Here is a 142,149-nt window from a genome sequence, read left to right as displayed (position 1 = left end):
TGGTTGCCAGAAATATCTAACTAACTAACTCAGAGGACAAGAAAATGAAGGAATAACAGGCTCAGAGGTTTGCCAAAATGCATTTTTAGGGGACGACATCATATCAGCTCATGGTAGTGAATGGCTAGATTATTTTGTTCACTCAGGACGGCAGCAGAACATGCACAAAAATGTAATGTACTTGGGCCAAATCAGCGAAAACCGGGTATCAAAGTAGAGTACAAGAAAATAGTTGTCAAAAATCTTTTTTTCATAGTGCTTGTACTATATGTTGAAGATGTCATGACTTTCATGGTGAGATTTTGAGTAAGATACTAAAACAAATTGTTCTGTTGTTGTCTGTCTTTTCAAAAATAGCAGACGGGATAGGGGAAGCAATAATGTGGGTCTTTTGAAAATACAAGCAATTGAGGTTAGTAGTATTGTCCTAATAGAAATGGTAGTTGATGAAAATATAGTCTTTGTTTATTAGCTGAAAGAGGACCATACAGTGGTCACTTTGCTTTATAAAGTAGAAAAGGGAAGTGACTGGAGATGATAAAAAAGAGACAGAGATCTTGTACAGCGCAATTTCCTGATTCTTGAGAATGTCTAAAAAGTATACAGTTTTTGTGGAAAGATGTGTCAGAACATGCGGGAAGATATGACAATAAATGAGACATAGAGAGATGACGACTGGTTTTTAGATTGTCTCTAATTGACTTTAGAGAAGGAAGGTTAAGAGAGATTCCTGTCATTTTGGAAACGTCTACTACTACTGAGAGAAAAGTTTTGAAGGTAAGAAAATAGTGTAGTACTGAATATCTAGAGAAGTGGTGAAGAAAACAGCTGTCTAGGAAGCTAAGGACAAGAGATTTAGAAATCCTCTCCTGAGTACCTATTCAGAGAGGCTTTCTAGCTCTCCAGCATGCCTTTCCTTGATCAAATTACTTCTGCCATGCTCAACACTAATTTAGTCTGTATCTCAGGCATCACAGTGATAAATATTTCAATCCATTGTCCTGCATATAGACCATATAACTGAGGAACACTTACCTACTCATGTTTCCCCTTAGATACTTAATTCTGTTTAAAAAATAAAAAAGCTTAAAGCAATTAAGGTAACACAAGGTTCAACGAGGATAGAAGTATTATTAATAAAATTACTTTTTAAAAGTTACTAGATAAGGGAATTTGGGGTTAATCCCATTCCTGAAAATCAAGAACACATTTTAAAAAAATATAGTCTACTGGAAGAATGAGAACACGAGCATGAGGCCTTGCTAGGAGGGCAGTTCTGCAAGATGTTAAAACTTCTTAAGGCTCGAGACAGGCTCTAAATGGATAAGGAAAGATTCAGTGTTAAAGCATGCCCTGCCCTTTCTCTATCTGATATAATTATAGGAGAACCTTTAAAACCCTCTATTTGGCACTGTCTTTAAACACTACAGCAGTACGGCAGCTGGCAGCAAAACCAAAAGAAAAATATGTGAACCCCTCCCATGCCTCTTGCAAATTTGGCAACACACTATAAGCAGGACTGACTGTCTTCCCTTTTAATTTGATTATCAATCCATCAAGCACTGCAAATATCTATATGTTTGCAAAGAAAATGTTGTAGGCCTACTATCAAATTGTAAAGGGCTTCCTCAAAAGCTAGGGTGAGCAATTAAAATTGCACTAGCTACCCAGTACAGCAACTTGAGTTTCTTATAACTGTGTTATCTAGTGCAAGTGACTTGTTGTCTATTTCTTTAAATTATTATAAACACAGAGTTTTATGGATTTTGAGATTTGTTGAAATCCTGGAGTCTTATTAATTATCTTATTTGATAGCTACTACTAATGTTCTTTCTTTGAATACTATCCAGTTGAGAAGAAATATTATTTTGATTATGTTTTAACCTTTAAAAGTAAGAAACCCCCCCCCCCCCAAAAAAAAAAAAAACAACAAAAACAACAACAACAACAAAAAAACCCAAAAACACTTCATTCCAAATCTGAAAAATAAGGAAATAACAGGGGACTATGAAAAGAATCAATCCTCTTATTCTACTCTCCAGTTTTATGTATGGTCTGATGGTGAAAGATGGTCTGATTATCTTTCATGCTAGTGTTTTGGCTCCTTCCATTTTTCTATACATATAGTCACTGTGTAGGTGCATCATTTTGTGGATGTCCTGTTTTAAGAAAAAGCTATCATATACAGATTTTTTTGGGGCAGATATTTTTGTGCTGCAGAGTGATTGTGAGATGTATGTGGTAGGGAACATTAACTACAACTGAAAGAAAAGATTTGGAGAAAAGAAAATAATGTGCAAAAACTTGGAAGTGCTATGTAAAACTTGTAATATGCTATAGATTAACAACTGGTCAGAATAATGAGGTAATCACATCCAGAAATAACAAGAAAAAGGGAACCAAAAGTCAAAGAAAAGGTATGAAAAAGAAAGTAAATACTGATGAGTGATGCAGTTTCTAGAAATTTTCACATTAAACAAAATTAAGAAATGAGTCAAAAACCTCAAATGTCAGCGCCATGACACTTTTTCTTATAGGAAGTTTATTCTTTTAAATTAAAGAATGCCATATGAAAAGGGAAATTGTTATTGGATTAATTCCATCCTGAGGTAAACCAGGCAGAAGCTGGCAGCAAAGACAGTTTAACCTTATTTCATTTTATATATGCACATAGAAAAATTGTTTGAAAAGATTGTCCCATATATCTTTGAACTGGAGAAGATAAAAAATATTTACAATAAGTATTTCAATTTTCTCACACACATATCTAGCTATCACACATTATCTATCTATCTATCTATCATCTATCTCTCATGTATTAATCTACAGTTAATGACCACTGTTCAGTCATCTCCAATATGCAAAGCAATGCCAAACTATGAGGCACTTGTTCCCAGCTGGTTGACTCGGATAACTCAACTGAGGCCTTCTATACATAAGTTTTTTGTACAGTTCATTGAGACAATGAGGTATGTGATCTAAATGGGAAACTTTTCTGCTGAGCTGCTTAGAGCTTGTGAGTACAAATGTTAAACGTCGCATATGGTTTATGAATAAGCCTTGTACTTTGGGTATCTGTACATTTGGCTTCTCAACATCAGTGTATAACTAAAAAGTAATAATTGACTAATTAAAAGATATACTAGTGATGTCAGAATCTCTACAGCATGCACAATGTGGTTAGACTGTGAAAATCATTCCCTTAGGGTGTCATATAATTTTAAACAAGTTCAAAAAATTATCAGTGAAATTTGCAGAATCACATAATAAGCTGAGTTGGTAGGAACCCACAAGGATCATCAAATCTAACTCACAGCCTTGCACAGCACTATTTCCAAGAGTCACACCGTGTGCCCAAGAATATTGTCCAAACACTCCTTGAACTCTGTCAGGCTTGGTGCTCTGTCCACTTCCCTGAGGAGCCTGTTCCAGTGTCCAATCACCCTCTGGGTGAAGAATCTTTTTTCTAATATCCAACTCAACCCTCCCCCGGCCCAGCTTCAGGCCATTCTCTTGGGTCCAGTTGCTGGTCACCAAAAGGAGAGATCAGTGCCTGCCCCTCTTCTGCCCCTCACGAGGAAGTGTGAGGGCAAGTGAGACTCTCCCCAAGTCTTTTTTTCTCAGGCTGAAGCAACGACTGCATTGTCTTTCAGGTGTTTTTCCTTACTTCCCAGAATAATCCTCTCCATAACTTTACCAGGCACTGAAGTGAGACTGACAGGCCTGTTGTTTCTCAGGTCTTCCTTCTAGACCTTAAAAACTGTGACAATGGTCACTAGCTTCCACTCACCTGGGACCTCTCTGGATTCCCAAGAATGCTCAAAATCATCAAGATAGGTTTTGCAATGACATCAGCCAGCTCTTTGAATATTCTTGGCTGAATCCCATCAGACCCAATAGATTTGTGGGGATCCAGCTGGAGCAGTAGATCCCACACAATTTCAGGGTTGACTGGGAGTTGATCATCCTTGCAGTCATGGTCCTCCAGCTCAGGGCACTGAGATCCCCTTGTTCCATCATTCATGCTGAAGGTAGAGGCAAAGAATATATTAAACACCTGTGCCTTGATTGTGTCTGGGTTTGTGAGGTGACCATCCTCCCTCTGTAACGGGCTGATGTTATTTCTACACTGCCTATTGCCTTTAATAGATTTGAAAGAACTCTTTTTATTGTCCCCCATATTTCTGGCCAGCTTCAACTATGCTTGATCTTTGGCCACATGAATTTTCTCCCTGCAGTGGCAAGCAGCACCTCTCTATTCTTCCTGTGTCCTCTGACCTTGCTTCCACTGTGCATATGCCTTCCTTATTTGCCTTACTTCCAAAGAAGATTCCTGTTCAGCTAATTGGTTTTTCTGCCTTGACTTCCAGCATTTGGGAATGGCATGCTCCTGTGCCCTTAGACATAAAAATTACCATCACTGAAGGTGAGATAGAAAAATGTGGAAGATTACTACATATATCTATATGTACATATATGTTGTCATATGTTCTGGCAACTGTCAAATACAGGATTTTAGAATATATGGATCTATGTTCAGAATGAGTAGCATCCTGATTTTGGTATTGTGACAGTACTATAATGTTTATAAAGTTAACTAAATCATTCTACACATTTTTTTCAGAACACTTTTTACAGATAGAACATTATTTTTGAAGAAACTTTGATTTTTTTAATACCTGATTTAGGTATATTTAATTCTGTCCTCGCTATATCAATATGCACTCAATAATCAATGTATATTTGTGTATGTTTATACAAATACTCATAGCTCGCATATCTATCTATATCTAGGAAATAGGCTGGTTCTCCATTTCATTTATTTCTATTTGAAAGATAAATTAGCCTATTATGAAATATCCAAACTGGTACAATCAGAAGAGCAACAGTATTTATAGAGTGAGTTTATGTTTTCTTTTCTGGCTTAGGTGACATTATGTGGCACTGGCAGAGATCAGTGCTAAGAAAAGCATATGTATGCTCATCTCAAAGAGCATTTTGATGAACTAATCTGATTCCATACCTTTAAAAATTGTGCTTCTTTAAATGAGAAAAAAGAAATTTCAATGTGTGATATTTTTACACATATACAGTAAGAGTTTTTGATTTTTCTTCTCCTGGATTTCATGAGATTAAGGCCAAGCCCATAAGACCAGTTTCTGTGTGATTCAAAATAAGTTTCAGGCAAGCTGCAGGTATTTAGTGGCTCTTATGAGAACCTGGTATGATCAGATTCCACAACCTAAGGACAATTTAACCATAGAGTTTATCATATGGCTTTAGACAACAGAAACCCAGTATTTTATAGGGAGTGAAGAGAAAGAATGGCATTGGTTTTAACAGATTTTCATATATGTGTTATTTTCACTAATTATAGAGGTACAAGACATTAAAAATACACTTGAAAATATTCTGTGCCTCGTAAAGCCAATTACCTTACTCAGATTCTGTAAAAAAATGAGTATTCTTCATAAAGAAGAATAATAATAGTACCATAACTCTTATTATCATCCCTGTTATCATCAATAGATTCCTAAAGATATTTATTTATTTTATGTTCGAATTTTTGCTTTTACAAGTAAATATGGTAATTTATTTAATTCATGCATATCTTCTGTAATGTAGAAATATGTTATCTTCAAGTCAGTTACATAGGGGCTTCTCAGGAATAAGACACAAGTAAACTCTATATATGTTGAATCACAGGGATCTAGTAAGTACAAAGCCTACTGCTAGGCTGAAGTCTTCTGGTTTCCTTTATGCAATTTTGCTAAGGTCATGTTTTCACAACGTTAAGCATGTAGAGCATTTGTTTACCAAAGTTTTCAGTGTACCTTCTGTGCATGAAAAGTGAGGGTGGATCTTGGCACCACTGTAGGGTTTTTTTTCCATATCTGTTTTGGCCTTTTTTTTTTTTTTTGTTTCTGGGCTGTAGCTCAAAGTTGCTAACCACATCTGGCATCTGGAGCAGATAAAGTTCAAGGCAGGATGTCTCAACAAGCAAAGATGTCCAAAAATTTAGAGAGTAACTATGTGCAAATTCAAAATCATACACTAGGAATCTAGGAATCAAGACTAATCAAATATTGCGTGACTAAATGTAATTCAACGAAGCTAAGAAACACATGAATTATTTTATGCTGATTCACTTAGGTCTATGACTAATCAGGTAGAATTGACACAGGTTAATTAACACAGTAGCAAACTCAAAAGAGAATGACAGCTGAAGAAATCAGCAAACTGCAAAAATATCAGTAACTGTGAAAACACTTTGCTTAACGCTTAATTTATTGCACAAATTCATTGCATAGTTTCCTTCTATTGCTCTGAGAACAAATAATCAGCCTAAACAATCAGAGATGTGTCTATACTAGCCTTTTGCCCTACATCTCTCAACCATTAGCATTAGCGAGGAGTCAGTCCTCATGGCAGCTGGTAGAGCACTACTGGCACCAATAGCTCCTGGCATGCAGATAGCTTGGGAGTCAAAGGCAGAGTCAAAGCTTTCCCATAGCAGATCGCTACAGTTTTTCATAGTACTCTTCTAGTTCAAGTCAAGACTCAGAGGGTTTCAGGCCAAGATCCACAAAACTATTATGGTGCCAAAAGTGGATCTGTAGATAGTTAGGGCTTCTAAATCCAAGACCGTGATTCTCAAATGTCCTGCTAAGCCATGTAAGGGACTGTATTTTTTGGTTGCAAAACTCCTCTAATACAAAAGATTCCATTATTTTCAGTGACTGCCATCTTGCTAGGATTAAGAGTGGTAGCTGTTTGAAACTGAAATGCAATTATTAGTCTGAAAAAAATGGGGTTTTCCTGCCCATGTATTTACCTGTGCAGCTTCATATTAACTTCAATCAAAATATGGATGTTTTGACCACTTTTTAAAACTTAAAATAAGAGGTGGTAAAGGTGATCTGTCTTCTGTTTTGTGGAATATCTGAGCAATTAAAGCATTAATATTCATAGAATATGGGGCCAAGGGGTTCAAGACTTTCCACAAAATGAATGAACTGAAATCCTTATCTCCCCAGAAAGTGTTTTAACCATAGGGCAGTGAGGCTGTACAGTGAAACTGGGTTTGGTGTGAGAGAATGCCCTTCTTTTGAAACTAGGGCACTTTAAGTAGTCCTTCAGTAGTTCCTGAAGTATGCCTATGTATTTTAAACTAAGTGATCATTATATGTAGCTGCAGAAACATCCAGGCTTATGTGAGATATTTATGTTATTTGTTTATATGAATTCCAAAGTGATTAATTAAAATTCTAGACAATGTAATTTCTTGCAAAGAATCCTGTCTCACCCCGTGGGCTTAAAAAAATCCTGCAATTATTAACTCCAAATAGAAATGGAAAATTCCAACAGAAAAGTAATTTTATCATAATTGTGGATTAATTTTTGCATCTAGATACTGCAAAATTAATCTCCAAGAAAAAAAAAAAAAAGAAATAATAGAGAAGTAAAGCAGAAAGATCTCTGAATCTGTTGAATTCTTACATGGGATAGTTTCTGGTCAGTTAACCTAGAAGTTGTTTCAGCAGGAGATGTCATTTATCTTGATATTAACAAGTTGTGACTAGTATTTAAAAAGGAATATGTTTGCAAAAAATGAGGTAAATAAATACAGCTGAGTAACAACCTACTTTGAGACAGCTGTTCTCTTTGTTTTTCTGGCATCAGGCAGTATTTTTTGGTCACAGAATCTAAATGAATTTTCAATACTGTGATTATGAAAGGCATATGTAGTCAGAAATAAAGTAAAATAAAAACAGAACTAAAGAGAGAGAGACTGAAAATGAGAAAAGTACATAAAGGCACAGTATGTGGTAACTATAATTTAGTATACCATAAATATGAAATACAGATGGAGTATCCTGTGACAGGGAAGTTGCAACTAAACATCTGTTTCTTCCAAATTTTTCCAAAGAAAAAAAGATTCACAAATTAAGTCAAAATGTTTAAGAAACTAGACTACACAAACATGTCAGAAAATGTCAAATTCATATTCAAATTTTAGCAACTTAGTTTTTATGTTTATAAACTGTCTTTAGTACAGTCACTGTCAAATAAACAATAGTAAATAAAAATGCAGATTTACACCACATGATTTTTTTCCTTTAGATCCATCCCAAGAGAAGGTATGTCACAGACTGTCTACATGTACTAATAAAGAAAGCAAATATTCCAACTTCTGAGCAGTGGCTATTATGGCCATCTTCTGTTCCCTAAGAATTATTCACAGAAAGCCTCAAAATAGTTATGGCTCAAAGCTGAAGTTCTGACCTAAATCTTTGAGGTGCACTGTATTCTGTGAGACATCTTTTACCTCAGTTTAGTGACAATAGTGGCAAGGATTCTGTTGCTTAAACATTGGCATCCACATAATTTTATAATCTTTAAGGAGTACTGACAGGTAAATTTGACATAGAGCTTTCAAGAAAACCGGATTTTCTGGACCAACTGTGAAAACGTAACCATGCACATAAGTCTGCCCTATGCAACATGTGGAGATTTCCTATAAGTAAATTAGTCTCTCTGAGACATTAAAACTGTCATGTTGTCTTGATAGTCTTTACAATCCTGAGATCCAAGAATTATGCTGAGGTGACAGAGCATATAGGTGCATTTGTATGGGTGTCATGCATATACATAGGTGGAGACAATGAGTTAATGAGTTCATGGTAGCATGAAATGTTTGACACCACATAAATGACTAGTTCTTAATCCATTGTGAAATAATTTTAGATTAAGCCTGGTGCTCTCTCACCTCAGAGCCACTCATTCTAAAGGCATGCTAGCCATGGAACAATATAAGGTAATAAATAAAAAAGAATTTAAATATTTTTGTGTCATACCAGGATGTTTACAGCCAAAGAGTATGAAATGAATTATTGTTTCAGGATGACTCCAGGAATATGGTATAATTGTATTTTGAAGATGGAAGATTTAAAAAAAAAAAATTTGCCTCTGGCACATGAAAGTCTGTTTTTCATTTTGGTTTACTTAATGAATTTATTACTAGTGTGTAATTTAGCTGTAGTGACTATATGCTAATAGCTGCTATACAGATTCTTTGCAGCACAAGTGCATTCATGTGACTATTCATTTACAAGTCTTTAGCAGGATTTTAGCTCCTCAGTTTGTTCCTAAATGTTAACACCTTTGTATCACCACTGAATAAAGAATAGATATTGCAATCAGTGAAAGAATACTTTGAACATCAGATCTCTGAGGTTTTATGAATCTATTCTGCACTTTGCAAGTAGTTTTCACTAAAGCTGGTCCAAATTTTTCATGAGTAGCATTTTTTCCACAGTAAATACTGGTAAACCAAAGCCACATAATTTGTATTGGCTTCAGAAAAATTTCCAGTAGCATACTCAAGCTAATTGAAAAATATGTTGCCTATCTGGTATCATGGTGGTTTTACTGTTTCATTCTGATTTGACTTTGGGAAGTTCTACTTCTCTTGCATGTTATTGCATGTGTCTGTTGACTCTGTGAGCACATACTGAAGATACATGTGCCTCAGCCTGGAGAGGGGGAGACTGAGAGGAGATCTATCAATGTATATAAGTGTCTGAATGGACGGTGTCAAGAACCAGTCCCTTCTCGGTGGTGCCAGGCAATAGGACAGGAGGCCACAGGCAGACACTGGAATGCAGCTTTTCACATGAACATGAGGAAGAACTTCTTTGCTGTTTGGATTACTCAGCACTGGAACAAATTGCCCAGTGAGGTTGGAGTCTTCCTGGAGATATTCAAAATCTGTTTGGACGCAATACTGAGTTACATGCTCTAGAGGATCCTGCCTGAGCAGGGAGGCTCCTGGAGGACCTCCAGTGGTCCCTTACCTATTCTGTAATTCTATGAATCTGCAATAACAATTGAAGTCTGCCCCTTGTTTTAGTTGTAAGATTTTTCCAATTGAAACTATGTCAATTTTCAGTGGTAAATGGAAGGGATTGCACAGAGGAGCAGAAGGAGCAGTCTGTAAATGATTCTTTAGAAAAACAGATTGATAGTATACATAAGTATACTGTTAGAATGCTGAAAAGAAGGATGGGAACTTACTAATTTCCCTAGTCCCAAGAAAGAAAGGGAACTACCTCTGATAATGCAATATTTTTACTTGATCTGGCAATTTCACAATTCCCAAAGCCACAAACTGTGTTTACGGTTCTAGGAACAGCAGTACAGGCTGTTCACAGCATTCCTCTGACCTTTATTTCAGGAGAAACAGAAAGAAATCCTCTACTTCTGGAACATTGCTAAGTGGAACAGTTAATCTGCAACATGAATCCCAAGAATCAGTGATTGTGAATTATCTAAGCCAAACTCTGACGTAGAGGTACAGCCCTTCACTTTGAGAATATTAATGGTGTGGAAGAAGGCCATCTGTAATCAGCCTAGGATCACCTGAGAAATCTTCTTCAAAGTCTCAAAAGTTGCTAGCCTTTTCTCAGAGATTGTCAAATAAATCTGTAATTGTGATCAACTTTCAATTACAGAAAGAATATTGTTGCGTTTTTAACAGCACCAGGTTAGTTGCACTCCTGACCAGGAGATGAGGTGACATATTACTTGATAGAGATCATCACCACTTGCAATTTTTTTAACTCAAAAACATTGAGTGGCCTTTTGATGGCCATGCAGATGTTTTGACTGTGATCTGAAAAGGCTGGGGATATTAGGCATGACAAAACAAATTAAAAACTATCACAGAAAAAAGCATACCACAGAAGGTTACTTCAGGTGAAAAGGAGTCAAGCACTGTGTCTGCTAGCAATCTCAATATAACACTTTACTGTTGCTTCTCATGATTTCATCAGTTCATTCCAGCAGCATGGCTCAACACACTTTAGCAAGTCTTTTCAGAGGCAGCAAAAATATCATTGCAAACACCCTGGGGCCACGAACTTCACCAGGTAATGTGTGTGGATGCTGACCACAGTTATGTTTTCCTCTAGGGAGTAGCAGAGGCATTACATACTTTATTGCGGCTCCTGTCTTCACTGAGAGGGTCCCAGTAGTTCTAAAAATGGCATGCGCCACGCTCTGTAGTGCCATGAGAAGAGCATTTCTGTACAGAGGTGAGGCTGGCAGAGTACAACTCATTGTCTACCTTGACCACAAGTGTCTGTAGGATGGCACTGATTCATGCATCACACAAATAAAAACAGATGATAAAGGAGGACATGTCCAAAAAAGAGCAGTTTACCAGGTGGTGCGTTTTCTTGCAAGTGAAGGATAAAATGCTCCCAATGGTGTCCATGGAAAAGCACAGCATGGTGAGCAAGCAATCCTAGAAGCTTCTGCTGAGTTTTTGGAACATGACAATAAAACTTCCAGGCAGCAAAAATGATAACTTTTAGCATGAAAAATTAGAAGTTCTTAAAATGCATGTAGACCTATTTTCCGGGTGGATGATGTTGTTTTAAATCCTGAAATATTATTTGCTCTTCCAGCAAACTGGTATTTCTGTGCATTCAGGAGTCAGAACACTGATGCATCAGTTGTAACTTCCTTTCTTTCATCGGGAAGCAGCAATGCAAGGGAAAAAGAAGTCCAGAAAGACCTGACAGACATCACTGAAATCTGTCTGTGTTCAAGATAATGTCCTCATCAGACTGAATTGGCCTTTAAATTTGTCCTCAAAACCCTTATTGAACTTTTTTGGTTGTATCTTGAGTAGCATATCCTTCTTCTTAATCCTGAGGATGGATACATTGAAATGGCCTAAATAGATGTGTTCCTCTAAATCTTTTAACCTAATAGCTCTTCTTCTGACTTTGATAAAATCACATACACTACTGTACGCACTGCAGCATATAATTGTGGGCTGTCAAGTCAAAGTATATTCATGCAGAACCCCTTAACTGTGAAAAAGAAAATAACAGCCATAATTATAAAAAATGTTTCAAAGATACTGAATAAATCAACTTATAATTGAAAATCAATTACAAATTCACTTCTGAATGGTGTAATTAAAAGCAATTCTTCATGCTTACACTATCCGTATACAAATCATATGAATGCTATGGTCTCAGAAGATTAGTCTTGTGAAACATTCTTTCCAGAAATTAGACTTTCTTTTAATGCAAATTTAGTAACTATGTTGACAGGATAGCATTAATCTGTTGAGGATTCAGACCTAATATAAAATTTATTCAAATAAAAAAAAATAAATACCCCATGTTCATAAAACAGGCTGAACTGACTTCAGCTTTAGGTATCTAACTAAATCTACTTACTAAAGCATATTCTCTCAGCTAGAACAAAAGACAGATAACCTTCAAGACCTTGCAGAACTTTACAGAAAATAACAGGAACTAAGCTGTCTAAAACTGAAAAGAAAAGGTCCTGCTGCTTGAGTAAATGTTCAAAAAAAAACATTTTAAAAAAGAAAGTAGTGACCCTCTTTGAGGAAGTTAGGAGTGTATTTCTTTGGGGGATATCTGGAACCAGAAGCTATCTTTTGGTTTGAAGGCATCCCAGAACACAAGCAAATGGACTGAAAGGTTGCATTTTAAGGAAGTCAGACGCATTGATGTGGCGGTTCTGAACAAAATGGCCATTTTGCACAAAAATCCACACTGAATACAGAAGGTGTGGTATGTAAATGCAGATTGTTTCTTCAGCAATGTGAAGAAAATTAAGCAAAGGTCTAGGATTTTATCTGTGATACTAAAGTGTAAACTTCTAATATACACTGTCAAAAGCACTCATACTTATGTGGTGTATCTTTTGCCCTTAAATTTGCTTGAATGCACAAGCAAACACAGTCTTGTTTTGAAATCAGTGTTGTTGCGCAAATTCCAGCTGATTGTCTGCAGTTTTAGAAAGAGCTGAAGTCAGTGCCTGAGGCACAGCTCCATAATAAGTAATAGCATAATAACAAAATTCCATAAAGAATCAGATCAAACGGCCAATATTCCCCAGTGGTAGCAATGAGCATTTTGGTGTAAGAAACAAGGCAGAGCAGAATGGTTCTTTCCCTTTTATACACATAATGATCTGAAAAGTAAAGGAAAGCTTAGTTCAGTTCCCCTTTAAAAAGCATTATGTGTTCCCATGCCTCAGATAGTGCTTCCAAGTAAAAGACTCATTTCTCAGCCATTGAGCAGATCTGGAAGCATCTGTCAAAGTGTCAAATATGCAGCTGCAGGACATTGCAATGACTAAGATATGGAAAAGGGAGCAAAAAAAATTCTCTGTTTTGGCTGCTTAACCAGTCAATTAAAAGAAAAACATATTTTCTGTTAAATGTACATGTTTTGCTGTTTGCTGTACTGAAATAAGCTTGATCCTTAATTTCAATCCCTACTTCTTAGCAAAACCTTTTGTTCAAAAGGAATGCTTTCCAGGTTTTGTCAGAAAAGCAAAAAGAGGGAGTGTATTCACAAATCCAGTGAGAGGTCACCTTTTCTTTTGCCAGGAGGTTGGGATAATCAGACATTGAATATAGAGTCTGGCATTTTCTATGAGGAATTTTTGAGATTTGAAATAATGTCCATTACCTCCTGAAAGAGCATTCTAACTTCCTGGGTGTGGAATGACTCTCAACTATTCCTTTTACAGTCCATCTTATGGAAACTGCAGAAAGAAAAGAGTGAGACATTAAAAACTGGAAGAAGAAGAGTAACTCTGTTTAGTCATATAGAAATAGGCACCTAGATTCCCATTTCACTGAAATACTATTGCTTGCAAGGGTAGGTAGAGAAAACCTTCCACTACTAAAGAAAGTTCATTTAAGAGGCAGGAGATACAAATAGTCAGCAGGTTTTGAAAATATTTTTTACAACTTTAATCTCAAACAGGCTTTTCTGCAGAAGCTGGTGCTTGCTATGTATATTTTCAAATTTTGGGAAGTAAAAATTGTCTTTATTTTTGCTCTTTCCTTTTTTCTGAGGAATAAAAGCATGTAGAATTTTTTGTAAGTTCATTGCATTCAGTACTTTGTTGTTAAACCAAAACCTTACCAAACTTAAAAAAAATTTACCAGAAAAAAAGAATCTAACCACTGTGTATTGATTTCCAATATTTGTTTATATTTCTCTGTACTTGGATGCTGCCAAGTTTGGCTTTTCTCTCCCTCTAAAAGCTTATTATTGTATGTGGAAGCATTAAGCTTAATCCTATTGTGGTTAAATGAGAAGGTTTAGCAATTTCATTCCATGCCTTCAACTGTTCTAAGCCATGCGTGCATCTCTTGCTACTGTTTGATCTGCTCAGCAGAGGTTTGGTTCAGAACGTCATCTATATGGAGATTCAGCATAGTTATGAACACACGATTTGAGGGTTGATAAAAAAGATATTTGCTGTAAGATTATATCTTCTTAGTTGGAAGTAGTTAAGGAAGAGAACAATAAAGCATTTTTGACAGTTATGACATGAGCATAAATTGCTCAAGGGGTGGAGCCATGAAAAAAGGCAAATGAGACTGAAATATTCACCTCCAGAAGAATTCCAGGGGAACTGGTGAGCAGGACAATGGTGCTGTGGTCATCAAGAATAGTTAAAATTCCAGTCACACATATGCAAAAGATTAAACTGAAACTAGTTCATTTGCAGAGAAGACTACAAGGGTGACAACAGGAAAGGAGAACCTAAGTAAAGAAAGATAGTGGAAGGGTGTGATTTATTTAACTTTGCAAAAGGAAGACTGAGAGGGGCTAAGATTGCTCTCCTCAAGGATAAACACCATGAGGGAACAGATCTGTTTAAGTTAAAGAACAATGCTGGCACAAGAACAAATACATATAGACTGACCCTGAAAAAAATCTTGGATTGGATGTTAGAAGTATATCACTAAGTATTTATAAAATGGTCTTCAGCAGTCACAGCCATCCTGCAGGATGACTAGTGTACACCTGCAGGTGAAGCTAAGAGATTTACATCTCTGAGTGAGAATGCATAGTCCAGAGGCTGAAAGCATGGTGTATTTCTCTAGAAGCACCAGTGTTTTTCTCTTTCCATTTGGTTTGCCAAATGACTCTGAAGGTTTTATTAACATGGACTCAGGTGTAAAGGCTCTCTTCCAAGCCCTCTTTCCTCCACATATTCCCAGATCATGCTCCAATTAATTTTTTAAAAATGTATCTGATAGAAGTTAAATTCTTCTGCACTGTAATGTAATTCAATTCAAGAGAAAGTTACTGACTTAATGCAGCATTTACTTGCTGATCTGCTCTGCCGTGTTTATCTGGTCATAACAAATGATCATAATAGTTCCTTCTAGGCTTAAAGCCCATTAATCTGTGGATGACCTGACCATGGGTTCACTGGAAACCAGGGTTTCATTGTTTTTTCTTGATAACAAACACGTTTTTTTTTAAACGGCAAAATATTTTTGCCAGCAGGGATTTTGAGGTGTCAGCTGTAAAAGCTGCCCTAAGCTTTGTTCCGACATTGTAAAGAGAAAGTAAAGGGGCTTTGAAAATTACATCATTTACAATAGATTATTTACTTTTGGTTGTCAGTAATGAAAGATTTAGAGTCTAGCCAAGTTTTATTGCAGAACAACATTAGGGATTATGAACTTAAAGGCACCTGTTTTTTTATGTATTAGACTGAAATGACATTTTCTGTCATAGGCTGTAATATTTTCCTTGCAGGTAAAGCCTCTGTTCCATTTTCAGCATTTTACTGAGGAAAAATGTATCCAGCTATTGAAGACTTTATCTAAAATATCTACACTGTCATAGGGAACATAGGTTTGGGAGCAAACACCTGGCATAAAAACCAGTACAATAAGTTCTGTTGAGAGGAGTATAGTTAGATAAGAGAGAATAAAATTATTTTCTAGAAGAAATTAAAAGTCTTTTAGTTACCAGCTTTTTTAGATTAGCATATCACTAAAGGTCTTAGTATTTTTTTTTTTTAAACTGAGAGTTGAGTAGCACTTTAATGATGAAATGAGAACTCCTAAAATGGGACAAGAAAGGATATTTGGGTTAAGAAGGAACTCCAATGGAACTTGAGGTAAACAGTCTTAAGAAGATGGATCAACTTGTCCAGACTAATTCCTGTTCCTTTCATTGAACAGTAGGTGAAATACCTAGCACATTTTTTGGTGCTTGCTATGTGCTATTGAAGTAGTGTGTGAACTGGGTTCCTGAAAATCAATTTTCAATCTCCAGAAGAAAATTTTCAGCGTATGTAGATTGACTCATAGATAATTTGTCTGTCTTTTGTCTGTCTGTGTGTGTACATCCTTAAAAAGACTTAGCAGCAATAAGGAAGAGTAAGAAGAGTATTGAATATTTGCAGTTCTGTTGCAATATGTGGCCAGTCTTCAGGGAAGAACTCTGAGGGATTGCATGTGACCTGGCAGCGTTTTGTGGAAACAAAAGCTTAAAGAAAATAAAAGAGACTCGAAGTCATATTAGCCTGAGCTTCCCTCGCATGTGTCATTAACGCTTCCTCACGTGTTAAGTGCGAATCTTCATGGGAGAGCTAAATGTTAGAATTTCAGCTGAAAAGCATCAGGGCTGAATTCTTGCATGCAGATATTTCTCTGGGACATGTTCATTATAGGTTGAAAATTATCTTTGGTTAACTTGCTAGAAAGAAGGCTTCCACTTTAAAGTCCATCCCAAGTATCCTGATTCATAAGATAATTTATTGCTAGAGGTCATGCTGAAAGGTGTTTACTGGCAGAAGTGAATACAAAACAAATATAGAACAAGTGTGCTAATAAGGGAAATGTTAGAGACAAACTTTTAGGAGCTTCCTGTTCTCCCCTGAGATCTGGAAGAACAAGCTGTACCTCCAGCACCTGCCCTATGCTCTGTGTATCATCTCAGCAAACATGCCATCTGCTAAGCCCTGGCGCAGAGAAAAAAGGCTTCTTCAGGCCTGCGACAACATTTAAAGGGTTGCTTAGTAGCTGCCTATTTCAAGTAAACATTTAAAAGGTAGATTGATGCATAATGTGCTGTCAGATTAGTGCACAAGATATCTCAAACACTTTTTGGTTTCTCAGTAATCTTAATATCAGTAATTTTTCAGTTTAGAGTAGGTTAGACAGATCAGCGGTGATATTTAGACAAAAAAAAAAAAAAAAAACCCAGAAGCCTAAGAGGTCAACATCAGGTGGATTACCTGTTGCTAGAACTTCTCTGAGACTGTGTGAAATGCCTCCCACATCGCCAGCCCGACCACTGGAGGTTACGAGAAGAATAAGCAATGGGACTAACATTAACAAGAAAAAAAAAAAAGGAATTACATTTAAGGTAGGAGACACTTTTTGTAGCTTACTTGTTGCTTCCATATGCTTTTGGAGAGTATCCATCCCTGTCTGATGCTGCTTTCCTGGTGAAGGGCTGTGTTTGTATATTATCTGACCAGGGGCCTTCATCCCCATCTTCTCAGCCCCTCTGACACTGGGGCTAAATATGAGGAAGGTTCTTCAGCTCCCCATGACTCCCCTCTTTCAGAGCGTCTCGCCCCTGCCTGTGTGTCCAGAATGTTTCAACATCTGTGGGTCCCACAGGCCACTGCACACAGCCCTGTCCCACCAGGTGACATGGGGAGAGGTGGATTCAAGTGGCCCACGGCAGGGCCCCGGGAGCCACTTTGGGCTGGTGCATGTCACAGGTCCAGCCTGAGCCATTGTCGCAGCACTGTGAACATCTGTGGGTCTTGGATTTGGGCTCCCTCCCTTCCATTGGGAAGCTGGGCCCTTCCCAATGCCCAGCTGACAGTCCCAGTTCTGATGGATGCTGCGGGAGATCCTGAGGCTCTCCCCTGGGATGCAGAAATCTGAAGGAGTCTGAAGGAAGAAAGGATATCTGATCCTCATGTGCACAAGCAGAGAGCGTTATTTTCCTGAGTAAATATTTGCAATTTTTAAAGTTCTGATCTCTGAAAGGAAGTGCTCAGATGACCCACACATTCAGGTAACTTCTGCATGGTGAAAGGAGGGGTAGGTGCTGACAGCAGTGTGTCTGTGGTCACAGGGAGCACGAGCTCTGGAAATCAGGGAGGAAGGAGTTTGAAGTGAAAGGGGAAGACTAGATGAAAACATGGGTGAGTGGATTCCAGGAAGGAAAAGCAGCAGGCTATTGCAGACCAGAGGCAATAGGAAAAATGCTCTGCTCTAATATTTTACATATGATATTAAGACTTATGTTTAATCTGCATAACTGCTGAACTGCACTGGATTTTAGAGGGTAATCTGGAAGTTATAGATGGACAAATCTGGTAACAGTGTGCGATCTACTTGTACTTGCACCCAATAGCAAGAACCTAGAAAAACTTTTGTTGTTGTGACAAATGTGTCACTCCCTCAGATGCTTTAGGCATTTTCAAACTTAGTGTAAGGATTTTCCTATAACTTCAATATTTCCTGTGATCCCTTAGTAGACTGTTTGTTGTCTTTGCTACTGTGTTCTGGTATCAAAAGTTTGTAGAGAACCCTACTCAGCTGGCATACCCAGCTAATACCCGTACTAATTTGCTGGAACACACCCATTCACTGATAAAATCACCCATATTTGCCCCATTCTCACCTCCCCACCAAAAAACAAATATTGTCAAGGTAAGGAATATTTCTTTCTTTTGTAGCCACACCCAGCATACTGTAACCATGACTCAGTCTTGTGTTCATCCTATGTGGCAAAGCTATCGGCCTCATCTTGCAAGGGTTGGAATAAATAGCAATATTTTTCCAGCTGAAATCTTAACAACTACAAATATTTCTTTCTAGAGGAAAACTATGCAAAAATAATTTGCCGAATATCCTACTCTTAAAATTTTCTGATTGCGACTAAAATGTGAAGCCAAACTCTACCCTTACTTGCAGCCATTGAAATCTGGAACATATCCCTTAACTTCAATAAAAAGATTCCAGATTTTTGTTTCTTTAGGCAGAACTTGGCTTGAGTCCTTTTGGATGAAAATTTTTAACAGGATTACAACTTTTAAAATTCATGTGGTATCATAAATCCTGAAGCAAAACTTTTGCTTTTATTTTAAACTTTTCTAAAACAACTATTACATATACCAAAAGTGCTATGAGGCTATCAGAGGGATATAGGGCTTCACTGCTTATTTTATCTCCAAATCTGAAATAACTTTGAAATAATTCTCATTTATAAACTAGAAAACTATGACAGGTCACAGCTTTTTTGCCTCAGGGACAAAACCAAGGGATCTTCTTAATATACAGTTAGCATACAAACTATTCCTCTTCTAAAGAAATCTTCTAAATATCAGATAATGTAAATATTTAGACATGTGCTTAAACATGTAGGTAAGCAGCTTCAGTTCAATGGAACCTAGTCATATGATGTTTACTTGCTAATTGAAGTGCTTTGAGAATATATATATATATATATAAATATATATATATATATATATATATATATATATATATATATATATACAAAGCATTATTTTCATTCATTTTATCTGAACACCCCTGTCATAAGGGTATGCTGATATGCACCTAATTTAGCCTTATGCATAATAGTGATGATAATTAAGAAAATACAGGAGCATGACCTAAACATCTACAGAATACTCAATGAGGCATAAACTAGCATGAATTTAAAGCATGGAGATAAACTTGCAGGGAAATGTTTTGGTATACGATATGAGGACAGAAAAGATGTCAGAAAGAGACAAAAAAGCTATGAATGGTAATAAAATTGCCTAGGTTAATTAATATAAGTAGCTTTTCTTGAAATTTGCAGTTATTCCTTGTTAGACAAGATTGAATTTCCTGTACTCTTGATACATCAGAAGTAATTTACTAGATGTTGGAATGGTCATGATCCTTCCAAGAAAGGTGACACAAGCACCATTGAAGAAGACATCTGTTGATCCCTGTTTATAATTCCTTGTTAATAGAGGTTATAGAATTATGCTAAATTCAAACCAAATCAACACGCTTCACTACTTTTCCTGAATATATTTTCGAAACCTCAGTATAGCCAATGTGTTGTTTGAGAGTTTTATTTCAAAGTATAGATCTTCAGTTCACTTCAGTGGTTAAAAATATATTTATGTTTCTTGTTGTGATTTATTAAATTTGTGTCACTGAAGGAGAACTTGAGATGTACAAATAGTATGCCCTTATTCCTTATGAATAATATGTGGAAATGGAATGGAACTAAAACAACATGTAGGACAAAAAAATAATGGGAATATTTATTATGTTAAATAGTTAACCTCAGATATGTATACATGTTTAAATAAATATATAGCCAAACTATTCTTCTAACTTGTTTTTTATTTAGATAGTGTGTATATTTGTCTTTCAGTATGTTTATTTAATGTTGGTATCTCCCATTTGTCTCTTAAAAGCAAATATTCTAGAAGCTCTGTTAATTCCTTAAAGTAATTGTACAGTCTCTTGCTTTAAAATAAAACTGTTTTGTTTAGTCTAAGACAGCTGTGACAGCATGAAAAAATGAAAACACAGTATAAATATTAGCATTCCACTTTGTCTCTTAGCTTACTGACAGAAAATCTTATGAATTTTTATGTTAGGAAGACTATCACATCTCATTTAAGATCCATATTATTTCTGTATAGAATATATTTTAATGAAAATCCTAGCTAGGGTTACAATTTTATTTGAGATGGAAAAAATAAACCTATTTCAGATGGGTGGACTCATGTAAAATATACTACTCATTAAGCACACAAATCACAAATTTTCTTCCAATGTTAGATAAAAAGTTGTTCTCTTAGTATGCAAAATTTCCAGATCTCAATAAGACCAAAGAAGCAGATTGTTTCCTGAAATGGGAAACAGTGCTTATACCTCTTCTCTTCCATTTTCTTAAAAAAAAAATTAAAGAAATAAAGTACAGCTATCTTCTTTCTTCTTATTATGAGATCAATTATAAAGCATCTATGTGAAATTTGTGTTTCCACAAAATAAACCCCAAATCATTGCAAACTAGAACACACAACAAAGAGATCATATGCTTATCATATTTACAGCACTATTCTTTCACTGCCAGCACTAATTGTGGAGGGAGGGCACAACAAATTTATCACTTTTCTGATCCTAAGTGGCAGTCATGCATAGGAACAGATCTTCGTTGTAATGTCACTTTAGCCTTAGATGAATATTACTGTGGTTTGCTTTTGATTTGCACCTTCTGCCATTCCAGCTGTCATGACTTCCTCCTCAGTCTGTCCTCTGTATTTTGTAATTCATCTTCATGGGATTCATCATCACATTAGAATGTGATCCATTGGTTTCTACGCTTTCTGATTTCTCTTCCTAACTGCTGCACCACCAGACATGCAGTTAGACCAAGAACATAGCATTTCAGACTCTGTGACCTAATGAGATTTTGGCTGACAATGGCTTATGTTGATATATCAGTCTCACAGATTTGGAGCCTCACATAAGAGACCTCTTGCTAATATAAGTTTGCTGATAATTGTGACTAATTTGAAAAGATAGTATCACAATACACTCCCTCTGCTATTTCCCATTAAAAATGCCTCAGACAAATAATGTCCTCACATTAGGCCTGAGGCATACTTGTGATAATCTGCTGGTAATACCAGTGTAGGTCAGAGATTGCTAACACTTAACTCATCTGAGCTCAGTCTTTATCACCAGCTCAGTCTGGTTGTGAATACCTGCCTTAGACTGTCATGCAGGCATTTGTATTTTGTGGTCTAAACCATTTGACTGCTTCATTTGTCATTGTACCTTCTTTGTACCTTTGAATATTCTACTGCAAATTTACTGAGACCTTGTGGATCACAGCAATGTATGTTACATAGAAAAAGTCATTCTTCATGTCCTACTTGTGAACAGATTTTCAGAAAAACAATAAATACTTTCCAGTTATGCAGTCCTCTCCAGAAACATCAGTATTGCGTATCCATCTCAAGAAGCATTGAATTTTCTCATCTGACCAGTTTTTCTGGAATTATTATTATGATTTTAACATCCTGTACAGTACTCCATTAGATGTGACTCATGGTAATGTAACAACAAAACACTGCTGTGTCTCATCTGTTCAATTTTCTGCTGTTGAAGCTTTCTCTGTGTGCTGTAGTTCCTACTGGCAAATATGGCAGCCAGGTTTCCCTTCTCAGTTTCTATAAAATTTCATTCTGCTTCAATCAGAATTCACTTGTACTGTAGAAATTTCCAAGCTATCTTTGCATGCTGAAATGAAGTTTGGTTTAGAGAGATTAGTCTAGAAAGGTATAGAGTGCCTGAAAAGCAAAGTGATGTTTGAAAAGTCAAACAATAGGAGAGTTAAAGCTATGAATTTATATCCATTATTTGGACAGCAAGGACTCACATAATAGAACACTCTATCTAGTTGCTCCAGAGCTTCATCACATTTCTCCAGCCACTGCCAAATTATCCTGTTGTCTCAGCAAACAGACTTCCCTTGGGGACCCTCTGTGGTTACTCTAATTATCTGCAGAATCTTTTGTACAGCTTCCTGTACTATAAAATTTTCGTTTTTGCTTCTGCTGAAGTCTTCATCTTTGCTGTCATCTGTCTAAATTCCTTTTGTATTTACCATCTTTTAGTCTTAACTTGAATTAAATTAATATTTTCTACTTGGATCTTTGCCTTCCCTTTCATCTGTTTCTGATCATGTTCCACCTTGATTGACATTGTAATTATCACGTCCCAGTCATTACGTGGATGTCTGTAATAACTCCATATGTTTCACTGTTGCTTTGTTGAAACAATTTCCTCATTGCCATTGTTCCAAAAGTTAGATGTTATCTATCTTGTAACTGCCTTAGGAGTTCCATAGTCTAGAGGATTCCTCCTTTAAACACACTTGCCAATATTGATTCTTTTTGTGTGTCAAGTAGAGTAAATATGTTTTCACCAAGTAGTCTATGCTGACCATCTGTTCATTAACAAATGGAATAATGCTTAAGAAAGATCTGTTAAACTGTCTGGGATTAAGATAAATAATAACATTTTTAGCTGTGACAAAATCATAAACCTTTTTTATTATGATCATTTTGGCCTTGACTGTGGTTTATGAGATACTTGGGTATAATTTTGAATCTGTCTCATGCAAAGAGTGATGATAGTGACTGACTGATATATGATAGTGGTAATAGCGACCGACTGATATATGTGCTCTGCTGGCATATTTGCACAACTATAAGGGCTTGAAAAGTACAATCTGGGTTTATTTGTGCATGTGTGTGTGTGTGTGTGTGTGTGCTGGATGCCTTGAAATTCAACACTTGTTTTAAGATAATATGGTTTCTCTGTCATAAGAGACAAAGAGCTGAAGACTTGACCTTAAATGGTGTTCGAGTGACTCAGTTTGGAACTGCCATGTCTTACAGGTGTAACACCAAAATAGGTGGTATTTATTACCACCAGGTAACTAACTCAAAAGTTGAACTGAGGAAAACTTAACTTCAGGCCAAGTATCATTCTTGATTATCAAAATGTGGAAAACACATCTGCTGCACACGCTCAACTACTTTTCCTGCTCAGCATTAATTTGTTTTGGGTTTAAGCAGAGTAAATTCCATGTGTACATTTTAAGTATTGCCATAAGCTTAAACTCAATTCTAGTCTGCACATGGAATCATAACAATTCAATTTTATAAATTTTGCAGCGTGTGAAGGCTGAAGCAAAACTGTCCTTGGGTGCTGTAGCACACGTACATTGTTCCACTGTGAGTGCTATTGATGTCCCTTTTATTCTGGCTATATCTGCCTTAGCTGGTAGCAAGCTGTTGAGGACATCCACGCAACACATTTGCAGTAGGAGTGATTACTTCAGGTTAGCTCTCGGCTTGCGTGAAGTGAATGTCTGTTATCAGCTGAAGTGTTATGTGGAAGTGAAGTCCTGCACTGTAAAACAGTCTCACCCAAAAGTGTATCAATTCATGCACTCTGATTCTGCCCTGCAATGCAAACCAGTATGCAGTGATTGGAGGCAAGCTAGGGACTTCCTTCATGAGGCCACTTTTGGTCTGAAATAAAAAGTTACTTTAGAGGGAACTGCTGACTCTAAAATCTTGTGAAATTCTCTAGGATCCTTTGAAATGACAGAATTGTGCAGATAGGATAAGATTTCTATTTCTGTGCCTATGTCTTGGAAGATACTGTCTTTTCTAAAGTCTCCTATTCCTTTATCCTGCTCCACCTTGACTACATATCTTCTGGTATTTCCAAATACATAATTTCTGGCCTCTCACCTTAGCTATATTCCAAAATTCTTTGCACTTTTTTTTTTTTTTGCATGTAAAAATTGATAGTCTGTAAGTACTTTGAAGACTTTATCAGAATCAAAGCATATTCATAACCATTACACACAATGAAAAGCTATTACGAGCTTTGAGAATCCTTGCCTCTATGAATATTAAAGCACAGCTTTTAAATCACTTAGTGCTATATTGTTTCCTGGGGCCTTGAGCTGTATGAGGAGCGGTCCAAACATCACTACTTTGAAAAATTGCCAAGAAGTTAGACTGGGAATCACCAAAAGTTGTCTAGTGTGTTTCATTAATATTGCTTTTAAGTTTGTTCATGTTTTGTTTTTTCTTGTTTCTTTATTTTGTCATCTATCTATCTATCTATCTATCTATCAATCAATCTATCTATCTATCTATCTATTTAGTTTACGATAAAATAACCTCTTATTTCTTTAACCCAAATGTCTCTTGCCAAGCACCCTACTTTAGTTCTCCAAAGTATCTGTTTGTATGACAGCTGCTTCCAGCTTCTAACAGAAGTTTAGCTATTAGGAATGAGTCATTGTAATTCATCAGCATTACAGTATAACATTCTGCGATAGCTTAGGAGTTGGAGGGTGCACTTATACCCCTATATTTTGTGTAGTTGTAAAAGAATCAGATAGCCCGTCCCTACTAGAGCACAGGACATTCTTGAAAAAGATGTAGCACTTCATCCATTTGGATGGCTTCATGCTCTTTAAAAGGTGACTCAAGTAAGCAAAATACTTAAACATTTAATTATCTAAGGGATCACAATCTTAATGTTGATTAAATTAATTGAGGGTAACTGTAATCCTTTGGGAAGATTCAGTATAGCTTTACTAAAGGGAAGTACTGCATTGTAAACCTCTTGAAGATTTTCAAAGGTCTGAACAGACATGTGACTGAAGGTAATCTGACTGCTAGTTTACCTCTCCAAAGACTTTTAAGGGGACTAAGTTATCAAGGAATTAGAGAGAAGGTCCCATTGATAAAACTCTGGTTAACAAATATAACCAAAATAGAATTTATATGTTTTCATTACAAGAGAGAGAGAGGTAACCACTGTAGTTCCACTGCATTCCACAGCATCTTGGATAAGAATCGTGGCTTATCAACATATTTCTAAATTATTAGAAAATTATATTCTCAGTGTGTGAAACAGTTTTCAGATAAAATAATTTATTAGACCATTTGAAGACAGCTAAATGACCTCAGAAATTGATGTGACTATGTAATGAAGAGGCAGCTAACATTAATTTTAGATGTATACAACAAGATGCATGTGAGGAAAGAAAATCCTAGCTTTACATGAGACCTGGCGATCTGCAACTTTGCTCCTTATAAGTGAACCAGTGCTATGATAAATAGCTCTGTCAAAACACTGACTTAACATTCAGCAGTGGACAAAAAGGAATGTTAAGAATTATTACAAAAGGAAGCAAGAGCAAATGCCAAATAAATGTTTATGCCACTTTGTAAATATACACTTCATGTTCTCCTAGAATTCTGTGATTTTTTCCTTATCTCACTTCAGCAGAATATAAGCCTACAGCAGAAATCAAAAAATTCAAGGAACAACAGAGATGATCAAAGACATAAAACAGCTTCAGAATGAATAATGATTAAACTGAATTATGTTCAAGTGAGAGATTACTGGATAGGTGTATGGTAAAGCTCTTCTGAATCATAACTTCTGGAGGTAGTTGTGTAGAAGCTAGAGAAACCTCTTCACTGTCTTTTACAGGACAGAAACTGGGAGATAATGAATCAAGCTGTAGTTTAAAACAGAAAGAGGTGGTTGATCATACAGTGGTATTTTATATATTTTAAACTTTTTGATAAATAATATTTTATGTTAAAAAAATAAACACATGCTCAAGCAAACAGCTGGAAAAATACTTAGAAATGTGATGCAAGTACTTGGGAGGGGTTATTAAATAGATTATCTACATGAGGTTGAAGAAATTTGATAAACTGAAAACAACTGAGGCCAGGAAAGTATTAGAGAAAATATAATCTGTGCTTGCCCTGCAGTAACTTTTTCCTAGTTACTTCATTTGTCTTTTAGAATCAGGTTACTGGGATACTAATTTTACTCGGAGCCCATAGTCTCATAGTTTTCTGTACTTCAGTTCTGGTTCATTATTAATTTACATTTTCTATTTACTACTTTTTTATATTTATTCTTGTCTATTAAATCAGTCTCTGCATTAGTGAATTTCAGTAATCATTTAATTGAAACAGATTCATTTACACTGGTATTGTTAACAAATTTGTCCAAATTTGGTTCTCTGTTAAATAAAAGCAGGCTGCCAGCCTCTGCAATAAACACATTCAAAGAATAAACCTGTCAAAGAAAGATATTCTTGTGATTAATGAGAAGGATGAATAAGAACATGTAGATATTTACTGGAAATTACTGGATAAGCTTTTCCATTTAACTAAGTTAATTACATTTGTATTAACTCAATTTAATAATTATTGTATATGAATTTTTATGTGTAGTTGTTTCTTCTAGGTTTATACTGACTTTGCTTGCTCTGTTCAGGAGCCATGGTACAGGAAAAAATTCTGAGTTGCTTTAAACTTTTACTCAGAATATACCTAGAGACATTATTTCAGAAAAATTTTATCTGAAAGCGAGACAGGAATAAGCTTGGTTCCATGTGGATTCTCTTGGAAGGGAAAAGTGAACTTACTAATATTTAATAAACAGTAATAATTTCAGAGTACTACCAAGGAGCCATCAGGCTTCACACTCTTACCAACTGCATGCAACCAGCCTTCCAAACCCCACAATTATAAAAACCTCACTCTATCTTTGATTATTAAGTAAGCCTTTACCTCAGGGTAATTACTACAAGCAAAATGCATGCAGTGGCAAGGAACCTCAGCTTTTCTACCAGGTAAATAAATATGAAAGAAAAAGAGACACCCGAAGGCATACTGCTAACCCAATCTATTTTACCTAGAAACAAAACTGAAGAATCTTGCCTCTACTAAGCTTTTAATTTAGCATAGGTCTGCAACTGGATGTAAAAATGAAGGAAGCAAAACAATAATAAAAAACAACTCCTCTCAAATTACCATTTTCTAAAGCAATAAAGTAGGTAATTATCTCTGCTAAAAAACCCCAAAGCATAACAAACAGGATTCTAGGAACATTACATGTGTATGTTTCATTTGGAAAATCAGGCAAATCACCAGAACCCTGGCTTGGATTTTTAAAAGCATGCTAACCTTATGATTGCTTGCCAAGAAAAAAATTATTTTGCTTAAAACCTTCTACATGATTCAGTATAATTAGCAAATTTTGCCAAGAAGGTCCTTAACAAGGGGCCAATATCTGTCCCAACACATAGTCAACTCCCCTCCTCCCTGTGGTCCTTATGAGTTATTTGCATCCTAACAGTTCAAGAAACTTCCTTCTTTTGTAACACCAAGACGATAAAGATCACCAGACTATTCTCAGTGTATTCATTAGACTTTGTTTTCAGATGAGTAGTAATTTAGATCTCAAGTAAACAGATGAATTCTCACACATCTTGTTTTCTCTGAAAAAATCATTACTCAGTTTAGCTAGCACATGATAAATAAGGTTACTAGTATGAGGTAAAGTTCTTATGAAGATAAATCTGTTCAGAATTTCAACATGAATTTAGAGACCAAGCTGGACCTTTGCTGCAGCACAATCTGCTATGGTGAGTTGCTAATATATGAAAGCCACAAATTGACTGTCTTCATAAGGAATTTATTACTTGTTACCTTAGGTGACAACACACCTGGTTTCCTACTGAATACACATCTCCATGAGAATGGCTTCCATGACTGGAAAAGATTTTGCTTGCTGCAGGCAGGTAAATAAGTAAACAGGCAGACACAGACACACAGAGCTTACAGTCATTTGGACTACTTGTCTGCTTCAAATTAAGCAGCAGTTAAATGTTTTGTGGCTCATAGCCTAAATCTTGGAATTTGAGGCCCTTCCCATTTCCCCTTAGGTTTGAGAGAGCCTGCTGTCAAGATCTTAGAAGACAGTCTTATACAGACTTTTAAAGTTTTTGCTTAGAGAACTCTTTAGAGTAGGGTTTTGTTAAATGTTTTTCTTTTAAGCAAGAAGTTCCTTATTTTTGTTTGTTTCCGTGTTTTCTTACCTTTTTCTGTGTGTGTTTGTTTGCTTGAGAATGCATTCATGTTGTGGTAGGAAGGCTGTGGATCCTGAAGAACAAATACGGATGATGCTATATGGATAAATAACAGCTAAGATTGATAAGAAAACTGATAGTAACAAGTATCTAAATAAAACCAATGGACTTTTACTTGTTTTCAAGAAAGGTAATGGAAAATAAATTTAGCAAATGGTAAGATTCCAAATGCTGTAGCTGGAGCATGCCATAATTAATTTCATATTTTTTTCTGGTGAATGTCAGATAATGATTCATTTTGCAATAACTGTTTAATACAATGCATGACTTCTCTCTCTTTGTTTTTGTTATGGAAGACTGAAAAGAAAACAACGTAGAGAAACATTGTCTCTCTATGCCAGTTATGGTTACAAGAAGGCAGGGGACACAGGAATGGACTGATAATGTAGAAAGGTTCTTTTGCAATTAGGGCAGAAAGTCTTACAGAAATTCTTCTTTCAAGTCAACCTTTTCTATGTCAGTCATGTAGTGGTAATTTGCCCATAGCTCCACATATGTTTCCAGTCTCCTAATAATACAAAGTAAAATTTTTGACTTCTTGCTAAATAATTGCTGTCTTCTACAGGCTTGTAGGAGTATCAAATATTTCAAGTAGCTAATATACAAGGTACTGTTTACATACATTATATAAGTACACATATATAAACATACATTTACATAGATGTATGTAAACAATAAAATTCCAAATAATCAGGTTATATTCATCCATAACACATACTCCTACCTATTTTCACCTAAGTGATCTACCTACTGGACCCAGTGGAAAACAAATGACACACTTGTGAGTGAAAGCTCTAACAGTAACTGTCAGAGACAGAGTTTTGCTCTGATAACTGTACACCTGGTGACACTGGACTTTTGCAGGAAAGTGATGAGTACATTCAAGATCAGAGCTCTGTAAATTGATCTGATACTCTGTCTTGCTCAAAGATTTTATTGTCCTACATACCCCTCTTTGAGCAAGACATGGTTAGTTATGCATATCAGCAATTCATCAACTTCATGTTTGTTTTAACAAGAACACACAAGAATGTGAATTGAAACACATGGTCACTATCATTATGTGACTGTTCAGGGAAGGCTTTTCTCCACAATTTTTTTTCCAGGGGAAACAAAATTATCAACAAGCATTTTAATATCCTCTTTTCCAAGGCAATAGCTTGACATTTTTGTAAGTCAACTAGAAACACTCTTGGCAGGTTTACTGAGTATAAATTTAACATGTAACAGTGAACTTCTTGTTTTCATAATGACCGCAAGAATATGTACACAATCGAGAGTTCTAAATTTAGGAGATCGCTTTAGGCTTAAAAGATGTTTATTTCAACTGAGCAGAAGACCACAAGGAACAGGTCTATTTTGTAGAATAGATTGTACAACATTTTCCTCCTCCATCACCTCATCAGGTGAATTTTCAGGGGGAAAGAATTTTCCATCCTCTTTTTCTAGACTGCAAAATGAGCTATTCATGACAGATACATGAGTGACAGGTGCCTTCAGTGGCACCAAAACCTGTCTTTTATGTATATTTGAGTTAACAGGACCAAGTGAGAGATGGTAGTATATCAACATTCTCATAACAAGCTGACATTCAAATAAGTGAACGAAACTGGTGAGATTAGGAAACCATTCAGGATAAGTGATCTCACTCTGGTTTGTATTTTATTATTCCTGAACACACCACAACCATCCCCCACACTCCTCTGAAGATATAAAGTCAAATTATTCTACACTGGCTTCCTGAACTATATATTGCCTTAAAAAATGCTCTTCAAGGCAACTCATTTTTCAGAGAAAAATGAGAAGCAAACAAAACAAAAAAAGGAAATAAAGAATAAATGAAATCTTTCTCCATTTTCAAGGAAAAATTCTGAATTACATAACAAGAATAGCTTATTTGAGGTTTCAAAAACCTCCACATTGAGACGGCATTCAGCCATAAGTTGGGTGACCAATTTTTCTCACCTTTCACAGTAGCCCCCCTTCCAATACTATTTTTTCTGAAGAGCAATTGCTGTGATTGTGTGAAAGCAAGGTTTAAAGTTCTGTGTCATACAGAAATATGGCTTTCTAAAACTGTGCAGGTACTTTCATTCAGCCCTTTTTTGTAAAGTGAATCTCATCATTCTCTTTATGTCATAAAACACTCCAAAACATCGCCTATCACACAGATATGAAAAGGGATGTTATTCCTGGGACAAATTCACATTTGAGTGTTGCAGTTTGAGGAAGCTGCATCAAGTGAAGGGTGAAGCTAAAGATACCAGAACAGAAAGAAGAGCACATGTCAGTGGCTTTAATTACAGTGACAGAGAAGCTCGTGTCTATAACTTGATTTTTGAACTTTGCATAGTGTGAGATAAAGCTTTCAGAAGTTGCATGAAGACATGAAACTTACCACAGACACTGTGAAAGAGGAACCAAAAGAAAGTATTCTGACTAGGCATCATAATTTCTACACAGAAATTAGTTTCCAGATTTTCTATAAAGTCTCTAAGGATTAAAAAAATCATATATTTGTAGTTTAGAGTAGATCCAACAAAGAAAAGAAAAGAGAATATTTATCAATTTCAATTGTATGATGGAAGAATTTCAGTCCAGGTGTTATATACTCTATAAAAGCAGATGTATATCTGTTATTTTGATTATTTTTCAGCCAGTGTTTCTTAAGACCCAGTAATATGTTTTGACTCCATCCAGTCTGACTCATAACAAAGCACAACAATATTTCCTCAGTACAACTGCAGCACTTGTGCTTTTCATGCAATTCCCTTCACAATAGGGAACCTTTCAACAAAAATAACTAAGGAATTGAAAGAGAGTTTAAGGGAAATGGAAAGGTATGATACTCATAAAAAATTGATTGCAATCTCTTTTCTGCTGAGGCAAAACCTATAGCTTAATCTGTAATCCGTGGGTCTGATGATAACTAGTTATTTTACCATTTCAGAAAATGAAAGCATTTCTTTCTTTGACAAAGTACTCTTACAAATGCAAGAAACACAAAGGTACTTGAAAGGAAAACAGAAGAAAGAAGCCATTGGAATTGCTTTTGCATAAAGTCATTCAGAGCTATATATGCATAGTATGCTGTAAGATTTGTTCTATCAGTTAGATAGAAAAGAAATGCAAATAAATCAGCACAACCTTACCATGTTTTATTGAAAAACAATGTTATTCAAATGCACAGTAAGTGGATGCTGATTCTTTAGGAAGAGAAAGAAAGGTTGTCCCAGCGTCTAGGTTGCTCCTGGGTTTTTCTGTCGAGAGTGGCTGAGAGCATGCTGCACTGCTTCTGCTAATACCACTGAGCATAAAAAAGATGGATGAAGGCAGTAAAATAAAAACATTAATTGTATCCCATATTTCTTTTGTTAACGTTACATCACTAAACAACTTAAGGATGGGATGTAATTCTGCTATTGGCTTAATATTAAGTAATTTGGTGAATTGTTTTTTTTTTCAATTTAAACTTTAAAAATAATTTCTGATGGTACTTATCCATAATTTCTGTATTCATATATAGAACAAAATCCTTTTTTTCCACCCAAAGAGGTAGTGTAAATATACAAATGGGGCTGTTAGATAATGTGGTGATCAGTATTGTAGAAAAGACACTGTATCTGTAAAAAAGAAAAGATACAATTAAAAATTGTGGAATTTAGTGCAGCAAAACTTCAGCTTTTTCAGTGATGATTTCCAGATTCTGCCTTGCAGTAGTAGTGATTGAGCAGCTCAGGTTTAACTAGCTGGGTGTGCTGGAGATAGCAGGCCATGGGTCTTTTTTCCTGTGTCTCATGAGGGACTCAAGGCATAGCTCCACATCACAAAAGTAAGCTGGGTGGAATTGTTTAAACCTGGAAGCGTATTATGAATTTTTGCCAGAGACCACAGTTCCATCAGCTCTGTTAGCTGAACTACTCATGTTTTTGTTCCTGTAATCATTTCAGTCACAGTGGACCAGTCAATGTTCAGTTGTTCAAACTAATCCAGCTCAATTTGAGGACTGCCTAGGACTTCAGTAACTGAGCCTAATTGATCGCTAGCCTGAGAAGGGGCTCAGGTAGGGCCTTTGTCAGCTCTTTCAAGAAACACTACAATTCCTTTGGCTCCTTTAGAAATATCCAAGAAAGCCTTCAGTTCTATGGAGCAAATAATGTTGCTTCTTTAGATAGTTAGTTTGGGTTGCTATACTGGATAATATCCCAATCACCAATGCCACAGGTATTTTTGGCTATAAATGTTAATAATGTGTTTTGAAACATGAAATGGGTAACTGGGTTATTCTTTATTTATATACATACACTCACAGATACATGCAAATTTTACCCATCCAGAAGTAATTTAGAGCTAAAGATTAATACTAAATATAAATGAGCATAGTTTTTGGTATAATCCTTGAAAAATTAGGTCTCCTTCCTGTTCCTCAATGTTTTGGTAGAATGATTGCCTAAAAGACATTTGTGAAAATGGTATTATGACTCTTGAGAAATTGTTTTTTTTTCATCCCTTTTGTGAATGCAATTTCACATGACTCAATCAATTAAACAATATTTTATACTAAAAAGCATAGCCTTGTCTCCCATCGTCCTGACTTAGAGCACCTAGAATTGACTCTTCCTTCCCTGTTTTTATTGATAAAACAAAAACAGTGAACTTAGTGACCTGAATTAAATTTCTGAAGGGCAGCCACAGAGCTGATATGAGGGAGAGGGCAGGGCTGTGAATCTGGGTATCAGGGAGGAGGCTGGAAGGAATGATATCACCTCTTTCACTGTCAGTGGGTTGCTGGACTGCCTTAATTTTTATCACATCTTCTTGAAGGCTGTGCTGCACTCAATATAGTGAGTGAGTTAGTACCAGTTTCAGTAATTCCATCAACACTGTGGTTGAACTAACAATTATAAAAATAGGCCCCACTTGGCTTTCTTCTGACTAATTGTAAGTCCATGATAAAGCAGGAATTGAACAATCCTCCAAAGCTGGTGCCCAAATGAGTCACTCTTAAATTATACACTGTTTTTTAGGGTATACTAAGGTACACTTGATCCTAAATAGTTCCTGGAAAAATATGTTTGTTCTTGCTTTGTCGTCGTGTTTATCTAAAATAAAAATATTGTATAACAATTTAATGTCAATAAAAACACTGACTCAGGGCTATACACCCAAAGTACAGAGTTTGCTTTTCAGTGGCAAAAGGTTATGACATTTAATTCCTAGCCAACATTTCACGTATCTCTATTTACTCTTCACATGGATACAATCAGATCACATACTGCCACGGATAAAAACACACTGCCATGGGTAAAAGGCATCATATAATAATAACATGCAGTTTTTACACAATGCAAATTTTATATGCATACCCATGTATGTGTGTGTATGTGCACAAGTACATATTCACACAGCAATGGAAACAATGATCTAGAAGGAAATAAGTCACTGAGAGAAATCCCATTCTGTTGTAGGAAAGCACATTATGTTCCTTCAAAGTTTTCTATTTGAAGGCTTTTACTTCTACTGATTTCGCTAGAAGTGTATTCAAAATACTGAAAACTCTACAGGTTAGGACTCTTTCTTCTATAAGAAGAAAGTCTAAAATACAAATGACCTCTTTTTTTTTCCCTGACATCCTTTTTTAGATTAAAAGAGTTCTTTTTTTTTTTTTTTTTGTTCTTGGTGTTTGTTTCTCATCAGGATTAGAAGGATAAGTTCACTTTCTGCAAATCAGTCATATATGCTTGCTGCTTCTATTATCAGGTTAAAAAAAATTAAGCTCATGTGAAAGACAAATTTAATAATTTTTTTGTAATCTAAGTAGTCCTCCTCCAGGTGTACCTTAGGTGCTTGAATACATCATTCAGAACAGTTCAAGGACTGTTGAAAGGGAGGTTTTCCTGATAAAAGTGTATCTGATTATGCTTCCTATGATTCCTATTGCCTTTTTCTCTCCTGCAATGCATGACAGTTTGGTGCTATTTTGTAGTCCTCTCTAAATCCTTTTTTTTTGGGCATTTCAAGCAGACCAGATTCTTGTTTACTGAATAATTTGAAAATCTTCTCTTTTATAGTATTGAATGAAAGCTGGCTCCTGCTTTCTTCTCTAGCACACAAGGTCATCAAGAAGTTTATGGAAACTGTTTTACACATTTCCAAACAGCTGTGTTTGGAAGTTGTGAAACTGAATTTTAAGTCACACGTCGTGGGAGAGTTGCAGAAGTTACGGTGATGGATCATGTGCGCTGCTAATGTTGATCTGGCATTGTACCATGTGCTTCTAAACAGTCAAAGGACTGACCAAGCAGCGGCTATTCAATGGAACTTAATCAACTGCATCTACTTCTTGGAAGGAGTTTTTGCGACCAGGAATATATATGCCTATGATTTTATAATGTCCCTGGTGTGACAGGAGTCCAGAACCACCCAGGGAATTTCCATATTTAATAAAATGTGTTTATTGAAGCTTCATACTTATGTGAATATTTTATTCAATTATCCTGTTGTGTCTTTTAATTGTTTCCTTTTATTTGTGACTTAAAAAAAAAAAAAAAAAAGAAAAAAAAAAAAAGAAAAGGCAATCACTGTAAAGTTACAATTAGTTTTCAGATAGTTATTTTGTTTCTTTAACTAACTGCGGTCACAACCAGCCCTTCTTCTCTATTACCTTGTACTTTTGTAGTAATTTACCCTGTTGCAAGTGTGGAAAAGAGCAAAGTCAAGGTTATAGAACCCCTTGGATGAGCTATCTGTAAAACCAGCAATGCCAGGAAACCATGCTAGCGAAAACAAACAAACAAATAAAAAAGCCAAGCAGAAAAATGGGATGGTAATTCTTCCCACCATGCTACATAGTGAATTCTAACTTCATTCCTGTTTCAACAGGACCCATTTCTCTGCATCACAGATATAGCACCACTGAAATAGCATTCTGTCACTTATTTTAATATATTTAGTAAACCATGACAGCCATTAAGTATGAACCACAAGATAAGAACCTTATTAGAAAAATAAATCAAGGTGAAGGAAAAAAAAGGCTCTTTTTGAAATAACGAAATTCTCAGTGTCTTATTCCTCCTTGCTACTTACTCTGCTTCCCAGGGGGCACAAAACCTCATGTTGCCTTTCTCACAAAGAAACCAGATATGCAACTGATATGGAAGAGGGAAGCAAAAGGACAGTTCGCCATCACCAATTAATGCTTCATGCCTTTTCTTTGGAAAGTGCTTAAGAGGACAAATATTCCACAGTGGATCTGAGACACCTGATATAAAATCAGCTACCAGCTTACATCAAAGAGCTTACTTTTGATAGAGGGAACACTTCACTGCCTTCTGTCTCAATTTTAAAATTCGTGTCTTCTTCTGTACATGTTTTGCACAGATAATAACTATATGAGACAAAATGTACTAAGAATTAGGTCTCTTTTCTTGTTTCTTTAATAGTTTAAGACAAATCCTTAGCATTGGGTTACTAATGTTTTTTCAGATGTTTGAAATTACATCAAGAGAAGCATTTGGATTTGCTGACATTTCTGGTTTTTGGAAGGGTATCTAGGTCTTTTTTCCCCCATGTACTCTCTGAAGTAACTGGCAGTCCCATTTAATAATTCTTGACATGCAGAACAGTTTGGCAGGTTCAGAGAAAAATTAAAAATAAGTATTGATTCTGAACACATTGTCCTTAGCAACAGGAAAGAGGGAATGGAACTGTGGGTGTATTCTTGGAAATACTGGAAACCCAAATGTAAGAATATTAAATTGTTTTGCTGATTTGATTGCAATTTAGATCATTGTAATTATATAAAAACTCAAAAAATTTAATTACATGCTCCAAGTGGGAAAGACAACTTCAAAAACAGTTTTCCATACAGGTGGTACTACAGATTTCTGAATCCACTTTCTTCAAAGGCTTTTCTTCTCACTACATCCAGATGTCTTTCTGCAAATGGCACTGTGACGACCTAAATGTGTCAGTGCTTTAATCAGCAATTTCAGATTTTTCTTTACTCTCTTTAAAAAAGTATTATCATGCAACCAAAACACCTTAAGGAATTACACCTAAGATGTTCTTCTAATATTTATCACAAAAAAATTTCCATTCAATAACAGAAACTCCCCCTCTTTAGGTGCCAGCTGTATGCTGAGAACATTCTAATAGCTCTCTGACACTGACAGAATCCTCCATAAGAAATTGGTTTGTGCCTGTGAGCATATATGTATGAAAAGGGAAAGATGGAAAATCTGCTTTTTATTTTCTGAAAGCCAGAAATTGCATGAGATGAATATTTGCTCAAAATTTCACGCTTTCTTCCTTAAAAGCACTCTTATTATAACATATGAATAATATGTATTTTGGCTATGACAGAGAAACTTTGTTATTATTGAGTGATGGGGACAGCTCTACCGACACAGTCTTAAAGCCTTTGAAGAGTTTTGAAGCATGGGAAGGAATTTTAAAAGGAAGGTTCACAAGAAGTAAGAAAAATATTTTGCTCAAATAAGTGAAACAGGAGGCTTACTAATATTTGTGCACATAAGAAAATCTATGGATTAGTATAGCTCAGCATGAATCAGTAGAGGCATGCAGCTGTGAAAAGGAAAATGTAAAAACAGAACTCTGTGACCAAAACATGCAAAGTAATCCCTCTTCTCTGCTCTTTACTTGCAAGGCTTTCATTAGAATAATTTGTTCAGTTCTGTTTTTTCCTCTCCAAAACAGGAGGAGGTTTGGCTGAAATGAACGTAGAAGAGAGAAGCAACAGTGATTTCAATTCTGGAAACCATGATCTATGAGGGAAAAATAAGTGATTTTGATTCTTTTTTTCTTGAAAAACAGAAGAGAAGAATAAAGGACTATGGTGTGGAGAAGGAATGTAATAAATAAGCCATTAGCAAAGAGGAAGTAACACTTTCCCCGTTTGTTGTAGATAAAATGAGAAATAATCTAAATTGCAAAAAAGAAGGAATTATATAAGATATTTAGAAAAAAGCAACTTCTAAGAGTAAGAATAATGAGCTGCTGAGAAGCTGGGAAGTTCTTCTAAAACAGGTTTAACAAGTGTCTGTCCACACATATGGATCTGATTCTACGGAAATTCAGAAATCTCTTTTACTTCTCTGATTTTAGGCTCACTCACAATGCACATTTTAGGTACATTGAACATATAAACTTCATCACATAACTAGTACTAGACCTTTTTTCCTTAACCACAACATTTTGTTATGGAATATTTCAAGTACAGCCCTCAGCCTGTGGGATGGATTCATGTTGGAAAGGTTGATGGGAAACTGTCTCCCATGGGAGGGACCTCACATGGGAGAAGGTCAAGAGTTTGAGGAGTCTTCCTCCTGAGGAGGAAGGAGTGGCAGAGACAATGTATGATGAACCGGTTGCAACCCCCATTCCCCATCCTCCTGTTCCACTGATGGGGAGGAGGTAGAGAAAATCAGAGTAAAGTTGAGCTTGGGAAGAAGGGAGGAGTAGTGGGAAGGTGTTTTCAAGATTTGGGTTTGTTTCTCACTATCCTACTTTGGTTTGATTGGTAATAAGTTCAGTTTATTTCTACAAGTTAACTCTGAGATTCCTGTTACAGTAATAGTTGAGTGATCTCTCTGTCCTTATATTGAACCATGAACCTTTCCTTATATTTTCTCTCCCCAGTCCAGCTGAGGAGAAGAGTGCCAGATTGACATTGTTGGGCATCTAGAATTCAGACTGGGTCAGCCCACAACAAAATATCTGAAAATAATAATGTTATAATTTTGATTTTTGCTCAGTGTATTTTATTTATCACCTACTTATGTTTCCGATAAAATTGTTGATTTCACATAAAGATGAATTTTACTTTGATTAAAAATAAAAAATCATTGGGCTGATTTTTGTTTCAAACTTTTATTTGCATAATTATAGGAAAGGCAATTATTTAGACAGATCTATTTCATAAATAATTTTTATTCTCTAAAATATCCAAGTATGCTTGCTCTGCGGGTAAAATATGGGTAAAATCTGTTTCATCACCTGTGCAAATGTGTTTCATCACCTGTGCATTATCCTGTTTCTGATGACCAAAGCAAAGTTCTTATGAGCACAGAAACCCCAAGGAGGCAGTTTATATGTTTGGACTTTGAGCAGTGTCAAAAATATCTCTGTTCAGTTGTATATATGTTTGAAGGGTGCATGCAGAATCTGAAGTCCACTTCCTTCCACAAAGGATTTGCTCTGTTTTAATAAGATTACTGTCTGGGGAGACACAAGGGTTGTTATCATTTAATGGATTTAAAATATTGATATAGAAAATTTCAATTTGGGTTTTCAAGTGGGAAAGGAACAATGACCAATTTGGGATAGTTATGAATATTCTCTAAAACTTGAAATAAAAAGAAAAAAGTGATCTTTTTCTAAATCTGAACTCAAATATGTTGTTTAGAGCTAGGTGATTTAAGTTTTCTTTCCTTGTTCTGACCTCTGCTGACTGTTTACTGTCTAAACACCACAAACAAAAATATTTCATTTGTTTCCATATGTTTTTGTTCCTAGAATTAAAAACAAACAAACAAACAAAACAAAGAACAAAAAATAGATTGGAGGAATAAAGAAGTGTCAAAAAGTTTTATGATGAAAAGATTTTTTTTGGTAGTGTTTCTGGATGTTGCATGATTATTATGATACCATCTCTGAAAATCTTTTCCATGTTTATTTTACTAGTTAAAATATTATAGCGTAATTGAAACCAGCCACTCTTGAGGACTGTAGAAATATTTTCGCTTAAGGCAGAGCTAGATTTGATGGCAGTAGAATTAAGAGAGGCATGATGGCAAGCATATTTTACAGATGTTTGAGTTTGGTTCAGATGCTCAAGTTCAATTAGATTCTGCTGTGCTTTATTTTTATGAAGAGACTAAATAGCTCATTAACTTGCAGGCACACAACAATTAAGCACTGGAAAGGACTCACAGTTTGCCTAACTCCCTGAGTTCGGAACATCTGGTTAGGGTCTAAAGTAAACTGAAGTTTCTCAGAAAGATTATGTCAAAGATGATGATTTAATTTCCTTTGAAAAAACAATAATTAAAATTCCAGCTACAATGAGATATATAGCCACTGCCTTTTGTAAGCAGGTAGACAATCCTGATCCAAATTCTCAGACATTTTTCCATTTACTTCAGACCCATAAAACAGAGCTATTGGTAACTTCCCAAACAGGCTTGACAGCAAATTCTAGTTCAAAATAGATTAACAGAAACTCCAGCCACTAAAATTTTGTCAAGGATATTAAGCTCAGAAAATTGCAACCACAGAATTAACTCAGTCACCCACTGATTTAAACTATTGACTATGCAATTTGAATGACCTTTTCAATGGAGACTTGTATCAGGTAACATGGATAGGCATGCATAATTTGTAACATTCCCACAGAGGTGATATTACAAGGTTTTTTTTTTTTTTTTCCCCAGGTAGACAGGTCAGATAGCCTGGTTAGATACTGTGTAAAAAATTTGTTTGGGGTGGTTTTGCACATGCCCCAAGAGGCATGCAGGTTATGTTGCTCTGGTGGTTACAAGTAAAATATTCTGCTTTATTTTAAAAAAGATTAAGTAACTTCACAAAATTCACAGATCAGCTAATGCTGGATGTACTCTGAAATTACCCTGTAGACATCTCATTAGAGAGTGGGATATGGTTGGATGAGAGCTAGTACAGGCTCAGGAGAGATTGTGAGGTAGACAGGAAAAGAGAGTGTATAGGATTTTCTGTGTGTTTACAGTAATGATCCTGCAGTCCCTTTGGACATCCCAAAAGAACTGCGTCCCCCAGGTGAAAACAAGGAAGGAATTAAAAAAAATATATAAATTGTGATACAATTTAGACATAGGTTTGATACTTTGAAAATGTGTAGTGAAAAAGATACTTTTGGAAGGCTTAAGACAACTTGGACTTGCTAATACTGAAAAACTTTTCCAGGATTAGGTAGTAAATGAAAAAAAAGAGGTGAAGAAGGGATCAAAGTACCTTAATTTTCTAGTAACACTTATGCCAAGACAGTGCTTGGGGTTTTCATGTTAATCTGTGTCCACACTTTCCCTTTCAGGGGATGCCAGAGTAGGAACACAAGCATGAGTACGATAAGTAAGAACAAAGCATTACAGGTTTAATAATCTGAAAGACATGGTAACTGTTCTATAAGTGGAGCAACTGTGTGAAATGTTGATGGCAGTCACAGGACAGAAATAATTAGAAGGTAAGCAGGGATAACAAAGCAGTTTGATACACTTGCCCTTTGTCACAGGGTGGTGTCGGAATGTACTGCCTTTCAAATGAAAGCAGTGTTTTGGAGGAGTCATTAAGAAATAAAGGAATTAACTCAGGGGTGAAATCAGTATGCAAGGACCTCTCAGAAGGGGGCTTTCGTATATCAAGACTTTGCCTAAACACAGAACTACTGGCACAACCAACAGCAATTTCTCCCTGTTCCTTCACCTTGCAGCTGCTTTGATACTGCTTCAGAACTCTTCAGAAATTTACTTGGTCTCATATATTTGCAATGACAAAATTCTAGGAGTTTTTTTGTACTATAAACCTTAATTACATCTGAGGCTACTGGAAAAGGGACAGAATATTTTTGAAAGTGCTTTTAAATTTATTTTCTCAAAACTGTGTGTCATATAAAATTGTTTATATTTCCTGTCTTACCACAGTTGTATGTAATTCAAAATTTCCTATTGAAGTAAGATATGCCCTTCTTGACTTATTTTAACTGACCTTCTTTTATTGTCAATGAAGTTAAATACAAAGTGTAAAGTATTTCAGTTGAATGATCATTGAGGAGAGCCTGCAAAGCCTATGGGGAAAAGAACAACCTCAGTACTCATTGATTTTAAGTTGTAAATATTTCTGTGAACCTTAAACATACAATTCATTCATTTTGGAGAGATATTTTATTGACTAGTACTAAATTCAAAATTAGTAATGTTCATAGTAGTCCTATTTAATTAGCATCTAAATCATGAAAGAAACCGTATGTTGTACTCCCTTGAGAAATGAAGAACAAACAATAAAAGGATGCTAGTGGTAGAGTGTAGTATCTATTCTAGTCTGAAACTATTCTGTAGTATCTGTCTATAATAATATTCTCAGTATCATTCCAGGTCAATGTCCAGGGTGTTCTTACTGCTCTTTCCATATTTGTTCAGTGAATGTGTGAAGGAGTGAAGTCTGCTAGGAAAGCAAGAGGGTGGTGACATCCACCCTCAGAGTTAAAAGACAAACTGAGTTACAGATTTACTTTGTTAATGTTGCTGAAGTGTATGGGCTTACATCATCTTAGATATGAGATAATATGAAGGTATCTACTCCTCAATGAAACATATATATAATAAAATCATAGAATAGTTTAGGTTGGGACTTTAAACATGATCCCATTCCAACTCCTCTGCCATGGGCGGGGACAATTTCCACTAGACCAGATTGCCCAGAACTCCATCCAACCTGCTCTTGAGCACTTCTGTGGGTGGGGCATCCACAGTTTCTTTGTAAAACCTGTTCCAACGCCTCACCACCCTCACAGGAAAAAATTTCTTCCTAATATCTCATCTAGACCAACTGTCTTTTAGTTTCTAGTTTCTATCCACTCCCCCTTGATCGATGTAAAAATTATCACACCCTTGCAAAAAGTCTCTATCTTTCTGGAAGGTTCCCTTCAGCTACTGGAAAGCCTCAATGAAGTCACCCTAAAATTTTCTTACACTTACTTCTTTGTGTTTATGACAGCGTGACAACACACATGTTGTTATTAAGTGGAATCGCTTTTTTTCATATCTAATAAGTGATGCATTTGTACTTGTAGCTACACCTGTACTCTGAAGGCATCCTTACTATAAGGAATCTACTCCTAAGACCTTCAATGTTTGTTTCTAAGACAGCATTACCTCAAAATGTTTCCATCACTTTGAAAATGAATTATGATTTTTAGCATGAATAGTGATTACATGTTATAAATTTCTTTCTTAGGAATGACTGCCAGGGGATGGAATGCATCCAGGAAGAATGCATTTCGCTACGCAGCCATCCTTGGGCCCACGGCGCGTTCCCCAGACGTGCCACAGTCCCTATGGGGGCCACCCCCTTTTGGTGCCGTTTATTCTGTCCCGAGAAGCCGCGGTGCCGCGGCCACAGTTGGGCGAGAAATGGGTGGGGAGGGACACCTGGCTCCTGTGTGTCATGAAGTGTAGTTGAGGTTGGTAAAAACGTCCAATAACCTCCTACTTTAAATATGTTAAGTCTAACTCGAGTAACTTGTGGATTTATTCTGATCCCTACATGAGGTTTACTCTTCATACAGAATCATAGAACGGGTCAGGTTGGAAGGGACTACAGTGGCTCATCTGGTCTAATCCCTCTGCTTAAACAGGGTCATCCTAAAGCACGTATCAGGATTGTGTCCAGACAGTTTTTGAATATCTCTGTGAGGGAGATTCCAAAACCTCTCTAGAAAATCTGTTACTATGCACACTCACCCGCACAGATATTCCTCCTCGTATTCAGGTGGAAAACCAGCACTATCATGTACTTTTAAAAACAACTGTTTAATGTCTCCTGTAGCTACTGAACATGCCTAATGAGAATAACCAAACACATCTAAAGTAACACTGAGAAGTTTTCAAGGCAGGTCAGTGTGTTATTTGGCTTGTTAAGGGAGGAAAAAAAAAACATAAGTGGGTTTGAGGCTGAACTCAATACCTCAGTAGAGGTTTTAAATGCAGATTACTTAAATGGGGACTAATATTACAAGAAAACTATTTCCAGCCTTGTGAGGGAAAGCCCTGCCCCTGGGGAGTAGTAACCCCCAGGCACCAGTGTGTGCTGGGGGATGAGCAGCTGGACAGCGGGAGTTCGAAACGTGCCCTTGTGACAAGGAGCCCTAACGCCAGGCTTGGCTGCCCTAAGAGTGCTGTCAGCAGCTCGAGGGAAGTGATTGCTCCCCTCTGCTCAGCACTGGTAGAGTCACACCCGCACTACAGCGTCCAGTTTTGGGGATTTCATCAAGACGTGTAAAAATTTGTGTGCAGTATTGTAAAGGTGATGGAGTCAGGCTCTTTTAAACAGCACTTGGTGGCAAGATTGAAGGCAATGGCCACAAACCAAAACACAGGATGTTCCCTTTGAATATCAGAAAACACTTTTTACTCTGAGGGGGTCTGAGCACTGGCACAGGTTGCCCACAGAGGCTGTGGACTCGTCATCCTTGGAGATATTCAAAAGCTATCTGAACATGGCCCTGGGCAGCTGGCTGTAAGTGGCCCTTCTTGAGCAGGGGTTTGCACAAGAAGACTTCCAGAGGCCCCTTAAAATCTCAGCCAATCTGTGACTCAGTAACTCTGTGAAATAAATGTTTAAATATTTCATTTTTGTTAATGAGAAAATATTATATATAGAATATATAATTGTTTACTACATTTTTCTGAAATATTAATAATTTTTGAGAAAGTATGATTAATTTCCAAAAGGGAAATTGCTCTGTAGTTCTAGGTCTGTGACTTTTGAGGATTGTTGTCCTGGGTTTTAAATTCAAAAGCTTGTGTCTTATTCAGAAAAAAAAAAAGTATGTACTCAGATCCTGATAATGTATAGATAATACAAAATAAAATTCACTGTACAGAATATGTGAAATTAAATATTTTAAAAATAATTTCCAATAGCTAGGCATTTCTAAAATTAATTGGTCACTATATATGCAATCATGGAAAAGGATATTTGATATGTTTTTCCAGAACATTATGTTGAAAGGTCCACGTAGTTTATGCCATAAGTCACATATTGATCTCTTTAAGATCTGTTACTTCTTTTTCCTATGATTCTCAGGACACATAACCTGACTGTTACTTTCTTTTTCAATTGCTTGTTGCACACCTGGTATGGTGCATTTGCAGTTTTCATGCTCTGGGAACTGCGTACCTCATCATGAAAATATTTGCTACTGCAGTAGTTTCATGACATTGTTGCTTATGAATGTATCTGAACAAGGGCAGAGGTACCAGTTTGTGGTATTCATATATCCTCTGAACAGGGAGAGACTTAGCTTTCTTAGGATTTTTCCTGAGAGAAGCTGTGAGAGAAGCAGAGAAAAGAATGATCAAAACAATTCTTATCTCACTGCTGCTCATTGTTGTGCACATATGGAAAGTGTTATGGAGATTGTTTACCCAAGGCGATTGCTTGATTGGATTCTGGTGATGGTGTTTTGGATTGATTGACCAGTTAGGTCACAGCTGTGTCAGGACTCAGCAGAGAATCACAGGTTTTTCTTAGTAGTGCCATAGTTCTTACTAGTGTAATATAGTTTTAGTATAATATAGAATAATAAAGTAATTAATAAGCCTTCTGATATCATGGAGTTCTGTGGATCATTCTTCCTGCCAGTCGGGCATCGTAGCACCAACACCAGCTGTGCTTTGCTTTAGGGAAGAGAAGATGGTATAGATCTGCTGGAGCAACAGCTGTCACAAATAGCAAAGATCTGAGAGTTCTGCAGGCTCTGTGAAGGCTCACTCAAGATTTCTGCTAAGGTTTCTCTGGTGTTGTTTCTTTCGACTGTTCCTTTGAGAAATTTCCATTTTATAAAGCTCCAAGCTACAGGTTTGCTGAACTGAATTGCATTTGTGAGTTATGTCAAAGTTGCTGTTTTGTGTCCCATCGACCTGCTAAGCAAATTGAGAGGTGTGAACTGATGTTGCCTTTTGTCATATGTGGGCAGGGAGTGACAGCTCTGTTTTCTCCTAAAGTCACGGCTGTTACTTTATACAGTAAAGTATAAAGTAACAGTATTTTTTATAAGAGCATTAACACTGCTGCAATCAGATTAGAAGAACTCAGACTGTTCTCAAATGACTTCTTATCTGCTAACTTCAAGTTTCTATCAAGGAGTACATAGGAGGTGCTCAGAGACCTATAAAATTTTCATACGACTATTTAGCTGCAAGTGAAACTCTGCCTTTTTGATAATAAGTTCAGCAGGACTATTTTGGAGTGGCTGTACTTATTTGAATAGGCATTTATCAAGATAACTTTCCCTGAGTTTTCAGAACAAGGATTTTCTAGAGCCCATATAACAATCAAAGGCACTCTACTCCTCCTCTCTCTTGCTTTCACTCCTGAAATACTTAATGCTAGTGCACGGTAACGACTGCTGTGGGTTTTTTTTTTTTCAATGGTGTTGTCTGTTCCTCTTTTGACTTTAAATTCATTTAAATTCAAAAATATCATAAAATTACTTCACAGTTTCTGAAAAAAAATAAGTTTATTTTGTTTTTTGAACAAAATATCTACAAAGACATGGGTGACACCATAAATTTCACATTTTTAACACTTCTGACTGCAGAGAATGTCAGTTTAAGCGCAATATGATACTGTAATACAATAAAAAGGAATCTAATAAAATCCATGCACAACACGTTTATAGATTTTTACCAAAAAAGGAAGTACTTAGAGATGAAATTGCTGTCAGAGAGAGCTCACAGTAGAATATTTTAAAATCTCACAGACAAGTTATTAATACACTATCATATAAATTTTTATTTTTTTCTTGCTGTAGCCTTTAAAAAGCCAGGATCACTAGCACACAAAATAACATATATTATGTTAAACCTTTATGTCAAAAGCTTATGGCACAATTTCTTTTTATACAGCTCACAATTCCACATTCATGGAACATCAGTAGCTACTTGAGTCCATTTCATCTGTTAATATCACTCTGACGTACATTAAAATACAAACATAAGAAATGTTTCTTGCATATTTCACAAAGATGAAAGTGAAGAAGTGCAGTAATATTCGAGAATGTCAAGAAAACAGGATGAGCCAACACTTTTTCTGGCATTAATCTACTGCTTCTAGCAATCTTAACCTGCTTCCACAAGCCTTCCAAACTGATAGTACTTCAGTATTTATTGTAGGTTACTGTTGCCTGAAGACACCTTTTCTGTAACCACTCCAAAACAGAACACCCATTTTATTACTAGCAAGTAGTCTGGTTTCAGATTTATATTTTTCTTCTTAGTTGTCTCAAAAAGGAAAAAAAGCTGTGAAATCTGATATTGCACTCATCTAAATAACCACATGATTGTGCAGTAAGGTGTGGATAAAGTTATTTTACTACCTCACAGGGGTACTGTATGTATTACTAGTTCATTCAGCAGTTTCACATTTTAAGGCCAAATTCTATTCTGTTGGATTAGATTATTTTCTATGATAGCTCAAATGAGAGCAGAAGCTGTACAAAAAGTGTATCTTTTGCAATCAATCATGTCAGCTTGGGCTGGGAATGGTATAAGTAAATTAATATCCTTCTACTATAAAATTATTGCTGAAAATAATAATTTTTATTTTTCTAAGATTAAGGAAGACTTTTTATCTTTCCCTACTGTTAAAAAATATAAGGTTTTGTACAGTTTATTATATTCTATCTTTATCTACATTATCAGTCTACAGTTCTATAAGGGATTATACACAAAGTGAAAGCAATATCACACTCCTTAAATGTAAAGTGCACATTTAATCACCTAAATATTTCTGTCTAGTGAGTAAACAGAATAATCTCTCACACATCACAAATTATTCTTTGTAAAGTAGATTTTGGAATGAATGTAAGAAAAGGAATCCAAAGAAACCTAGTGTATGATTGAGCTGAAAAAATAATTAAATCTTAAGTAAATGCTCTATTCCTCCTGAATTATACTAACCTCTTTAAATAATACTGCTTGCTGTCAAAAGTCCTTGAAAGTAAAATGTACTTTATTGTGGTGTTAAAATAGCTGAGTTCTAAGTAGTACAATATTAGAATTCCTTATTCCCTTACATCTTCACATAGTTTATCAGCATTATAGAGAAAGAAGCCATCCCTCTAACCATGCAAGCCTATTGTGTTGATATTTGATACTAGTTTTAAAAATAAAATGCATTTTGCTGTTTGGAATTTAAGTAGGAGTTTGGCACAGTGATAGTTGAATATTTCTACTGCACCTCTAAGGGGCTTTTCTTCTCCTCTCTCAAGGTACTGAAGTTTTTTGCCTTATGACGGGGTGACACGGATTTGGCCACACCTCTCTTTAGTGCAGAATGAAAAGACAGTCATGTAAGAGGTTCCAGGATCTGCTTTGGGTTTTCCCTCTCCCTGTGGCCCCTGTTCTGCTGTGCACAGCCCAGACTTTTCATCCTGTACCCTCCTGTTTTGCTTCTCTGTCTATCAAGAAAGAGGATGGTGTGGAAGTCAATCTGCACAGGTAGAAACTACTGTCACAAAAAAATATAAACTTTGCAGCAGATGATATAAATTGTTTCCCACTGTTTTTGCTGCTTCCACTTGAGCAAGTGTACCTATGGAGACATGGCAGGATTGGGAAAAATACTAAGGGTGCTTGATCTTTTTTTCCCTTCATGGTGACTGTGTCAGCTCCTCAGTAGCTCTGTTACTGGGGTATTCCTCCAGATCCCAGAGTCTCTGCTCTCATTGTGTTACAATGTCCTTCTAGTGCCTGTGTTTAATTTTTGAAGCATAGGGCTGGTCCACAAAAACATGACCTGAGAAGTACAGGGTCTGCACCTATGTTGAACGATGACTTGGGACAAAGCTGCATTATCTTGTCACACAGGGATTGTGCTTATGAGAAGCTTTGCCAAGGACTTGTCCTCTGCAAAGCCCAGGTCCAGTAATAGTGAAGTGAGGTAGCTATTACTTCTGCCTAATGAATGGGGTCTTTTTTATATGTAGGAAGAAGTCTGCTAGGTATCATTTGCCTCAAGCATTATCTCTTTAATGAGTATTTTTCTGCATTTCCACTGCCTCTTTGATGGGAGTGCAATATAAATACTGCAGTCTGGTAAACACTGCAGAGTACCTTTCAATTCTTGCATCTGAACATCATTTCCTGCTGCTTCATTAAACAGTTGCAAAAATATCATCTCTTACAGTAATCTTAGCTGATGTCAGTAGCTGTTGATTCCAGCTTTGCACAGAGGGCTAGCATGCCTGCTGGCAGGTTTGGACTATTCCCGTTGCCAGTGGTGAATAGCAGGCATCTGTGCCTTGAAGTTTCTTATAATCTTAAATAACATTTCCCTCTTTCTCTTTCTGACTTCATGCTACATAATTTAGGAATAATCTAAATGAAGCTTATATTTAAAGTTATTATTTCTTTTGAAAAACACATTATTAGTGGACTACAGAAGCTTATGTTACCTTGGTAAATGTTATGGTTCCATTAAAAAAGTCCACAAAACCATCAGCTCCAGAGAGATCTTTGTTCCATTGTATCAAAATAGAATCACATGCCAAATGTTATGTGCATTTGAAAACAGCCCTTAAACAAAATAAATTGATTTTGCTGATAACAGAAACATGTTAACAAACTTTCCATACAATGCAACTAACCCTAACTTTGAGAGAGGTGAATATCATAAACTTGTCATAAGCTTGTGATACCCCCTCACACTTTCATAAGTGAATTAGATTTTTTGGAACATGCACATAAAGAAATCAATAAAAAAAAAACAGATACAATATCAGAAAAAAAAAAAAAAAACAAACAGAAAGTGAATTGAAATAATTTTAGATTATAAATGAAGCAAAATATAAAAGCATTATAGTTTTAAAATGAAGGTGGATTTTATATATATATATATGTTCTTTCTTTCTTTCTGATACAATTTAACAAAATGTGAGAGCTACTATTATAGAATCTCTCTAACTAATCCTGGGAGGAAAACAATAAACCAAACCAAACCTAAGGTTGCTATGTTACAATCCCCAGCACAGACTTACATTACTTCTGTTACTTCATATGCACCATGCCTTTGGCAGTGCACCAGATGTTTGCCTCCAGCCAATTCTGCTTTTGTATACACATTCTGATCATCAACAAAGCACAGATTTTAAACATGTTCAAAATAAAAATGTTTTGCAATGAGAATCAGCCTCACTGACTGGACTTAGAGTATCTAATAATTAAATGCTATATTTCCACATCATAGCATGGTTTTGTTTTGCCAAAAGTAAATACTCTTGCCTGGACACTGTGCCATAAATGTGTTCTATGGTGTTCAAAGAAGCAACTAATATGGCTTATTTAAACCTAAACAGGGAAGATCTTTCTAAGAGTTTTAAGTTGTTCTCCTATTTATTAATGTGAAATCCAGTAAAGTAAAAGACCATCTAGGTCTTTTTTTATGTTTTAGAAGAGCTGCATGCTTTCCAAAGTTGTGAAGCACTTATTAACCAGTATATAAATCATATTAACAAACTTCAAAGAATGAGTCAGAAAACTTGACATATTCATAAATTAAACTTCCTGTGATTATGCAATATATAGGAGATGAATGTGCATAAACATAACTGTATTCACCCTCCAAATGCTTTGGTGAAGCAGTTGACTCTTTGCTTTTACTTTTGGTCCAAGATCTCTTTGCATTCAATCAAAATGAATAATTGCAAAATTTTGATGTAACTTGTCTATTTCACAAGCTGTCTGGATTTTATGAATTGAGAAAAAAAACCCTTAAAAATATAGAAAAGATTAAAGAATATGCTTCAATTTTTAAAGCGTAGGTAATTAAAAGAAAAAAAATCCTTTGCAGGAATCAATACTTACAAATTTTAGTATATTTCTCATATGAAATGTAGACTGTTAGGCTGTATACCTTGCGGTGTCTGAGATTATTTTAACATACACCTTCCAGGGGAACAGTCATATGAAGTATATTGAATAAATTAAATGACTTAAAAATGTTAAATATGTTCATTGTAAAACTACCAGTACTGTCCTTTAGACTAGATTAAGTCCTTTAAACTGTTTTCTGCAATCATCAGTTATATTGTAAAATTAAAATAAAACTTACAAACACTAATCTATTCTGTAATACTGTGGGATTCACCTAGGATATTCTGGAAACAGTTTTAAAATTAAAAATACACAAGAATTAAAAAAAATTAAGGACCATCAAAGAGTACTGTACAATTATACCACTATGTAACAGTATAAATATTTGGCAGAAAAGTTTCAGTCGAGAGTGATTTTTAATGCAAAATTGTTAACATTTAGTTTGACAAGGAAAGTTTGCAATAGCAGATGTATCTTCTCTGGGCACCATTCTTCCATCCCACTGTAGCTGGTCACTGCAGGCCATGCAGGATCCTTTTTCTCCACCTCATTGTTTTTAACTCTTCCAATCACTCCTCTGATGTGCATTTCTAACAAAAAGCCTCCTGCTGAGTGTGACAGCCAGATCTTTATGTACTGCAAGCCTCAATCTTGTTACTGGTGAATATCCTCATGCCTGATGATTTTGTAGATAACCCAATAAAAAATGTTGAAAATCAGAAAGGCTAATGGGAAACAAGCTCTGGATATTGTGTCTATCTTCTTGGCCCGGTCAATGAATACCTTTCTCATCTCATCAGGGCTTTTTGGTACAGGTTGAACAGGATTATTTGGCCCCTTTTGTGTTATTCCGTCTTTTGCTTGCACACATGGCCCCACTCCATATGCTGTAATGCTAAACTGACTATCACGTGTATCATCATCCTGTTGGAAAAAAAAGAGGAAAAGAAAGAAAAACAGCAAGAAGTTTTTTTTTTTTTAATTATTATTTACAGAAATCTTACCTGCTGCTAAATAGCAGTTGCACCATTACTTCATTGACTTCTTGAATCCACACCTTATCTTAACTTGTTGAAATTTCATCCCTATCAGTCTGCCAAAAATATTGCTGGATTGTTAATAAGCACAGAATTTTTCTGTTTGTTTATAGGTTCTGTAAACTATTTAGAGAAATGACAAAGCCTAGTAAACTAGTGGTAATTGGGCACACAGCTTCTGATTTGGTTTAAGTTTCCCCATTTACAGTAAATATGTGCAGTCTTCAAATGGACAAATTTCACACTGGTCTTTTAGAAAACAGCTATTAAGTCTGTCCATTGCCTTACAACCCAGGATCCTGGCCTCTGCAAATAATCATCATAAAACCACTAATGATATACACATTCATTATATTAGTCAGAATTCTGCTCATTTGGCCACATATATTTAATTAATCTTATCTGTATGCCTAATTTCTGCTGTTCCCTGTGAATGCATCGGATAAAGAGAATAGTGTGCAGCATCTTAGTTTAAAGTAAAGGAAATGGAAGCTAAAGGCCAGATTTTTCTTCTGACTCCTTTTGTCAATTCAGGGGAAAACTGGCAAAGACATTCAGGATTAGGGAACTATAAAAGAAAGTGATTCTGAATCACATGGCACAGAAACGGTAGATGTTTTGAAGATACACATATTTTTATAGCATACAATATAAAAATGTAGCTTGTGTCTTTTTTACTTCTCTTTTCCTAGGTATCCTCAAGTAATAAAAAAGGCACATATGCAGACAAATAAATGGTACATAATCTGTGAAGTCTGGGCTAGATTTGATTCTGAAATATATTCCAGTGTACTCCTTTATGTAGACTACTCAAGAACAATTATATGATTTTGATGACATTCATCATTTTTTCAATACTAATTTAAAAATCAGGAATGTCAATTTTACATGTCTAATTTAGCCTAGTTGCTTTAGGATTTTACATTTTTATGCAATACAGAAATTATTACATTAATTCTTAAATAAGTATTTTGAAAAATGATTTTTACAAGTATTATAAAAACAGTTGGACAGCTGTCAATTTTTCTTTTGTAGGAGAATTTTTGATAACTTAAAGCTCTTCCTATCTGAAATTAAAATAAGTTTAAAAATATTTATTTACCAAAACAAGTCAAATAATTACTATTTCAATTCAATAGAAGCATTTTTTGTTTTACTTTAACCTCTTACTCCATAAAAATGCAATTTCTCAATGAGCACAAATTAAATCTAAAGTTGCAATTTTTCAGATTTTGAAAATGTCTGACATTTTGAAAATCTGAAAACACTTTTCAATGAAGAATTAATTAAAAAAATTAAAACATTATTCAAATAATTGCTAATTACTTTGTTTAAATAGAAATCTGAGTTTTATTATCAATATTAATTGAATGTGTTAGCTACAAAAGAATGCAGATAAATTACTAAGTTTGAAGTGAACTATTTGGCCATCAGCATGATCATCCAGCAGAGATGTAGATATCAACCTACTGAAATACTTCTTCATACATGTAAATTGAAAAAATAGCGAGACTGACAAAGTTCACTGAAACTACTATATCCAAAATCTGTATTAGAATTTGCCTTTAAAAAATAAAAATAAAGAAAAATTAACATGAAAGAAAAGGAGGAAAAATCACTGACTGACTTTACTATGGAAATGAAAAACAGAAATACAAAATGATAGGATCATTATTTGATGACGTGATAAAACAGAGATTTAATTACTGCAATAGTGTTCCTCTCCTGTCAGATAAGAATGGGAAATATCATCTTTAATGTAGTATTATTCTAGAACAGTTGTAGTGTTTTGTTCCAGTTCTTTTGTTAAGAGAAATATTAAGTTAGAAATGCATGTACTGTGAGAATTTACTATAAACTTGCCATTTAAACACCTGCATATGTACACTTCAGGATTTTGTCTTTTTATGCTTCTCCAGAAAATAATGGTTATGACTGCACAGGATGAGAAAGATAATAAAATTATTCTTTTGAGTAGTAGATTTCAGCTGTGCGTGTTTTCAGGATCAGGCACTATATACTAAGACTTTACTGTCTTTGTTTCAGGTTTACCTGAATGGAATGATCCCCTAGAATGTTTTAAAGGACAGGTGTCTCCTTATTTTAGTGCTTGCAGACCTCCTGTATTTCATCTGTATGACCCAGCTGAGAGCCTTTACAGTGAATCTTCCTGAAAAAGTCCTGCATAATGGCTGAACTAATAGAATTATTTGTTTTAATTCATAAGGAAGCTTTTGTTTCTTTTGTGTCCTTTTGAGTATATTATCACTAAAGAAAACTATTTATTATCGATTATTGTTAAAACTTTAAAAATCTTATTATTAATGAACTTTAGTAAGAGTTTGATTTGAATGAATTTTTCACCCATTCAGCTTTAGAATTAACAACCTGAAAGTTGTTCTGCATGCAGTTACATTTAAATATTTTATAATTTCTATTAAAACTAATGTAATTAAGGAGTGAAATAAGAAGTTTTATTTGGAAAGTTGGAATTCTTTAGTGGTCTGAAGGAAATAATTTCAATTCATTTACTTCTGTATCAGTATTGTTCTACAAAATACTTAGCTATAAATGAATAGAATACTGTGAGTTTTGTGGTCTTGTGACTATGGTGTTTTCAGTTAGTGTGCTTAGTAATACATTTATCTTGAGAAAAAACACATATATAAGGGCTGAAAGTAACTCCATAGCCATTTGATTGTAAGGTGTTGCAACAACTCAAAAACTTATTTGAGGCCTTGACTTTGGTAATTTGAACACTCTCTTTTTTATTGCTCAGTTTCGAGAAGGAACGTGGTATTGAGTGGTTTTGCACTACAAACAGTGCAGAATTTTAGTACTGTGTTTTAATCCAGATTTAAACAGATTAAAATGGATTATGAAATTAACAAGACAGTACCTTTACTAACATTTCACGTCATCACATACAGGTAGCAATGAAGGTACATGAAGTTCACATGGGAAGACGTTATTGTAGACAAAAGGACAGGGCCTCTGTCAATGGTTGGATAGCACATTATGACAAATGGGACATCTTCTCAATAGTTTACCCTTAAATTTGTACTGTAGATTTGAGGCAAAGTCCCGTCTATACGTCCTGCACTTCTCAAGCCATTGCTATGCTGTAATGATTCACTGATTTCATTTCCATCAAGAACTCCCTCAAAATACTTTCATCAAAATGGATGGTTGACCAAAAAGAAAACAAAAGAAAAAAGGCGTGATTACCATTAAAGACAATCTAGTTTGCATGTCTATTTTCCTCTCTAAAGATATGGTGATCTTTAGATTTTGAAAATAGAACTGACAGACTGAATATTCCCAAAACCTAAATATATTAACAGCTAACCTAAAATCAAATTGTTATTATTCAGTATATGTACACAGTTAATATTTTTCCCATAGAATGTAAATGCAACTAAGAAAAAAACAATGAACATAGGTGTGTTTCAGCATCCCTGTATGACTTTTTCTGCCTTTTTTTTTCATTTTGTCTTTTAGGAAGGAAATGAATAATTAACTTTCATTCTGAAGGAACGGTAACACAGTATTTCTGAATAGTTCTTTTCACTGGCCAGGTTTTTGGGTTTTTTTTGTTTTTTTTTTTTTTGTTTTTTTTTTTTCCCTCAAATTGGGAACCAAAATTCCCCTGTTCTCAGGATTCGTTATGCTATTTGTGCAATCATAAAGACATTAGACCCTTTGAAAAAAAATCTCCTATACCTACCATGATGCTTATTGGAAAAAAACATTGAGTAGGTTGTACATTATGTTGCAACAACAGCTTTCATTTATAAATGAATTTATAACACAATCCCAGACACTACAAAATTTTTTCTAATTCTGACCAAACTGGGTTGAGCCTCTGAAAAGAGATTTGCCTGTAAGTAATTTGGAATCACTGAGTGAAATCCATACTTACAATCATAAAAATGGTGGCCAGAGGGTGCAATTGTACCTAAGAATTGCCTTTGATGCTGCTGTTATTGTTGTCTGGGAAGGGAGGCTGCAAATGAACCAGATGGTGTGTAAAAAAAGCAGTGGCTATAAGTGGAAAAAGCATAAGGAAAATGGGAAGGATAGATGAACTCTGGATGCCAAAATGTCTTGTTGAAGTTCTGTACAGAACTGGAATTTCTATAACAATAGAATTTACTGCAGGGGTCTTATCCAGGTTCAAACATATGCTTCTTAATAGAGAGATTCCAGTTCCTCTGTATTTTCAGAAGGACATAACCCACAGTTTCAATTAATTTAAAAAATATTCCAGACGATGAAAACCTGAAAATTTATTTGAGGATATGTTTAGAAATAAAATTGAATTCATTGATTCAAACAAAGCATCTGAAAAATACAGGAGAATCAGTAAATATGACATTTAGCCAGAAATAATCAGCTTTGCATTAGATGGAAAGCCAGTGTTCCAATGTTTCTCTGGAAAAAGACCCAGAAGATATGGGAGATCACAATCATGATATGGGTCAATAACATGATGTTGTTTAAAAGGCAAATGGAAAACCGGTTCGGATAAACAACCCTGTTACTTGTATCTCGTGATCCTTTGGCTGCTTTCAGCTGTTACTGTATAGGTTTCATGTTGTTCATATTGCAAACATAGTTTTGAGGAATTATATGGACTATTAGGAGAATTTCCAGGGAAGGTGAACGAGAAAAAAACAAAACCAAAACCCGACAACCCAAAGCAAACCAAACCCAAAAATTATACCCACTGGGAATATTTATAAAAAAGACTGAATGGAAATGTGCAAATGGTGACATGAAGGAATGAAGAAATCTGGTTTCTGTGTCCTTTCTAGTCAAGATATGACAAGCTAAAAAACACAATATCAAAAAAAAAAAAAACTTTTTAAAGAATTGGAATAGATTTCAGGGGACCTTGTGGAATTTTTTTGGCAGGGATGAATTAGGTATGAATGATCTTTACTTAAGTCAGGAAAATGGATCCACTTACCTCCCAAAGACACTAAAATTCAATCATAGGACTATTTCTTTGGTAAACTGCTAAAAGTAAATATTTCTTGCAACAAGCATATCTTTCTAATTACAAAGAAAATAGACTTTGGAAATTCTTCATCTGCCCTACACATACCTGAAAATGAAACATTTCCAGACTGATGTATTTTTTGCACTTTTGCAACATATCAAATGACTGGAAGTTTTGCTGTACCCTTGTAGATAAAATGCCAGTAGCAAAAAAAATCTGTATTCAACACTTAGAATACACCTAGTAAAAAAACCTGATCTTCGTAAAATGTTCCAAGAGGGTAAGCATACAGAAAGAAAAAGTCTAATAAGTAATCTTATCTGCTTTATTTCTCTAATAGTTTTGAATGTAAATACTGAATAGAATGTTGGTTTTCTCTTTGCCAAGGATGAAGACTTAATGTTCAAGGAAGCCCCTAAAGTTTATTTTAAATGCAGCTTTTTTACATAACATCTTTTCACCTCTTGACTTTACGGTCAAATGAACATTTCTTAACACATGGCAGATTTCAAAGTCAATACAATCTAATCCCTGAGAGCCAGTGGCTGTTTGACCTAGTCCAAAGGAATAACAAACATAAAAATCTGTATAAGCATAAACTACAGTAATTTGACTTTGAAAAAGACAAAAGAAGAAGGAAAACAAAGTTACTTTGAGTAATAATCCTAAGTCCTGCATTTCATGTTATAAATTGTGGTGAATAAATAATAACATTTGTGGTAAGGAAGGCAAGTTATTAACTGCAGTTTTTAATCTGTAAGACTCATTTATTTATTATTTGTATAACAGAGGGTTTAAGATGTGATCCAAATTTCTTTTTAAGAGATAAAATCTCCATGCTGTAATGTTTCAAGTCCTGTGTTCTTGTTGGGCAAGACAAGGTTTCATAAAACATTGAGAAACAGAGAAGCAATTAGCTGAGCTGTCTCTAGAGTTTGAGAAGGTGCATTCTCAGTGATTAACTCTGTCCAGGAGCTCTAACTCTACATGGAATTAGAATGAGTCAAAAATCATCTAATGAAATTAATATTTTCAGAAAAGTTACTATTTTCCTAAAATCATAACCTTACACAGGAACAAAGAATTTTGTGGTAAATTTAGACTGAGAAGCTTGTCTCATGATGAAACATATAGGTACAGGGAGAAGGGAAAGCCCTACACCCCTGAGTATATTTAATACCCTCACCTGAGGTACATTATGAAGAAAAACATTGAAATGCACATCTCCATCCTTCAGAATCAAAGCAAAGTACTTGGTACTTTATTGTACACTCTAAAGTCTCTAATTCTGACCCTGTCATTTTATGAGAATTTAACAGGCAATCTACCTGAAACTAAATTCTGTCTAATGAAGTGTAAAATTAGAATAAGGACTTTTAAGTGTGAATTCAAAAATACCATGAAAAACACTTAAGCCAATGCGGTTATTCATGCACAAACCATTTTTCTTTAAAAGTCCTTTTATTCTTAAAAGTCCTTTTAATATTGTGGTTCCTCTCTCACATACCTCTGGGCTGAAATGTAATTGACTGTGATTCCTGAACGAGTGTCTTTGGTGAACTGGAAGTCTTGCTAAGAAGGAGCTGAAAAGAAATTTGGTTTGATTCTGAGGAAGATACTTCCTGCCATTTCCTAATCCTGTGGTCATAATAATTGACCTTCATTTAAGAGAGATATCACTTAAGTTGAAACTGGTAAATTTGCTTGAGATCCAGAAGAAACATTAATAGATGCTGAGAAAGATGAATGAACTAAAAGTATAGTGACATAATATATCACTTACCACAGCTGTTTGATACACAATTCACTTGTTGTGACTTACCTACCCCCTGTCCAGTAATTTCTGTCTGCTCCCCCCCCAGCCATTCTTCCCATTCCAAAACTTAGGACAGCTTTCAGAGAGCTGCCATATTCCAAGAACAAACACCTTGTTACAAAACTGCTGTTTTTTCTGCTACTGTCAGCAGGAAGAAAGAAGCACATTTTTCACAGGGTCAAATGTTGAACACGGGTACTTGCAGTCTGAATCATCCTCTAGTCTACAGTACATGAGTTTGTGCAGCTGAAGAGTCTGGGACTCACCACACAGGGACAGGCAAATATAAGAAAATGTCATTTTCACCTGACTGTCTGGTGTGCCTTTTAACACTGAGTCTTACTAACAGAGACTGCTTAGGTAGGCTTTACAGCAGTACAGATCTTCTAAGTAAGAGGGAAACTTGTAAAATATCTTCTCCTGCTGATGTAAGCAGTAGACTAAGTCTTCAGGAATGAAGATGATTGAACTGAATCATGTTGCTATGGCCAGACTTTCAACCACCTGTAATATTCTAGATAGTGACTGATAATGACAGGCTCTGCATTACTTGGTGTGGGGGGGTACTCATTTAATAAGTAGACTGGAGAGCTAGTTACACTTTGTAAAATCCAAAGTAGGAGTTACTCATTGTAAGAAATGTTCCTTATTGCTTGGTTTAACTACAGATTTCAGAATTCAAACTTGTAACCTTAGCTGTTTGGCTTTGCACACTGGTAGCGAGTTATTTTACTGGTAGTCTGTATAGCTCCAGCTCTAATATAAATACTAATAACCATTATTATAATTAAATTTCTTACCAATAATATTAACAACTAAAACAAAATTACCAGACAGAAGAAAAAAACCCCAAACTTACCAGCCTTTTAAAGTAAAATATACCAATAATATTATTTGAATAAGTACTTTGTGTTTTAAAGAATACTTGCATGAAACACAGCTGTTGAGGCTTTCAATTGAGTATTAGAATGAAATTGGGAAACAACATCCGTTGAATCTCAGAGTAGTAAAAACCGCTGCAAACACCAGTAACATTCATTCACTGAAGTGTAATCTAACTCTTCCAAGAGTGAAATTCATGCTTGTGCAGATGGCTCCCACATGGCCCATGCATCATTTAAATCCCTCTTAATCCCTCTTTTGAGAATTCAAGTTGGATTTATGCAATTCACAGTCCTTGTAGTGACCCTCTGCCTATAGTGAATTTTATGCTGTGTTGCCATTTTATTTCTATTGCCACTTCAAGCTGCAGTGTGTTGACCAAATTAGCCCTGTATCCTGGCACAATTCAGTCAGGCCCTTTAAAAGCTGAGAACACCGTCACTTTTACCTTGCTCTTCTTCCTCTTGCGTCGGAATCGCAGAAGCTCTTTATGCTGCCTCGACACAAAGTTTACAGCTGCATACTCCAGAAGTGCAGAAAACACAAAGAGCAGACACACCGCCATCCAGATGTCAATCGCTTTGACGTATGACACCTATGAGAGGAGGCAGGAGAAGCCTGAGTGTGTTAAAATGTTCCACAGATGTGAAGTTTAGTACTTCATGGCAGGAGGAAGTGCATTAATATCTCCATATCCCAACAATACTTTTCTTGAAAAAACCTTGCGTGAAAGACAATAATAAGAAGAACAATTCAATCTATAAACGTAGAGTTTTTGTAAAAAAAATGTATTCTTTTACAAAATATGTTCAAATCATTAACAGTTCCTTATAGTGTATTACATCACAAATGAAATAATCTTCAAAAAACACATGCTTTTCCTTCATTTGTTCCACTGAGATACGTGAATGACATCAAGGAAGCAAAAAATAGCTTGTAGTGGGACTAGCTGGAATTCCTGTATTAAAATGGATGTGGCTGAAAGTTCCTGGAATAAAAATTAGGTAGAAGAAAGGAGATAGGTAAAGGATATAGGTCAGATGGGTTCATTCTTTGCTAATATAGGCACAGGAAATCAAATGTATAGTTTGAAATTAGTCCTGTAGTTTTGTCACAGTGAAAGTACTAAAAATCAGATGCAGGTCAGAGCTCATTGCAATCCTGTATTGCCAAGACCAGATGCAGGACATGATCTGAGCCTACTCCGTCTTTGCAGCGTTACAAGAGCTTTTTTATATAAGCAAACATAACTAACTTCAGGCCTGAAAATGTGACAAAATAACCTGCAGCTCTCTGTTAGCCTCTTACACTGTTATTTTTTTGAGGTTTTAGAGCATTCCATTTTAGCTGTTGATGCTAACTTTGGATGCATTCAGCTTCATATATCTGGGACACAAAGCATGCTCAAATCTGTTTTACTTAAAAAAAAGTTAATTAGACAAAAACATCATGTTAAAACTTATATAGAATTGAACTTTGTTTATTTTTGTTGTTTATTTTATTGTTTATTTTCATTTAAATTTTATTTCTATTAGCTGCAATGGTACATGTAGATGGTAAAGGAATAAGCCCTAAAATGAAACAGAAAATATTTAAAGCAATTACAATTCAGAAAACGGAAATAGTTAATCATAGAAATAAACTTTAAGTGATTTTCATTGTGTTGAGAATAATTTTGTGCAATTGTTTGGAGCTGTTAAGGTTCACATTTTTCTACATCTTAATGTAAATATGTTTGTAACTGGTGATCTAATTCATAATTTAGGCAGTTTTGAGAAAGGAATATAATTGAGAATCTATGGTAAGAATCTATGGCCTTTAGAATTTCAGTCATATCTGCTAGCATGTCACCAGATAACTGGGATGTGAAAAAGGATGAGCCTGTCAGTTGTTAAGCAGGGTTTATATAAAATTGAATAACATTGTTTTCACTACTTGTTAAGGTTTATGGAATTAACTAGATATGTAGCTGGCTATATAGTAGAGACAGGGGAGAAATAGAATATATTTGATTGGAGAATCAAAAAAATCCCTAAATATTTCAAAATTATTTTGCTGGTTTAGGAAATGATTGGATGCTAATAATTACAACACATAAGGTTGACTGGAAGTGTTTGTCACATAACATTATGATTAATACAGTACAAACAAAAGACATTTAGCCTACCTTTGGAAGAGATGCTCGTGAGCCTGAGCTTTGTGTTGTCATGGTCAGTACAGTTGTTATGCCTAAAGCCACTCTGGCTGGAGCTGCATCCATATTGATCCAAAATGACACCCAGGAGAGAATCACGATCAAGAGGCTTGGTATGTACATCTGGATGAGATAGTAACCCATCTGCCTCTCCAGGTGGAATCGGACTTCAATACACGTAAACTTTCCTTTTTACAACAAAGAAGAAATATTCAAGAGAAATAGAATGCTTTTACTGTCAGCATCTAGTGCACACTCCTAAAGAATGTATGCTATGTCAAATATATTTGTTCACTAGAAAAAGATTTATGTTTTGAATTCTCTACAGTGACTTGTAATACAGACAGTCCCCATTATAACAGGAGTGTCTACTGGAAAGAAAAGGGGCAGAATATCTGAAAAATTAAGCACTTGATAAGTCTGAAAATCTTATTTTCTTATACAAAACCCCCATGATTAATTATAACAATAGGGAATTTCCTCTGTGTGATCACACTTTTATTTGTGACTTATGATTTGGAAATCATAATGATAATGATTTTGAGCACAAGAAAAATGCTTGCTTCCCCATTGTATAATATCTCCTTTATATTTGATTCAACTTTAAACTTAATTTTATTTTTATTAAAAATTGGGAAAATATAGTGATATCAGTATGGGCATCAGGTTATCAATAGGAGAATCTGCTAAATCTCTCCCTGTGTCCCCATTCAAATGGTTTCAGCTCATAAGAGAAATTATCAAGTTTCAAACACTGACTGAAGACTAGAAAGACCAGAGATTAGGAAACTTTAAGAAGGCTATTGAATGACCTAGTTTTATTCAGGTGCTAAACATTAAGGAACTTCTACTGACTTATTCAAACCGGAAAAAAAATCTATTGGTAGCTCATAAAAATTTCATAAACCCATATTTTTAGATTAGCCACATTGTTGTGGGGTTGGGTTTTTTTTCCCCAACCTGCAAGCTGTATATTATTTCACAGATCTTGACCCAGTCTCATTAGATTTTCTAATTCTGCCCAATGGCCATATCAGTCACAACAAGGATGGTGCTGAAGGCAATGCTGTTACTGCAAGTGGTGTATACATAAAACAGTTTCTCACAGCAACAAATACACATAACTCAGTTTTCTTCCTTATTTTGAGTGAAAATGTTCCCTAATTCTAAATTTAACAAGGAAGGCTATATCGTTATATATTTCTTAAGTGGTATGAAGCTCGTTGGTTGTGTTTTCCACTTATCTTTGATAGATATTCTCCTAATCAATTTCTAGTTACCAAAATGACATTTTATACAAAATTTTTCCCCATCAATAGAGATTTGATACTTATAAGATTAAAAAAAAATATGTAATGGATTTATAAGCTTATCCTCTACTAATATATTGTGTTTTATGATGTGACAATAGTGTTAGGCATACAGAAATTAACTTAAGATAAAGTCAAACAAATATTTTTATTCTAGGGATATGAAGTGCTTCTGAACTTCATTATTTTCATAACAGTTCTTTTAACAGGCCACTAGATTTTCTACAATGCCATAATGAATGTAATTTTATGACAATTTTATTCTGCTGAGGCACTAAAAAAATTTAGAAAGACATTAATTATGATGTTTAATTTTAAGGTTACATTCTGTATTTCAGGAGTTTTATATCTGCAAGCTCAACTATTAGTTCCATTCCTAATTGCTGACATTTTCTGAATCCTATCTACACTCCCAAAATCTGTGTCCTAGATCCTGGCTCAACCATCTGTTACCACAGCTTCAAGACTGATTCCTGCCTCAGTCATGGGATGAAATCCTGGCTTAAAAATGTGAATGGGAATTTCGGTGTTTGCTTCAGGAAAGGCCAGGATATTCCCCCATGTTTCTCTTCCATGGTCTTCAAAAGGATACCAGTGCAATTTAGTCTTTCACTTAGCAGTTCAGTACACCCCACATAGCCAGAAGTTCTGCACTGACTGGCCTTTGTTGAAATCATATTCTTACTTCAAACTGGTTCTTACCCTGAAGATTTCTTTTTTTTGTGAAATTCTTTCTGTTAATTCAGCAGGCTTGGACAGCAGCAGTCTCTGTCTCATACATCACAGTAAATCGTGGTGGTAAGGAGTGACAGAAATGCATCAGCCCAATCTAGGTCTAAGCAAAGCCATTTTATTTGGCAGCATATCAGCAAGAATTGTTCAGCATGCAACATTTTCTTCTTATAGGGTTCTATATTCTCCTTTCAAAACAAATTAGGAAGGAAAACTAAGGAGCATCAGACTGCATAATGTATGCATGTGCATATATGAAGTGTCAATAAACATTAGCTACTGTTTTTATGTTTTTTTTTTCCCATCCAGAGAAATGTGGGATAAGAGAGATGAGTTTCTTTCCTGAGGACTCCAGTGGACTTGAACTATTGCAGACCACTCAGCACAAAAATTCTGTGGTCCTAAAGAGTTAACAGTAAATAATATAGTAGCTCTGATAATGGATTATTTTATTTGGTTGCAAATTTGACACATCCAATTGAACTAAGGAGAAGAGAAGAATAGTTGCAAGCAACAGAATCCTAAAAAATTCAAAAAGATTTTTAATGAAAGAAGTGCAAATAGAATAAATTGTAGCCACAGGGAAGGAGAGAAAAAAGCAGGGATAATGAAGACGCCAGAGCTAGGACTGAATGATGTGTCAGAGGAATTATACAAAAAAACCCCTCAAAACCTATAAAATCAAGACCGAACAAAAAATTGAAAAAGAAAAAAAAAGAAAGTGGAATCTGTCTCAAAGTAGAAAAATACCTTTGCTTAGCTCCACAACAGGTGTGACCTAGAGTCCTGCCTTTGTCTTAGTCCCAGAGAGTTTATGGACTTGCCAGGCATACTTCCAGTGCTTTCTACTAATGTGTTCCTCTCTTCCAGTACAGCCCTGAAAAATTAATATCTAGCAGCTCCTCGGGAAGACTTGTGGCTAGCCAGCCACCCTTCTCTGTTGCTCCACTATTGAGTGTTGGAGAAGGGCTGCAGATGGCACTCAGTCTCAGCACTGCAGTTGCAGCAGTTGGTGGTCTAAGTGTGAAAGAGTTGATGTTAGCTTTTGCCTTTCCTGACTGAAATCAGAACCACCTGCATAAACTTGGCTAATGAAGCTGAATGGAAAAGGAAAACACTTGCACTAGCAGATGTGAGCTCCAGCCAGCAGAGGCTGTGCTTTTTTTTTCCCACCTGAGGCAGCATCCAGCTGTGGGCCTCCTTTCTCGTCCTGTATTCCATTTCAAATTCAAAGGCAGGTTAGCTGTGGTTTAATCTATTTGACTGGATATTTGAATGGATCAGAAGAGACATACCCACAAAGAGACATACCCATAAAGTTATCTCAGCTGGGGAATGAGAGAGACAAGCAATGAAGAGCTTTGCTCTAATAATTCATTTGCAGGACGTGAAAGGTAAGATGCAGTTCATTTTGATATGCACTGTGAATGTCCCAGAGAGTGCCTAGCAGGAGGACAGGAATCCCTTCTGGTATTGTGGCTTTGCTGAGGCTGAGCAACAAATTAAGACCCAGTGTTAGTTTCAGACTAAAGCTAAATATAAGTGTGCACACAATCCATAAAATGGATTTTTTGTGAAGCAAAAGAAAGAAAAACTATGCAGGACTTCCCAAAAGAAATATTTTTTCTTGAATTGAGGTTACATTTTTGTGTTTGTAAGTGTAGTCTAACCAGGGTTTTAAGTGCATGAAAGGCCCCTAAAGTGCTGACTTGATCAACGTTAATCAACGTTGTGCGTGTGAAGTGAATGTACTGGTGATGGTGCATTTTTATCTCATACCCATATTCTTCGGTAGCAATGTTAGAGCTGCTGAACTGGCACGATTTCCACTCAATGTCCATACTGAAACCATTTGTGTAGTGAAAAAATAAAATTGTAGTCAGTCTATATGATATTTCTTTTGCCCAGAAAGCATAAATTGCTTTTCTTTGGAGTCAGTGTCTAGATTATACTATTTTTGTTGTTTCTTCCGTGGCCAACACAAGAAGAGCAATTTTCTACTTCAGGTCATCACACAACACAGCCTCCTCTGACTGTGGCATGTGCTGTTTAAAAAATGGGCTATGCAGGCAGCAGTATGCTTGTGTCATTAAAAGGTACTGTCAGTAGTGTGGGATGTGCAAGAAAAATCAAACATAAGTCATAAATCCAAGCCATAAATAGTCCTCTTTTATAGTTTCATCTGTCTAAAACTGTCCCAGAGGTGAGAGCTGGTAGGAGTTAAAAGCATTTGTGTCCTTTTAGCAGCCCTTAGGGTGTCTTTTGGGGAAAGCTTTTCTTGCTGTACCCCTACAATGTCCATAAACATGCTACGATTCCCAGGAAGCCTGAGTAGCTGTTTCTGAAGCTGTACAGAAAGTTTTAATAGGGGAGAATTACTTCAGGATTCTGAGTCAAGGAAATAGTGTGCCTGAGAAATAATTAAGGAAGGAGTAACAATTATTAAACTACTATAAAATAAACAATTAATAACATAATAAAATATGAAATGAATAAGTATAAACAAATGAGAAAAGAACTAAACATGCAGAGTTCAACTGTTAATCCATGCAGAATGGAAAGCTATCTGCTGAAGATTCTTGATACTACTTTAGATAGTAGTAAATGGTAATCTGACCTTTTAAGTCATCAATAGTGCTAATAAATTATTTACTGTGAACTATCTTATGGATATAGAGAGGACTGGCTGAAAGACTATTCAGCTTAATGAAATTACATGAATCTAATTACTTAAAATAAGAAACATATGCTTGGTGAATAGAGTTGATTTAAAGCTTAGCAAAATTGAACAGTTAGGCAAATTTGAAAAAATCTTTATGGTGCTCTGCAGAATAAGTCTTGGATCTGGGAAGCAAATATTTCATATTCTGATTCCAACACATCTGTCAGTATGGATGTAGACTAAAAAATTCTAATTTTACCAGTGACTTATAGCCAATAAGCAGTCAGTCTAGCAACCAAAATATTGCTAGCTATGAAGATTTACTAACAGAGTCCTGGGGCAATTGAACTGTGATGATGTTCTGTCCTGGTTCTGTTCCTTTGCAACACTTCATTTTTCCTCTTGAAAAAACAGCTAGAGACTAAGGCTTAGCATGAAATTAGAGAAAAAAACCTGAGAGACAGCAGGAAAGGAGAAAGGGAGAGTGAGATTGCTTAAGTGGCTAGGATATACTCAACCTAAATGGCTGACTTTTTTTTTTTTTTTTTAGATTTAATACAATAGAGAGCTTCTTCCACTTGTATGTCTTCTGGAAAGCCATTTCTTAAGCACCTCAATTCCTCTACTCCCTATATCCTGACAGAGATCCTAAATTCAAAATGAGCTTTAACATTGTATTAGACAGAGGATTTCCCTCTCAGTGTTATTCTAAACCTCTGCTGTGTTTAACATTTTTAGACATGTAAAAACCAGATTTTGTTATCTTATGTGGAAAAAATAACACATTGCAAAAGCCAGCTGACACTCTTTTCTCTATAGAGATAAAAGTAATGATAGTTCTTTCTTCTCAAGACAAAAGTTAAAGACTCTTCCTCCAAAATGAAACAATAGGTGGACTCAAGAAATGGATTTTGTATAGATTGCTGTAATATGGCTACTGTATCTCATGCCTGTGACTGCTTTCTAAAGTTTAATGCCTTGGATTCACAGGTTCTTACTAAATGGTTGTCACTGCTGTGCTTTCAGTATTCCTACCTACTCTCTGTACAAGGACAAATATTTACTCAAAACAAATATCTGTTGCAGGACAACCCACAATGAGGGTAGTTCATGACATATAATATATATTGCAAATATGATCTTACTGCAGGCCATCACAGACCTTCCCTTTGCTGTATTTCTCCAGCCCTTCCTTAATGCTGGTTCTGGCATTTGTCTCCTCCTGAGCTGGGAGGAGTGTGCTAGGTAGTGGAAAGCTAGTCCTTTAAAGACCTCTGTGTTAAAGGCCCAGACAGATGAAGCTTGATCAGTATTGTCCTGAGACAAAATCATTCATCATATAATTAATCAATGCTTTTATTAAAGGCCCTGCATATATAAATCCTAATGTTTTATCTAGTACAGAGGATGGAATCACCCTTGCAAAGGTCATTGCCTTTAGTGAAAGTGTGGCTATTGGCTCCAACTGTCTTCAGACAAAATGGATTGGTGAAAAAAAAATTGTTTGAAGTTATCAGTGTTGAAATTCTGAGGACAACTTTTTCTTCTAACTGAAAAAACATCTTAGCTGAAAAGACAGTCTCAGGAGGAAAAAACTGTATTGCCATAAGAGGGACCACATAGACCACCAGCACTTTCCTTTTGCCTTTTGTTGAGTGCTTTATTTTTTCTCTGCATCTGCTAAAATTAAGATTGCAATTAACATCTCTTGGCAACAGCATGTTATGTATAACACTGAATAGCAGATGATTTTCATAGAGAGGATGAAGGAGAATGAAATATATGAAATGACTTTTCCATGAGGCAATACTGTCCCTTTTACTTTCTCTCCTGTTTGAATCATTATCAGGATCACCACAAGAAAAGCAGTCCACTTGATCTTACCTTGCTCAGTAAAGACAAGGTTTCCTTTTTATTCTTCTAAGAATGCGACACTTTTGTTTGAGAGCAACTCTGCTTTACTTATTACTGAAATACAGCTAAATGCTTTCTGTTCCTCTGCCTTCCAGGGATAAAATTTTTTAAACAAACAAACAAACAAATTCATAAATTATGTGTATGCAAAGTTTGTTATTTCAAGATATTTTACCTATAAAACTGATTGCATATTAGTAAACTTAGCTGAAATAATTTTCATACCTTTCTAAGAAGAAGTCAGGATAATTAAAAAGCACTTGTTAAGTGCCGTCTCTAGAAACCTTCCAATTTGCACTTTAATATAAATTGCAATTTGAGTGTATTTTGCTGATAAAAGCTGCTTATAAAGGTACTCGTGTTTTCCTCATCATAGAATAGATAAAACACCGTATCTATCTTCATACAGCTTAAAAGAAATTATGATTTTCCAGTGTCTAACACATAGAACTAGACAAAATTTCATTTACATGGCACTTGTCTATGTATCTAAAGCCAAGATTCACTAAACAACTCTAGGAATGTACTACCATTCAGTTTTTCTTTCAAGTCATAGTCGGCAGATATCAGCAGTATATTGGGGGAAATCAGTGCTGAGGCTGTCACCTGTCTTTGACTACATAAATTCCTGGACAGGAAGGAAGTGTCTTTACATAGCTTTTTTTTGGAAAAAAATACTGAGGCAAGTGGTAAACTTGACATTGGTGTAAGACTGATAATGACTGCATTAAAAGACAGTTGAAAATAAATGTGGAAAAGAAAAACCATTTCTTTTTCATCTTGATAAATTTGCATTTGTGGTTCTCATGTCCCTCAGAAAGGAGAACTGAGCTACACTGAGCAGGACCTTTGTAGGCTGGAGAAGCCAGCACAACGTCATGGAAAAGACAAATGCATAGATGGGTGATGAGGGCAACCCCCTTCCCTGATACAGGCTGGAGGTGGACTGGGTAGGCAGCAGGTCTTCCAGGCTTGGGAGCCTGAGAGATGTCAAGCTGAACAGAAGCCTTGTGAGGTGAAAGACTTGCCATGCACAGCATTAGCCGGGACAGAGAGAGGAGAAGTGTAAACTAAGGAGACATCTAGATGTAATGTTCCCACTTCAGTACAGATGATGAATTTTTATTCAATGTATCTTTAAAGTAGAATGCTCAAATTTTGATCAGTGCAGAGTTGACAATTGTGGTCTCTTTGCCCTTGAGAAAAATGTCTTGTTGGAGTCAGACAGTGCCATTTTGTGCATCTAGGGAAGGTCACATTCTCAGCCTGCCACAGGCTCTGTTTTAGAATGTGTTTATAATTTCTGCTTTTTCAGTGAAGGAATGAGCAGCTTCAGAGATTTCATACCCATAGACTATGTCCTGCATAAAAAGTATAAACCTTCTTTTTGGAGAAATGGTCTATGAAAAAAAACCTGAGGGAGTTAAAAAGTCATGTCTTTAAAAGCACTCCTATAGTCTCAGAAAGAGTGGTTTAGGTGTTTGTCAACACAAGCAAGGGTTTGAGTTGTTGTCAGAGTAAGACACTGAAGTTCAGTCTCCTTTAATCACTATCATCAAGCGGGCAGGAAAATGGCTGAATATAAGGCACTAGGTTGGTTGAAGGTGAGACTTAGAAGGGCCACAATCTACAGGTTTTAAGAACCGTTTTTGATGATGGGGGAACAAATGGGGTAATGAGAAAGAATTGTGTTTGGGATGTGCATATTAGGAAGTCAGATGGGAAGTGTGGAGCTAAGGAAGTATGCTGCTTATCAAGACCGCAGTTATCAGAAATGGTTACACACGGAATCTATCAGTTCTGAAGCAATCATAGCTCTGCTGTTTCCAGGATCACTACATCCAATTCTTTTATCCAAAAGGCATTATTAGACCTAAGACAGTTCTGAGCAGCATCATTCAAGTGTGGGTGTAAAGCATTATCCGTGATGCAGGAGTAAAGCCAAGACTCATTTGTGCCTGTTAGCCAATGCCATTATGTATCAATTCATGCTACTGTATATTGGGCTTCTTGCAGCTGTGTTTGAAATAAAATTTAGATGTTGCATAACAGCCCAGGGAAGCAATTAATGTCACATAGGAATGTGGCAAAGCAAAACCATCCTTGTAATGTAAATGGTTCATGGATGGTTTTTCTGGTTGCTATGATTCAACTTCACTTTCCAAACTGGTCGCTGTGGATATGCCTGTAGATGCAAAACATGAAAATTATCAGAAATGTTGCTGTGTCACTTCAGAACACAAGATTTGATGAGCCATTTTGCTGTACTGTTGCTGAAACTGTCTCTATATTTAGACACAGTTAAGTTTTTGAACTCTGGTTACAGTGAACCATTTTCAACTGGGCATGAAACACTGAGACATGCACTGATGAGTTTCCACATACTGTCCTGAAGCTTCGTGTTAATTTGCTTCACAGGGAGAATTTTGGGATTTTTTACTGTTTTACAGGATGTCTCAGAGGAGCTTTCCATCCTATGTTGTAACTGAATTAAAATTGAAAACTATTCTCTGGTCACTTACTGCATACCAGCTGCAGTTGCTTAGCATTATTTTAACAATTTATTTTATCTAATCTGTCATAGGCCAGAGAAACAGACTCCACATCATATTAGAATTGCTTTTTGTAAATTTTGGTTCTTGTGGAGTATCCTAAAGGCATATCTGCCTGCAGTATCTCATTGCAGAAGCCTTAAGAAAGCACAATACTGGTCACGTATCCAAGTGACACAGTGAAAATAGTTGTTGTTTTATTTTAATATAAGGTTTATGGGGTTTTAGCCTACAAATGGTAGTTAATAATATTGGTTGTAACACAGAAATAAAAGGAATTCTTACTCTCCTAGAAACCAAACCCTTCTAACTTGCTTTATACTGAAGATTTGAAATAAAAAAAATAATACTTTGGACAAAATACTGTTATCTCAAAGAGGAGACTCTCACAATAAATGCAGTCCTTCTTGGCTAAAATCACCTTTTCTTTCTGATTTGCCCTAACAAAGTTCTGTACCTGTAATTTTGGTGCTGTAACTCAGAGCAGCCCACTCAGCTGGTGAGGACATACCTTTCCACCTGCTGCTCAGCATCAGCATCATATTTTTTCCCCTTCCCATCACAGGCAGGTCCCACAGCTGTGCAATTGCTTTATCGTTTGCTGACATAACAATTTGCTTTTAACATTCCCATCCTCCAACTGCATCCAGGCTTCCCAGGTTTCTGTGTTATCAAACGCCTTGCTTTTTTTGTGGATAATTTAAATGGTCCAGTTACTTTTTCAGTACAGGCATGAGCTTCATCTTTCCAGGGCTGTGGGTCGCACTCACATCTTAGAGCACGTTTTTCACAGAAATGCAGTTTGGCCAAAGCAATACAGAATACAACGGGCTGCTGATTGGCCACACGGTCCTCTAGACTTATTGCAGTAAACCCCTCCCCTCACCTAAATGTGACAGAATTGCAGACACAAGCACACTTGTAGCCACATCTTCAGAACCATGAGGCCTCACATGCAGTTGATAACATCTGTGGCTCCTGCTTCTGCACTCAGCTTCGGGCCACAGTGAAAAAACAGTACATATGAGCTGACCCCATGTAACCTAGTACAGTGTGCCTGGGCATGGCATATTTTCCTATTTTTCCTTAGATAAAAATTGATACTAAGTTAAATAGGCTTGAAACAGGTTGTGAAGAAAAATGTAGTGCCTTCAAAATATTGAAAAAATGAAGTTTTAGTCAAAATCACAAGGTTTAAACTCAGACAATTATAATGTAATTTCTCAGACAAATGAGTAAGAGTACAACTCAGCTTTGGATGGAGAGTTTGGAAATCACTGGAAATTCTGAAATTTCAAACCAGGTTTCCGTTCAGTATGATGTTAAGCATCACAGTAATATCTTAATTTCTCAGTGATTTTTGATGCATCATGTTATGCAAATGAACTTTAGGAAAAGAGAAGAATACTCTATACCATTATTTCTCATTAGTTAATATCATATACAGGCTATAGAATACAATTACAAATACTCATTAAAATAGCACAAAAGCAGGAGACTCCTAAAAAGAAAGGCTAAGTTGCTTATATATCTCAAAGGAGACTAGAAAATAATGAAAATAAATTTTTCTTATTTGTCATAAGGATTGTGGTAGAAAGGAAAAGAGGAAATAATAGGAATTTCTATCTAATCATTAACAAAGAACTGTCTGAATGAAAAAAATACTCTGCTATAGGTTATGTATCACAAATTTTAGAAGGTTTTCAAGGATTATCCAGATATTAGTATTTGTATAATAAAAGTGCATGGTAAGTATTTCCAATTTATTTTAGAGAACACTTCAAAATATCTCTATCAGTATCTTCCTCCTCTAAATGGAAATTGAGAGAACCTTCCTTTCTCTTAGGGCAGCCCTGCAGTTGTGATAAAACTCAGTGCTGGAAAGCACTCCTCCTTAATTTTGATCATAGCGGGACATTCCTTATGAACACCATTTATTCAATTTTCTCTCCCTGGCATTTCAGCAGAATCCAAATGAATCATTCTGATCTTAAATTTTAAGACATGTTTAATCATACCGGAGAGCAAAAATTAAAAGATATATGGATTAGAATGGAAGAGTTTTAGCTTCTTTTTTCCTCAAGACAATATATAAACTGTGCATTCTTAGGCTTTGCTTTGCAGGATTATTGTGCTTGTGATTGTTCAGTTATTGAAATAGTTTTTCACAATTAAAAATAAAAACATAATAACAATATTATTTATGTTAATCCCCTCCTTTATCAAATAATCCCAGAGATGACCTAAATATCTCAGTTCAACAAACCTTCAATTCAGTATCATACAATCATAGAGAATTATAGAATGGCTCGAGTTGAGAGACCCTAAAGACCACCTAGCTCAAACCCCCCTGCCATGGGCAGGGACACCTTTCACTAGATGAGGTTGCTCAGAGCCCCATCCAACCTGGCCTTGAACACTTTCAGGGATGGTGGAGCCACAACTTCTCTGGGCACGCTGTTCCAGTGCCCCACCACCCTCACAATGAAGGATTTCTTCCTGATATCAACACCTACTCTTTTTCAGTTTGAATCCATTCACCCTTGTCCTGTCACTGCATGCTCATGTTTGGTTTGTACACCTGGCCGTTGTAAATGTGGTCATGGCACCTACTGAACAAGTAAAACCCCTGATTGAACAGTTTCTGAATTATTTCAACTCCATATTTTCTTAAGGTACCTAAAATTAAAGTTTGTTCAGTCTTCAGGTAGTTTTGGTTTGTTTGCCAGTTATTAAAACTGCATTATCTTGCACAAAGCACCTGTATGTTTTAACCCTCTTCTGAATTCAGTGAGAACATTTAAAATATACCCCAACTGTGACATTTATTATAACAATAAATGTTAAATGTATTTTCAGTTGTAATCACTTTCCTACCTGTATTGTAATGCTTGGTGCAGTAACATAAATCCTTTTCTTCTTTCAGCAGAAACTGTGGCAGGGTGAGACCTTCTGCTACTTGAACCGCTCCCTTTTCTTGCCACTCAAAAATGAGATCATTCATTGTGTATCCAACTAAAACAAAGAAGAAACCCAAATAAACTCTAAGTCTGCTGCAAACTTTGAAAAGCAGTAACATATCAAATTAAAATATTTTAATTAAAAGTTATAAAAAGGAGGTAATACAGAGGGTCTGCTTGTACCCCTTAATCACAATTTTTTATCTGCCTTTCTATACCACACTGAATTGGAAGAGACAAAACAGCTGTCTTATGAAACTCTTAAATCCTTATAATTAGATGGTCTATTAATGGATTCAATAAAAGCATTTAAATTAGCTAAACATCCAAATCTCTTCGGTGCTTGCGAACAACGTTTTCTCTTCAATCCATGAAGGATAAATAGGCCCTTTACATTCAGATCTCTTCCTCCTTTTACCTGAGGTGAAATGCGGATTATCAAATTTATGCTTACGGATTTATGTCAATTTGAATGGTTAAGTGCAAATTGTTCAAACACAACAATGAATTCAAAATTCTGCAGTAGTATTAGTTGAATTGAAAAACTGCTTTTCTCTCAGACTGGAGCAAGACATGGGACAGCAATGGATTATAATCTTCTCATATTAACTGACCGTGACATATAATGATATTAATAAGCACTCAGCTTTAATATTCAGACTCTTGCACTTATCCATATCTCATGCATGTGTATAAGATTACCTATAACAGCAAAAGACATACTAATCAAGGCCCAGACTTTGCAACAGACAAGTACTTTTTCTTCTATTTTCCTCTCTCAGATAAATATTTGCAAGGTTTATCATAGGGAAAATACCCCTAGTTCTTCTGAATGTGTGATCTGTTCACTTTCCCAGGCATTTCATTCTAATTTTCTTTCTAAATAAATTTTCTCTGGTTATTACAACTGAAAAAAAAAAAGGCTTCATATTTTTATTCAAGTTTAAGCCACATATACTAGAAGGAGCCAGAAGGTAAAAGGAGAATTTTTTCATCTGATTTCTTTAGCTTTCAGCTTCACTGCAATATTTCCTTTCTGCTTTAGTCCAATACTAATAAGCTGTTGAAAATAACCTGTTGAGAACCAGAAATTCTTTTAACCTTTCAGTAACAATTTACTGTTTAAAGAATATTTTTCAGAACCTTCTAAGAGTAACTGCGCAAAATTACTGATATTTTGAGTTTGAGCAAAAAATGAACCTCTTTGCTGTGTGGGCATAAATCATACCCCATTATATTCAGTGACTTTGTTACTCTTTTAATACACTTATAAATGGCATTCAGTGACCTGATCTGCTGACCTGAAAACTGAGATGAATTTAATCTTTTCTGATCTATGTTGAATGAAATGAGGAGCTAAGAATTAGTGATTGTAAATGAAAAAAATATTTTCAACATTTCTTCTTCCTTCTAAATTCTTGATGTTTCTTTTGGGAGAACCTTTATACAGGGTATTCACAGGAACTCAGGCTGACTGTTGATTTACCTGGCACTTTTTTTTTTGAGGCTGGATAAATATGATAAAAATGAGACCACCATATCCTTTTAAGTAATTAAGATTGGACATTGCTCAAACTACTACAAGCATATATCAAGAAAAGACTTGCTTTTCTTATCAATTTCATGATATTCCATAAACACAGTTAAAATTCACTATTAAATGCCATAAACTGTAGAAAATGAAAAGTATATATCTTATCAAACTTTGCATGAATTCAGACAAAAAACAGTTGTGTGTAAAGCAGATTACCACTTGAAGCATATAGATTATAGCCAGAAGTAATGTTCCCTGAGTAAAACTCATTGAACTGGCAAGAAACAACTGCTGTGTCAGAATGTATTTCACTAAATCAAATTCATTCATCTCTAATCATGCTTTTAATTTTGATTTTCTACTCTGCCCACTAATTTTTCTGTACTTAAATATAGTAAAAATAATAGCAGCATATTCAAAATGCTGCTGTAGTAATTAGGTTTTGTCATTTTTACATTTTAAATGCCCAAATATAGCACATTCAAAACTATAACTTCAGTTTCGTAACCCAAGGTCATAGTCACAAATTAAAAGTGTCTTAAAATATAGAGAACTTAATGGACATGTGAGTTTCTGTTATACCAAATAAATTTAAAATAGTATAATGTTTCCACTAGTATGTTAAATTAAATCAACTTGAATGAAATCAAAAGAAAATGTATTTTTTCAATTAATTTTATGAAGAGGACCTGCTGAATAGAACACTGGTTAATACTCAGAATGCTCATGGTACTGTGTGCATTGTGAATAAGGGAAAAAGACATTTTTGTAGAAATCACTCCTTAAAACAATCAGTGGTTACCATAGTGTAGCATTTATACTATTAGAGTTTAAGTATGTGTTATATATGCAAGGAGCCTAAAACACAGTCCCCTGACACACTAATTTTGGAACCTCTGCTGATTAATTGTAATAACTGTCCCTGTCCTGTTCTAGAAATACTAAACCTGAAGTCCACCTGAGCTTTTGATTTTTGCCTACTTGCTACCTGATTAACAAATGTGCATTATCTTTAAAACAACCTTTAAAAAATGGCATTCAGTAGCATAAATTTAACTAAAAGTCTAAATGCCTGTTGCTGATCCTGGTCTGCTTTTGAACGTTAGACATATACTGTGTGTATTTTCCAAATGGTCTATGAGATAAAAGATATGAGAAGTTGTGTTCCATTACATGGTTATCACTGTGCAAGTGGAGCAGTAAAGTGTGTCTTGAAATTTGAAGGCTTTATTCTGAAAAGATGTGTGGCTACCAGTACAAACTTGTGCTATATGTGTTACATTGTTAGACATATTATGCAACTTGTAAGAAATGCACTGAAATCTGCAGCAGTTATAGAGAACAAGAGATTTCTCTTTACAGCCTATGAGGAATTAGCTGCAACCCAGCATGCTATTTAACCTCTCATTAAACCAGAAGTTTTATTTTTTGGCTATGAGGTGGTGTTGGTGACTATTATAAATTGCTACCAGATATTTTTATTACCAGTGGCTGGGAAGTACAGTGTTATGTAGGGAATTCCTAGTGGATAAATTTTATTGTTGAAAAAAGGACAGTCAGTCACTAACCTAGGTAGTATATGAGGGTGCAGCTCACTGGTGCAAAAAGTGAAAATTTTAATCTACATGAATAGATGAAAGAAATGGAGGCTATAATCTAGTATGGTCTTCAGGACCAGCCCAACCTAGACTAAATCAAGTGGACCAGTAAAGGTTTCTGTCACTGAAATGCAGTGCACTAGGCTTTGGCTTTGCAGGGCATGAATGAATGAAGGCTGGGAAGGGAAGTAGAGTGGTTAATTTGTGATTTATGGGACAAACACCAGCTTCTGTGGCTGAAGAAGAGGGCAGTTAACAATGTATTTCATTTTGTCTGGCTACTGTGCAGTACTTGCTCTTAATTCTGTAAAGGTATTACTAATTATACAAAATCTAAATGGTATCCTCATGGAACTATAAAGAAAGGATAGAAAAAAACAACCTTGTTATGTTTGAACAGTGGTGCTCAGGAGTTACAGGGCTGGTTGGGTTATGTTAATACTCTATTAATCCAAAGTCTGAGGTCTTGCACATTTAAAATGCAAAAGCAAGTAGTAAATTGTTGGTAATTATATGAAAAAGACATAATTCCAGGAGGAGAACATTTTCAGGGGGAGTATTTCTCAGGAAAACTCAAGAACTGTGTGAATGCATGGCACTGTAGCCTCTGCGCAAATAGTTCTCTTAAAGAGACAAGTAATTTTCAGGAGCCAGAAGTCATTCCAGGTAATTAGCTAATGAAGCATATAATGGCAGAATGAGAGCTCTGCCTGAGATGAATATGATGAACTAGTGAACATTTACAATCTACTAGAAGGGAAGAAGGCCTGAAACAATTAGGAAACTTGGATTAGGTCTGCAGAAATATTATTTTAGAAAACAATGTTTTCTAAAACAGAGTAGGTGATAAGTGTGACAAAATGAAAGTATAACTCTGTCACACTAACAGAGGGAGGAGGTGGAAGAGATAAGGCATTGATGAAAAGTAGTTCTCAGGACTTGTGCCTGGAATAATTGATGGAGGTTTTTGAATAACTGGACAGCAAATAAAATTTAATTTAAGTAGTATTTTATTTAGTTGATGTAATCTAGAAAAAAAACTGGCAGATGGTTGACAAGACAGAAATAGTAATGTTAGGCTTTAGACAGCACTGAAAATTGTTTAGCTAGAGTGAAAATTTTCAGCATTTTCAATTACAGGTTCTGGAAAATTTTCAGGAAAAAACAATGTGATCCTGATGAAATATTTCTAAGTATCAAGGGCATCTACAGTGTCCTGAAAGATAAAACAAACTTTTCTCTTGGTCTGAGTCATCTTTCCCGGAAAAAATTATCTTTTCAAAAATGGTGTTGACAAGTTGTTCTCAACACTAATGTGAGGTCCCTGAAAGAAAGAATTAGACTGTATCTTTGTAATTTTTTTTCATTACTGTTAATAATAAATATCAACTTTTCCTTCATCCAATTTTGAAAGTATAGGACTAAAGCCTGCCTTGACTAAATAGTGTCCCATTCAACCCACATTGGTCCGCATTACTCTATAGAACTTATTGGAACCAAGATATTTATATCAATTGCATGTTAAAAGTAGGAAGACTTCATTTTAGCTAATTCAGTATCAGTGGAAGGCATTAAAAGCCCATTATCTCATAGACAAGACAGTGAACATCCAACAAGTTTGTCTTGAAGAGTTGTTGAAGAGTCTAACATCTCTTCTGTTCCTCCAAGGACTACACCATTACAGAAACACATTATGCAAGGCAAGCATCTCCCTTGTACCTTTAGAGAGTTGGCACCTTTGAACTGTCATTGTCTTGGCAATTCCAACATAATTCCCTGCTGACGCTGTTTTATTTGCTTTGTCCGTCCACCTTTAGCACACCCTTCCAAGCCATGAGCAAACTTGATCCAGCTGAATATCAATGTATCCTGTACATTTTCTACTCACTCTTTTTCATTACAGGAAGGCTGTGCTTCCTTTGTGTCATTTTAAAATACCTACAGGTATATTAAAACCCAACTCTTTCCCTCGTGTTCAATAAATAGACACATGCTCAGCATGAAACAACTGAGCAGAGTATTTTTTTTTTTTTTGTAAAAGAGTTTAGTTTAACTACAGCATTTATTTTTTAATCCCAGCAATTTATCTAAATTCCACTCTCATTTCTTTAATTTTTAGTAAGGTACAGGTCCAAACCCATCAGTTCTTTAGGTCTCCAATTGAAGCAAGAACTACAGTCATGTTGACTAGGGTTATTCCACTGCTCTTCTGTTGAGCATCCCATCAGTTTGCCCCCAGGACAGGCTGCCTGCACATTGCTGTTCTTAAGAGCGTGACAGACATTTGAATTGTGCACTAAATTCCAGGCAACATAGCAGGGGGAAGACATGACAGAGCTAAGGAATCTGGTTTTGGCTTGAGGTTAGAACAAATTCTTCTACATTACACACTAAATATATTAGCTTCAGAAATGAGCTGTGATTCATTTCAAGGCTAAATTTGTGTTGGAGTTCCAAGAAGGCAGGATTTTATTCAATGTACTTCTGAGCTGCTTTGCAAAGTGTCTGCCCCTTGCACTGCCCTCTAAGTCATTCTGAAGGTATCTCTCCCTGGGGAGTTATAGGCTTATTTTTCTTAGCCTGAATTTTGGAAAAGAATAATATTTCATCTCAGCACTCTAGGACATCTCTCAAACCTACTATTCTTGCTGAAGCCTATAGGTGTTCAGCTATCACTTTTATTCCAGTTTTATGCTAGTTTCTAGCAGCAGTTGTACAGTTCCTACTGCCCTTTCATCCTGCATTGGTCAGGAGCTGATGACCACTAGTATCCTGATCTTTGCAGCTGTGTGTCATGTCTCACTTCAGATAGACACAATAGTTTGAGTCACCCATCTGCAAAATAAAAACCACAGCCTGAGCAGTTGATATTTTTTGTGCTGCTGAAATGGAAAGGAGAGAAGCAGTATGGTTCTCTACCTTCTGGTACAGACAGGCATTGACTTAGTGTGTCCATCATTTCTGTCATTCAGGTAGAGACCTGACGATTCCCTGGCAGATAAGAAATACACTCCAGTTATTTTATATTTCTTATGTTGTCTTTGTGTTGTTGTGGGAAAGGAAAAATATGCACATACATTTCTGTAATGCATTAACTTGTACTAGTGCAGCCTGCATACCCATCTTTCCATTTGTACAAAATCCAAATTAGAGATGGGGGGAAAGAAATTGTGCAAATTAGAATCATGTAGTACAGAGGGATTTTTCTTTAATAATCCAGAAAACATGACAATGATTGCTTAGAAAGACTAAAAAACCTCCATAAATCAAAAGGGGAAAAAAAGGGCCACTATTAAATTTAAAAATCAACATAAAAATTAAAATTATTAGGTAAGAAAGTGTTTTATACTTTACCTATGTTGCTTTTCATAGCAATTTTTCTTTTGTAACTTAGTCTTTTCAATATTCTTTGAAAATTCAGGGATATTAAATGTCACAAAGTTATAATTGTAATTTATGAGTAAAGGAATGCTGTGAGGTAAAAGAGAAACTTAAAAAAGAAAGACAACAAGCTCTAGCATATGCAAGAAAAACATTTATTTCTGGGGAGACAGGCCACAGAAATAAATATGTATCTACCTGACATTTCTTTGTATCTTATTCAAGCAGAATAAAAGTAAAATTCTCCCACATGCCCATAGGCTGCCCTGGTATAAGGCATAGAACTTAGAAGGGATTATTTCATATGTGCATTTTCATTTGTTCCCTTTCTAAGATAAAAAAGCAGCTATTCTAGCTGCTGAGAAATCATTTGGTGAAATAAATCCTTTAAAAATAGAAGACATTTCTGCTGAAATATTTTTCAGACATTTCATGATCTAATGAAGTACTTTTACCAGGGGCAAATCCAGCTGCTTAGACTGACCTTGGAGAAAACATTACATGAGCCAGCTAAAAATAAAGATATCATTTGGGAATAAAAGCTGTACATGATTTTTTCTCTTAGACTTTTTTATGATGAAGCAACAGTATCAATACTGAAGGAAAGTATCTGGTACTAAAAGAAATTACTACTTAAAGGAAAGAAAACAAAACCCATGATCTGTCAGTTATAACTGTCAGTCTTTGCAACCCAGTGGTAAGATGAGTAAAAAAAAGATGAGTGATTTATTCTAATTTTCTCAGTGACACATTTTGGATCAAGGCTTGCAAGATCAGACACTTGTTTTTACAGTTTACAGAAACTGTGAGACAAATGGGCCTTGTAAATTCATAATGTACAATGTCCTACACAACTTGGAAAAAACAGCAATGATCACCACTTCAAAAAGAAACATCTGGAAGTATGGCTACTGCTGTTTTGCTCCTGCAAACACTTTGGTTTCTAATAACAAAGCCTGGTGGTTAGATCATTCACTCAGGACATGAGAGGACTGTGTTTTCTGTTTTGAACCCAAATGTCTTCCACTTCCCCAGACAAGGCATTAACCACTAGGGTTACTGCTTTGATCCCTCTGTTTACATTGTCTCACTGTGCACCAAAAAACGCAAGGCAGACAGAGCAGAGTATGACACTGTGGCCTAGAAATTAGAGATGCTTGGGTGGAACCAGGCTCTCATGGTTATGTCAGTTCTTACCTCAGGAGATTTGATGTGAAGCCTGGGAAAATGCCAAATGCACCCATAGTCCTTTTTTTCTTTTATAATTTTAATATAACTAGATGCCTTTTAGCCAGAGAGTCTAGAATCTGAAAGTTTCTGCTCATCCTTTCCTAAGTTTTGGAAATTGGTCAGAGTTCACTTTCATATAAACCCCCCTTTTTTTTTTTTAACCTGGTTGCTCTTTTTCCTGGAATGTAGATTTTTTTTTTTTAACACTTCTAAGTGGTTTATTTCCTTTCCTGTCCTTCCTGTACAGAGAAACTCGCTATGGACTGGTGAATTCTGACTCTCAAAGGTCTAGGATCTTGGAACTTAGGTCATTGTACATATCTGTTTTGGATCTGTCCAAAAATAATCTCAGGGAACTGCTGCCTTACTTTTGCAAACCTAACTGGTTATTTTGCTGTCAGACATGTAAGCATATCCAGAGCTCCCACATGCTGCAAAACTTTCTGCCTCAGGCCATCATCTTTTCCCATAGTCTGTTTTTTAATGTCTGGAGTTACAGGTAAAATGGAATTAGACAAGGCAACATGGGAAAAGCTTTATTACTTGCAACTTTCTTATGAAGTCAAATTTGATCTTTCTCTGTGAATAAGAAATTTGAAGCACTCATCTGTATTTTCTTCAGCTCTTCTTTTGTGAGAACCTCTCTTTACCATGTGAATGTGCAGCTGGGAATTCACTCCCACTGAACTCAATGATTAATAGCAAGACTTCAGTGAAAAATGTTCTGTTGGAAAATACAGTAGAACATCTACAGTGCTAGTCAACCAATAAATGTTGGTTCCCTGTGGTGTAGTTTGTGGGAACTGTGGGCTCCTGCAAGGTTTCTCTAAAGCAAACCAGATGCCTGTTTGTTCAAGAATGCTCAGTTGTTGTTTGACCTGTCCGCACAACAGCTGAAAGGGAGGAAAAATGCAGCTGAGTTTTATGAAGCTGTTAAAGCAAAAGCTTAATAATATTTTAAAGCATTTTTTTTAATGATACATTTTGCTTGCTCAGTCAAACACTATGGTACTTTCTCTTTGAAGCATAATTGTATTTCGTGAGTATACCTGCCATCTGCATGTACTCTGATGCAACTGCCTCCTGTTAACCTTTGTTTAGTCACATGGATTATACACATGAAAGGTTATCAGTAGGACTGTCTGCTCAGGTTGGCTGTAGAGTTTTGCTGGATATATAATATTGTCCTAATTTCCTTGACATTTGCAGCAAATAACGATCTCTCCATTTTAGTCAAGAAAATTTCTGCTGTCAGATTCAGCTGTTGCCCTCATATTGAAAGGTTGCTTCATAATGTTACCATCTGTCCATTGTAATAAAAGATAGATCTGGCTTTTATACTCACCCTGCAATAGTCTATAAATAGCATACCATACAACAAACAGTTCTGACATACTGACTGATAGCTAATTACCTCCCCTTCCCCTGGGTGCTGCTTTGTTCCAGTAAAAGAAGAAAAAAATCTCAAAAAAATGTTAATAAAATTATGGTTGTTGTGTTTCTGATCTATGATATCTTTCAAATAATCCAGTATGTTCATTCTGCATGCACAATTATTTTATTTTTGAAATATTTTACTTATTGGGCCTAAAATTGTAAATCTAGATCTTTTAGATAAATACTTCTTAATCTGTCTTGCTCTTGTCGTTCATTTTCACAAACTTTGGATTGCTGAAAGCTTTCAAAGAATGTTTTACCTTATTTTTTGTTCTTTGCATCATTAGGAGAATTTCTCTGCTACAGCTGCCCTTCAAAGTCCTCTCAATTTAAGGGAAACAGCAATTCCCAAATACTTCATATCACAAGGAAAATGAGAATATAATGCATCAGACAGAATAGTTGATTTCTCCTTTTGTGAGTGTGTTCATACCTTGAAATGGCATAGCTGCTTTACACTTTCTATTCTCTTTTAAGTATCAAGATATCAAGGTAAATGATAAATAAAATATATGATATGTTAGAATATAATAATTTTATTTCACATAAATTCCCATCAACCACTTCTTTAACTTATTCTTATGTTTCCTTTATGCTCTCCATATTATTTATCTCCTGCATGTGTGAACACAGAAAGACTTATGGTGAAACCCTATATGCAGAAATTTTGTTTAAACTGTCATTGAGTTTAATGGTAACTTCAGATTTACACAAAAATCTTGATTTTCAGTTCAAACAGGTATGAAAGAACCTCTTCCTCTTAAAATCATGTATATTTCACAGACTTTATTGATAAAATAGAAGATTAATTTTGAAAATTTGTTCTTGTACAACTACAAGGGGTTTTCCTACCTCCTGTATAGCTGTTGTAATCCCTGCAAAAGTATGTATAGGATAATACATTAGGCAAACTTACAGCTTTCCAGCTGCATTATACATGTTTGCACGTCCATTGGAAAATTTTTGAGATCCATCGGACAGGAAAGTGTTAAAGTCAATCTGAAAGAACACAAAAACCATTAAAAACATACCCCAAAAAAAGCCATAGAGCTGTGCAGGAAGAATGCATGAATTCAATGGAAGCAATTAGAAATAGAATACAAGTTTCAGTACAAAGCTCTCAAAAAAGGTCTCTATTAGCTGAACCCATCTAACTCAGCCTAGTATAGCAACATAGAAAAAAAAATTGCAGACTTTTACAAAACTAAATTTTTCACTAGGGTTGCCTAAATTAATGAGAAGTCTAAAGGAATGCAGCAACACTGTGCCTTTTTGTGCTACAGCAGAATTATGGGACTGTTCCAGTATTTCAAATCCTTGGCATAAAACTTACCCAAATTTGCAAGACTTTCATAGCATGTCAGCTGTCATGGTGGAAAAATGGTTTAATGTGTTACTGTCCTAAAATAAGGTGCTTAAAATGTCAACACAAAAATTTAAAGAAACATTTTATGATACTGCTGGTAAACCGAAATATGGCAGCAATTTTGAACTGCAGCTGTGCATCAGTGTTAGTCCAAATACTTCCTGTGAAATTCTTTGCAAATTATAGGCAAAAGAGGTATTTTTAAATTTAAAATTTAAAAAAAATATTATTTCTTATAATTATAAATTATTGACAATAATTTATCTTTCAAGTAGAACTTCTCTGAGGAATCAGAAAGAAGAATTTATAAGAGATAAAGGCATATGTTTTCCGTCCCTGGCCATGCCTAGGTATCCATTCATGATTCAGGGCCAAGACTTCATTAATCAGTTCAGTTGATAGAATGTTCTACAAACACCTGAGGAGCTTCAGTTCAATTGCTTACACATAAGGCTCTTCTAGCGTGGCAGTGCTCTAATCCCCCTCTCTTGAGCCCACTCCCCTGTTTTTGGCACTGGGTCTAAAGGGAGGTGGGTGGTAGCTGGCAGGTATGTATATTTATTTCACCTATTTTTTTACCTTTTTTTTTTTTGTTGGTGATCAAACTGCCTTGTTTCATTGTTGCTATAATTTCTGTTTAGCCAGACAGTGACAGAGATGCATCGGGAGAGTCTGAAATTCAGACTCATTCCCAATCCCCATGCTGTTAAAAATAGTTCCAAAGGTAAATTCTGGTTAGTAGGCTAGTAACACAGCAAGTTACTTCAGAGGCACCTGGACTTTGTGCTTCAGTAAACATTTTAGTATTTTGTATTAAGTACTCATTGAGTCAGCAACTGTTACCTTCTATTATTTTCTTGTCTGAATTGCTCCAATGCAATTAAGGATGAGAAGAAATTATGGAATGAAAGAAAGAAGCAAATTTAGAAACTTTGGTTTTTTCCTTTTCATATCAGCACACTAGAAATTAGCATATGTCCCCTTATCAGAAGGTTAACTCGCTCTAATGCGCATAACTGAACTAGATGCCTATGGTATGACTTTAAAAACTGTAATAGTTCTTAATTAAATCAAGGCAACATAAACTTTCTGCCTTCATAAGAAACAGAGGAAGCATCTGGTATCTGCTTTCAGCACTGTTGATGTTTGCCTTTATAATTTAATATAATAATATTTCTCACATTTGAAGTTTGTCACCCCATTTCATGTGGCCATGAACTTGGTCTGAATTGTATTGAAGTTGCAATCCAACTTGTTTCAGCTGAGTGGTGGGGCCTATACTGTGTGCTGTGTGTATTTGGAAGGAGTTGGACAAGGTGGGGAGTTATTTGATTAGAGTGGAACAACAGCCAGTGTCTCTTGGGGTGACTCAGTCTGCAGGTAATTGATTTAGATCAATTTCTACTTGAATCCATAGAAGGAATCCTTTTAACCTACTTTGAATCTGTTTTAAGTGACAGAATACATGTTGTGACACTGAAGATTGATTATGTTCCCAGAGTGGTAGACTAGCCTCCTTTTGGATACGAAATTCTCATAAAAATGTTAACCCAACCCTTTCTCCTTGTGTAAGCTTGGAAAAGTGCTGCCTAATGGCACTGGAAGAAGGGAAAGATGAAGGACACTCTTGCCACTGATGCATCTATGCAAGTCATAAAGTTTTCTTTCTCTCCAGTATTCAAAGTGTTTACAGATTCCTGAAGTCTCTTCAACGAGTCTAATTACACATTAATTCAGTGTCATAAAAGCATGCAAAGCAAAACACTGAGTGGACAATAGTGTATTTATTTTGAAAAGAGTAACATTTTGCACAAGTGAGTCACTGCTTCAATACCAAATCTAGTGGGGCATTTGCATACTTATATCTAATGTGTTTCTCATTAGATTGGGCTTTTGAAGACAGTGGTAAAATGCCTACTGATGTCTGTATTAAAAAGAAAGTGATGGGAAGAAAAGTGGGATAATTAGATTTTGTCAATACTTATGATTACTGCTTTCAGCTAAAAACCTTTTCAAAAATTTACTTTCCAGTTTTCTCTCCATCTTCAGAGATGAGTAAATGACTAATGTTTAAATGTCATACTTCCTCAAATAGGCCATGTTTTCAGGTTGAAGTGCAACTGCACTATCCAGAAAGGGGGAAAAGAAGTAACATTGGATTGTCATGATATTGGAGGCCACAGACTGTGAAACTCATACATAGGCCAACTCAGATTATAATACTACAGGTTTGTTTGTTCTGTGCAGTGTCCTAGTTCCTCTAGGCTCAGTACCTGTACTTTAAAATGAGAATGATACTTATTACTTTTACTATGTGCATGCCTAATGAGTGATCGTTTTCTATTTTAATATAAACAATGAATGTTTACAAAATTCTGCATTCAAAACTCACACATAATAGTTCTGCATGACTAGCAACTGAAAAAAACCCATTAGATTAGAGACTCACCTGATGGAATAAAGTACATTTCCATTTTTGAAAATCCGCAACAACTTATTATCTGTTGTAACTTCATGAAAGTTGGCACCTTTTTCATTAGCAAAGAACAAATCAGGTTTCCAAATGGAATCCAGCATGGATGGATCTAAATCTAAAGAGTCATCTGGATATTCACTGTACGCGAGGCGTGGATCATTCCAATTCTGACGGAGAAAGATGTTCACTCGGTAATCCTGAATAAAAGAGAAAACAAGCAAAGCTTTATCAAGCATGCGGATTTAGCTTTTATTTCATTTCTTAGCCATGTAATCCCCTGTCCATCTGTGGATGACAAAAGAATTACTTAGCTGAATGCCAGAATGATACCTATTTATATTAGCGGGGACACAATGGCTAAGAATAAAGATGCATTTCAGGGATGTCAAAAAAATCCTAAGATAAGGAAATCCAACCTCCATGTACAGATCATGCAATTCCATATAACTCTACCCGATCTATCTACCTTCTCTATCACAAATTTGTCTTGAATTTGAAATGAGAAGCATAAAAAGAATTTTATAGTGTCACCTTTTTCTGCTCAAACCCTGGCAGGGGTATTCCCACTTCCCTCTCTCTCTGTCAGTGAGACTCTGTCCCACTGTAAGGGAAGTTAATTTTTTTTTTCTCTCTCTAATCCTTACTTGTTTTAGACCTACCATATCGGTTTTCTGTGTCTCAGTTCCCTATTGAACGTTGTGTGAGCAGTAACTTGCCATACAGCAGTCTGAGGAGAGCACATGTTCCTCCTCTCTTCAAATAGGGTAGAGACACTGTAAGTCTTTATGATAAATTAGATTAGCTACAAGTGCGGTCACCTGAATTTCTACAGAAAGTCCTGCCTTAATCAAGAGAGCTTATATAGTAAATATAAGTGAGTGCTTCAAACTTCTGGAAGTAATTTTGAAGCTGCACATACATTCTGTCAGAAATGTATTTATGGCTCCACTTTCTTACAACTTTACCCCTCTGAACATACTTGGTTTTAAATGAAGGTGAATAATAGCTTCTCATTATATTGCATTTAGAACTGAGACTGAACATAAGGGCATAGGAACTGTGCTGTTATTGGTCATAATAAGATTTTCCTCATTATGTGAACTGCATTAATGAAAAAGACCAAAATAAAACAGAGAAAAAGATAGGTTAGCTGCAGGGAGAAAATGGCAACTGGATGTCAGACTTTACATGACACTTCTAAATATAACAGAAGTAAAAATAAATCATGTTTTTATGGTTAAAAAAGATTATGAAAATTAATTTTAACAAGAAAATTTTTCGAGTCAGGATGGAGAATGAAGTATACAGGCCTGAGAAATAAAATTTAGCCAAAAACAACGGATGCTAGTTTTTATAGGTTAGAATAACTAGTTAAAACCCCATTGGCATAGAAATTGTTGGTTAAAAATCCAGCATTTTATTGATATTTCTCTTAGGAAACTTGGAGCATGCCGCCATATAGTGGGAAGAATCATGCCAACAGACATAATAAAGGACAACAGGAAGCTCAATATGCAACATTTATTCATGAGAAACAGTTTTTTTATATCTTCAACATGCTGCTGTTTTGGTCAATTTAATTACTCAGCTTGACTGAGTAAGTAAGGGTAGCCAAAAATGCTAAAAACTTGCAAGTATTTCCAATACTTGCCAATATTTGCAAATCATATAGAGAAAGTCCCAGTAAAGAATTTTATGTTCACATAACTTAAAAATTTTTTAGCACAAAAAGTAAGTAGAAAACTACGCCTGAAAAATGAAATTAATTCTGATTACTGTTTCCAGCAGAGGAAAAAGGCTCTCTGACCAAATGGAAGCATGCAACATTAAATGCACTGGAATTGTTAATCAACTGCATTATTTAAAGAAAGAAACTCCTAATTAATTTGTTAAACACACACACACAAACACACCCCAACCCCTTCCAGGAAAGGACTGAAAGACATTTTCTTTTTCATCATGGTAGGGACAGCCTCAAAAAACTTCTTACGAGAATCTGTTTGTATTTTTTATAATTAGTACCGTGATGTGATAAAACCAGAGCCAGGGATTTGTACTTTACAGCTGTAGAAACAAGCCTGTATTTTCTGTGTATTTCCAAAGTAAGACAGAATTCTTAGACAAGTTTGTGCCTCAGTGCTCACAGAACTATATTTTTTGTGTCTTCTAATAAGAGAGAATAAAAACCCCTGAAATATCCTTATTTCTTTGCATGACATCCCAACTACCATGTAGGACCAGTTTCCATTCCAGATTGCTGTATAAAATCAAAAGGACAGGAGGAAGAAGGATGTGGGAGCAATGATAACTCCAGCTGCCTTTCTCAGCACAGGTGATCCTTGCATTGAAGGAAACAGCTCTAAACCTGGGGCACTGGAGTGGGGGCACTGCAGCTCTCAGGACTTTGTATTTCAGCCCAACACCCAAGCTTTATATTTCACATTATATAACCTGAGGTATGTCTATTTACTTTACTTTTCTCAGTAGATTATGAAGAGCTTAAGGACAGGTTTAGTTATAGAGTAAAGGTCTTCTCACATGTGTGAGACAGAACAGGTGAAAAATGCATAGCAGGAAGGCCAAATGAAAAAGGAAAATGGAAAACAACAAATGATGGAATCATTTCAAGATTATATTAAGTTATTCTGTATGTCAGTATAAGTAAAGTTTATTGGTTTAAATTGTTTCCATCTTTTAAGATTAAAAAAGTCCTGGTTAAGCTTTTCTCACTGAAGAAACTGGAGATATTTTTCATTGTTATCTCTCTTGAAAACTCTGCCTTAAATTGGCACTCATTATTCACTTAAAAAAAATATCCTAATCGATCAAAAGGAAAGAGATATATTTGACCTCTATTTTATGAAGAATAAGTATTCATCATCTTAGTTTATAATTACACATTATGAGCACAAGGCCTAACTGCTTTAAACAAGTAGGGTTGTTTGATGCAAACACAGACACCAGAATCAAACTGCCTGAATTGATTTGTTATCCTGCAAGAGGCTCTGTATTCTCATGTGCTATTTGCCTGAAAGAATGCCTCCTAATTCAAATAACTGTGACAGAAAAGTTCCTTGAGGGGAGGGAGAAATCATTATTTCAGTTGTGGTGACTTCCACAGCCTCATCTGTAACCTCAAGGCTGCCTTTGTCTGAACAGCTGCTGTACCCTGGTTCTACAGAACGAGAGATACATGGGTCTGCACTTGTTTCGCCATACTTCAAAACCTTAGCACAAGGTGAACCTTCTTAGAGGGTCAGGATGCTGTTCACCTGCTTCATAAGGCTCAATAAAATAAAAATTGGAGATCAGGTAATTGCTCTTTGCTGTCCATGCCCAGGCTTAGGCCACTATGGACCTCAGTATTAACGTTTTGATTAGTAATTTCCAGCACACAGTAAAATCTGAAACACTTACAGGATATTTAGATTTCTGCTTCATTATACTTGTACAGATAGAGCTATATTACCACAACATACAGAACATAGCTCTATGGAGATTTTTGCACAAATCCTCAAGATACTAATTTCCTAATTCTCACTATTTCTATAATGAGTTTTTCATATGCTCTTCATGTGGAATCCTTCTAGATCTGAGAGATTCCAAAATATGCCCCTCATTTGAACATTGAATATCACCCATTCTCATAATTTTTGTATGGTGTTATTTGAAACAAGTCTTCAAATTTTCGTGCACAAATTACAGAACTCTCACTGTTGCCATTCCAAATATTATGATATTTTTAGCTAATATATACTTCTAAGCGAAATCTAGTCTTATCTTTTTGCATAATGTAGTCAAATGATTCTTCCTTCACTTGTTTTAGCTCACTGTAAAATTTTAACATGGAAATCTTACAGACTTTGGAAGAATACCATTAAGAGTAAACTTAAGACACTATAACAAATATTGTTCTTCTGGAATTTTTTTTTTTCATGTGTAACTATGACACTTGTAATGAAAGCTCCTTTTCACTGCCTTACGAGAAAAGCTTCTATGTTGCAGAACACATTGATAGTTTTCATTCTTACTTCTGAGATACTCCAAAATAATTGTCTTGGTGTCTGAAAAACATGCAACTTGACCTGCTTTTTATTGCTGCCTTGACTGGTATAATTAGGATGGCCTGAGGCATAATAGTACTTTGTAATAATGACATCTTTCCATTTTAAATTTATTCACTGTGTGGCTGCACATTAGGTAATTAATTATTTTGTCCAAATTTATGGAATTTTCTAGTTTTCCTTTACATGGCTGAAAATTTCAGACTGGACCAAACGTTTTTCAGCTAACAATTTCAATATGCCTTTGAAAAAATTTTCTAGTACAGAAACTCAAATATTTAAATTGAAGTTAGCCACTCAATTTTTCAATTCATTTTCCATGCAGGTTACCAATGCCATTGCAAAATCCAAGTGGGAGAAGAACTGTGAAATTTGCACTCACATTTGAGAATTTGAGAAATGCAAATACAGTTTTTTATTCTGAAGGATTGCCTTGTATTTCCCTCATGCTTAATCGTTGGTGTTTCATCATTACTGAGATTACTTATGGTGCATCCTTATCTGTACAAAAGGATATGTAAAAGCAAGTGCAGGGAAGGGTGATACAGGACTGGATAGGGCAGTCAGTTCTGTGAGAGTATACATGAAAAGCTGTATTTCTTTAAATTGATAATGCAAAGGACTTATGACTTAATTTATTACATGGTTGCTTTCTGTAAGTATATCAAAGGGGAGGGAGAAAGCATTTTAAATCTAAAGACAAGAATATTCTTCCTTAATTTTCAATAAATTAGGACTTTCAATTCTGAAATGGTTCATCTATTTTCTTATGCTAACAGACACTGGTGATATTTTCATTGGTCTTATTTATTATAGTAATTAAGGGATTATTTATTTTATATTACATCTTTGCACTATTATTGGAGTACTGTTTAAAATTCCTGTGTTCCCAGCTTAAGAAAGGAACTGTTTGAGCAAGTCCAGAGGAGTGCCACAAAGTTAATAAGAGGACAGGAAAACCTCTGCTACAAAGACAGGGTGAGAAAGTTGGAGCTATTCAGCCTGGAGAAGAGAAGGTTGAATGGAGAAATTTTTTACTGTGAGAATGGTGAGGCACTGGAACAGGGAGGTTCTGGATGCTGCAATCCTAGCAGCATGCAAGGGCAGGCTGGATAAGGCTTTCAGCAACCTGGTCTACTGGGGGATGTCCCTGCTGATGATCTTTAAGGTCCATTGCAATCTCTTAACATTCTATCATTTCAGGGCTGAACTGCAGTAAGGATAGTGCATATATCTAAGCTGTTTGGCATTTCAATTAATGAGTGAAAAACCAATTGCAACAAGCTTCATGCTCCACCATTAACTGTAACTCATTAATCTGTCAAAGATTTACCATAGCAGCTAAAGAGAAAATAGCTGTGATTTAAATAAATTGCTTAGTACTTAGCTTTAATTGACACATTAAATCTGTGTCAGAGTACCAATATTTGACTAATGCCAAACATCCCTGAAAACATGCTTTCCTGTACTGAAGAGCTGTAGGGCATTCATTACAAGAAGCAATGCAGTACACTGTTAATTATGATAAAGAGTTTGTCTATGGCACAGAGAATTCTTCTTGGTGATCTGTTGCTGGATATTTCCATAGGTGGGATCTCTCTTTCCAGAACTGATTTTGGCAGTGGGTAAAACTAAGGATGTCTTTGTTGTTCTGACTCTGGAATTACAGATCCCATAGAGAGGCTGAGAGCAACTGCAGTACTCTACTGCTTCTTTAGTACAAAGCAACTTTGTGAATTTTCTAGAACCACATGATTCCTCTTTCAGACAGCCATGTATTCATGGATGTGCCTTAGGAAAATGATTTCTTGCAATTTTTGTTTCTAATCTTCCTGCGATTCTTCTGAATAAGGAAAAGGATTCAGTTCCACATGCAAACACATGGAAAACTTTCCTGTCTGGTCCTGCCTGAAGTTAGTTGGCTAAACACACTGTGGCTGATAAGATTTCAGCCCTTAAAGGCTGAGGATGAGCAATAAGGCCTGTTCAGTTCCTGGAAAAAAGCTCTAATCCTAGTCTATATTGAAAATTGTGGATGCTCCTGCTCCTCCATTAAGTAGGACAACCCAGATGGATGGGAGGTTTAGGTGAGAACTAACTTGCCTCTGATCCCAGGAAGATTTAAAAATTATTTGAGCTATTCAGAAAAGACTGTTGACAGATTTGAATGAACAGCTCCTCTGAGCAGTAGATTTTAAGGTGTGTATTAATGTTTTTGATATTTCTAGGGTTTTTGGTGCTTTTTGTTAATTTTTGGGGTTTTAGTTTGGTTTTGTTTGTTTCTCATACATTTCAGATCTAGTAGCTATCCCAATGGGTGTGCTGTGAATGGTTTGGTTAAAACTTTATTTCAATTCTACCTAATTAGTTTCCAAGTTTGACTCCAATAACTATCCATCAATACTCATATTGAAGTCAATAGAACTAGAAGTCATTTGGCAAAGAGCTGGCTAAAACTGGTACTTCAACATTGCTACCTGCAATGTCAGACCTCTCAGACTTCCTTACAAACTTAAAATTTAGAGTTCAGCTAAGAAATTTACATACCACTTCTGCACCTAGTGCTCTCCCTAGGTGTGCCACCTTCTTTCATGCCCTTGGATTCTGAAATGGTATGGCTTCTGTTAGCATTCTGGCTGGCACAGATGAACACTTCTTGCTTTATTTTCTTCTGGGATAAGTAATACCTCATTTGCCACCACTAGAAATGATGGAGGATGAGAACCTACTACAAATACTACAGTTCTGTCTTTGCCTTAGAGAAAGTATTGGGTCATTTACAAGATGCTTATTAGACAGAGCTATCAGACTTTATCATTCAACCCACAGCTAAAAAAAGAATATAGTCAGTAGTTTCTGAGAGAGCTCCTTAATTTTTGCCTTACTTTCTCCCTTGTTTTTTTTACAAAACATTAAAAATTTGTTGAATTCAACAATGTGCTACAATATCTACTTACTTTCCATACCTTTTAGGGCTAAAATATTGCAAATGGATGGGTTTAGTTTATTTTAGAACTGATTTATTTTGTTGAGTTTATTACCAGTAGCAATACTGGATTTTAGTTTCTGTGCTCATATATAATCATCAGAAGTCAAAGGTAGTTAATATCTTAGATGCTTATTCTTAAAAAGATTAATTATAGTACTGACATATTGTATAATAATGTTTGTCATAGCTCCTCCTGCATGTCCTAGAATATTTATTAATTAAAGATTGAATATACTACTCCCATTTTTAATGGAAGCTGTGTGTTCCCAAGTCCTAATGCATTACACTAAAATCACATTTTGAAACTTGTCCAGTGTAATTGCTTTTTTAAGCTTTAGCTCAGGGGCTTTTAAAATGTTTGCACTTTCAAGCAGCAGTATAAAGGCTTAGATGATAAAGGACATGACAATTACATGAACAAACAACATACACTAAGCCTCTGTCTTCATTTGGTCCTTGCCGTGTTCTCATTTGACAAAAGATTCTGGTTTTTTTTCTGCAAGCAAATGATGTGTCACTGAAGAAGGTTTTGCTGTAACAACAGAAGGTACTTCTTGCTAAGTGAAAAGTTAAGTTTTTCTGAGATTTTTCATTTGTTCACATGAATTTTTGGTGCTATATATTCCATTTTGTTATTAATAAATTTTATGTTACCCCTTTCAATATGACTGGTTTCAATGAGTGACTGAATGGGCTGATTTTATAATTCTTTACTGAAAATATTTATTTGAAATAACCCTCTGTTTCATCTCCTCAGAAAAATATAACTGAATCAGATCAAATACAATTTTGGGATTTCCATATTAAATTTCCTGATGCCTTCCTTGTGTTGGTAGACAGGTATGACAATGTCTAGAATAGGGTAAATAAGGTAAAATAAAAGGTAAAGCTAAACTAGGTCAAACTCAGAAGCAGGGCCTGCCAACTCCTACAGTCTAAACACCTGCTTAAGTGGGCTATGAGCAAGAATATATTTCTAACTTAAACAAACTTGATCAGATATGAGTTGACCTTAAATTTATTGATATGCATGAAATGCACCAAGAGGTCTCTTAGGAAAATCATGTTGATTTAGTGGTTTTACAATGATACCATGGCAACACATAAAATTTTATGTGTATTTGGACTGTACTAGTACTGAGAAGAAAGGGAATGGTTTGTCTACCCTAAGACATCATCTAGTGGCATTTGAAAAGCCCTAAAATATTTTGCCTTTTGGCTGCTACTTCAAAAAGATGCACATGTCCTGCAATCCTGTGATATGTCTACCTTCCCAGATAACTCAGGGAGTCTTAGGGATTATTAAGGCCACACTAAATACACTTGGGCAACTAAATAAAACTTCAACAGACACAAACTCCATTCAGTATTGATTTGCTAACCTGTTTCTTTCATGAAGAAATTAACTTTGTGAACAAGTACATGGATCTAGATGAGTAGAAAGGGATAAAGAAGAAATGTAAATTTTATGGCCTTCCACTAGGTCCATGATCAAAGGACTAGAAGTAAAGGTAATTTATTGAAAAGTGAGTCCTTATTTTAAAAGATCTCGGATACTGTAATTTGTAATACTATGGTAATACCAGAACAGTAGTCACTGGCACAAATCTAAAACATTTTCCCTACATTTTGGCAAGCTGGGAAATAGTCTTGTTACTGTAAGGTCTAGTATAAATATTTAGGAATTGAAGTAAAACTCTCCAAAATTAATGAAATAATTAACCAGTATAAAATATCAATATATGCAATGAAAACTGTGGTTATATTTGCATTTAGTATATATTTTATATATGTATATGATATACATTAGCAAGACATGCAAATTATGTATTTGATATAGTCAGTTTTCTGAAACTGTAAAGCAGCCACATTCACAAAAATAAGGAAAAATATATTGCAAACAAGGGACTTAATAATGGCTGACTAGAAACATCAAATTTTCCGTATTCTATCTCTTCAGTCCTACCAGGAGTTAAGTAGCTAAACCCTCATTCAATTTAAATCTTTTAAAAGAAGATAGAGGAACTAAAAAGAAGATTGTAAGAGATCTGGCATATTGTAGCTTACAATCAGACTAGAAATCTTCTTTAACTAATCCTGTTATGCCAATAAATTAGCTTGCATATATTTCTATACATTTACCTTTTAAAAATCCATTAACTGAAAAAGAAACCTAGTGACTGAAAGATTAGGCAATGTAAAGACTGATTATTTTTTAAAGCAAGGGAATAAATTCAGGTTCTCCAAGAGTGCTTTTGAAGATTATTGTTTTATCATCAAAAACAGGTAAATAAGAAATAATGAATGCCCACTTTTTCTCAGTTATGTGTATTCAATACATTTGTTTTTAATTCACCTTCAATATCTTCATGGTTGTAATAATGTTTTATGTTAGCATCTATTCACACTGCCTTGGTCTCCAGTGAGAAATGCCTTGAGAAGGTGGCTGTTTCTTTTTTTAATGGGAAAGAAAGATATGGGATTAAATTTGCTCCTAGGCAAAATTAAATTTTAAGCCTAGAGGCTTGCAAGTTGGGATCTTTCCAAATTCTGAAGAAGGCTGCAGCTTGTTTGAGCTGAGGTAAAGTTAATTTACTTCACAGTGGCTGTTACAGGGCTATGTTTTGATTTGTGCTGAGCACTAAGTTGATAACATAGAGGTGTTCTTCTATTATTGCTGAGCAATTCTTTAACAGAGCCAAAGGATTTTTTTTGCTTTTCCAACTGCTGTGCTGGTGAAGAGACTGGGGGTGTGTGGGAAATTGGGAAGAGACAGAGCTGGCACAGCTAGCACCCACTGACCAAGGCAATATACCAATATGACCATATGGCATCATACTCAGTATATATTGGGAGGGAGAAAGGGGTAGAGGGGCAAGAAGGAGGAGGGGCATATTTGGAGGGATGATGTTTGTCTTGCCAAGTAACTGTTACCTGTGATGGAGCCCTGCTTTCCTGGGAATGGCTGAACACCTGTCTGCCCATGGGAAGCAGTGAATTCATTCCTTGTTTTGCTTTGCTTGTGTGCGCAGCTTTTGCTTGCCCTATTAAACTGTCTCAGCCCACAAGTCCTCTGACTTTTACCCTTTCAATTAATTCTCTCCCTGATCCCACTTGTGGAGGAATAAGAGAGAGGCTATGTGGTACTCATTTGCTGGCTGGGGTTAAATCATGACGAGGGATTTTTGTTGGCTTTGCAGTGCTTTTTGGCTCTGATGAAATTATTGAGAATTTCAAAGCCTCTGCAAGCTGGAGCACTAGAGGCATAGGAGCAGAGAAGCCTTTGAGCTGGGATTACCTGCAATTTGGAGAGAGGGAGGAAACTGTCAATCTGTAGATCTCTGTCTAGAGACTCCAGTCTGATGAATCTGAACATCAGAGTAGCACTTCCTGGGTAAGATGGTTAATTAGACAAAGGGTCAAATGGAAGTGCTTAGGAAAGAGAGAAGACAGAACCCAGTTTCTGTGCTGAATGAGATGGCTGCTGCTGCTAAGGCCTGCATAGTATATCTGAGATTCTGAAGTCATAAGGGTTACTTTGTGCAAAAAAAAATCAAACTCTCTGAGAGATGATGAGGGTTTTTTTATTTTTTAAATTGGTATTGGGATCTAAAAGGATTTGGGGGGTGGGGAGGAAGAGGTCTAACACTACTGATATAATGGCAGTAATGACATAGGGAGTGGCATGTCAGTAGAAAATGCATATCATACCACACCTTGCTGTGATCATACTGACTTTTAAAGAAAATTAAAGCCTGATTCACAAACTCATAATGCTTCTTGTTCTGCTAGCTTTTAAGGGCCATAATTGATAGCATTCTATGTATTGTCTATGGAAAAAAAAGAATCTGGTATGTAAAAACCAGATTCTTACAAGTACTTTTGATGAATCGTATAATTTTTCTGTTTAATTTTAAAGTATTATAAAATGGTTTCAACTTTTTTTTTTAAATACATGATTTGCAATATATTTTTTGCACTATGGGTATGATGTCTGAGCATACAGCTCTTTCATGTTGAGTGATTACTCCAGAGTGTAGGAAGAGCCAAGTATTCAGAATAGAATGAAGACATGGTGGGAGAACAGAGTTTTTAACTGATGCTAAAATGATGTTTTGAAACTTATTCAAATCAAGAATTTCAAGGTCATGTAGAATGTTTGTACTGAGAACTTTTCCAGGGCATATTTACTAGACTCAAGAACAGAAATTAAGGACAAAGGTGACAATCTAAAAATCCTTTATTTTCTTAATTCAGGTTCATTCAACAATTATTCTAAAGTTCACTGTAGCTATTTTACTGTAAACAGAGTTAGTAAATTTCAAGTTCATGCAAAATCAAGGGAGACAGGCAATAGTCATACAGTGATAGATGGGGATTTATGGACTTGACTCCTATTAGTGTTAACAGGAGTTAAGGACAAAATCCGCATATATAATGATGAGATTAATTCCATTGCTTAAATACATATCATGAAGCAGCTACACTAAAGATATTTTTAAAACTATTACTTTAACCTAATCCTTTGATTTAACTATTTTTTATAATGTTTTTACACTGATATCTGTGTTATAATTTTAGGAATCATCACGAGTGTTGCATAATCATAAACCCAAGGGAGTTCATCTTTCATGATTGCAACAAAATAAGAAACTTCATAAAGAGCATACCTCATATGATGGGAACAGAGCTATGTAGTGATGCCACAATCTTATTTTCACAGATACTAAGTTTTCCTACAATAGTGACTGACTAGAACTCAGCTTGCAAATTAGATATTTTCACAGTTTTTTTCTGGATAATGCTGCAATTGCTATACCAGGATGTAGATATTTAGGAACAGCCTACCTGATAACAGCCTTCAAACAGATTGAAAAGACTAATATAATAATGTGGAAGCAAGTAAGAAGATACTGGAAGGGATGGGAGTAAAGCCACATGATTTCATAATGCAGTGCTGTGCAAGTAATGGTTTTCCCTTCAAGTGAAAAAGGGCAATCAGAGGAAGAGGAATCAATGCCAACAAACACAGATAAGGGGAAATAAGAGGTGTGAACTGATCTAATCTTTGCTAGAAGATTAGATCAGTTTAGGTAAACAAAGGATATAAAAATCTAAGTAAAGGCTAAGTCTCTCTTAGAATGAGAAGATAAAGATTCTGGAAGAACTTTGATAAGTTTGTAAAGAAACCATTTGGGTTTTAGGAAGCATTAGAACACGTGATGATTGGTATTTAAAGCAGCACTGTATGCAGTAGCAAGGTCTTGAGCTGATGATGTAGGAAGTCACTTCAGGTCTTCTTAACTAATAACTGCAGTTAGTGCTATTGGGAAGTAGAAAGTTTTGTGTCTATAAACTGAGCTGTTCAGCTTTCTGTATTATAATGTGTTTTGCAAATTCTTTAAGAATGCTTGTTAAAATGCACCAGAAAGAAGGTTACATTTGTATGTCTGGATGAGCTGATTATAACACCTGCACTGGTAAATATTTATCTATTTTAGATAAACCAGAACAATTCTAGCTTAGAGTAGTAAGGCAACTGTAGATCTGGATTCAGCCTTTTCTTCAAATGAGGTAAAAATATTTGAAGCTAGGTTTCCATTAATGTAAACAATAATTAAAAAACATGTCACTCAGCACACAAGCAGCAAGGCTACTTCTGCGAACATTTCCCTAGACCTAAGAAACAATCTCTGACTAATGGGTTTTGTTTTCAGAACTTGTTTGTACCTGAAGTTGATATAGATATTTGTATACTTGATTTGACACTTCTTCCAGGACCAGACCAGGAAGTCAGAAAATACTGTATGCATTTGGTAGTAGTATAGAGAGATTTTCTGGATAAATCAGCAGATCAAATACTTGCTTCTCATATTTCTATGCACAGCTTCAAATTGAACTCTTTCTTAACCAGCACCTCTGAAAACATGTCCTCAACACCTGTTAGTGATGTGCAATACAAAATATCACCCTTGATCTGCTGTTGCAATGCAATGCCATGTCACACCTTGCAACTTGGTGAGACTCTTGGAACATGGCTGTGCTATATTTGCCTTGTATTTTCTTGTCCCTCTCCACTTCATTATGCTGTTGTAAAGCCAGCCAGTGTTTTACACAGAATCACAGAATAATGAGGTTGGAATAGACCTCTAAGATCATCAAGTCCAACCTACGCTCTAACACCTCAATTAGACTGTAGCACCAAGTGCCGTGTCCAGTCTTTTTTTAAACACATCCAGAGATGGTGATTCTACCACCTCCCTGGGAAGACAATTCCAGTACTTTATTATGCTTTCGGTGAAAATTTTTTTTCCTAATATCCAACCTATACCTTCCCTGACGTAGCTTGAGACTGTGTCCTCTTGTTCTGTCAGTTGCTGCCCGGTGGAAGAAACCGACCCCCACCTGTCTACAACCTCCCTTGGTTGATATCTTCTACACGATATCTTCCACCACAATTTCCAGGGAATTCCAAGATTCCCATCTAAAAAAGTTATCCTAAACTAAAAGTTTCAGAGCAGAAGTGTAGATAAAAATGCTTTCCATTTCTGCTTGGAAAACCAATGGGTATAGGAATTCCTTTTTAAACTAAAAAAAAAAAAAAAAAAAGCTATTTTTTTTGCTAATTTGTATCTTGTATATGTACTGACGTGTTTTTCCAAGCAAACTTTGGCTGCATCCTGTAGAGTTTCCTTATAATATGAAATAGATCCTATATCTCAGGAGGGTGATATGATCTCTCTGCTTAGAATGTAGCTTCAGCAACAGGATTTGCCTGGACTACTCCTGACATGTAACAAACTGGACAGCAGTGGACCCACTAGAATTTGTAAAACTTCTGTCTACTCCTGACTCCGTAACCCAGGATCAGGGTGGCAGAAGCCAGTGTATGAAAGATAAAGGATGCTATATAATCTGATATCCAAACTTGCATAAGAACAATCAATTTTTCTGTGCCTTGATAGAAGGGAGTTGATTGTCAGACAGGGACTTTTTTTTTTTTAGATTCTGAAACCGTAAAGTTGCCATTATTGAGAGGCCTCACTTTCCCTCATCTGAGACACAAAGCATAGGTGTTTTTTCCTCGCACTTCAGTATTAACACATTGCTATATATACTGGACAGATTTTTCAGTGTATTTTCAGGAAAGAAAGTCATCTATTTCCTTGTATTTGATACATCAGCCTAAATGATTAATTTGAGGAAAAATGCTTGATGAAACTCTTTAGCATTGAGGTTTGTAATGTGTACAAGGGAACACTTCTTCCAAGCAATCTACTGAAAGACAACCTATAACAGGTACAATAGAACAAAATCAGAAATGCTTATTGAAGAAAGATGAAGCTAAAGCAATTAAAGAGCTGTGGGTCATGAAAGGACAGTAATTATGGTGGCTTAAAAATGGGTTGATATGGTTCAAAAGCACATTTTATTTGTAAATGCAAGATAATCTCATTAGTGGGGGGAGTACAGAAAGATCTATAATGTGCTTCCTATCAACATTAAATTCTTTTCAGACTGAATCAAGAAATAGCTCTGAGCAAAAGCATAGTAAGGCCAAATAAAAGACATATGATTTTCAGTTGTTAATTGAGATTAATTAAGAGTTGTTTTCTGCCATCACATCTCTCTGTGAATGTCCCCTTCAATGCATTTTGAGCACATGCATTATGCTAAGCGTATTAACACACACTGAGTAAAAATTGCTCTAAATCTGCATTAAGGTCAGTGTTGTACCTGACCTTTAAAACTCAGAAAACCTTGAGCAAGTTTATCAGTCACATTTCCTAGAATAAAAGCAGATATTTTGGTATGGCCTACTACCTACCCAATAGACTAATTGTTTTGTGTATTCAGTATTCTGTCTCTGGACATTTGCAGCTAAAAATGTTGGCACTGATATTATTCTGACCTTGTGTGGCTGAATAATCTCTTCTCTTATTTTTTGGTAATTGCCAATCATATATATGACACTGCTCTTAATGATCACAAAATCTTTTAGCTTTTGGAGATACAGTGTGAATACAAGCTGAGTGCAGCTTGAGCTACAAAAACTCTCTAAGGAACTTTTCAGGGTATTGTGATAAAAGCTGAAATTTAAGTTCCACTGCATCAGTAAGAAAAGTATTTGCTTTCCTGTAGGATATGGTTCCCATATTGCCAATATGTATTTAGTTTATGTGACCAAGCAGTCCAACCTATTTGTCAGATTTTTAATGGTATGTGCGCTAAGGTTTTTACTATTTATCTCAAATGAAAAACTTCACATGTTAATTTGTATTAAATATGTTATGTTAATTGAAAATAAATTATAATATATAGTTATAACATATAATTAAATATAATATATAATTATATAATTAAATATGTTATGTATAATGAAGGAAGGGAGGGAGGGGAGGGAGGGAGGGAAAGAGAGAAGAGAAGAGAAGAGAAGAGAGAGAAGAGAAGAGAAGAGAAGAGAAGAGAAGAGAAGAGAGAGAGAGAAAGAGAAGAGAAGAGAAGAGAAGAGAAGAGAAGAGAAGAGAAGAGAAGAGAAGAGAAGAGAAGAGAAGAGAAGAGAGAGAGAGAAGAGAAGAGAAGAGAAGAGAAGAGAAGAGAAGAGAAGAGAGAAGAGAAGAGAAGAGAAGGAAGGGAAGGAAGGGAAGGGAAGGGAAGGGAAGGGAAGGGAAGGAGGAAGGGAAGGGAAGGGAAGGGAAGGGAAGGGAAGGGAAGGGAAGGGAAGGGAAGAGAAGAGAAGAGAAGAGAAGAGAAGAGAAGAGAAGAGAAGAGAAGAGAAGAGAAGAGAAGAGAAGAGAAGAGAAGAGAAGAGAAGAGAAGAGAAGAGAGAGAAGAGAAGAGAAGAGAAGAGAAGAGAAGAAGAAAAGGAACCAGTTTATAGAGCTGACCAGCTGCAAGTCCAATTACGCTACTTTTCCCATTTGTTTGCCTCTCCTGAGCTGTTAGAGCAGGTGTAGATGAGTTAAAGGGAATGTGCTTGCCCGAGAGACACACACTGCCCTTCCACTGCACATTGCCACACTCCTCGTCCTTACTGAGAGCTACTCAGCCCAGCAACGTGAAGTTGGCACCGGGCTACTTGGCAAGCGACGCGGGCTTTTTAAAGCCCTTGTTTTTCTGCCTGTTTATTCTGTTATGCACAGCCGAGGCAGCAGAGGGAGCTCAAAGATTTTGGTCATCAGCAAGAGACCTTGGGAAGCCCGGACAGAGACCCAGGGGCAATTGCGGCGACAGCGAGGCAGGGCTCGATGCATTCGCACTCCTTTAAAGCTGGTATACAACTTTACCCATATCCCATTATCAGCTGGCAGCTGTAAGTACAAGGTATCAGTGGCCAGTTTTTATCTTGCACTTGTTGCTTACTTAACCTGTTCTGTTTACAGTTTGGAAAAAGAGGTATTTATCAAGAATTTAAAAGTTCCTTTTGAGTCTAAAAATTTGTTCTAATGAGTTAAGACATAGGTACCTGAATTTTAAGGAATACAGTAAATTCAACTGATAAAATAGTGAAAATTGAAGACATACTGAACTGCAATGAATTAACTATGGTTAAAAATTCAGTTTGTGAAATAATGCAAGATTGTTTTCAGTGTCATTTAAAGGTAGAAAGATTTTCATGTTTTTTAGAAGTTCACCATCAGTATTAGGGAGAAGAAAAGCTAATGAACCACACAAACGAAAGCCTTATCTAGACAAAAGCATTTGTTCTGCAAAGACTTGAGTCTCTGAGAGGTCATCAGCAGCTAACAATAAGTAGAAGTCTGTTTTGAGCTATGTCAGTGAATACATTATTAACAGAACACAAGCATCATGAAGGTCAAGGTGAAATGTCCTTAAATGTGCTTAAATGTCCAGTTTTTCAATGCATGAAATTAGAGAATTAAAAACCTTGTGGTTCTGACCAGGTTTGGTATTTTCTGTAACATATTACATTACCTAGAACTATTTGTTGCAGACCAGGTTATTGTCTATCTTGACTGTTTCAATTTGCTTTCGAGGTAACACAAAGCAGAATGTAGTTTGATTATTAAACAGAAATTTTTTACTGACTTAACTAACGTGCATTGAAAGGAAACGTTTATAATTCTCTGGTTTTGGAGAGGAAATCCAATTGAGATGTGAACTTGGTCATTCTCTTCCCAAACTCAGGACAATTTTTGTGTGTTAACCACTCCAGTTTTGTATCTCTCCTTTATAGAACAATCGAGTGGCTAGGTCTTTGAACTTTACTGACCTTGTGGTCTGTCTCCTCTTTTGGACCAGATTAACTCATCCAGACTTAGGAAGTAGCTGTGGAACACTATTCTAATCATGTGGGTATTGCTTAATCCTCTGATTGAACCTGAATAAATCTCTCTAGATGCCCTGTCAATCTGTTTGGGATTTGCAATCTGGAAAGGCCCCCAAATACAAATTAAAGTAATTTTCTATCTGAAAAAAAAATCATCTACCTCTCTCAGTAACATCTACTACTACGTTCCAAGGTAGGTAAAGAACAGGCAGTTGTTAACACCACCTGGAGATAGGGGGCATAAATATTTGACTATATGAATTTTTCTTTTTGTTTTCCTAACTACAGGTCCTTGGTTACATTCAGGTTTTTTTGTAGGTTTTTGTTTGTTTGGGTTGGTTTTTTGTTTTTTTTTTCCTATATCTATTCAGTTCTGTCATTCCTGACTCCTGAAATTGTTGGGATTTCAGAGTATTTTATATATTTGGATCTCACAAACTCCCACAGTTGTTCTGTCATCTCTCTGTATTTTAACCTGCTCTGCCCCAAAATTACTATGTAACTGCTTTCAAAGAGGCGTTTTTAACTTTCTTCACACAAACGTGAAGCACTTATAGAGAGAAGGAATGCCACTATCTCCCCACACTAAATTTTAGTGATTATATCTGTATTCCAAGTTACTAGCATATGTCTGACCTTTTAGTGAGATTATCCTGGGGTTCTCATCAATTCACAGTTCAATATCTAGTTTTGCTACCTTTAGACTCTGACCTCTTCTCCTTATCTTGTTAAAATCTCATCTATTTGTACTGTATCATCTGTCTTTCTTTAGTAGAAAAAATTTAAATGTATGTACAAAAGCACTCAACCAACTTCATTTTATTCTACATTTTATATACCAGTTCAAAGTTTTAGTACTTCCTATTATTTCAGTGCAATAACTCTATGGAAGAAGGACTTTTAAAATAAAGTATACATCTCCATATGCACTGTAGATGACAAAATTCAAAAATATTATTAACAAAGTTGCTTAATGAATTAGCACTTTTGAGATTAGGAAGGTGGAACATTATTGAAACTAATATCTATCTAATAATTGTTTCATTGCAACTGTCAAATAAAAATTAGGTAGAAATTATGTAAAAAAACCACCTTCTAGCCTTGGCTTTACTTTTACTTGTGTGTGATGGTATAATAATGAAATTTTTGTTAAAAAAAAAATTAATTGCCAAATTAGGAATTCTCTTTTCCATTCTCAGAAGTGGATTTCCTTCTTTGCTGAGTTCCAGGTGAAGAGAAGCCCTAGCTAGCTGCTTTAGCGCTCATGGAACATATTTCACTTGAACTTCAAATGTTGACTGAGTTAAAATATCTTACCATGGTTGTCTCTGCAATGGATCCAAAGCTGTTTATAAATATGTTGCATGTGACATTAACTGGAGGACCTGCAAAAGAGAAAAAAAAAACCCCACCAGTCCCTTTTCCAGAATTATTGCTTATTGATTGATTATTCAATATAAACCATTATAAACAATATTTACTGACTTTGTAAGAAATAATGCTACATTCACAATTAATTTAATGCACAATTAAATTGAATAGTTTCAAATAATTTTCTTTTAATTTTTCTCAAAGGTACACTACTTATCTGACCAAGTTTAGCAATTAAAAAAACCCACAGAAACAAAGTTCAGTATAAACCTGCACACATGCTTCTATACAAAAAAATGAAAAGAAACAACATCCCATTTAAAATATATAGTAATAATATTTTATGTGTATCTCAGCAAGAATGCATGTCACTTCTCACAACAATTAGGGGGAAAAGTGACTTCCTTCACTCAAGGCAGCTTCTACCTTCAATGTTATCTGTCATCACTGGGCAAAGAAATGCATTATTGCTGCTCTTATCTCTACTGCTTACAGGAAAGTAATTTAGATTCTATTCCCACTTCTTTTAAATTCACAAAATGTTTGAGTCCATTTATAACTGAATTCTTTGTTATCGTGGGTCCTCAGTCAACTGTTTTGTCCTATCTTGCATTTTTTAGAATCAATAGTGGCAGAGCAGTCATTATGATAACTGAACAAGGAATTGCCTCTTCATGGAAAAAGTGTTTAAATTATTTTCCAGAAGTCACTTTAAAAATGTCATTGTGGAAAAGCATGCTAATTTTTCTATTATTCCTTATCAATTTCAGTCCATGTCCAATAGAAAAAAAGGTTTTTCTATCTCCATTTTTTTTTTTGTTACCTTCCTGCAACTCAGTATTCTTATATCAATAAACCACTTCAGCATTGGAAAACCTGGATTCTTTTTTAAGCAGTAATTGTAAGCAGTCTAACAATGAGAGATCTGTATCTGGAATATGAAGACTGGTTTTATAAACCTTTATGTAATATCTCCTTTTTAGTATCACTGAAGAAGGAAACTCCTCTGCCACCACTGGTGGATTGCAACTAGCAAAATCCAACATGACCAATCAATTTCACATTAAATACTTGAAGAATCAGAATGTCCATTAAAAATTCTGCCAATAGAACAGAACTTGGAAGATCCAGCTTTCTTTCCTGACAGCAGAAATTGTTTTGAAGTTCTGTACAATTCTCACAAAACACTTCTACACATACTTCAGTCTTTGCAATACACAAGACTACACCTATGGAGCAGAATTCTCAGGTAAGGAGGTAGCACTTGCAGTCACTTTGGTACGCAGTTAATTATTTAGAGTTGTTGAGTATATCCAGTACTTCTGAGAATTCAGTAAAAGCTTTAAATGCTCAACTCCTGAAAAGAATCAAGGGGAAAAGGAAAAGCAGGACCATGAGTGAAGGCAGTCACTAAAAAGTGTCAGGGAGAAAGTTGTACTTTTTGCCCATATTAGTCATTTGTTTGCAAGGCAGCTTTTCTTTCAAACACTTCCATGTTGTAGTACCTGCCATCCTTTCAAATTTGATGTGATGCTGTCTTGTTTAAAATAGTACTATCCTTTAAAATATGTTTGCTTTATCAACATATTTGCTATTATTAAGAAAAAGCTCTAAATCACTACAGTGCTGATGCCTAATTTCAAATTACAATAAAATAGTTAATAGCTAGTTAAAAGGGGCAGAAAAGTAGAAGCTAAAAGTAGCTTCCAAATGCTTTAGAGTTAACTCAAAGACCCTGTGCTGAGAGTAAAAATGAACTTCCCAGAATATGGTCAAAATGAATCACGAATGAGAAGCTGTAAAAGCTGGAAGTCATATTCCAATACAGGAATTCAGGCAAGTTGAACATAGATTAAAGAGAGTCAGAAAAGAAATAGAGCCAAAACTCTCTAGAGACAGAAAAGCTAACAATGATCGCTATCTACAAGGCATTAAAAATAGAAACCTGCCAAGATCTGAAAGCTGAAAGAAGATGATTAAGGTATAAAAGTATCCATGGAAGTGAAGAAGGTCAGAGCAGAAAAACCAAATGAAGTCTTTGTAGCAGCATTTTTCTCCAATTGCTGGCTGTATCAAACACTAGAGCCATTCTGCTGGAATTTTGTATGAAAACTGTAGAAGACATTTCAGACCAACTGAACAGGAACCAACTGGGTGAGGTGATATGAATCCAGACATTATAAAAATCTTTGCAGAATTGTGGAAATGCAATTCACTGAGTCAGCTGTCACCTGTGTCAATTTTGTAATCAGTGGAAATGTGTACCATATTCTGCAAGTATCACTTGAATCAAAAACCCCCCCCAGATTTCAGGTATGATGGTGGGGGACATGAACATGAACTTTATCCCTGCAAACCATACCTCTGTACCAGCCAAACTGGAAGAAATACTGAGAACTTTTAATACAGATAATTATTATATATAAATACATTACATTAATTAATATATTTATATATTAAGGAGAAAGATGTCAAAAAGTCAAAAAGTATCCAAAATTCTATGAAAATCTGCCACAAAAAACCAGCTTAAGTAGAAAACACTGGAAAAGGTATACAGTAGGCAGTAATCTGCAAATTTGTAAAGATCAAAAGGAGGTAATACTTCTCCATGTCTTAGTATGCCACATGCCAATAAAATCAGTAAAATAATCAGCAAATTTAAAGCAAACAAAAAAATATTCTTTTTAATAATCCAAAGCAAATATTTTATTGCCAGAAAATAATGGAAGGCCAAAAATATAAGCAGCTTCCAGAAGGGATCAGGAGAGCATATGTAACTAATTTTTTTTTTTCAGTTAAGTCCTGGCTTTCAAAGCTTCTAAATGCTGAAAAAATTTTGCCAATAGTAGGGCAAATAATACTTTGCATTTTCCTATATAAATACCCAAATTTTTACTTTAATATTTAAATATTTTACATCTAGGTTACATAATTGTGTTCAAATTTAAAAGGCAATGAAGTATTTTCCATACTTGCAGGAATGGATATCATCTGCAATGTAGACACTGAGTAAGAGAAGCACTTTACTATAGGTTTGATGTAACATTAAAAAAAAAAAATTGCAACAGGAACAAAGCTTTTACAATGATTCTCAATTTCCTGATGTATTCCAAAGCTGAATAAACACCATGTCTTCTTAATTATATTTTTTGAACAAGAACTTATATGCAGTATCCCATATCCAAAAGCAGAGAACATAGACAAAATGTATAATTTTGTCTCCTTGACCAAGATTAATTATGAATAAAATTGGTAATTAAAAGTCTTGTATGCGTAGGAATTTTACTGGAACAAAAAATAATTTCAAATTAATGTCTGAGTTATCTTACTAGTACTTATTCTCTTTCTTTAAAACTGTCACCAGTTTAAAACCTCAAAAAGGCATTAAATCCCAGCACTTGTTGTAGGAGTAACAAAATTAACCAAAAAGTGGCTAAGTCACTTAAGGAGATACTTTTTCTTAGTGGTAGGTCTGAATTATCCTGGGCAGATCAGTTCAAACTGCATAGCTGTCCAGAAGATTTAGAATGTGCACTTTTTGAAAAGGAACAATGTCAAATTAGGTTTTGTCTCTTTAAGTTTCCATAGTTACAAAACAAGGCTCTAAATGCTTTGAATTATACTTTCAAAAAGTCCTGCGTTTAATTTCGTAATCTCTAAACCATCTGCCTATTCTTCACTTTTGCCCCATCAGAAGATTGTGATTGGATGCTGTCCATGACAAACTATAACATTCAATCCCCAAATCATATAGAGATGTGTTTGAAATTTCAGTGCACGTTTATAATTTCCTGAGAAATATCAGCACCACTAACTTAAAAAGAGCAAAGCATTTCCAGCTGCAGTAAATCCTGGGTAACAAGTTTATATATACACAACTGACTGTTTATGGTTTGCTGATGAGGAAGAAATCTGACAAACCTCTTACATGATCCTTATGAATCAGACTGGGCAAATTCTGGTAAAACCAGCACATAGCAGTGGCTTTTGAGTCAAAACCACTTAAGTTTCTGGAACTTGGAGATGTCAAAATATTATAACATTTCTTGCTGAATAAGAATTAAGATGGAAAGGCAGTGACAGATGACATAGAAGAGAAAGCACTGCCAGTTTGAAGGAAAATTTTTGTAGTAAACATGGAGTAAAGCCTTATAGTGAAATGTTAGAGCTAAGAGAATCTCTTGGACTCAAGACGTTAGGCATGGGAGAAAGCCACTAAGGCATGGTAAGAATAATATAATTTTTAATCACAATAGGTTTATTCTTTCAAAACACTATTTATATTCTGGGTAATTTAAAGACTGATACCTTGTTTAAAAATTCAGTAATAGAGTTAAATATGGTTCCACTATAACACTGGAACATCATTTTTTTCAAAAAAAAAAAAAAAGAATAGGCTAATTTACCTAAACTTCCCAGACTATGAACGTTAGAATGGATGCCCTTTGTCTGCATGACACTTTGCATTGTCATATAAAAATACGGTTTGTGTAATCCTTCATTAAATACCATAATGTGCCTGAGTCTGGATAATATGCTAGGACCCTCAGGAGTTGTAGTCATTCCATTTACAAACTGTTTCAGCCTTTGAATCTGCTTTGTTTTAATTGAATCTCCCTTGTGATAAGTGCATAGAAGGCACATGCCAAGACAAAATTCCATGTATTGAGATATTGAGAACTTGCAGTTTCAGTGGAGAACTGGGAACAGGGAAAAGAACAAGAGGAAAGATGGTCCTTTTGGCATTTCAAGGCACAAATGGGGCCCAGGTGTGAGGAATATAACTTGGTGGTAGAATTGGTAACTAAGATAATCTGTCTTGGGTTTGATGGTCAGTGCCATTAACATACTCTTTAGAACCAGACAGATATGAAGATTTGGCCAATCTTTCACAGATCTTGCTTTCCGTAGTGTTTCATGCTATGGCAATCCAAGATGGGAATCTGAATCCATCAGTAAGCATTTCGGGAAAGGAAAGAAACTAACAAACCATGTTAGATAAGTCAAATTAAAGGATAAGGTATATTTACTAAAGGCCTGCAATTGGGTAGCTGTGAAAGTGGCAGGTGTAGAGTGTATTGCTACTGAAATGAACTGCCACACATACAAAAGAAAGGCAAAAGAAGACACTTTTTTTTCTCAGTGAATGTACTTCTTAGTTTTCATATTTGTTTCAGAAATTGCATTTTTGTGAGCAGCAATACGGACATATTGAAAACCTGAAAGTTTAGTTGTGAAATTACCTTTGAAATTTGGTCTGATCCTCGCATCATAGCCTGACATCCTACCCATTAGCTTATCCAGGAAATCGGATGGCGACATTGGCATGCTACGAGATCTTGCACTGTCTGTTTCCTTAGTGGCTACCAAGCTAACAGCAAGGAAAAACAAACAAACAAACAAACAAAAATTTGTTAGAAGTTTTGTTAGCGAAACTTTGATTTTATTTAGTCAATCATAGTTCATTTTAGTAGAAACAGGAAAACATGAAACATAAGACAGTCTTTCAAGTTAGTTTCAAAAATAGCAGTAGCAAAGAAATTGAAACAGTAAATTCTTTCTATATCTGTCATTTAATACATAAATTTTATTCTGCTATGCTGCACAGGTATAGTTTACTTCTTCCTCAGAACTTCTGAAGTGATTAATAACAATTTCAGTCAGCAGTAATATCAATATCATTATCACAGAGTTAAATAATGTCATCTACAGAAGTAGCTGTGAGTGTGGAATGTCATATTTTGGAGTCTATTCTGAGACTGATCTATTTTAACGATGTGTGCTGTGATAGAAGCCTGGATCAGAAAAAAAAAAGTACTAAGGACTTGATTGGAATAGTACTTCTATCACCAATTTTTATGTTGATAGATAACCATAATAAAGCAGATCAGTCTCTTGGCAGGGGGTATTTAACATTGTCTTAGAGTTTCATTTTCTGTTAAAACAAAAGTGACTGCTAGAGTGAGTAAAAAAAACCCAAGAAAATCCATACAAAACCCTACTGACTTACTGAAGAAACTGTTTTAGGACAAACTTTTCTTCTCAGGGTCACATGACAAATGACATCTCCTATAGCTTCCTCTTCACATGCATGCAAAAGTCCCACTGACATTCTAAAGTGTGTTCTGCATGTGCTAAGAGAGAAGAGTAGTGGCACTGTGATCAGCCATGGGACCCAAAGGAAAAGGCTTTGTTTTGTGGAACAACTCTTACTTGAGTGCTGTCTAACACACTGGAAAAATAAAACAGTCAGAAAATACATAAATTTTGACTAGTATTGTGATACACGGTGCAAATGAAACCATTTATGGCTTTTGGAGTCTCAAAATGATAAAGAGCTTTTCATGTTTGTGCTGAATTCAAGTAATAAATCTGTTACAGGAGGACTTAAACCTCTTTTACATACCCAATTAATTGTCTCCATATCAATTCACTCTTTTAGAACTACTTAAATATGTTTTTGTTTAGATGTAAACACAGGGAATAATGTAGAGCCTTTAGGAATTTTGTGACTTATAAAAAACCCATGCTAAATCTTACTTCTTAACTGAGGAATACCAAAATGGAAAAAATTCCATACAGGTATGTATGTATGCAGAGGCCATGTGGAGCTCAGACTGAGAATGTAATTTCTTTCTTTCCAAGACTCTTTTACACAGGAAGTTAAAAGTTACAGTTTTATAAAAATTTCCATTTTGAAGGTCTGCTAAAATTTTTGTCTTCAAGTTTGAAATTTGGATTTACTATCTTAAATAAAAAAAAAATCATATTAGTCCTTGAGAGTTACAAATTTGGGCACACATAGAATATGAACATAGAAGCCTCTAGAATGCTATGGTTTGCTCATATTTTAATTGAAATGGAAATTAAGTCTTTTAGTTGTGATATTATATCAGAAAGTTAAATTTTATTCTTGAGTTCATTTGCTTAGCAAGTATTTATTCTGTTCTATGTGTAAGTTGATCTGTATATTCTTAAATTGCTCATAAATTGTTAAATTGTTGGATATTTCTAAATTGTTTTCAATATTTTGGTATCTCTTTCAGTAAAAAAATGTTTCTTTACACTCTTTCAATAGCTAACCTAGTTCTTTATTTCTTCCCATAGCTACAGAATGTATTTCCGTTCCTGAGAAAGTAAGTATTCAAAATATTCTTTTTATAGTTCAGTTTGAAATTACTCTATTACCATAATTTTCATTATCAATTATTCTGAATAGATTTCTTTCTAGTAGTCTTCTGTAAGGAATTTATATTTCTATTCCTTAGGTATATAAAATTTCTATGCTATGGGATATACAATCCTATATTTTTATTCTTAATATACATAAAATATCCAGAACTCAAATATAGAAAGGCTCATTGTTTGCTTGAATATCATTTGCTGGAAAGGAAGAATTTTTTTCTTTGCTCTTTTTTTACTACACTGAAATTTTTGTAAATCATCCTTTGTTGTACTTGTAGCTCTTGCTTTGCCATGGAATAAAGTAATTTGAAATTAAGGTAACTAATGCTGACTGAGAAAAATAGTAATTGCTGTGACTATGGATTTTCGCAAAGTGACATTTACCTTTTCATATGCTGACATCATTAATATTTGCTTTCATTAATCAATTTTAAGTCTCAGAGTATCTTGAATAATTTAATGCCTGCTTATGAAAAGAATACATTCAGCATAATTAATATCTTTTGTATAAACAAGTTCAAAAGTCAGCTGTAATTTGTAACTGAATCTTTCTTCAACTAATGTTTTCCCTTTTACTAAGCTTGGGGTGTAATGAGAAAAGGCTGGTTGAGTTCTGCAGAATTCTACCCTTTTGATTTAACTTTTATTGAAAATACGTATTTCAAGAATACTGTTGGACAAATAAAACTTTCATCAGTCAAAGCTGACATGTGGAATACCTGTCTAGTTAAAAAGGAGCTAGACTTGATAATGTAGTAAAACCCAAGTAAAGCACTGGATTTTAGGAAGGGATTTTCTCTTTCCAGGTTAATATAAAAATTTACTCTGCATGGAAAGGGCTCTTCAGTTTTATTGCACACTGCCTCTGAAAGCTAGGCCTCTGGCTAAGGGGTTAGGGGAGGGTATACTCCTTTCATGAACTAAGAATTGAGCTCCTTTTAGTGTTAATAATGCACATAGCTTCGTCCGTGATACACAGCTATTGCATAAGTCCAGGAATGGCTTTGTGTGCCTCCAGAGGGAATTCATTCTGACCTGTCACAGTTCTTTAAAGAATGTGTACTTGCATTTTCTAACAGGCAGAATTATAGGAGTTTAATATCAGCAAGAATTTTAATATCAACAAGGTACAATGGGCTTGTGTTTAACATAAAGTCATTATGTGACTGAGAAAGTTCTATACTTTTTCAGATGTAGAAGCTTCCCATTGCTGAAGTCTTTTATTGGAGAGAGATTATAAATTCACAGTCTTCAGGTCTGTTCATATTTTATGAAGAAAAGTTACCAAGAATGCTCTCTCTGGTAGTGATGCTGAGTTGTTCCTGTGAGCTATTGGCAAAAATTACTATCAGTTATAAGGATTTATACTATTTTCCAATTTCTGACTTAGAACAATACTTGACTTCAATTTCCTGTATGTATCTCAAACATTTTTAAAATGTAAATTGAGCCTTCAAAAACAATTGAAAAGAAATTTGATATCTGAAGTTGTGGACAAGAATTAAGAAAAAAATTGAAAATGTCAAAAGACGATCACATACAAAAATTATTTGTGACCAGACAAATTTACACCACCAAAGCTTAGGGTAAGAATTTTTGTTTCAAATAAGCTGTCACACAACACCAGATCAGAAAATTAGAATCACAACGACTATATGTGATCCTGTCTCTGGTCTATTCTGTGCATTAACTTATTTTTTCACCTAAAATCTGAGGACAGATGAGCATTGCATCAATGCCTTGAAGCCTGTCAAGTGGGAATTTCGATGACTGAGATAGGAAACTCTCCTAAATCACAGGTATTTTACCTACAAATAGTCATATTTGAATCAGAAACTGTTAGGCCAAGCTGAAGATATTTCAAGTGGGATATAAATGTTAGAGAGTAAGAAGCAGCCTGACACAGACAAGATGCAGCTTCTCTAGACCAGCTACCACATCCTAAATTTGAGAAAGCAAGCTACTTGTAAGAATGGTGTTCAGCAATGCCATCTATAATCTGGAAAGAAAATGCAAAACAGTTGATGATTTAAAACTAAGAAATGCAAAAAGAATTGACAGAGACAAAAATTCTAATGATGTGAAGAAAACAACCACTTTCATGAAGTCAGCCCATTTAAGTAGGAGAGATTAAAACAATTAGAAAAAGGCTATTAAGAGACGTATGAACTGCAAACGTGGGCAGAGTTGGAGAAAGCAGTGAAGAAGGACTGAAAAATTCTTCAACCAACTTAGCATTGTCGTGGTGAAGTTCTCACTGCGCTACTGTGTCATCCAGTGGTGCAGAAAGATTGAAAGAGTGAGTCGAAGCATGAAGGTCACTTATTATTTTATACAATATTAATGAGACCAGTTCTGGGATGTTGCATCAAATTCCATGTCCAAGTTTTAAAAGGACATTAAAGCATTTGGAAAGGTACTGAACAAAGCCACTAAACCACGACCTGAGAGTTAGGGAAATTTGCTTCAAGTAAGATACTTTAAGAGCTTAATCTTCTCAGTTTATCAAAAAAGAAAAGTGGAAAAAATAGCTTGATTGAAGTGTATAAATATCTCAAGGCAGCAGAAAATGCGGGACATTTATCTAAAGAAGAAAGGCAGAAGAAAAACCAATGAGAGATAGACAAATTCAAATGGGAATTTGGACATAAAATTGAATAACTTAACAGAAGATCAGACTGTACCAACTATGACAATACAGCTTTCTGGAAGAAACAATTTAATAAAATATAAGGTATTGTTCTTCATATATGGCTAACTTGGTGAAAAGGAATGAGTTCTGATATATAGAAAAGCAGGCTAAATTCAAATTAAACATTACAAATCTCATGCAGAAATCTTCAGACTGTCAAAAGGCACTTGATGGATTTGACGAGCTTAAGGAAGGGAAGCAATGGGCATAGTACCAAGTGTGAAATGATGTCTTCTCAGGGTCCTTCTACACAGGGGCTAGGTTGCAGGCTTGCAGTTGCTGTAATGAGGTTTGAAAGTTACAGCTGTAACGTTGGCTCATCTTTCTCAATTCCTTTCACAGCTGGGTATTTGACTTACTAAGCAGTTGTATGAGCATCAGCTCCTTGCACAGTAGGAACTTAAGCTCTGGAATGGAAAGTGCACTTGAGCTCCCCTAAACAAGAAGCAGCTTAAAGAATCAGAGCTTGACCACAACTGGGAAAAAGAGAGGCAAATATTCCGTCTATGACATGCACCTGCAAAGAATAAAGAATTGTAAGCTAAACTATGATGTTGTCATGAAAACAAATGTATGTGAAGTTGCCAGGAATAAATTTAGATCAAAAATAAAAGATTTTCAACCACTGAAACATTTCAGTTATGGAATAGTTTAACATTTTGAGCTGAGATAGATAGCCCTGTGTGTTTCAAGATGGAGCTAGGCCTTAGCATGCTGTGATATGTATGATGGTGATTGCAGGTGATGGGATTCAGCTCTTTTTTAATCCTCTGCTGAGAATACGTTTACATTATTATTGATTCTTTTATGTTTTTTAAACATTTACTGGTACAGAAGTGTGAAAAAGTATAGTTAACACAGCTCTACAGGCAGAGCACCGAAATCTACAGAATTTAAAGGGTAGATCTTATCTATCAGGTGGCAATTTAGTTACCAAGATAAAGCACATTTTTACCAAAGTACAAACAAGGAAAAGAAACTTTACATATGAAAGTGCTTTATACAAGCTTTATTTTAAAAGACATATTTTCAAATGTAATTTCAGGCCTACTACCTTTGAGACTTATCATTTTTGTACTGCAGAAAGTGTTGTTTTTTACTGATTTCCCTCATTTAAACACTCATCTTCAACGTGCGTAATTAAAAAAAAATTGTTTTCAGGGTGTGGTTTCAGCCTTAAAAAAATATATATTCATTTGAAAATATTGAAGAAAAAAAGTAATGGAGTACCATCACCATTTCTATAAGAAAGATTATATCACTCCAAAAGGGCTTAATAAGAACAGTATAGACAAAAGGGAAGGAAGAAATTACATCTTACACCATTTGCTAAGTCTTCTTAGTTTTTTGCTGCTACAGGGAGGTGACAGAGATAAAGAAAGAATATGGTGTGCTGTAATTATCCCTTCCACTGGAAGCTTCCTAGAGAGATGTTTCCAAGTCCAGTTTAGGACAATGCGCTCATTTATCTAAATCAGCCTAAATGCAGGCTCCAGAGTCTCACAGACTTACTTTTGAACACAATTGACATAAATTATCTTTGAATTATATGAATTATTTTCTCCCTTCCATAGGTAAACTACTGATGCATTTTTTCTTGAAAAATGTCTTCTCACATTAACACCAAGTTACTGTCACATTTGTCTTGGGGATTCTTTTCATCTGATCACAAATTACTAATTTTGTTTCAAACATGCTCCATTTTAGTCATCCAGAGAGGTGGAAGGTTTGCATTTAATTTTACAATGTGTACTACAGTAACACTGTAGTGGTCTACCTATGGTCCAGTAGGTCTTTCAGTTCATTATTTAACTTATTCTCTCAGACAGCAAGTGTGGCCAAACCCCTGGAGCAATTGGATGTTGTGTTTGTGGTCCATTCTCTCTGGCTGATGTTTGAATATTTTTAATGCACTTCATATTAAAATGCTTCCTAGAGAAGTCCAAAAAATTAATTACACCCTTAGAAAGAAATCAAAAACTGCAGCCAACATGCATTTAATTGCATCTCACATGCTTTACTACACAAAAGCATTTCAGTAAATTAGTCTAGTGGTACTTATTCACTGATTCACCAGCAACGGTTAGCTGAATTAATCTCACAACTCGTCTCCTTGATTCTATAGCTGTAAGCAATGCTGATGGAATTCATCAGCTTTTAAAACAAAAAATATTCACTGTAACCATGTAATTGAAGAGGTCTGCTAGGAAGGAAATGATCCTCTAATTGGTGATGTTGGATCATCTGACAGTGTCTTGCATTTTGAAAACTTTAGCAATAAGATTTTGTGATATGAAGAAAGCATTCAAAGCCTCTTCTGAGTGATATAGACCTTCATCAAATACATTTGGTAGAATTAATAGGGAAAGTAAGCTGTTAATTTGATGAGGTCAGAAGCATTTTTGTAATGGTACAAAAAATGGCTTTTCTTGTAATGATAATGTCTCTAATTATCTGATCTACTAATAAAATAGGTAAAGGACTAACAAGATCAGAGTTTATAGTAAGCAGAATTTGCATGCATTAGTCAAGACATACATAAACCTGAACAAAAATACCTTTTTGAGAGAAGAATGTGCCATCATGTGACAGCTTAAAATGAAAAACAAGAAATATAACAAGGCCTCAAGTCCATCCATTAAAGTGTTTTCCTTGTTTTCACAAAAATAAATCCTGGTCTTTTTAGAAAGACAAAAACTGCCTTCAATTTTATAACCAAAAATATAATACATTAATGCAAAGCATAAACAATACTAATTTGTTTGATTTTTAGGGATAAGGCTAAGGTTTTTCCAAATTTATCACTCAAATTTATCCACAGTTTATCACTCAAATGCATTTGTTAAGTGGCATGACACAGATATTCTTTTGAGGTGTGATGTGTTTAAACTGACTGACAGATGGCTGTGTCAGAAAAGAGATACAAGTCTCTGTGTTTTACTGCAATAATGAATTTTAAATTTTGAAACCTTGAAGATTAGCAAATATTGTGGAGTGGGAGTTCAGAAGACAGGATAAAAAATTTTTAAGCAATTATTTTTTAAATTTCAATAAAATTTAAAACCAATCTGTTCCGTGAAAATTATAATGCTTCACAGAAAATAAAAGACAAACAGACTTTTCTGATTGGAGGCCATTCATCAGCAATATTTATTTATGAAAATCCAGGGCCATTCTGAAAAGCCAGGAGCCATGTCAGGGGGTCACAGCTGCATGGATCCAGTACTGAATGTGAGATACAAAATCATATGTCACTGCTGTTCTGTTCTAGCTCACACCGAGATACTTTCTTCTGAGAAACAAAACAAAACACAAAATTCATCTCCTTCTCTGAATTCTCATTGGAAGACAAGCTCTTTACATTATCTGTATTGTGAACTCAGGATAACTGAACTCCTAGTTTAGATGCCTGAATTACACAACGTTATCTTCTACTGTTCAAGGTTAATACAAGGCGATAATTTTCCTCCAACTCTTTTGTATTCCATTATGAAAATAACTCCATTTGAATAATGATTTATTGGTGAATAAATTAATTTCATTCTGGGGGACAAAAAAAAAAGTTTCCAGTGGTGAAAGAATAGTGGAAGAGGGTGGCATATAATAAAGCCAAAGACAGTAAATGACAGAGAAAGAATTAAGTTGGCAATGTGTTTACAAAGACTGAGATTGCAAGTGCATTTCATTGTATTTCTGCTAAAAGTGACAATAATGTGTTTCTTGCTAATTAAAGATGCAATCTCTTTTATGTGTTGTCGGTTATAAAATTGACATTTCCTAGTGCAAAGAAAATGCAGATTTTCATATCCTGCAATGTTTAAGATAATAATAATTTTATCAGAACAAACACAGAATTCTTAACTCATGATTGTCAGAGTGTCATATCGACTAAGAGGAACAGAAACATTGTATCACTAAGACTTTAAAAAGGTATTTTATAAGAAAAAGCCTTGTAAAATTTAGATTTTCCACTGATTTTTCACAGTTTTAAGTTTTTCTAGTTGCCCTCCTGTCCTCTTATTTTGACTAAGTGCAAATGGTCAGAATAACTTTTTCAATATAATGCTGCAGAGATAAGTAGAGTTGCATCAGGACATATTTTCAGCCCAAGTAACAATACTTATGTGCAACAAAAAAACCCTTTCCATTCTAAGTTCACTAACTATTTATTCTTTATTATTTTAGTGGCTATAAATGAAAGCTACATTAAATATTTCTTGGCTCACTGGCGAGGTTCCAGGTGACTGGAAGCTGGCCAATGTGGCACCCATTCACAAAAGGGTGGGAAAGAGGATCTAGTAATTATAGACTGGTCAGCCTGACCTCAGTACCTGGCAAGATAATGGAGCAATTTATACTGAGTGTCATCATGAAGCATCTACAGGATGGCCAGGGTATCAGACCCAGCCAGCATGGATTTAGGAGGGGTAGGTCGGGTTTGACCAACCTGGTCTCCTTCTGTGACCAGGTGACCCATCTGGTGGATGCAGGAAGGGCTGTGGATGTTGTCTATTTGGACTTCAGCAAGGCCTTTGACACTGTCTCCCACAGCATACTCCTGGAAAAGCTGGCAGCCCATGGCTTGGACAGGAGCACTCTGTGCTGGGTTAAGAACTGATGGGATGGCCAGGCCCAGAGAGTGGTGGTGAACGGTGCTGCATCCAGCTGGGGACAGTCACCAGTGGTGTCCCTCAGGGGTCTGTGCTGGGACCAATTCTGTTCAATATTTTTATTGATGACATGGATGAGGGAATTGAGTCTTTCATTAGTAAATTTGCAGATGACACTAAGCTGGGAGCGTATGTCAATCTCTTGGAAGGTAGGATGGCTCTGCAGAGAGACCTGGAACAGTTGGATAGATGGGCAGAGTCTAACAAGATGAAGTTTAATAAGTCCAAGTGCCAAGTCCTACATTTTGGCCACAATAACCCCCTGCAGTGCTACAGGCTGGGGATGGTGTGGCTGGGCAGTGCCCAGGCAGAAAGGGACCTGGGGGTAGTGGTGACAGCTGACTGAACATGAGCCAGCAGTGTGTGCTGGTGGCCAAGAAGGCCAATGGCATCCTGGCCTGTATCAAGAATAGTGTGGCCAGCAGGAGCAGGAAGTTCATCCTTCCCCTGTACTCAGCACTGGTGAGGCCACACCTTGAGTGCTGTGTCCAGTTCTGGGCCCCTCAGTTCGGGAAGGACGTTGAGACGCTTGAGTGCATCCAGAGGAGGGCAAAGAGGCTGGTGAGGGGCTTGGAACACAAGCCCTGTGAGGAATGGCTGAGGGAGCTGGGGTTGTTTCGCCTGGAGAAAAGGAGACTCAGAGGTGATCTTATCGCTCTCTACAACTTCCTGAAGGGTGGTTGTAGTCAGGTGGGGGTCGGTCTCTTTCACCAGGCAGCAACTGACAGAACCAGAGGACACAGTCTCAAGCTGCGTCAAGGGTTAGATAGGTTAGATATTAGGAAAAAGTTTTTCACGCAAAGGGTGATAAAGTACTGGAATGGTCTGCCCGGGGAGGTGGTGGAGTCACCATCCCTGGATGTGTTTAAAAAAAACTGGATGTGGCACTTGGTGCCACGGTTTAGCTGAGGTGTCAGGGAACAGATTGGACTCGATGATCTTGAAGGTCTCTTCCAACTTTGTGATTCTGTGATTCTGTGATATATAGGGGATATTAAATATATAGTTGCATTTCAATGCAACTATTAGAAAAATATTTTCTTTCAGATTTGAATATTTTTTTCTGTTTCAGCTACAGAATTTACATTAAATTTTTGTGCTTCTGTAGCTTAGGCAATGCATTTTTTTAATGTTCCTGATACCTTTATGGTGCCATTTGTATTTTGCATTTATTAATACAGTTTAGGATTCTTCAAGTTCTACAGCCTTTCTCTAGTCATGTTTGTCATGGAAGTAAAATAGCTTGTGAAAGTAAACACATGTTTAACAAACACATGGTAACATAAAGTACATAAATTATGAACTATAGTTTCAAAAAACTTTGGATTGATGTGAAATGTTTCAGATCTTCTTAACAGAGAGGAAAAAACAGAATAATGCAACTTGAAGTCTTCTGCTAAAGTCACTCGGTCATGATCATCATTCTAGTATATTATAGTCCAGATAATGTTAAATATATATAACTTTTTTTTATTTGTGACTTGGTACATATATATACATATAAGCACAATGCTTTACACCTTCCTTAGGGAAAAAAAATCTCTTAGGGTAAAAGAAGAAAACTAACTTGTCAGCATTCTTCATAATCTTATGGGGGCAAGGCTTTCTATATTCATTAAAATATGGATTAAACATACTACAGGTGTCTCTGCAATTTTGCTTTGTTATATAAGACAAGTTTATTGTTGCCAATTTCAGCCATGCAAAACTTGAATTAATGTATTTTATAAATTAGGACTCTGTTCTAAATTTTTTTCATTGTTTTCCCAGAAGCACCTATTTAATATTCTTTTATCCTGATGTATAGACTACTTTTATAAGTGATCCAAACTCAGGTCTTAGTTTCTTGCCATATTCTAATTTATGCAGCCTACTTTTGGGGGAGGAAAAACCTAACTCAAAGAGGAGCAGAGAATATTTCAAATATTCAAATTCTGACAAATCTCTTACTCTTCCAAGGACCTAATGAATGGGTTTAGGTTTTGACACTTTAATTTTTAATTAAAAATAATTGGATCTTCTTCAAATTCAATTAACTTTGTTTTGGTTTGGGTTTTTTGATAGATTGTACTTGGCTAAAAGGAATGGAATATTTAAAAAAATATCACAGAATCTGTAAACCACTTATTTATAGTAGTCTGAACTTGCATTACTCTCTCACTTTAAAGAGTAATTTGTGTATTCACTAAATAATGCAGAAAAGTTATTGGCGTAATGGATAGATTGCAAAATGACCAAGTAAAATTATTTCTTGAATATTCTATGTTAATACTCCAGATATTCTTCTATAACAGTTGTCAGGGTTGAATAATTACATTTATTGTCATGGTTAATGCATGATTCCCCTAACCAACTGACCTTGCACAGGAACTGACTGGTGTCTTTCACCACCATAATGGATGGCAATGCAGCTGATGACAATGAGGCAACACAAGACTGAAAGGCAAATTAATGCAAATGAGACTTTCAACTGTAAACTGCTGTTTCTCAAGGCAATTCTTCCTAGGTCCAGGAAGAACCTGTGAATTCTGCAAACAAAATTCTATAGAGTGTAGCTGCTTTGTTGATTCTGTATTTAGAATACATTTCAAAATGTCCTTTAAATTATAGAGGTGCTTATCACCAGATTTCTTAGTTCTAATGGATTTTTTACTATCATGGGATTGCACCATCAGCTTTGCATTTATTAGGTTGCTGTACAATCAACAGTATAAACAGAACAGCGTTCTCTGAAATGTACATCTGTAGAAGAGACATCTTTCTTGTAATCATAATTAATGGCCAATTAGAATGCCATATGTATTCTGTTCCTTTTTAATCTTATTTTGTTTTAAAAATCCACGTTTATGAGTTGTAAACCCTAAACAAAACTGAAAATGGGTTCTTTGCTGTGCTTCTTAATTTTAACTATGCATAAATTTTTTTTCAATAAATCTTACATTAGAATAAAACGACTTGAGGTTTATAAAAGCTAGATAAAAAATTGATTTTGAATTAAAACTCTAGATTTGTGAAGACTGAACCACAATTTAATGAAACTCTATTCTATTCAAACTATTCAAACACTATTTTTGCCTTAGGGAAGCTCTGCTTGTATCAGTCCTGTATCTCGAGTGAGCACGTGAGATGGTTGTTTAGAAGATTTGACTTTTTCTCTAAAATAAGTTTGATAAAAGTTCTGTTAGAGAAGAGCTGAATATAGCCAGAAAAGTTGCTGTATAAAGTATTTTTTCCCAAAATGTTTCTCATAAAATTGTTTATTCTGACTATCCAGCTAATTATAGTGTAGGTCTGTGTTCTTACTAATAATTTAGAGTTTTCAAATAAGACAGAATATTTCTAGTTGAAAAAATACTGTTTTCATGAAATGGAGTTTTAAGGAAACATATATGTTTCAATATAGCTTTATGAAATGCTGGCAGGCTTGGGTGGAATATTGTTCAGTGTCCTTTCTATTTTGTTGGTAACAATCAGTTTTCCAATGTCAATGGAAACCGAAGTTGGAGTCTCAGGTTCTAATTTTCAAAGACTCTGAACATCTTCCCAACAGAATTAGGAGATTATTCCTGCTTTCTTCAATTTAAACTTATTTTAATGCATTGAAAAGTGAGAAAATATTTTCAGAGCTTTGGAATTTTTTGTGAGACAGGAATGGTGATGTTTAACCAAGTGCATTAATTTACATGAGATATGTAAGTTAAGTAATTTTTTCCTTTCTATTAATTCTATCCAGGATCAACACTGTAATAAATCAGTATAAGACTTTCTTTAACAAGAACAGAGTTGAGCTTCAGGGTGATGATGAGAGTGACAGAATTCATGCCACATAATGACAGAACCCAGTATTCCTAATGTATGCACTGAAGCATATTCCTTACGGAATAAGTCAGAGAAAATAATGTGAAGGTTACAAAAAAAGTGCTGCTAGCCTTTCATGCTCCCTCCAAAATTATCCTGGTCCACTACACACATCCTCTTTCACACACAGAAAGTGGTGTTTAAACTTCCCCTCGGATACATATTTAGTCTTTGCTTTTCTAGTCTTCATTATGGCAGCATCCCCTTAAATTATCATCCCAGTATTATGAGCCTCGTGTAAAGAACTCCAAATAAGCTGAGGGAAGGAAGGGTCATGACCTGAGCTGATCCCCCTCACAAGTCCTCCACCAGATGAGTGAGGAGTCCAGGTAGTGCACACTCTCCCCTGCTCTGGATCATCATGAAAGCATTGAGGACACTGCCCCCTTCCCAAACAGTGTTAAAGGCTTTATTATGTGCAAGTCCCATTTTCTCCTGAAGGAGTCATCCCTGTAGAAAAGGAGGAAAAAGAGCATTCTGTTAACCATTATTTAGGGAATCTCAATAAGTGCCTTTGTGCTCACATTTTGATTACAGATGAAAATTTTAGCACTCTTGGATCCAAAGACATGTGTAGAGAAACAACAGAAACAGGTAAAGAGAGAAGGATATTCTGAGAGCTTATTTGCAGAGTGTTAAAATTTGGGGGTAAGTTTTGAAGATAAAAGGTAAAATTTAACACATATATGGAGAAACTTCCAAATAGTGTTTTTGATTCCAGTTCCCCACTGTATTGTACTTTTTGTAATCATAGATTACTGTCTCAAGTGGGGACATTTCATATTCATTTTATGTGATAAGAACTTATGTTCAAAACAACTGACTATCAATTTTTAGTGCACAAGAACGGAAGGAAACTACAAGACATTTTATTCTACTTTAATTCTTGCAAATTAAGAGTTTAAGCAAACTCTGACAAATCTCCTCCTTAAAAAAAAAAAAAAAGAAAAAAAAAAAAAGAAAAGAAACTATCCAGAAAAAAATCTTTCTAGCAGAATAAGGCAATGAAAAAACCCACTATGGATTTTTAAAAAAGTCTTTTCTGGGATGTATTCCAGACATGATGCTGAAATCTGCCCACTTTGAATTTAGTTCTAATACTGCTGAGTCAGAGGTAATGGATCTGACCCAACAGCATCAGGGAAAACATCCCACAGATGCACATCCCTTCACAAAAGTTCTATATGTGTGCTTAGGCACAGAATGGACACTTACACTAGAACACAGGAATTAGGCACAACTGCACTGTGTGAAGTCAGATTGATTTCAAGGTGTTTATTTTATTTTTGCCAGTAATTTGCCACTTTGTGACATTTATTTTCTCTAGTAGGGCACTCTTAGTCAGCACATGTATTGCTCACAAACCTGGAAGTTCAGTTGGTTCCTGAAGATGTCTTAGCCTGCATAGCCCAGAGAGTTCAGTTTTGAACCCTTTATGAAACTACAAGACTTAGCAGGACAAAAACTCAAGATCCTTTTAGAAATTGTGTGCTACTCTATGCCAGAACATTATAAACCAACTTTTCACAAAATAGACCCTAAGCTCTGCAGTCCCCCACTAGTGTAAAGTCATATTAGTTTTAAATGAAAAAAAGAAGAAAAGAAACCTTTAAAAACCATGCTGATATCACTGTATTAGCTAGGTATTTCTGCTGAGTGGTTACTTGTGAAATTAAAATTAATTAAAGCGTTGGTAAAAATCATACAAAATAATTAACAGCCAATTTTGTAGAAAGTCATCTGCGAAACTGCATATTCTGGTACTTGTGGATCCTCAGAGATGCTAGGATTACATTAGGTTCATATTTTATCTTTCAAAATTCAAAAAGGGAGAATGTATTTGGAATGTTTTTTATAAAGAACTGGAAATAAACTCTAGACATAGCGGAGTCTTAATGTAAACTGTACATAGTATATGAAGCCTTGAGCAATGGTGTGATGGGTAGCATAAGCCAATACTTTTTTTAGATTAAATGTGTTTAGGTATCTGTCTTATATCAAAGAGGGAATGCAAAAAAGAGCAAAATATTAAGACTGTAGGTGATGTAGTTATAACTACAACTTGAATTTTATTAGAAGAAAAAAATAAGTTTGTTTTTTTAAATTTCATAACTGTTTTGATTTTGCTTATGACACTTTGCCTAAATTAGTTTTAACTGTAAGAATCCTACACAGGTTAATAGCAATTAACTTAAGGAACTGTTTGAGAAAATTTAATAGTCCTGTGTTCTACTGTATTTTTTCACTAAAACAGCCTTGGGATAATCTGCTGCCTTGCTTTTTCCTCTAACCATTGATTTGTATTAGTCAGTAGCCCCACTACTTGTGCAGCTCTACTCTTTCAACAGCCCCATCATTGACCATGATCATGTCAGACCGGAGTGTTCTTGAAATTTTCTACCTTCTCTGTAGTCTCAAACTGTTTCCCTTGAAAACTGCATTTTGCTAATGTTTTATGTCACCAGAAAGAATCTTCAGTAATAACAATATAGAAGAGGACTGATCTTCCTCAGGGAAGTTCCTACCTAGAAATAGCCCTGACTCTCCCTGCTGTCCCCACTAATTTTGTACATCAGTGGTAAGCCCAGAGAAGTAATAGGTGGTATGTGGTATGGACAAAGTGTATAAAAAATTTAGAGTGTGGAGTCACTGTCCCTGCAGATGTTTAATAAAAGACTGGATGTGAAACTTAGTGCCACAGTCTAGTTGACAAGAGGATGTTCATTCAAAGGACTTGATAATCTTACAGGTCTTTTCCAGCCCAATTCTGTGATTCTGTTCATTATGTGGAAAGTCCAGTTAAGTGTAGATCGGGTGTTATTACCCTGATTGCTGTATTGGAGATTTTCATTAGACATCTGACTGGAAATGCAATAATGAAATGCAATATTTTCTACTTGTATAACTAGGTACCATCTATTTTTTTCTCATTCTTTCTTTTTATTGTCACTACTTACACTTCCAATGCCACACCATCTAAAGGCATCAGGCATAAAGGATAAAATTGCCTCAGAAGCCATAAAAATAATAGATTATGCTAGAAAAAAATATAGTCTTTAAGATTCTCGCCCTTTTTTCTTCACTTTACAGTGCAAACTATTCTACTTTCTGATGCTGTTCTTGTTCTTCTGTTTTGGTCCTGCATTCTTGTTAAACATAGGTTTTTACTCTGTATTTTCCTGCTCTCTGAGATGTTCCCTTTTTGCTGGTAGTTGATATCCTCAAAAAGGTGCCTTTTACTTGACCTATTCATGATGCCTATATACCAGTGACAGTGATATCTTCTATTTCCTATCTCCCTTCACTGATTCTTTCACTAAGCATCATGAAGTTTAGTAGGAAAAGCAGTAAAGAGGACAAGAAACAACACCACACAAAAGAGCTCTTCATCATTCATTACTTGAGAAAAGCTGATTTGCAGGAATAATTCCCTATAGGTATTATTACATAATACTCAGTAAGGTCATTTGAAGCCTGTATTCTGAATCTGTTAAAATAAGAAGCTCTAATCTTGTAAAAAATTTCATTTTCTCTGATTGTCATGATTCCTAGGATGCCTGGACAAAACGTATATTATAGAGGAGCAATTAAATTTATCATCATACAGAAGCACAGCACTTATCTCACAATATTACTTGTTTTCAGTTGCTGTTACCATCAATTAGCTAGGAATGAATTAAAAGAAGTTGAAAAGTAAGAAAATGTCACTAGCACTGTAAGAGTTGAAAGATTCACGGTTTTAATTGAAATTTTGGTGTTATTTAATTTTCATAAAGGTTATAGTCCAATAAACACAAAAATATATGAATAATATATAAATATATAATCCTTTCCTGAAATTATAAAGATGATAATCACTTAGAAAAATCACCAAGTTTTTATAGAAATAAAGAATGGATAGCTAAAGCACTAATCAAATTTTTACTCATGAAGAAATTCCTATTTGGTACAAAAGGATTTCAGTGTTTTCAGTGGTATAGTTGAAGTACAAGAGAAATTGGTAGAGCTGAAATACAAGAGAATTTGAATTATATATTCAAATAAGGGGTCACAAAACCCCTTTTTGTCACTTTTGTCTGAGTTTTGGAAAATCCAGTACTTCCTTAAAGGTACTGATGCTCTCCCCCTAGACTTTTAGAAGGACCCTTCATCACAGGAGTTTGACTGACTGGGCTCAGTGTGAGCTCTGGTAACTCAGCTTTGAAACAAAGCTGTTTGTTTTGTAGAACCCTCAGCAGGGGTTGACCTCTCTTCTCTGAGAACTTGTTTTTGTTTCTTTTAACCGTGTTTGTGTTTCCTTTTTTTCACCTTCAGAAGTGCTGTGGAGATTCTCGTGGTCTCTGCATGAGCTAGTGTGCAAGCACACTTTCACCCAGTCTTGTACCTTCATCATTTTGATTGTGAGCTTGACCTGCTGACCTGACTCTTTGGCTTTGACCTTGGACATACCTCTTCATTACCACCTTTGCCCATCAATTTGAACTTTTGAACTGTACTTCTCTTGCAAAAGTGCTGTGGGACTGCAAACTTTTATGGCAGAATCCTGTTCCTTCCTGCCTTGCTGTAAGTCTGAGCTCCCCACTTGCCTACCCTTCCTTTGCTACTCCCTGAGATGTGCTAAGTGCTTTTCATGGGACCTGGAGTCTGCCAACTGATTTAATCCACAGAAACTATCTTTCAAATTAAGTCTGGGCTGCTGAGGAAGGGTATTGTGCCTCAGTGCTGTCATCTTGCTTTAGTAGATTTCCTTTTACACACTTTTATTGACATCTTGATTTGAACAGACACTTTTAGTTCTTGAGTAGCATTGTAGGTCTAATTAGTAACATATTAATAAGCTACTGAAGCTTCATTAGAACACCTGAAAATTTTTATTTTCAAAGATAATATACTAATATGATGCTATGTCAAATTTAATAATTATTAGCTGTTGTATCTTTTCTCTGTCATTATTTGAAGGAACTAATACTGGCTTACAGGATAATGACTCCTGCTTCTTATAGCTATTCACCTGAAATCAATTTGCAATGAAATGCAGGAACAATTTCAAAATAAGTTAACCTTAAACTCAGATATGCCCCAAAGTTAGGTTGCATGAAGGTTTTTCCCACAAAAATCTGTTATTTAAGAGCAATTATCTGTGTCTGTGATAATGTTTCCTGCAATGTAAGTCCAATGGAGTAATGTAAAGAACAAGGAAAGAGGAAATAATATAACTGTAGCATGATTCTTAGTCTATGTTAATATGGATAAATAAAGAAATACCACATAGGGAGAATCTATTTTGTATTTCCCCAGTGCAACCTACCTTTTCATCCTGTTCTTTCCCCATACACCAGTCTACATATAAAATAGATACATCACACCCTCCAAGGAAAAAGCAAATACCTGTCAAGTCCCCGACAGTGTAGTTCTCATAGATCAGTGTCCGTGAAAGTTCCTGAGCTGTTATGAAACTGTTTTTGACTCACAAATCTGATCTTCGTGTTTGCTCTACAAATATGATCTTGCTTTCATCATGGCCTTTTGGAATTCAGGCAAATCCAGAGGATTTTTTGTTAACATTATTACTTTTTTGAAAACTCTGGAGAATACTCAGTCTCAGACATTATTATAATTTCAAACTATATCTCAGATTTTTTTTTTGTTTCTTTGGCAGTAAATTACAGTTATTTTAATGCTACATTACATTATTTTCCCTAGATTTTGCTTCTTTTTTGCACCTGGACCCTCTTAGTATCACACTTGAGGCCATTTCCCTTTGTCCTGTCACTTGTTGCCTGGGAGAACAGGCTGATCCCCACCTGGCTACACCCTCCTTTCAGGGAGTTGTGGAGAGCAGTAAGTCCCCCCCGAGCCTCCTTTTCTCCAGATTAAACAACCCCAGCTCCCTCAGCTGCTCCTCACAAGACTTGCTCTCTAGACCCTTCCCCAGCTTCATTGATCTTCTATTTTTTTTTCTACATCTTTCAGAGACCAAATTAATAATTAGATCCTATAATGACCAATATACATCTTGTTTCAGTCATTGCAATTTGAAGGATCTTTTGATGTGGAATGAAAAACGAGTTATTTAAAAAATAGATCAGGTGAAGTTTCTTCTTGTGAAGCATGCATCTCGAGACTTTGCTCATTAAAGTAGCAAGTTTAAATTTATACTGAAAACCATCCTTTTTTTCCTATCTTCACAGGCATATAATTTAAACATTAATTTTAAATAGCCTCAGGGCTGTTGGACAAGTAATGAAGGCTTTTCTTGTTAGTTTCATTCAGTTTTCTCACACAGCCTTCAGTTTCTTAATGAAGAGCAGAAAAGTTTCAAAGTTGCATGATGTAAGAGAAGATAACATCATTTCTTCCAAAATGTGTGAGCAAATAAACCACTTAAGATTTGACTGTTGCTAGAAATCAATAGCACATCCATCTTCTCATGAAATGTTATACAGGTGCTAAGGCTGGAGTCTGTGTCTAACAGAGAGTGGAAGCAGCATTCTACTATTCCCTCTTCCCTTTGCTCCAATGGAAATAATTTCACAAGGCTTAAGTAAGACAAGAAATAGAATTAATGGCTCCAGGAAATTTTACAGGTTTTCATATTTTAATTATTTTTCCCATTTTTAAAGCATGGAGAAGACTTCTATGTGTTTTGAACTGGCTCAGGTTTCTCATGTATTATTTCTAGACCTAAAGTCATCAGCAGTCCTGAGACTGATATGGAAGATAAATATGGATTCTGAGCAGCTTTCTGAACTCTTTCTCCAACCATATAATCCATGTGCACAGTAACCATGTTCATTATCATAAAGTGACTATTTATGAGCAAAAGGTTATTACAACACCACAGATATCTGGATGTTGAAGAGAATAGTTTGAATTTATGCTACATACGACATCTGTATATGTTTGGAAACAATTCAGTATTAGTACAGATTTATGTGATGCAAAATACCTGTTTGAATGTCATAACTGACTTTATAGCTTTTTTCCCCCCTTAGAATAAATGCTTTTACATCATTAAAATAAAGGATTAACAATTCAACAGTAGGATGGCATTTGCATGGAATAATATGCAGAGGAAAAATAATTGCCATAAGTACATTGAAATAGAATAATAATAGCATAGTACTGCTTGTATTGCCAACACTACACAAGTGTTTGGTCACCTACACTGAACTTTAAATACTCACTGCAAAATGTAAAGTGTAATATACATGCATTGACTCTTTCCTTGCAGTGTCAATCTCATACCATGTGACCAAGTTTCTTAAAATCTCTTCCTTTTGGCACAATTACAATAAAATCACATTATAAAATGTTTATGTTACATATGTTGATACAAAACATGTCATTAAATTAACTTCAAAGATTTGCTATAAACCTTTCAGCACTTGTGAAGTGTGCCATCATTGTGTGGCATTACATGCTTCTGACTTAACTTCACGGTTATAAATCCCTTACGTGTATAATCTCCAAACTCTCTTTTCAAATGTAAGTTTCCTTTTTTGTCTTTGTTAAATTACAGTGTGATTCTTAAAATATTCTGGCACTGTCATGTTATATGCCATAGTTTGTTTATTGTGATACAGAGCTAGAATGTTTGTTGATAACAAGCATGGCTAATTGCATTAGCAGTGAATATATGATGACCCTGAAGTCTCTTTCTTTACATGTGTGATTTTTATTTTAAAGTTTTCCCTCGTGGAGGACTCAAGTTCTTTTTAGCCTGGTATCACCACACTTCCAGGGCTATGTGTTAAAAGAATGCTTACATTGATATACTAACATCACTTTACCTAGAAAGAGCGTGCTGGGCTGAGAAAGGGGTATGAACCTCTGCCTTCTACTCCGGTCATAATTTATGGATATGTTGCCATCTTTCATAATATAAATTCTAGACTGTCGGTAGTACAGAAAATGCTTTCCCTCTTAAGGGAACTTCTGTAGACCATACTCTCTCAGAAACACTCAGCCAATGTTTCTGTGCTTCTGCACAAGACTTCTGACCTAATGCAATCTGTGATTTTCCTTTTGCTGAAAAGAACTGACAGTAGTATAGAAGTCTATATATTCCCAACTCAGATCACCTTCTGTAACTTTTACATATAGACACTTTGCACGTTACGAATTTTCAGTATCATTGATGATACGATTCCTGCTAAAAACAGTGATGAAATTCATAAATCTTACAGGGAAACTATCTGCGAGCAAGTGAAGGAAGTACATAACGTCCTGCTTGTAAAATGCAAAATGAGATTCGGCACAGGGCAATGTTATGAAGCCGTTCAGGAAGCGTGGAGCTCACGCGTTTAGTTTCTGCGCCCTCAGCCTGGTAGCTGCCGAAGGTAGCCAGGCGTTCGTGGCGAGGAAAGGCGGTGACCGGGCGGCTCTCCGCACCCGTCCCAAGGCATTTCAGCTGCCCGATACCCGGGAACGGGGACACCGCTAGTTCCCCAAAGAAAGCAACTCACCTGAGCAGTACTGCAGCTTCCCACAGATAAAACCCCGAGACAGCCGCGCGGAGGTACCTAATCCGTGCCATGCTGCTCGGAGACGCGGCGGAGCCCGGGAGCGGCGGCGTCGGAGGCATCGGAGGGGCTCCGCGGCGCGGCTCGGCGGGCGCGGGCGGCGCGGCTCCCGCGGGCGGGCGAGCGGGCGGGCAGCACCCCAGCACCCTGGAGAGCTCCGGCGGCTCCTCGCCCGCCGCCCGCCTCAGCGCCTGGCGGCCCCCCGCGCCCTCCCGCTGGGCCCCGCCGCGCCCGCCGCGCCGCTCCGCATGGCAGCCGAGCGGGAGCCTAATCCCAGCCGCGGCGGCGGCGCCGAGCCGCGGCGGCGGCGGGAGCCCCCCTGCCCGGCCGGCTGCCCCCGGCTCCTGGCAGCGGCCGGCACTCCGCCGCCGGACGCATGCCGGGCACGGGGCGCGCCGCGGCCGGCGGCGGGGCGGGCGGGAGGCCGGGCGGGGGCCGGCCGCGGCCGCCCCCCGCAGAGCGCGGCCGCCGCGCAGGGCGCGGGGCGGGACCGGGCGCGGCGGCGGCGGCGGCGGCGGCGGCGGCGAGGGGGCGCCCTGGAGGAGCTGCCCCGGGCGCGGGGGATGCTCCGCTGGGGCTGGCGGGTGAAGGCTGTGCTCAGAGCGGCCCCTGCCCGAGGGGACCCTCTGCGCGGGGACGGGGCGGCGGAGTCGATGCCTGCACGGGGCAGCGACCGTCAGAGAGGTCGGGTGAACTCACTGAACCTCGGCTCTCGGAAAAGACTGGGCAAAGAGGGGCTCTTCAGCTCTGCCTGTAGGTTTGGTGGTAGGCTTTTTCTGAGGAAATGGGTGAGGGGGTTGAGAAAACTCTCTCTCTATTTCAGCCTCTTCTTTTCAAATACTGTGGTGATTAACGCAGAAAAAGTATTCTATTCTGTTCTATTTGACTTTTTCAGTAAAGAAAGATGGTCTAGAGCCATAGGGTGGACTAATAGGGAAACCCAAAGAGTCTGAAAGTTTAACTGGGAAGGAACAAGGAAAAGAACATTTTAAGACGGAAACCGGAAAGTTATTCATGAGAACGGGGCGGGGAACAGAGAATAAAGTTACGAGTACAGGTGGCAACAGGAAAGCGATTACTTTTATATAAATAAATGATTACATTTATTGTCAGAGAAACCAAACATTTCAGGCAAACCAGATGCTGCTTTCCTTAGCAAGGGTAAGGCTTTATGAGTTGATATTGAGAAATATTATTTGAGAAATTCTTGTGGGAATCTATATGGTTTGTGAACAAAGTAAAATGAAGGATTTGTCATGAAGAACTACACCTGGAGAAGGGCTGAAGGGGAAAATATGTATGAGATTGTAAAGTAGGGCTGCTCTGTGAACCTAAATGACAGTGGCCTTTAAACAGCCATATCATTTCAGGGAGAGCCAGTGGAAAGAGAAATCTGGGAGGACCAATTCAGGACAGAGCTCTGCATTTGTGAACAGCATCTGGCTGGGCCTATCTCCCTCTCATTGACTGCCTAAGTATGATCTGCCTGCTTTTTTTTTTTCCTGTAGCCACTAAGCAGGGGACACTAACAGTTAGATGGCAGCCCCAATACTTGTGCAGCTCCAATAACTGCGCAGCCCACAGGATTATCTCATGCCAGACTTTTATTAAAACTATTAAAAAGCCATAGCAAACTTGAGTGCCAAGAGGGAAGCAGATGTGGAAAAAGGCAAAGGTTCAGCAAGATAAGGCACATGAAGCAAAGAAAAAGAAACTGAATTTTGAGGGTAGCATAATAAACTCATTACAAAAAAAAAAAAGAAGATGGAAAGAGAAAGTGGGAAATATAGAAAAACTTTTAACACAGAAAAAAAACCCAATTAAAAGGTCATCAAGTAGAGGAAATGCAGGAAAGAAATAAGAAACAGGGATTTTATACATTTCTTATATCCAAAGATAGGAGTGAGTTAGAAATAAAGTATTTCATTAGAAACATTGAAAGTAATCACATGTTCCATTTGCAGGTTTATTTTCTTTTTCTTTTTTTAATTTCAAAAAATACCCCACATATGACTTTCACCACAGTTCTTAACTTACATTGTCCATTTTCACAATATCACTATTCTTTTTTTCTAGCTCTTCTTCAAGGTTGTTCCAAGCAGATGTTACTAAATATTAATGCCTACCGCACATTTTAGAGCCAGTTGGGATTTCTTTGTTGATACCTATCAAGTGTGTGGCAAAGAATGCACTAGAACATCACTAACAAATTTTCCTCTGTTACCTGAATTTTTAAATTAGTGGTGGTTACATAAACGAAGGGATGCTCTAAGTTTCTAGGTCCACTTTGCAAAAAGTTGATCCTTTTGTTTTTTTTTTCTCTCTGCAGCCCTAAATGTCAACAATGATCATGAAAGAAACTTGTTTAAACCTTCAACTGAAAACACAATAGCAAACAAACTAACGAATCCCTCTATTTGCTCAGGGACCTCAGGGACAGTCTGTCAATGCAGGTGCTCTACGAAATCAGTGGAGTACTTTCTTTCTATATTTAGAAGAGTTGATTCCTCTTTATTCTCTTAAAATGAGTATGCAGTGGGGCTGCTTCTCCAGGAGTTATTTATCTCTGTGCATTATGTACTTCAACAATGAAGTGGTGTAATTTAATTGATTTGCACTGAGACAAATGCATTTTTTTACGGTGCTATTAGTTGAAACTACCATCACAAACTCTCCATGTCTCCAATAGGAACAATTCTATTAATTATAAATGCAGGCTATACTTTAGATATGCAGAGTTCATGCTTCTCAAAATCCTTGTGGGAAATATATATGCTTGCTTGTGCTTTAGGTAGCCAGTTTACCGTTGCATTATTTTATTCTGCTAAATGAGACTATTTTCAAACTTTTGAAAATTTTCTGCTGATAGTGTTGAATATTAAAATATTTTCTTCTGAGTGAATTAAAATAACCTTGATATATGAAAGGTTCCAATCCAACAAAACACTACTGTTGACTTCCAACTTTGATAAAATATTTCCTAATTGTTTTAATTCACTATATTGTTTTAATTACCATCTTTTTAGTCTTTCCATATCATTACTGGTAGACTTACGTGCTTATTATATAAAGCTAAACTAATGGCTATGTCCTATCTTTAGAAGATCTTCATGGTATCTTTTGATACTTCTGCCAGTTACAGTAGATTGAAAGATGAGATTTTTTTGAACATCTATTTTAAAACCAGAATCCACAAAGCTTCTATCTCAAATATTATTGTTGTTTATTTACATATGCTTCACATACCTGGATAAAAAATCAAATAATATTGCTCATAATTTAAAACATGATAGCTGCTGTGTGCCACATGCATACAAAACTGAGTTGCATAATTTATTTTCAGTAGTATTAGAGGTTAATTGAAGTACACTCTTTACAAATGGAAAACATCAGTATGTTGAAAAAAAGTTTTCACCAAAATATTCTAAAGTCAATCTCTAATTCTCCTTACAACCAGCGGGCTGGATAGCTACTATATCTCTGATTCAGCCATGATTTAGGTATATATGAAAGTAAATCACTTGCATTTATGAGCTTGAGAAGTGTTCACCAGTGTTTTTGCCTGTGAGGCAAAAATGGTTTAAGGCTACTGGAAGAAGATGCTTCTAATGAGAATCATAACAGTATTTTTTTTTGTTGTTGTTGCAAAAATGGGGATACTTGAAAAACTTTGTATATTAGAACAGCAAGTAATAGAATAGGTCAATATTATAGACTGCCTCAGTTTATTAACACACAATTTATACAGCTGAATGCAAGATAATGAAGCTACTTGAAGTTATTCACACAGAGGAACTGAAGTGCCTGTATGGGTAGAAGGATTAATTAATGTGCTTTTTGGTATGCTAGCATTATTCTGGAATATTAAGATAAACTAATCATAGTTGTAGTCATAAGAAGTTATTTTTATCATTTTAGTATGCCCAATCATAGACACATGGTTTGGTATGTTTAATGACCCTGTAAAAAGGCAGCTGACAAATTTCAAAGGTTTCTGAAAACAGCTACAAGAATGCTGCAGCTTGGAATATTTTTTTTAATTTAAGATTAAACTTCATCTTTTAAAAAACTGAAAGGTCTTTAAACACCTGCATGAAGTAAAAGAAATTGTGAAGTCAAGGTAAAAATTTTAAAGTTTGAAATAATTAGAGGTAGTAAATTGGCAAGACTGGAACCTGATAAAAGATGAATTCAGAATAGAAGAAGAATAATCTTATTTTGAAACAATTAAATTATTGAAATACCTAAAAAGGGAGCAAAACTGATCACCTTTATAGTCTTTGGATCTTGGTCAGTTTCATGTTCTGGGTTTGGTCCAGAAGCCACTGGGTAAAATCTGATGACCCTTGAGATTCTGTTCAAGTCAGCCATGGCTCCAGTGCTAAAACATGTGAATCTATAAATCCCAAATACTTTATAATGATATATTCAGCTACAGAGTTAGAGTTATTTACTTTCTTATAAGATTGGCTTCCAAACAGACAGTTGAAAACCCCACATATCATAATGGTAAGGAATAAAGACCTCATGTATGTAGTCCTTACCACACTTGCATTGCCAGTTTGTACATTCTAGCATTTAAAGAGGGTGTTGTGATGGGATATGACATCACTGTAGTTTTAGATACTGGTTTTACTGAGACATGTTTGATTATGTTAATTAGTCTGGCTTTCTCAGTACACAGGATTCCCCAGGATGTAATTCATTCAAGTGTGAAACCCCAGAGGCTTTGACCTATTACTAAACACAAATCTAGAAATAGAATTTATGTTTTTCAATAAACACAGTCCTAAAATAGAAAGGCCATTTTAAAAATATGAGAGTAACTTCACTAAAAGGAAAAATGTAGTTGCTCAATATACCTCAACAAGCAAGAAAAGGCTTAGAAATATATTTCAGTCTCCAAAACCAAAGTGGAGTCAGTATGAAATCATTTGCCAGACAGTTTTGTCTAAAAAAATGAAATGTGTGTGTGCTTACCACAAGGCTTAAACATAGCATTCTGAAAATGTATTACCTCAAAAGCAACACTTGGGAATAACTAAAATAAATAGGCTTTTTGGCCATTGCATTTAATTTTGGGGTACATACAAAGAAATGGTTTCTAATTCATGGTAAATTAAACTTTCAGTCTTTTAACAAACTGTGAAACACCAGATTGCATGTATTTTTCTTCAGATATTTTTTCTTCTCAAACACATTCTACCTTAAAACTTAATTCTCGTAGGCCAGATGGAGTTCCTGAGTTCCAGTGGCAGCAGTTTTATCCATCATGATCTTTAAATCTGTGCTAATCTATATGAGACACCAATATCTGAGGAGGTGGGTGACATTAGTAACAGAAATTAAGATTCAGATAAATGGTCTATATTTTACTCTTAGTGTAAGACCCAATCAATGTTAAGAGTTATTTCAGTGTAATATGTAAATTTTATTTCAGAGTAATAATATATCACATGAAAACCCTCCCCATACTGTAAATAACAGGTATATACATAAAAATACCACCAAGTTGTCTGATGTCAAAATATAAAATTATTGTTAAAGATTAGTCATTTACAAAAAGCTATGAAAAAGTGTCTCTATGTATTCACTTTATAGGAAGACAACAAAGAATATAAATGCAGTATAAGTTTGTACTCCAAAAGTAGTCATCACTGAAAGAAGTTCTGAGGTGTACCTGGTCTGTTGTCTGTGGTGTCTTGACTGCCTTGGAGCAAGATCTCATCTTCTCTTTATGTGCTTATAATTTCTGTTAGAAAATAAGAATCAATGGGAACTTAGTGTTTTCTCTCTGTTTAAAAAAAAAAAAAATTAGCAGAACAGTCTATAAAGAGGGTAGAAATGCCTATGAACCATTGTGTGCATAGTTCAATCAAAAGCAGAAAGATTTCCAAGTTAATTTCATACTTTTTTATTATCTCCATTAATTAATCAAGGGTTCAATCCATTTAACTCTGCTTAGCTCAAAGCAAGTGAGCTGTTCTGTGGGAGTCAGCGGCCCTGTGAGTGCTTTGCTGTCTCAAGCCTCAGGGGAGACCATTCCTGCTAGTTAGTGAGTGCTCCTTTTTTTTTTTTTTTTTTTTTTTTTAATTACTCCATGTAATCATATCAGAGCAATTCTTAAATATCCAGAGCCTGCCATTTTCCCAGTGTGAAACTTTCAGTTTCCTCTGTTTGCTTGAGTAGTTTTTTTTAATTCACCCATGGGATAATTTTGCACACAAGAAAAAAAAAAAATAACAGAGAAGCATATTGTACCTGTGCAAATTAGGTCCCATGGATTTTGATGCTAGAAATATGATTGCTTGCACGTGTAAAACATAGTAGAGGTTGAGACTGTTTTTAATATAGTTGAAAATCTGTGGGTCTTGTGGTGAGCAAACGTCTCAATGCTTTATATTGTAGGCTGTGTTGTTTTTTGTGCTTAAAGAGAGGGTTTAGATAGATATTTTTGAAATCTCTTGGGGCTGGACTACCTTTGTTTCTACTGAAGTATTATAGATTAAAATGTAAAATGTAAAAAAAAAAAAAAAAAAAGCTCACCAAAACCTGAAACCAAGCTACTTTCTAAAAGCATTTCTCAGTGGCCATGAAGAGATGCAGCAAAGTCAGAGTGACAGCAGGTATACGTAAAAAGAGAGGAATTAAAGCTGGACATCCAGATTTCCTTATCCTGCCATACTTTACAGCATTTTCCTTGTTCATCTTGAGAGTATACAGATTTTGCAGCATGTCCTAGGAGTAAGAAACACAAGTATGAATTTAGGGAAAGAGTAAATAACAAAGACATAAAATAGGGGAAAATCTCCCAGTGGTTGTTCTCTCCCTTTTGCTGTGGTTTGTGCTCAGCTCCTTTCTACTAACTGTACACAATACATGCATCATAAGGATAAAGAGAGGACATAAATCTAGTAAGGATATTAAGAGCTGTATAGACATTCAATAAGCCTTTGAATTCCTGCATGACTTAAATAGGTTGCAGAAGATCCTTTTTTCCAGGAGATCTGGAAAGTGATTTCAAAATGTAAGACCTGGGCAAGCTTAGTTTGGTAGCTGGCTGTTTCTTTATAAACTCTGTTACTCAAAACTGATTTTCAGAGTTGTGAATGAAAACCAAACTATTTTTGCCCACTTTTTCCTCAGTAGCTTTTCTTAAACTTTTTTTTTTACATCTATTGCCCTATTTCAGCTAATTAATTTACTGTAAAATGTATTATTTTTGTGACAATAAATTACATTACATTGCTCTTTCATTCATTACTTTTTATATGGAATGAATGCTTGATGACATATTTTGACTTGTTTATAAGGGCTTGGATGACTGGATCACTTGCATTGAGGTGTAATAATGCCTACTATTAGGAAAAAGGCAGAGATGTTTATTGGACTTCCCATGTTGCTATTATTTTGCTGTTAGTTTCAATTCTATTAATTCTCAAATCAATCTGCCTCCTAACATAAGCTTTTAATGTCTTGTTCCTTATTTCATGTTTACAATATCTGTCACAGCTTTGAATAGAATCATGTTTAATTATTTGGTTTTTTTCCCCTGAAACAAACGGATAGTTTTTGGTTTTGCTATTATCTAACGCTTTCTACTTATACATCTCTAGCTAGTGCTGTTCATCACTGAAACACAGATGTGAGAGGAAGCACATATGAGAAGGGCTTGTGACATGACTATTGGTTGGTGTCAGTGTAGCATTTCCTATGTTGGTATTTGGTTTATGCCTATATTTTGGAATTATTTCTAGGAGCTGTTTGGCATTGTCTTTCTTTCTGATTTTACTCTAAATGAAAACTATTTTGATAACTCTACCAGGTGCAAAAACTTTTCCATGTGCACCTGTAATGTCCTCTGAAATTCAGCTTTTCACTAAAGCTGTGGACTGTATAGAGATGTGCTCTAATTTTTTGTCTAACTGTACCTTGACAGTGGGAGAAGATGGTTTCAATAATTGACCACTGGTTTTTTTTTGAAAGTGTGCTACTCTTGACTCACTGTCCAGCTTTTATTCATGTGTGGCAAATTGCTTATATGGGGAGGGGTCTAGGAAATCTTTGAGAGATGCAATTCTAAACAGTTACTCCTATTTTGTTGATTCACTTCATGCAACTATTTGGCCATCCTTTTAATGAGGTTTTTTTTTAGCCTCATTCTTCTGGAAAGGAGGAAGGTGCGAGTTGATCATGTATTCATAACTTAAAGGGATATATTTTGAAAATATCATGTAAGTCTTGAAAGCATAAACTTTTAGTAATGATAAAGCTGTGCCCGGCACTTTGTGCCCAGAGAGTTCTTCAATTCTAGAAAATGGGAACGACCAAAATTCATCAAATTTTCAAGGTAACCTGTTTAGCTTAAGTTTTAGGACAAGTCTGTCTACATTTTGAGGCTCATTTCTCTAGGAATGGCATGTACAGCTTGCAGGGCTGTTCTTCAGCAGGTGTGCTTTAAAGACAAATGCATGTAGAACATCCACTAGATTGCACTAGATAGTGTGGCGAGCAGGACCAGGGATTGTCTCCCTGCACATGGCACTGCTGAGGCCACAGCCCGAATCCTGTGTTTGGTTCTGGGCCCCTCACTCCTAGAAAGATGTAGAGGTGCTGTCCACAAAAGGGCAGCAAAGCTGGTGAAGGTTGAGAGCACAGGTCTGATGAGGACTGGCTGAAAGAGATGGGGGTATTTAGTCTGAGGAAAAGGAGATTCAGGGGAACCTTCTCTCTCTCTCTCTAATTATCCCACTAGTGGCAAGGTGGAGGTCAGTCTCTTCACCCAAGTAACAAATGATAAGACAGGAGGAAAAGGCTTGAAATTGTGTTAAGGGAGTTTTAGCTTGGATATTGGGAAAAAATAATCTCTGAAAGGGTTGTCAAGCATTGGAACAGGATGCTCAGGGAAGTGTGGAGACACCATCCCTGCAGGTATTTAAAAATTGTGTAGATGTGAAGTTCTGTAATTGGGGTTGTGGTTCAGTGGTGGTCAGTACTGGCTTGTGGTCAGATTCTTAAGGGTGATGATGTTATTGCTCTAAATGATGCTATGAAACACTTAGAGTTTCAACTTGGTTGAGCATGTATTTTATAATAACTTATAGAAAATGTGGAGTTTAAGTTAAATTTGGTGTCCAAGTGATCATATACATTTGGTTATTGAATTCAAAATCCTCTTATCCACTGACAAAAACTATAGAGCTACATATGATTCAAAGTCAACAGCTGGCTTTGTAGAGCTGTGAAGATGATTGTCCTGCCCTGATCTGCGAATCCAGTATCTATGCCAGTCTGTCTTCAAGTATCCATATCCCATAACTCATCTTTGGTTTCATCACATATACACTTCATTGTAATCCATTAAGAGGAGGGTCAGAGGAAAACTATTGTACTAGTGCATTTAGCAAATTGCTGTTGAGTCTTGTAGAGAACAGCTTGCATGTTTCTGAAGGTGGATGTTTTTTTAAAGACAGAATATGTTAGTGTCACAGTGCAGAAGTTATTTTAGTAATAGCTCTCTATCAGATATTGACTGCAAAGTAGCATTTATTAAATACATGTTTCATCCCTTAAGATGTGACTTCATACATATTCTTTCTGGAAGGAGTTATAGCTGTTACAGGTCAGGCTGCTAACAAACAACACTATTAAAGATACTTTTTTGCTTTTTATTTGTCTCAAAAAAATCTCAGGTTTAAATGCTAATTGCTGCTTCTGTAACTTGTACATGCTGGAATATAAAGTGTTAGGAGAAACTTTTTCCTCTCCAAATGTGCTGTAATCAGAGTTTTGCCTCAAAGCTACTCATCGAGTTTCCAGTGTATTCTTAATTTTTATGAAATAAATGTTAATCTATATCTAGTCAATTTTGTTTAAAATCTCTGTTCAATACTCAGTATTTCCTACATGTATGTGCTGATGATTCACATGATACATCTCTCCTTTATAGCATCTATAACAAACTGAATCTCATTGAACTGACTTGTTCATCGAGCTTGTTTTTATTTCAGCTTATTTTTGCCAGTTTTATGGTCCAGCATGGCAATTATTTTGTTCCTGGATGTTCCAATTACAGAAATTCTGAACTCTACACTCCTAGATGCTTGTACAGCGGATGTTAGAGTGATGGCCAGACACTTAAAGGAAGCTGGAGTGACTATCCCACTCTGGTTTTTGTCAAGTTGTAGGTAGGGGACAGATGTGACAGACATCTTGTACTACTTAGCTGTAGATAGTGTTTTGTTTCTTTGCTGTGTTATTAACAATTACATGGCCTGAATCAGATGTGTATTTGTGGCTTGTGTGCATATGCATAAATACAGTACAGCATATGCTCAAATATGACAGCATTAAGTTTTGTCTTAA

The 142,149-nt window shown here is 35.8% G+C and overlaps 1 protein-coding gene across 4 annotated transcripts; it reads right to left on the bottom strand.

Annotated features, from left to right (window-relative positions):
• Positions 1–50,458: 50,458 nt before the first annotated feature.
• On the bottom strand, positions 50,459–132,212 carry GLRA3 (glycine receptor alpha 3). Of its 4 annotated transcripts, none has more exons than XM_068187036.1 (11): positions 131,912–132,178; positions 131,728–131,872; positions 110,098–110,225; positions 104,801–104,868; positions 86,113–86,336; positions 83,214–83,296; positions 73,035–73,172; positions 60,961–61,175; positions 59,242–59,388; positions 54,141–54,260; positions 50,459–50,980 (listed from the first exon to the last, which is right to left on the bottom strand). In XM_068187036.1, the coding sequence occupies exons 2-11, from the start codon at positions 131,844–131,846 to the stop codon at positions 50,708–50,710; spliced, it is 1,515 nt and encodes a 504-aa protein (XP_068043137.1). In that variant the 5' UTR covers positions 131,847–131,872; positions 131,912–132,178; the 3' UTR covers positions 50,459–50,707. The 4 variants fall into 4 exon arrangements, with proteins under 4 accessions (XP_068043137.1, XP_068043138.1, XP_068043140.1 ...); XM_068187037.1 differs by having other exon boundaries at positions 50,459–50,977; positions 131,912–132,177; XM_068187039.1 differs by lacking the exon at positions 54,141–54,260 and having other exon boundaries at positions 131,912–132,212.
• Positions 132,213–142,149: the final 9,937 nt, after the last annotated feature.

The sequence above is a fragment of the Anomalospiza imberbis genome, chromosome 4 (genome assembly GCF_031753505.1).
Source record: "Anomalospiza imberbis isolate Cuckoo-Finch-1a 21T00152 chromosome 4, ASM3175350v1, whole genome shotgun sequence".
Classification (NCBI taxonomy): Eukaryota; Metazoa; Chordata; class Aves; order Passeriformes; family Viduidae; genus Anomalospiza; species Anomalospiza imberbis.
This window is presented reverse-complemented; position numbering and strand designations above follow the sequence as displayed.

Coding starts and splice junctions, on each gene's coding strand:
- GLRA3 (XM_068187036.1), bottom strand. CDS start 131,846: ATGCCTCCGACGCCGCCGCTCCCGGGCTCCGCCGCGTCTCCGAGCAGC. Junction 110,226..131,727: donor GAAGCTGCAGTACTGCTCAG/GTGAGTTGCTTT, acceptor CCTTGCTGTTAG/CTTGGTAGCCACTAAGGAAA. Junction 104,869..110,097: donor GATCAGACCAAATTTCAAAG/GTAATTTCACAA, acceptor TCTCTTTTGCAG/GTCCTCCAGTTAATGTCACA.